The sequence below is a fragment of the Lytechinus variegatus genome, chromosome 1, assembly GCF_018143015.1.
Source record: "Lytechinus variegatus isolate NC3 chromosome 1, Lvar_3.0, whole genome shotgun sequence".
Classification (NCBI taxonomy): domain Eukaryota; kingdom Metazoa; phylum Echinodermata; class Echinoidea; order Temnopleuroida; family Toxopneustidae; genus Lytechinus; species Lytechinus variegatus.
The window spans coordinates 34,351,229-34,463,676 of record NC_054740.1 but is presented as its reverse complement, the minus strand read 5'-3'; the positions used below and the strand labels follow the sequence as shown (position 1 = coordinate 34,463,676).

The window sequence follows — 112,448 nt, the reverse complement described above, 5'->3', positions numbered from 1 at the left end:
TCTCAATAAAGCTAAAAGTTGATAAAGTACAAACAAATATTTGTTTATTAATGATGTAACAAATTGTAAATGAAGTTTTTGTTGAACATCTTAATACTATGTGCAGAACTTTAAAGAAAAGTGTAATGTCATCACATCATTCTCTCTCTATTGAAGTATGCAAAGTCTTTTTGGTAATATACATTTTTTTGGAGGGAGTTTGTAAAAACTTGTTACATTAGTTCTTTGTCAGATGCACAAACATGCTTGCTCATAAAAATTGTGATTATTTCAAATTGTGCCTTTTTGAATTTGCAACAAGAACAGTCAGGGTTGTATTTAAGAATCCCCAGTTTTTATTTACTGTGAAAGGATCATGGTGCTATTTTTTTGTTGTGAAAGGGTCGTGGTGCTATTTTTGTTTCATTGTATTTCCCACACAGTAAAAAGTGGAGTACTATGTAGTTTATGTCATGTGTGGCTATGTAACTATAGCATGTGTACAATGAAGGATTTCCTTCAAGGAAGAAAATAGTGATATACAGGTACTTGTAGTCATTTTTGGTAAGAAGAAAACAAAGGATAACATTATTTTATTACATTATTCATTCATATATTTCCACAAATGTGTAGGACATATTCTTTTAATCATTCTATGCATATAAAGATTTATTTGATGAGACCTTTTTCCCTTGGAGAGAAAAGAGAAATTCATTATTGAAGAATATTTTGAATTTGGAAAGAAGTATCTCTATACCCAGACAACTCTTACGTGCATGATGTATATGTACAATATATACATTGTATCTTTGCCAAGTATTACCAGCCAAAATGCACAAAACTTGCAATTTTTTCTACTGATATAAGTATAAACTTAGGAATGGTTAATAGTTCATTATTATTGTGTTGGCAGCAGTTTCAAGAAATGTCTTGTATTTGTGGCATTAGAACTTTCTCATGTTGTGTAATATCAGAGTTTAGATGAATGCAGAGTATTAGATTACTTTTGTAATTGTGAGAATTTACCGTTACATGAAACTGTCTCTGAACATAAGTACATCGAATCCTATATATTTTTAGACAATCTTATTCATTATCAATGATTCATTGTAATTTTCAGCATTTCCTACTAATTTCTCTATTTAAATGTAGTGTTGTTTAGGTATTAGAATAGTTCATCCATTTCAGCTTATTTTATATTAGTGTTAGTCTTTCATTTCAATATTTCTTCTTCATATTCTGTTCACACTATTTTAAGTATTCAATTCCTGTTTTAAAGGAGAAAAAGAAGTTATTAAAAAAAAACTATGTTCAAAGTAAAATATGTGTGGCAACTGTATATTCATTCAAAGATTAATGTTATGGAATCAGAAACTTTAGATGAATATGGGATAAACAGAGATGGACAAGAAGAGAAAAGGTTATAGAGAAAGACAAGAATAGAGATAAAGGAAGAGAGACAGGAAGTGAGAAAGCAACTAAGATGATAAGTCCACACCCTCCCCTTCCCCAGTCCCTCCTACAAAGCAGCAAAGTCTTTGAACAGTTTAGATGATATAGTTTTCATAATTTGTTTTTATCCTTCAACCCTCTCCATTGCTCTTATTTTTGTCTTCCTTTCTTTTCCACTCTCATGATGCTCATCTCCCTCTCTTCTTCCCCTCACCCATTTTCTATCCAAATCCCCTTCTCTCTCCACCCCCCCCCCCTCCTCTCTCTGTTTACTTTTTTTTAAGTTTCAAGGGGAAGTTCACCCCCGAAGAAAAGTTTGTTGTGTAAATATCTGAACAAAAAATGAAAATATTAGTGAATGTTTTAGGAAAATCTATCAAAGATCTAAAAATTTATTAGAATGTTCAATTTTGGATGTCACATACATGCCGCTAGGTGTGAAATAATTTGATATAGTGAAGATACAGTAAAAAACATTTTTAATTTTGTGAGAAAATAACATTTCAAGGACATTTTACTATACACATGCATCACAAATAAAAATCTAGTAAGTTTTTATCTTTAATGGATATTCCTTAAACATTCACAATTATTTTTATTATTCATTCTGCTTTTTTTAAAACAATAAACCTTTTGTAAGAGTGAACTTCCACTTTATGCTTAAAGGACTATGGGGGCCATCATCATGTCCCATCCCCCCTAGACACTTCGCACCTGCGTTCCAGATTGCATCCATCACTCTTGTGCCTAATAAATAACATTAAGATATTGTGGTGTTCTTTCCATAATCCTTTCCTCACAAGACAACTATTGTTACTACAAGGTTGCAAGGTATAAAGAACTGATTGAAGTCAATCTCAACAATGGGAAACCTGCAATGCCATAATTGTTTATTTGAAAGGAGCTTTTACTAGTAGGGGAAGGCAGGGTAAGTTGTGACACTTTTTGCATTTTGCATGTTAGAAGTGATATGACTAATAATATTGTAGAAATAAGTACCTTGCCTTCAAATTTGATTCTTGGGAAATGTTTTTCACCTCTATTTAACTTTCTACCCCTACACTGGAAGTCATCGTGACCTTTGAAAAAAAACAATGTCAAATGGCTCAACTTGCCCCATCTGTGGGGTAAAGTTGTGTCACTGTCAAAAAATATGTACAAAATGTATGCGGGAAAAACCAGGATGTCAATTTTTCATTAATTCTCTATAAATACATCTTCTAAAAGTAAAAGAACCGTCATGTGAATTTGCTTCTTTCTGCCTGCATATCAATGGCTTTTTATTTTTTTGTTATACATCCTTTTTCACTTTTTTGGCTGAAATTTGCATTTTTCCCTCTAAAAAAGTACTTTTTGTTTCAAAGTTGAAAACAAAGTGGTGGGGTTAAGGGTCATGCAATGGGTCATCAATACATGACACCACCACAATGTCAGACTCACTCATTAGCCTGGGGGTGGTGGCTCAACTTGCCCCTATGCTCAACTTACCCTGCCTTCCCCTATCCATTCATAAACAAATGATCAATACCGAGTTACACTCACAGGTCAGGCAACTGTTGTAACTTTGCCATAATGGCAACTACCATGGTAACAGGGCTCCGCAGCCAATCAGAATCAAGATTACCATGGTAGTTACCATAATGGCAAAGTTACAACAGTTGCAAGTCCTTCATGAAACGCCCGGGGGGGGGCACTCGACCAAAAAAGTGGTGGGGGTGCGCCGCGGGCGAGACAAAAAATGGAGGCCTTGGAGCGGGCTTATTGTAAAAAGGAGGGTCCTCGGAACGGGCTTCGGAACGACAAGTTTGTGAAAACGGGGGTCCTTGGAACGGATCGCCAGCGTGTGAGTGCGTATGCATCCCTATGGAACGGTCATGCGTGCATGATGCAGCTAGCGCGGCCTCCGCCGGGGATCTCTGTGGCCGCTTTTCACCAAAATTGCAGCTCATTCAATGCGATCGGAGCGGCGTAACCGCGTAACGAAAAATATGCGATGCTTTGGAGCGGATTTCTCTCTTCTCTTTTCTCATTAAGAAGAAAATGCTATGCCTTGGAGCGGCTTTCTTTGTTGTTTTCCTCAACAAGGCAAAAATGCTATGCCTTGGAAAGGAAATTTGAGTGTGAAAATGGGGGTCCCCTCCGCGGCACATACCCACTATGCATTATATACTGAGTGCCCCCCCCCCCGGGATGAAACGGGCCCAAGGTCTATCCAAAACTGCAGGTATATTTGCACACACACAAAAAAAACAAGCAGAACACTTAAAATTTACTCAAAATCGGATGACAAAGAAGTTCAGAGCTAAATCACAAAGAGTTATGACAATAGTCTTTTCACAATATCAAGAAAAGTCAAATTATGTTGGCAATCCCTGGACGAAAAATTGAAATATCTGATATTACATATATTATCAAAAAGCCTGTGATACCATTAGCTCCCTAGCTGCATAGTTTTATTGTGCAAGTCACTAATTTGTGAAATAAACAAAATGTAAGAAATGCACAACTTTCTTATTTTCATAATCGATCCTAATTGAAATTTTAATTTTTATGATTTTTTTTCATTCAGTATATTTTGTTTGGATGGGTTGGCCTTTAACCCTATCTAGGCTGGGGTATTTTTTTGAGTTCATATGGTGGGGGAGGGGGGGGGGCATCGACTGCGCGATCATGCTGAAAGTTGGCATGAAGGTTGTCTGGGACATAATCTACAAAATTGTATAGTAATTTACTTCATGCAAATTGCTATTGAGTGATTATGCTAATATATGCATATTTAGTATGCAAAATCATTCTTTTTCCTGTTAACTCCCTAAATAAAGCTCCAAATGTTCTAATTTTTGGTATAGAAACTTTTTGTGGTGTTCCTAGCAAGTGTACATGAAAAAAATCGCGATATCAGATCAATTTCTTATGTATTATATTGTTTTTTGCAATTTCTTATTTATTTCTGTTTTTTTGACCTTTTGCTTTTCAATGTTTTTTCTATGAAATCTGTTGGGGACTCTTCTGAGATCATAAAAAGCATAAAACGACATTTGCACCAGCAAAACTAAAACTAATCATAAATTTATGATTTTTGGTTGAAAACACAATTTCCATTAACTTTGCACACAAAATCATGTTTTTGAGCAGTTTTTGGTCTGACATGCACTTACAACTGTACATAATGTTGCATAATTTCGGAACAGTGTACCCGGGTGATGCAAAATTGGTCTCAAAAGTTTCGCAAGACTTGAAAGTAGAAAGTCAGCAAGCGGCGCAGTAAAAAAAATTCGCACGGCAAAAAATATTGCGCGAATCGTTGAGGGGAGCCTCCAAGGCCACCCCCCCCCCTCCCCTTGGCCTGGATAGGGTTAAAAAGCTTATAATACTTGAAAATATTTTGCAAAGATATGCAAGATTTGTTATTGACAAGTATTTGTTAACTCTTCATGCGTTACGTTCGCATTATTGCACATCCGTAGGCGTGTTTCGTTCGCATTTTTGCACAACCACACATTTCCCATAGACGTCCCCTGTCCCATTGTTTTTCGAACAATTGCATGCCCCGGTGCGTACCTAGCTACAATGTATAGCTTGGCGTTTTTGTATACCGTACATGTGTACCGATCGATCGCGCGTGCGACATTAGTTTAGCGTTTGACGGATTATCGCAGTTTACAAATTACAGAATCGTTGAGTTATCCCAAAAAATCAATACATCCTGATTACAGCCATGAAGTTCATTGAAAAAGGAGAGGAGAAAATCAATAAAACCCTCCTCACAAACAATACCATGGGCCAGGTTTATTGTTAGAAATCTGTGACTCATGGCACGAATGTGAATGAGAGGGGATCACTGCTAAAATAATGCAACACACGGGGGGTTTACAGGTGAACGCATGAAGAGTTAAACAAGGTACTGCACAGATCACAGTGGAACTGAACACCGATGAATGCTTTGTATGAAATTTTTATTTTTATACATCATAAAATGAATCTCTTCAAATCATACCTTAAGTTTTTATGCATCTCCAAAAGGTTTTTAAATACAAAATATAATGTAAATGAATTATTTCACATTTATTTTTAAACTGATTATTGCTTTGTTATAATACACTGAAGAAGATCAGAAATTTTATTGAAAAATATTTTCAATGTCTGTGAAATATTTTTTTTTTCATTTGTGTCAGTTTTGGGCATCTCGTTATCATCATTAATCAGGCAACTAGATACTTGTGCTTCATGAATATTTGGATGGGGTTGGATGGATAAATTTAAAAAAAATGTCCTCATCATCAAAGAGATTCGTACAGCATAAAAATAAAATTTAGATAATAAATGATGTAAACAGACTTAAAATCATATATAATCCAATGTCATATCAACTCTCATCTTTCATCAAAGGGAGGAATGTTGAAACAAAGGTCAGGTTCTTGTATGAAAACCTTGAGTATGATTGGCTGCCGATCACCACGGTAGTTGCCATAATGGAAAGTTATCACATTTGTAACGGCACCTGGAAGACTACAATAGTTTAAATTACTTGTTGTAATGGGATTCCTAGAATCTGGGTGGTTTTGGAAAATCGTATTACAACCCAGAGAGATGATATTTATCATCATGAAGACCAAGACATTCCTAACTGAATATGGTGAAAATTGGCCTCATGCACATGTGGTCTACTCTCCTGATCAAAGTCTAGCATGATTCCATTGGTGTTTAAGCCGAAGCATCATGCTCAATGGTAAATTGCCAATTCGTCTACTGCCAACTCGTCCACTCACCACATGGTCTACTTTCATTTAGTCTAATGCCATTCCATCCAACATTTCGTCAAACAACCATTTAGTCCATTTACCATTTGTTCCAATTATCACTACGTCTAATCACCATTTCATTTATTATCATTTCATCTCATAACCAGTTGGTCTAATATCCCTTTCATTTTCATTCAATTTGCTCAATTTCAACACTTTGTCCAATTAGACCAAATGGTAAATGGACTAAATGTCTTTTGGACCAACTGGTTATTAGACAGAATGGCATTAGACTAAATGAAAGTAGACCATGTGGTGAGTGGACGAATTGATGATAGACCAAATGATAGCAGACGAGTTGGCAACTGGACGAATTGGCATTAGACGATTGGAAATAAACCTGCTCAATAATCCTTGTAGTGTTTTAACCTATAAAGATGAAAATAAGAAAACATAAAATCAGAGACTAGTTTCAGGTTTAACATTTCATTCTACTGATGGTAATCCCCTAAACATTTCACTTAGATGGGTTAGATACTAAATATATTTGACAAGACAGATTAATAATCTATACTCAAAATCTACATAGATTTTACACCTACATATTGGGCTTTTATCTTTGATTTTCAAAATCCTATTTTTGAATTAAATCGGAGTAAATGACATCTTTTCTGCAAAAAAATTATTACCAGTATAATTCTAAGATTTTACCATACTAACCAATAGCATCATGACAATTAAGGTTCCTAAGCACAAAACCCTGTTAAGGTATTCTAGTATTTGCATATACTATTTTGGGTGTTCCGAAATGATCTACAAATCCCCCAAATCTCGACATTTCAGACAACAAAATTCAATAAAGTATGTCAGTGGAAAACTAGGACCTACAATTTTTCAAAAAATGTTTCTCATGATTATTCTGATGAATTAAAAAAAAATGAATAGAGACAAGGGCCCGTATTCTGAAGTCGGATTTAACTTAAACTCAGGTTTAAAGTTGTGGTTTAAGTATGGACAGCCAATTTTTACATAATCACTTACAGTAGAGATATCATACTTTTAGCTCATTCGGCTCTCAAATCATTCATAATTGTGTACAAGAAGTATAAATAGATGATTGTCTTCACCATTGATGAATCAGGAAAGAGCACAGTAAACATAAGAAACATACCTTTTTTTATACTTTTGGCTTCCCATACTTAAACCACAAGTTTAAACCTGAGTTTAAGTTAAACCCGACTTCAGAATACGGGCCAAGGAGACTAACCTGAAGAGAGGGACTTCCCCTTTATTGTTACCCAGAGCAAAGTATCCACTCCTAGGGGAGAAGTCTAGAGCGCATGGTATACGTAGCACCTCATTGGTTGTAGGGAAATTGGCAAAAGTGTGACAAGATGGGAGGTGGATCTACAAGACAGTAGGAGATGTAAATGTTATTTATTGTATTCTACTTCATTTTTTCCGCAGGTTTCATAAGAAGGCAGTATACAGATTAAAATAGATGGTCAGATAGACGGGCATATGCAGAGCTGCCAACCTTAATTGTGAAAAAATCTTACTCTTCATTTCTTTTTACCAAACCCCTTTTTCTTTAAATTTGAAGGAAAAAAAACATATAAAACAATCATCATTATTACAAATTTCAAACATCCTACGTCTAGGGGAAAATCCTATTTAGTGTCTCTTTCCCATTAAACATCTAACTGAATAAGATAAAATCCTATCAGTTTGCAGCTCTGCAGAAAACAGGGGGGTAAATCCATTGGAGCTCTAGAGGGATTACATGTATCCTCCAAGTGTCTAAGTTGTCCTTGAAGGTTGCAGAAGAACATTAAAAATTATCAATGGTGTCAATACAAACTAGAATGAACAAATTAGAAGGAACAGAGGTATAAAAATCTCCTCATTCCCTAGTAGAGATGATTTATAAGGAAGAAAGGTTATTGTGAATGGGGAGGGGGGGGGGGCCTAAAGGCAATTCCATATGAAGGCCATACTTCCAACCCTTTGTAAATGTATTTGGGACCTTCATGATTTGATTTGTCTCTGATTTCTAACTCTCATGAGAGGTTACAATCCTATGAAATACAAATGACTTGAGCAAGTTACAAAATCCTTTAACAAAAGGAAATAATGAAGTAAGAATGGGGTACAATAATTAAATAACAAGACGTCCATCTATATAGTACAGTTACTATGTGCTATACTCAACTGTGCTTTGATACTTGGTATCATATTATTACCCCAGCAACAGCCGAGCCGTCATATTTTAAAAGGCGCTAAAGCGTTCAAGGAATGAATCCTACCGGGTACCCATTCCCCTCACCTGGGTCGAGTGCAGCACAATGTGGATAAATTTCTTGCCGAAGGAAATTACGCCATGACTGGGATTCGAACCACGACCCTGTTTCAAAGTACGGAGGCTAATCCACTGGGCCACAATGCTCCAGTAGTAATTGATAACTTTATAGAAATGTCCCTTGATAACATTGAAATGTTAATGGGATTTATTTATTTCATTTATTTGTTTTTTTGTCATGACAATATGTGGCCATCAAAAAAGTATATAGATTTTATAAGAAAAGAGATAAATGATCACTTACAATTGTATGTAAGAGGCAAAAATGCATTGCTATGTAATATATATAAGCGTATGCTATATAAATGTGACTTTTATTCATTTTGAGATCACTTACCATTTTGACGACATCTCTTGAGTAGACTGAGATAGCTGCTAAGATTTCATTGGTTGAATTGAATCTAGTAGCCGTAACAGGTGTGGTCAAGTTCATGACAGCCTTTAGAGGTGCTGGACGCTCCTTGGTCAAGCATTGGTCATTATAGATGTTTATCACACCACTCTGTGAGCTGAGGAGAGAAGAAAGATGGGATTGCTGTCAATGCATGGTCTGAACTATCAACATGCTGGGTTGCCGATTGACTCTGCATTTGATGTGCGTGAATCTCATAAGGATGCATTTTCTTGGGATGTAAAGAGTGAAGTCAACTTCAACAAATTGATCAATATAATAATAAAAATATTGGATTGTGGTAAGTGCTTTTCATTCTTTCTTTTCCAATCTGAAATTTCTTCGAGGAAACTTATTCAGTTACTACCCTAAAATACATTTCAGGGTTGACAAGTCTACAAGCATCCTTAATGAAATGAGTTGTAACACATTGGGCAATGGATCAATATATGAAAATTCCTACTTCTAGTGTAAACTCATTCCACACTGTCTAATACAAATTGTCTTCTCTAATTTCTTCTGACAAAAATAATCCATGCCAGCCAATTTATGGTAAGGCTATTTTGTAGTAGTTCCCATTGGATCTATTTAAGTACTACTCGGTCTGTCTGAATTGATGAATTTAATACAGAGAATTGGAAAACTGATTGAAGTGGACATTGAATCATTAAAACAATAAGTAGACAAAGGCCCTGTTGCATAAAAGTTACTATTACAGTAACTTTGCCATCCAATGGTCACTTCCTTGGTAACAATGCTAAGCAGCCAATCAGAATCAAGGATTTCAGCACTCATTCAATGAACAAGGTTACGATATAACCTTGTTCTCAGTTATATCTCCATGTGTGGCAAAATAAGGGTGGCAATGTTTGGCTTATTTTCTCTTTTTCTTTGGGGCAAATGTTTGATTTTTTACACTGACAGTTTTCATTACACCTATTATTCATACAACTTGGCTCTTATTTAAATTTGATACTTTAACATCATTTTTCTCTTAATCAGAGATGCTAACTGATAGCTCAAAAAAATCCTGAAAACCCAGGCCGGGGTCCAGGGGCCCGCCCAGGGCCCCTGGCGGGGTCAAGGGCGAAGCCCCCTGAAGCTGGAACGTTTTCTTATTCTTTAGAGGGCTGAAATCATTAATCTACAGTAGTACATAACAAATAATTAATGACATAATAAACTTCATATCATAGGCAAGAAAGGTGCTCAAAAAAAAAAAATCATGTAACCCGTACTCATTACGGTACGGGTTAACCTGCTGCGGGTTAATATGCTGCGGCCAATGGGTGCGACTCGGGACGGGTGTATGTAGCAGCTGGGGTGCCCTTTTTCACTCACTGTACTCATCAACAAGACAATCCTATACTATTGAAAATCCATAAATCACAATTTCTATCAAAATGATGGATAGTTCACACATATGAATTGATGAATACGCACCAGAGAACACATATTTCATGGTAGCAAATAGGTTTTCAGCTGAAATCCCGCGGCGGACAACCAATCACTCACGCAGCAGCAGGCAATTGCAGCCACACCGGGCCGTGCTTCGAGCAGTTCTACCGGGCGATCGCCCGACTGGGATAGCGCTGACACCCGTATCCCTGCAGGGTATAGAGCGGCGTTTGCAACTGCTACAATGTATTGCTCGCGCGTACCGTGCAAGTACAGTACCAGCTAAACTTCATGCTGCGCACAACGCTAATAATTTTCCGTCTGCGCAAATTGGCCATCCAAAATTGAAATTGCGCTCTCCGTAGCGAACTCCGTGACAAGATTTGGAGGGGAAATTTTAACGGATTTCACTTTGACAATCGATTTTTTTTCCCGGAATATTTTTCAGCAAAGGAAAAAATCCGGAATTCTGGAAAAATCCGGAAAATTAGCAACTCTGCTTAATTACAAATAAAAATAAAAAATGAAAATTTTCTTGCCATATTACTTTCCACCAATAGAGGGCATACACAGAAATATGCATAAAATTCAAGTTTTTGAGCACTTTGGTGAATACAAAAATTATTCCCAAGTTACTAATGAAAAATAAATTGCAACTGTATGGAAATCAGTAATTTGGGTCACAAAAGTGATATTTTAATGATTTTTTAAAGTGTGTGCTCTGTACAACATTGACATACCGTAGTCCTACCTGTAGATTCCCCACAGGCAGGATGGTAGCAGTGAACAAGTGGATTTCAGGGAAGTTACCATTGGATTGCAGAGTTACTATTACGGTAACTTATGCAATAGGGACCATGTGTGCATTGAATCACATCAGAGATGGATCAAACTGAAATATACCAAGTTGATGGTAAACGAAATGGGTTTAGCCACAACTAGATCAATTAATATAACCATCAATACTACCTCTTTCAATAAAAAAAAATATTGTAATATTGTCTTACCCTGCAGCAATATATCTACTTCCTTGTGATACTGATATTGTATTTCCTTTGATACATCCCTCATCAACAAACTTATGAATACAATCTCTTGTATTCATATCCCAAACATAAACATCACAGTCATCTAAACAGATAAACAAAATAAGAAATATAGAATAATGGTGAAACAGGAAAATATATTAAAGCAGGTTATAACCATGTAAAATGATGCTATGAGACAGTTATCATAAATTCAGGTCTGTCGATTTCAAATATTTTGTTTACGTACCAGATTTGAAATTTTTTAATGACTTTTACTACTAAATATTTCATTCTTAAATTCAACTGGAAGATTGCTAACAAATACATTGATTTGTACCAGATTGAAAACTAGATTTTGCTTTCATTATATTCCAGATATTGAAATTACCACGTGGGCAATTCTATTAAGTATGTAGTACATTCTGCATGTTGAATGTTCCATGAATGAGTTGTCTCTGTATTTTAGTTCATATGAAAAATAAAATTGATCTCAAATTATCAATATCATAGATGGGGTTGTTACTTACCTCCAAAAGACATCATCTTAGATCCATCAGATGTGAAAGTCACTGCATCCACACTGCCATTCATTTTCAGGGTTGTGATTAATTCCTTGGTCTACCATAAACAAGATTAATGTAAAAAAAAGGCACAACTTATGGTTACTAAGCCCATGATCTAAAACTATGCTCACTACATGATTCTTATTTGTTTACATTGAATCATCGTATAGTAAACAAATAGCGAATAGGCATGTGTGCGATGGTGCGAGATTTCGCATGAGGTGAAAGAAAGATGCTCTATTCAACAAGGCGTTAGCCAAGTTGAATAGAGCGTCTATTTCTTTCACCAAATGCGAAATCTCGCACCATTGCACGAATATGAAAAAACAAAGACTTTTTCCCTGCACTAATCAATGAAAAGGGAGCAAAAAAATTGAAAGCGAAAAACAAATCCCACATGACTATTGGCAGCATTGCGCATTTAGCCAGCAGGCTTATACGCGTATTGCACCTTCATTTTTCTGAGCGCAATTAATCAAATTTTATTGTGACGTCACCTCTTAAAGCCGTGCAACGGTACATTTTGGATGGTACGTCTTGTGTGCAACGCTACGAATGTTTGACATTCAGCCTCCCATTTGCTCACGTACAACAAGCTAACTAGGCGTTGTACAATATGAGTATTTCGTTACCATTCCACCATTAGTCTTAGAACCTTACAAATTTAATTTCAATACGATATGGTCAATTGAATTGGAGTCTTATCAACCGACAAACAATTACTTTTCTTTTATATATAGATTCTTCTCATAATTTGCTTAAGTGTAACATAATTCAATTCTTCCTCTACTATACTATATACTAGTTCATTATACTTATACATCATATTGCATCTACGTATTATAGAAAGAATTGATGACCAACAATTAATACTTTTATCATTCATTATCAACACAGCAAACTTGATGTTGAAAGGATGTAGTACACAACTTTAACCATTTTTATGAGATACTGATATCATATCTCACAATCTGTAATTGTTTTCCTGTATATGTTAAATATTTTGCTATAAATGTACTTGTTTTCTATTTCACACCGAGTTCATAGTTCCCATGTTTTTTATTGTAAAACCTTAAGCGATTCATCAGTTTTGAGAGCTTCATTTTGAATAAACCAACACTGAATTGAAATGGAAAGCTATGAATATCTCACCTGTGTGGATAAGAGATGAATGTTACCATAATCACCCAGGAATGCAAGAAACTTCCCGTCTGGAGAAACTTCAAAGCTCAGCAACTTATTCTCCCTTATACCTGCACACACAATTAAAGAGTTGTTTTTAGATGCATGTGCAACAAAAGGAGAGAGATGACAACAATTGTTGATTTTGCATTAAGAATGTGGGAGGCGGGCTAGGCTTGTAAGAAATGTCACAGACTTGTTAATATGGGTCAAATTAATCATCACAAAAAACCCTTTTGTAACTGTGTGCTATATATTTGAATTGAATCAAATTTTTTTTAAAACAATATTCTGATTATACTTAATGACCACCCGAACAAATATAAAAGCAGATGAGAAAGAACCTTATGCAAATATCCAAGTATAAACCTAAAAGGCATGCAACACATATAACAAAACAGTGTGAACAAAATATATGGTAAAATATGAATGTATACAAGACAATTGTCACCAAAGTAATACCAACAGAGTGAAAACTACAAACTTCATATATGCAATGTTTGAGAATATGCCTAGATACCAAATACAGATTGGAGTACACACTATTTATAAGGCCTCCTCCTGACTCTGATCTCCAACATTAAACCCATTTCAATTTCCCTTTCATACCTTGCAACAGTGAACCAGAAAATTCACTTGATTTTGTAGGGGGATAATCTTTTTCAAATATATCTATGTTATCATATACATGTTATTATGTCTCATTACAAATATTTATGGTACAAACTTGTACCTAGAACCATCCTGCTACAAAAAGCTACACATGTAATATTCTTATAAATCTGTGAGCTGTGCTTGTCGTATAATTTCTGAAAGCATGCTACACAAATTCAACAGTACTGACTTTCTTACCTCTAATGTATGGTATCTGTGAAACTTTGCCTGCTATCATGTCATAGACATAGAAGAATTTCCTCTTTCCGCTGAGTACCACCTCTGTTCCTTGTGATGCAAAGTGAGCACAGTGAATGGGAAACTGTTCCACGAATATGCTCTGAATCTTTGGGTTATGTCTTCCTTCAACCTATTAAAACAAGACAATTTACATTTTTTTTTAAGAGTATGGCATGCTTTTTGTTGAGACAATGAATAAAACCTAATGACCTCTTTAGCATTGCAAATTGATGATAATAATGACATGATTACACATAAAAATCCCCTAAGGAAATATGGTTTTGATGAAAAAGTGCTATTTTGAGATTTTTTTTAAATTGATCCACAAGTTAATGAGATGGATTGATAGACTTAGTTGTTTCTGGAAATAGGGAGACAATCAAAGCTTAGAGACTTGCATTAGTCCAGTTAATAATATCGAAATATAATTAACTCCCCATATAAGCTTTGTTTCACTATCCAGCAGAGTATTTCCATATGATTCTTAAAAATCAAAGATACAATGTCTACTCTCTATAAAAAATGTACGTCAAATTTCAGAAGTTTATCAAATAAAGCATTCAATATCATACCTGCCCACCTGACAGCCAAGAAATAAAACATTACAAAAACTTCCAGATATATGAACATGTACATTTGCTATTCAATGGTACATACAATCTTTGAAAGAAATATGAACACACAGGCTAAAATGGTATTTTTCCTTTCCTGAAAAAAAGGTATATTCCTATTCAATATGAACACCTGATGACAGGAATGCAATATGTTATGAGATCATATTTAAACGATGACTCACTTGAAATAGATTAAGTCTTTGATCCAGCCCTGCTACCATGGCAACCTGAGCTCCTGGATGAAACTCTAATGCAGTCACCTTGCCCTGAAAACCAAGAAAAAAAAACATATAAATTAAGTAACAATTTTTTCTACTGCATATTTACCCACTATCCATGAAGCCAAATATGCTCCTATATTAGATTTGCTTAGCTTGGCATCCGACTACAGTGCTCAGAGTTTTCAAGAAATTCTTTCAAGCTGGTAACCATACACACCTGGGTGAATAATGGCGAAATGTGGATGAGAGTCTTGACAATGTAAGTGTTATGGGTTTCTTTAAACTCTGGACTATGTGGTGACAATCAAGCACTTGTTATTTAAAAACAATGGTTCTATTTTAAGGATATTGTTTTCACAAATGTACACAAAATAAGATTCACACTAAATTTTTCTCTTTAGTGAAAACATGCATCTTTGTGTCAACTTAGCCTCAAAACATTGGAAAAGTGGTGAAATCAAAACCTATTTCCTGACATAGTCCAAAACGGTAAAAGTATCTATACATAAAATGTGGCATATACAGAATATCTTGGTTTTGTAATGTACATCAAATTTGTGCTACATGTATGCCACTATGTTTTTATTGAGAACAGCATCACATAGGCCCGTATTCTAAAGTCAGGTTTAACCTAGAACACAGTCTAACTATGTGCTAAAATTGTGGGAGCAAAAAAAGAAAAAAATCTGTTTATATTGTATATCTCTTATGTTTACATTTTTGTTTCCTGTTGCTTTCATAATGAAGAACAAGAGTGTCGCTAAGGCGAGGACATAATACGCCCATCTGTAATCCGGAAAATGTAGTTAAGGGACAGACGGACGGACACCGAGCATGATACCATAATACGTCCAGTCTAGACGGGCGTATTATAAAAATACTTTGAAATACTTCACTTATCATTCTCAGACAATTGTGAACAATTTTAGAGTCAAATGAGTTATAAATTGGATGTGTACTGTTAGGGATTTGTGCCCAAATTGACTCTCCATAGTTAAACCAAAAATCAAAACCAGGTTTTAATCTAAACCCAAGTTCGAAGTTCTAAACCCAAATACATTTATGTTCAGTGCCTCGAGCACTTTGCTGGGAGTGGATATGATTTCTTTATAAATTCCATTGTCATTCTTATCTTAATCATTCTTACATTCATATTAAGAGTAATGTAAGAGTAACAGGGGTGATTAGTTGGTGGTTGAATATGAAAACCAATCATGAATGCTTATTTCTTCGACACTTACCTCTGTTGGATGTTCCTTGTTGAGGTTAGTTAACCGTTTGATATTAAGATTGGTAGATGGTAGTGTCTCGGAACTGGTCAAATAGTCCCCCGTTCTCCTCAGAAGAGGATGGTCATCATCCTCCTCCTCATCATCGCTCTCATCACTACCTGCTTAATAGTCAATAGACAATAAATAGATGTAACAGTTGAATGGGCTGCGTTGTGTTCGAACATGCTCCAAAATATAAGGACTTTGTACATACTCATTTACACAAAGCCTTCACCCAAACATAGCTCCATTTCGTAAAGCTTGCTATCAATGAAAAATAATATAATCTTGTGAGAAATTAGCTCTCAACCAATCAGATGGCATGATTTCAGTAGCTTGTAAAGTGCCATTGACCAATGAAAGCAGTTGCAGGCTTGAAGCAAACAAAGTTTTCATGAGAAAGTCTTTTGAATAGAGGTTAATTGTCACCATATTATCATGGATCTAGATCTGGAACATTAAAGTTAGCTTTGTGAAATCAAAAACCGATAATTCTGATGATCAGTTACATAGAATGGCATATGTGGGATAGTGTATTAATATTGCTTGGAAAAATACCTGACATGCGATGAAACTCTGTGCTTATTTTGCTCATTTCTGAGCTATTACACATTTTTTTCCAGAGCCATTTGTCCCATAATTTTTTTATTTCTGCATACAAACACTTGGTGGTAATTTCATAGGATCCTGTTTGAACTCATTTTGAGATCATTACCAGAACTGGGGGGTGTTTCACAGAGATTTAAGTAGGACTTAAGTCGCACTTAAATGCCGACGCGTACATGATATGCAACGCGCAATCTTATTGATAGATACGCGGTAGTGCGCGTCCTCATGGCACGATCTGACCAATGCGGTTAAGCCTTTCATACCGTACGCAACTCGGCATTTAAGTGCGACTCTAAGTCATACTTAAATCTTTGTGAAACACCCCCCTGGTATATATCGTCAAAGTGTTTCATGAAACAAAATCGTTCACCTTCTCTATACTAAAGGATTTGTTGCAGGATTCATTAGATCACTGAATTAATATATTTAGAGTAATTTCCAGATATTGAAGTTGCAACATCCACAAAAATTACTTTCTGAAATATGGACGATAGATTTGAACTTACCCTCCTTTTCTCTCTCTGACTTCAATTTGGCCCAAGATGGAGTACTACCAACTACCTTTTCATATCTGGAATTTAAAGTAAATATTTCCCCCAGATAAGGTACATATATTATTAACTGAATACACATATACCTAGTCATGTGTTGTTTAGTGTCCATGAATATTCTTTTCTTCTTCAAAAGTTTCAAATTTTACACTGGTCAGGCAAATTCAAAATATACTCCGTGCATACTTAAAGCAAAATCATGTTACTGAAAATCAAGTCAATACTATTAAAATCAAATTCATTCTCCAATTCAATTGTCCATATAATATAAAATGTTTTATGTAAATTGTAAGTTATTGAATTGATACTAATTCCAATGCATATAAAAGTTAACAATTATTTTTTCTAAATTTTGATCCTAACCAATTTTTCTTTTTAGATTTCCTTCTTCTAATTTTGCAAAAAAAATTCTAGACTTACTGTGACTTTAATCTTTCTTGAATTTGTTGACCGCTTACTTCTTTCTCAGCTCTCCTTTTTAGTTTCTGCTGTCTGTAGCTTTTCTCTTGATCAAAGCTAGAAGAATAGGACAAATAACATGAATCATCTAGATAATCCACAATCAAAAGACTCACTAAATAACAAAAGAAAGTATACTTCATAGATGGAAGTACTGACAAGTAGATGATTTTTGACACACTTCTGAAAATGCACACTTGTGCATCCTCCTTCATAAATTTTCCCTCCTAATATTCTATTGTGATAAGGTACATACAAAACTCAGCTCCATACACTTATTCTATACTTCATTGCAATCTTCACACAACCTGTCAAAACCTTCTAAGCATTCTATAGCTCTAACAACACATAGGAAGTGTCTTCAGTTACTTCAGCTGATATCAGTGATCTCCGACCTTAACAAAAGAATGATACCAAAAAAAAAAGAGAGATACCATGACTCATGAGCTCCGCAATAGTCATTCTTGAGAAATAACAGGGAAGTGTGAATATCAATTACAGAAGTGTGTCTAAGGGCAGTTATAGAATGTCAACCATGGATGCATAAGTAATAATCGATGCATGGCCATGCATCCGGGAAATTTGCCTTGCGTCTGTAATTACTTATGCATGATTGTAAAAAAAATTGATTTTTCGCCAAAGAATTTCACCATTCTATAAAACAAATGATACACATGTTTTTTTGTGTGCATCAGTAGGCCAAGTGAGCATGCGGTAACTATGAAAAGTAGTATAAACCCATTCTGCTGTGCCACATTGGTTTTTTTAACAGTTCAATAGTTACCAGGACCTTATGCTCACAAAACCTACCGATGCACTTACATCTGTGCATCAATTTTATACTAAGTCAATGGTAACAAATAAAAGAAATAACAAAACAAAATAGCAAATCATTTCTGACAAAATGAAATAATTATATCAGCAGTTTTTCTATTCTGCAATTTAAAAGTAACACATTGTAAATCTCTAACCATATTTGTCAAGTCCTATAAACCTCGATGATTGATCAGGTACTTGAACAGAGCAAGGGAAATGGCTTATAATACCTAATTTCCCTATCTTCAAAACAGGTGATTATCATACCAGAGGTTAGCTTCATAAAGAGTTAGAAGTCAACTGTGATTACATTACCATTACGGTAACTTGCATAGAAACATTGTGATTGGCTGCTGAGCTCCGTTACCACATTGTTGCAACAGTTACCACAGTTATGACATAAATCTTTGGGTGGTATGGATCATTGGCAGTGGAAGCCACCAAATTTAGAGGGGTGTCCATCAGAAATTTTGGGGATGGACACAGGTAAAAAAGTTTAACAAGCAAGCAAGCAAAAAAAAAAAAGGTTATCAACCTAAATTTTAGGGGGGCCACAAACATTTAAGGGGGGTCCACGTGAATTTAGGAGGGGATGTAGGAAACAAAATTGACAAGCAAAAAAAAAAGTTTATCAAAAAAAGATTTAGGGGGGACCGTCCCCAACCTCAAATTTAGGGGGGGGGGGACAGGTCCCCCCCCCTGTCCGCCGCCTATGGTATGGATCATGTGGTTTAATATATTTGACTGTCTAAAGATTTGATTGACAAGATGTACAATGAATGCAAAGAAGTATTTTCATACCTTAACTGCACTTCATCAGTGTCATCGTGCCAAGCCGGCTTCCTTTTCCCTTTACCAAGAGACAAAGCATCATTAGATCCCTGGAGTCTACTCTGAATACCTGTAGAAAGGCCTTCATCATCATCACTTTCAGGTTCCTGCTTAAGATTGGAAACAGAAAAAAGGAAATATAAAAAGAGTTTAGATACATATTGTAAAGATCATTCACACTCATTGCAAGGTTAGTGAGTAAACTACATGTAAGACTCACATCACCATGCATTACTCAGGATGCAGAGTCAAAATTGTTAAAACGGTGTCTTCATATTGGCCAAGACTGAGGGGAAAGTGTTATTTTTGAATTATAAACTGCTTTTATCTATTGGTCAAGGGTCTCTCCAAAGGTAGATATGGGAAGATACCCACTTCCCCCCCCCAAAAAAAAAAGAAGCTGAAGTGAAACTTGTGATTATGATATGATAGAAATGTATCTTGGTCATGATAAATTTGCTAGTGTTACAGACGCGTGCGTCGGGTAACGTTGGCGAACAATAGAAAACAAGATGGCGGCGTAAACATCGGGCAAGTCTCTTCTGTCTATTCATGATATTTTTCTCATTTTTTTGATGAATTCTTCTTCAAAAATAACGACGAGAGCGTAGAAATGTCAGAAATGAAGTTTTATCCCATGTACATGATTTAGGTCTAGATCTTTTAGAAGGAAAGTAGAAATCTCGGGGGTGAAAGTTTCAAGTTTTGGCTTCCTCTGTGTGGGTCTATGAGATACATGTAGGATCCCTGGCTTCCTATGAGAGTAACCTTACGTCACTCATTCAATGAACAAGGTTATGACATAACCTTGTTCTCAGTTACATCCCCATGTGTGGCAAAATAATGGTGGCAATGTTTGGCTTAATTTCTCTTTTTGTATTCGACAAATGCTTGATTTTCTTACACTGTCAGTTTTCATTACAGCTATTCATCATATAACTTGGCACTTATGTAAATTTAATTCTTTAAATTATCTTTTTCTTAATTAAAAATAGAGATTGAAAAATGATAATTTTCTTGCCATATTACTTTCCACCAATAGAGGGCGTACAAAAAATATGACCAAAATTCAAGTTTTGAGCGCTCTGGTGAATACAAAAATCATTCCCAAGTTACTTATGAAAAATAAATTGCAACTACATGGAAATTGGTAATTTTGGTCACAAAAGTGATATTTTAATGATTTTTCAAAGTGTGTGTTATGTACAGCATTGGCATACCATAGTCCTACATGTACCTTTAGATTCCAGCTGTCCACAGGCAGGATGGTTGCAGTGAACCACTGTCTATGAACAAGGTTATGATATAACCTTGTTCTCACTTGTATCTCCATGTGTGGCAAACTAAGGGTGGCAATGTTTGGCTTATTTTCTCTTTTTCTTAAAGGAAAATGCTTGATTTTTTTTACACTTTATAGTTTCCATTACATCTTTTATTCATACAACTTGACTCTTATTTAAATTTGATTCTTTAAATTATTTTTTTCTTAATTAAAAATAGAGATCAAAAAATGAAAATTTTCTTGCCATATTAATTACTTTCCACCACCAGAGGGCGTACAAAAAAATATGCCCAAAATTCAAGTTTTTGAGCGCTCTGGTGAATACAAAAATTATTCCCAAGTTACTAATTAAAAATAAATTGAAACTGTATGGAAATTAGTAATTTTGGTCACAAAAGTGATATTTTAATGATTTTTAAAGTGTGTGCTCTGTACAACATTGGCATACCATAGTCCTACCTGTAGATTCCCCACAGGCGTAGCAGTGAACAAGTGCAGTGGACAAGCCTAAACTTAAGTTAAAGACAGTTAAACATGACAAAATGACCTCAGACTGAGAGTCAGAATACTGCCTCAGATATAATTTTTGAACTAATTTTTCTTCTTAAACTTATAGTATTACTAGATATAGGCCTACCTACCTCTTCAGAACCGAACTTAGCATCCAGCTCCACAACTTCTTCTTCTTCCAAATCCTGAATACGATCTTCAATGTCATTTCCAAACACTAAATTTTCGAGCAGAATTTCAGACTTTTCTTTTCGTTGAGATTTTTTACTGCCTAAAATGTGCTGTGTTGTGCTCTTGCCATCATTCGACTTCGTAATGCCCTTTTTCCTCTTAGACTGCATTGTTCTTTCTGCAAATTCTAGTCGTCTTTTTCCAGTTTCATCTTCCATAATGAGAGTAAAATCTAGATTATTATAACCTCGTTCGTGGGATGAGTGATCTACGAAGGATAATAACCAACGTAATACAGAACAACACGTTTGGGAATGAATGGGACTGAGGTAAATAATTTTCCGCATGCATGCATGCGCATGTGAAGCGTCAACGCTAAATATCGGCATCCGAAATAGATTTACTTTGCAAATCCATATCCGAAATATACTGTACGTATGCGGGGGGGGCAGTTTGGCCACGGAAGCATGCACCACTGCACGGAGGCATGCTAGGCATGGAGTAGATTAAACTTTATTGTCTATAAAGGAAATTCTTTTTTCACTGTTGGCTTTATACACAGAACAAAACCAAAAGTGGTGATAACATGTAAACATAAGGAAATTATTTTAACTCAGGTATAAGCCTATACACAGTGGCATAACTATACGGGAGGCATGGGGGCACGCTTGTGCCCCCATGCACACGTGTACCCCCCCCCCATCGGCAGGCAAAAAAAGGAGAAAATGAGAAAAAAGGAGAGAAAGGAAGAGAAACATAGTGGGAAAGAAAAAAATATTGTACATTCTAATGTTGTATGATATATTAAGAAATATTTTTTCATAACTTTATGAAACATAATTTGCTCAGGGCCTATATGCTCATCATCCTGGTGGTCGCATTGTCTGTTTAACAAGATTTATAATCCTGTCATCCTGTTTTCAAGTCAATATAATCCAAATATATTTCCTCGCACTTCGAGTTATTGTTTTATACAGTGACATATGTGCTTCTTTTTCATGACTACTTAAATTGATTGCCCCATTTTATGGTCTGCATAAAAATTTCTGTCCTTGCTCACGTTCGCATTAGTGGATTGGTGAGATATGTCTGCTCTTCATGAATTCCTAAAATCAATCCTTAAAATGTCTCTTTTTCTGATAAAATTTTTTATCATTTGGTTAATGAAATACATATAATATGGTCTTAGTGAATTCCTACAAACAAACTTTAGAATTCCCCTCTTCAGGTCTGAATTTCCTCAATTTTCAGCGCGTGCTTCGCGCTCGCAATATTTAATTAGTGAGATGCGTATGATAATCATGATTAAAATTACTGCAAAAAGTGTTTCATGTGTTTAGATATAATTCTAACAAAATCAGCAAGCGCTTGGCACTTGCATTAGATAACTATGATGATATATGTATATTCCTAATGGGTTCCTAAAAATACTCCTTAAAATGTCCCTTTTGGGGTCAACATGTATACAAAAATTTCAGTTCGCACATCGCGCTTGCACCATTTGGTTAGTGAAATACGTATGGTCGTAAATTCCTACAAATAAGCATTAAAATGCTACTCTTCATGCAGATCTGAATTTCCTCAATTTTAGCTCGGGCTTCGCGCTCACAATATTTTATTAGTGAGATGCGTATGTTAATCATGATTACAATGACTGTCCCCGTTTTAGGTCAATATATACACAAATTTAAGCTTGCGCTTCGCGCGAGTATCGTTTGTTTAACGAGACAGGTACGTATCATGATTACAAAAATTTGCTTGTTATGTCCCTTTTTACGTCTGAATATCAAATATTTTCAGCTCGCGCTTAGCGCTCGCATTATTTGATCAGATACGTATCATTGTCATATATGGGTCAATAATGTTTGCATTAAATTATCAATATTTCAGTCTGTGTGATTCATCTTCCATCCTTCCTTTTTCTTTTGTATGCCTTTTCCCTTTCACCTTTTCTCTTATTTATTCTCTCCCTAACTTCATTATCTTCTCCCCTCCTTTCCGTCTTCACCTTCCCCTCCTTTCCTTCTTCACCTACTTTTTTCCTCCATCTACGTACGTGCATATTCTTTGTTATCCTTCTCTGAATTCATATATTTGTTTTCAAACTGATCTCGTATTATACTTCTAAATTGTGTTTAAAATGTATTTACCTTTTTATCAAATTACGAATGTATAATTATGTGGTATACTTTTCTTAGCCAATATTTCATTTATTTTGTTGGTATTATTATGATTATGTAATGCCTCTGTACCTTTGTAACTCATCGCAATTCGACTTTGTCGCTATGATTTTTTTTCTCAATAAACCAGTTATCTATCCATCTATCTGTTTAATGGCACAGTCCTTAAAATGTCTCTATTTAAGGTCAGTATACCTGGCAATTGTTACTCAAAATTTGTTTGCTGGTGCCCCCCAAATGGCGTGACCCAGGGTACGCCACTGACATGATTCACGCAAAATTTACAATACACAAGTAGTTGAATTACAAGTCCAAAATCTGGTATCGCCCCCTGCCCGTCCCCTGAGGTGCCACCTGATCACGGTTTCGGTGTAAAAATTGCAGGGATATATATTGGCAGATGTAAAATTGTACTTAAAGGACAAGTCCACCAAAACAAAGGTTTCTTTGAATAAAAAAAAAGAAATCTTACAAGCATAACACTGAAAATTTCATCAAAATCGGATGTAAAATAAGAAAGTTATGACATTTTAAAGTTTCGCTTAATTTCACAATCGAGAGTTATATGTACATCCTGGTCGGTATGCAAATGAGGAGACTGGTGACGTCATCCACTCACTATTTCTTTTGTATTTTATTATGTGAAATATGAAATATTCTAATTTTCTCCTCATTGTCAAGTGAAGCAACGATTAATTTCTTCCTGAACATATGGAATTAGCATCGTTTAAAGAACAAGTCCACCCAAACATAAAGTTGATTTGGATAAAAAGAGAAAAATCCAACAAGCATAACACTGAAAATTTCATCAGATCGGATGTAAAATATGAAAGTTATTGCATTTTAAAGTATCGCTTAGTTTCACAAAACAGTTATATGCACCTCCTTTTCGGTATGCGAATGAGGAGACTGATGACGTCATCCACTCACTAAAACCTTTGTGTTTTATTATATGATATATAAAATATTCTAATTTCTCTTCATTGTCAACTGAAACAATAATCAACTCCTCTCTGAACATGTCGAATTAACATGATTGTTTAATATGGTTTAGTCAAGTTGGTCCTTATTGTCAAATCTGTAAAAAGTGAAATATTGTATGTCAAACAATAAAAACGAAAGAAATGGTGAGGGACATCATCGACTGTCTCATTTGCATGTCGCTGAGATGTGCATATCACTGTTTCGTGTTAAACCTAAATTTGATAAAATTTTCAGCGTTATACTAATTTGATTTTTATTCTCTATTCATTCAAATCATATTTTTCATGGGTGGACTTGACCTTTAATAATGGCAGAGATAATAATGCATAGGCGTTCCAAGGGGATCTCCCTTCCCGCATTCAGTGGCAGTGCCCCCCCGCCAAAAAAAAAATATATAGGTATACGTATATAAAGGTGAAGAGAAAAAAAGGAAAAAATAAGAGGGAGAAGAAATATGAATGACGTAAGGGGAGATGTATAATTGAGAAAACTTTCTTGTTTCAATGTTAATTGCCTTTTGAGTGAGATAATAATCTGCTAAAGAATATTTCCAGTTACCCCCCCCCCTTTCATTAACGCTATCTGATTTTCATACCTCTCTTCGTTTCCATACATCATCATTTCTATCTTACTCTTTCCTCCCTTTCCTTCTCACTTCCTTTCCATATATCATTACTTTTGTCTTTATACTTTTATGCTTTAAATCAGTGGAGGAGACTGCTAATAATTTTTGAATGGCAAAACGTTTTTTTATATTCAAACTGAAATCTTTGAAGCATATAATATTCGCCTTATAACACTTCTTGTAAACTTCAGCAGAATTTTTTTTTGTTCACATTATGTTAGAATGTAATCTTTTTGCCAATTTTGGATAAAGATAAAGAATTCTTTATGCTCCAAATGACAATTCCTATCAAATGGCTGGTCTGAGCTGGAAATATTTAAATAAATAGGGTAAAATTCACAAAGCAAAATGCTGAAAATTTCATAAAGAATGGATTTAACAAACTTATTGATTTTTTAAGTTTATCAATAATTTGTGAAAACAGTTAGATGCACACCATCATGAATATTCATTATAGGTGGGCTGATGATGTCACATCATCCCACTCTCCTCTTTTTTTATGTTATAACATGATATCATAAATGCATTTTTTCATACATGTGTAAATGATGTGTCTAACTAATGCACTTAATCAGTTGTCAATCCAATTGTTTTAGATCTTGGCAGATTTTTTTGGAATAGACCTAATTTCACATAATGAAATACAAACGACAAGTGGGGATATGACATCATCAGCCTACGTAATGAATATTCATGAAGACATGCCTAAAACTGTTTCACCGGATAATGCGAATCTTTAAAATTATTTAACTTCGTTATTTGTTGTCCATTTTGATAAAATTTTCAGCATTTTGCTTGGTGAATTTTACTCTATTTATTGAGATATGAATATCTCTAGCCTGGACTATCCCTTTAACGAAATGACGTTGCTTACTGGATACGATCCATCACATCGGGCCGGGCAATCGGGTATACCCGACCTTGCGGCGAGAAAAGCCCCCTAAATTCCCAAAATGTCGGGGCCAGTTTACCCAACCATTCGATAATTTTGCAATAGTTTTCATCAAATATCGGGTAAATTGGACTCAACCATTCGGAAATTTAGGGAGCCCTTTTTTCTACATGTGGGGTAAACTGGACCCGACCTTACATTAATTTAGGGGGCACTTTTAGAATGGTCGGGTTTAGCCCGCGACCCCGACGCAATAAGCCTATGTTTTTTTAAAAAAGGACAGTATACGCAATTTAAGTGCTTTTGATGTATATTGAATTTATATGAGTTCAAGAATGAGATATTTTTCTAATGTAAAATGCCGCTTTAGATACAATAATCATAAGATGTTCAAACCGATAGAGTAAATTAAATTTCATCTTTATTTCATTTCAGATTAATGAGTTGTTGATCACTCTATGTGAATATATGTAGCTTATTTAGTAACTCTATACATCCGGGGGGGGGGGGCACATCCATTAACGAGAGGATACCATGCGCGACCATAATATAGGGTCTCGAAAAGCACCCTAAACACGTATTTTCCATATTCTGAAAATCCACCCATTAACAAGTATTGGCGTGTGAAACCCTACCCTAAAACGATACTCTTGACAAGTACTTCTTGGCATGAACCCCTAAACAAGTACAGCGATATTTTTATTATGTCGATCGGTCGTCGGTTTTACATTTGCCTACATCATTGGGTTTAGTACAGCACCTCCTCCCTCATCTTGCACAAATCCTACTCAAACACATAGTGATGACTTTTGGGGCAAAAAGTACAACCTTTATAAAACATAATTTTTTTCACCCTCGCAAATTTGACTCTAAACACGTAGCTGTCCTATATATAGCGTATACCCCTTTTTTCATTATTTTAGCGTTTTTTGCCACCCTTATTACGATGCGTACGTAACGTTCCCTATACATCCCTTTTACGTGTTTTTTGGTCGCGCATGGTATCAACTCGTCGATGTAACTGGCCCCCCCCCCCCCCCCCGGGCTCTACCCACAATGTGTCTCGAAATAAGCTGTTAAAATGAGAAAGGAATATTTATTCTCATTTATTTTATTTCCAGGCAAAATGCAACAAGAATAGACGAGAGGAGGAAATTACCACCGACTAGTGCCTGAGGATGACTAAAAGAAAAACTGGTTTCTGTTATAAAGCTCTCCTCACTAGTCAGGGTTTACAAAATATACAAAAATAAAATTGGTGTAAAATAGCAAAAACAAATGTTTAGATGCATTACTCATTAGAACAAATAACATAATGATAAAGAGCGCTTGTTTTCATGCGCAATCCAGTCAATATGAAATGTTAAATATGAAGAATAATGCAACTCTGAACTAGAAAAATTTAAAAAAAAGTCTAACTCTCTCTGCCCCACCCCCTCTCCCTCCCACTCTCTCACCCTCTTCCTTATCTGTCGCTACCTCCCCTTCACCCCACCCCCCTCTATCCATCTGTTCTGTAGAAGCTACCTACCTATTGGCAGACTATAATGCTTTGAAATAAAACACGACTAACACAGATCATGAAATTCTCCCTTTTCTGGAAACCATCCAAAATTTAATACTCACTGTATGCTTGATATTAAAGCCGAGAATAAATTCATACAAAGAGTTGAAAATAATGATTATTTTTATTACATTCAATTAAAAAGGTCGACGTAGGAAAAAAAATCAAACGAATAGTATACACTATACTTCATATTTTCAATATTCCCATTTTTTTCCTTTCTCCTTATTCTTTTTTATTTTTTTAGGTTTTCGTTTCCCAGTCTTCTTTTTTAAATTGATTGAAAACATATCACAGTGATATTCACTCCATTGATTGATTGATTGAATTTATTTTTTTCATTTCAAACAAATTGACAAGGTAAGTAGGAACAACACAAAACAGGGGCGTTTTTTTTAGCACGATTTTAAATCAAAATCGAGTTGGTATTTCAATTTCGCATGTTGATTTCAGTGTAGCATTACGATCTTATTTTCTTTTTTTAGTTGCACATGCGGAATTATTGGGGGGGGCAAAACGATATGTTTGCCCCCAATATTTTCATTGGTGGGGCGATCGCCCCCCCCCCTGCCCCCCCTCCAGGATCGACGCCTTTGATACAGAATATGAATAACAGAAATGAGGAATTCACTGGAAAGCCTCGCTTGTTTATGTGAGTCCCCTGAAATAAATAACTGATTAAAATTATCAATTCAAATAGAAATGAACAATGTTCAATAGAATATTTCAAGAATACTAATGGGGTCAAGCTTCGTATGTTTATACACTATACAAAAAGTAATACAATCAAGACAATATATTCAAACCCATGGTACAAAAATATATAACGATTCAAATATTGTATGTAAGTTAAATTTAACAAGACAAGAGGGAATATTAACAGAGAAAAAAAAAACACAAAACAAAACAAAGACAGTGTACCTAGGAGGACAAGACAGGACAGAACAACAAAAAACAAAACAGACACTACAGAAAACAAGTATACCCATACCCGCAATGATGTCACCCTTGCTTAAGCCATGGACCTACATGTTTATCATATCAAGTAATGAGCGAGACTATTTGTAGAAAAATCCAAACAAAACAAGAATCTAATAATTTTGATGATCACGTTAAGTATATGAATTGGAATTTAAATCTATAAATAACATTTATCAACTTTCAAACAGAAATAAACGTATGAAAATAGAACTCAAATGTCTTCAGAAGACTCTATCTACTTGGAATCGAACCTTTGAGTGCCGGACCTGAAAGAAAAACGAAACAGAAAGTAAAAGTTGTTATAGAGGAAATGAATGGCAATCAAATGAAGGAACGCGTTAGAAAGAGGGACTGAGAGCGTTACAAATAAAGAGGCGGATATCTTAGAGAAGAAAGAGGAAAAGAGGAAAATGAAAAAGAAAATGAAAGGAGATACAAAGTAGGAGAAAATAAGTAAAATTAAATTATGAGAAAATGAGAAAAAGGTGAAAAAGAAGAAAGCGATTAAAGTAGACAGAGAAGCATGAAGTAATGCCATGTGTTATATCATATTTTTAGCAGTACATATCAAATCTCAAGAAGCCAATTATCCATGATAATGATAAAGCAACTTGATTTCTGTTATTGAAATATTTATGTATTTCAACGATCCCGTTTTGTTATTAGTATCTTGACATTCAGGTGTAATAATTTTCATTAGTCGCGCATGATATGAAATAAAATAGTACACTAGCAAATTATGAATCACTTATTGATACTGAATATAACATATATAAAATTGCAGAATTGGGACTATATGAGCAAAGATCACTAAAGTCCTGGAAACCTAGGATAAATGTGTAACATTCTTTTTTTTTATACAAACAATTGACTTTCTAAATTGTTTAGATTAGAAATCAATTTGTTATTTTGTGGGTGGAGACAATTAGAGAAAAAAAATGTATTATAGATATAAAATTTAAATTTTATAAAATTCGCTACAATCTAAAATATATTACATTTTAAGGTTAAGGCTCTAATCTTAAATTTTATTCATACCTGAAGAATAAATAGAAGACTTGACCTTCAAAGAAGACCTGTACCTATCCACGATGGTGTAGAGATAAGGGTTGATTGCTGAATTGATTGGGAGGACAAGGGCTACAAGCCAGGCATAGACATCGGGTGATATATACACATCGTCGACTTGGACGATGATGCCGAGGATGACAATGGGCATCCAACAAAAGAAATCGGTGGCGACAATGAAGGAGAGTTTTAACGCCATCCTGATTTCCTTGGATGAATAACCCTTTCGGCCGACGGCGGAGCTGCTGAAGCGAACCGTAATAAAAATCGCCACGTACGCGATCAGGATAATGGTGAAGCAAATGAAGTTGACGCCGAGAAAGATGGCGACGGAATACTGCCATGTGGACGCCGATGACGCAGCGACTATCTTATTGACCTCGATGCCGATGCTGTTTAGCGTGTCGGGGTCAACGGTCGACTGGAGATTGACGTTCTTTCGAATCAGAGGTAGACCGACACATACATCGCTGAGGTCATAAGAATCAGGGTCTAGAACAGCCAGCAACACAGACACCACACTGAGGATTATGGACACCACCCAGATGACTCCTGTACAGACCCGAGCAGAGAAGACGGTGAGTCTTCTCTTGGAGAATGTGAAGACAATACAGATAAAACGATCAACGCTGATAAGTACGATGAGGAAGACCGATGTCTCACTGCTCAAGAACGAGAGGAATCCTGCAAAGCGACACATCGGGCTCCTGCGCCAATCTTGAGCCAGTCCTTCCCAGAAGTAGGTTTCCCCAATGTGCGCATCGGCGATTGCCAGAATCAACAGGTAGACTCCCATCAGAAAATCGGATATGGCTAGGTTGGCGATAAAGATGGACTGTATTTGAGCAACTGAGTTTGTGTGTTTCGTGGTTATTCGACTCACGAATACGTAGACGTTCCCAAATAAAGAAGCGAAGGCAAGAAACCAGGTGAAGATTTTGATGGCGCTGTTGTGGAGGAACGTCATGCGGCAGGTGAAGAGCGGTTCTGATGGTTCTCGAAGATTACACTTAACATTCGATGGGACGATGCAGCATATCCTTGGGTCATAAGCAAACCTTGAAGTGCAAACCAATAAAATTCAATGTGATATTATCAAAATGATATTTATTTTAATCTTACATTGAATAATGACAAAGTCTAAATTCAGGTTTGAAATTAGAATTGATCATTTCTATCGTCATTACAACTAGCACATCATTGATTTGGAGGTCATCCGGCATCTCGCAACAAAATTTAACACAATTTTAATTTCAGCCCAGTTGACACTGTAGTGAATTATATTGGTGACATAAATTGAGGATATAGAATTGAAATTGATGAAGAAATGAGATAAAAGCATTTTTTTGTGATCTATGAATAAATTTCATATGAGTTAAGTCTTAATAATAATCTAGGCAATGTTTCTTAACTCAGTGTAGAACCTTGGTGAACCTAATGTAACACTCAGATGGAACAAAAATATCCAAATTCAATCAACAAATAAATAAGTAATTTAAATAAATAAGTAAGTTTTGTGAGTTTTGAAAATATATGAATAAATTAGCACATTTAATGAATTTCAAAATTCTATGTTGAAATTTTGTATCACCTCGAGCTATTATATAAAGCAAACAAAATTGAAATTGATCAACAAATGAAGAAAAAACATTTTTTTGTAATTCTGTGTAGAAGTTTGGTGAACCTCAAAAAGTTCTATAAGATGGAAAAAGAAAAAAAGTAAAAACTGGTCAACTATTAAAGAAGAAAAAGCATTTTATGTGATTTTTTTAATATGAATGAATTAATTTCCCATAAATATTAGCATAAAAATTGTTCTATTGAAAATTTCAAAATTCTGTGTAGAAGATCGGTGAACCACATGAAGCTCTACCAGATGGACGATAAAAAAATCAAAATCGGTCAACAAATAAAGAAGAAGAAGCATTTTATGTCAATTTTAAAAATATGCATAAATTAATTTCGCATAAATTAGCATAAAAATTGTTCTGGTCAAAATTTCAAAATTATGTGTAGAAGTTTGGTTAACCCTATAAAGCTTTACCAGATGGAAGCAAAAAATTCAAAATCGGTCAAAAAATAAAGAAGAAGCATATTTTGTGAATTTTGAAAAATGCGCATAATTTAGCATATTTAATGAATTTCAAAATTCTGTGTAGAAGTTTTGAATCCCCCAGCTAGTGCTTTCATATAAAGCAAACAGAATTGAAATCGGACTTAATTTGGCGAAGTAGTAGCATTTTGAAATTGTGGACGGACGCCACGTCACGGCATAAGCTCTTCTTGCCCTTCGGGCCGGATGAGCTAAAAATTGTATTGTAAAGAGAACTTGCAGACAAGTATTTTCTGGTCATTTTCTCTCTGTTTCAATTTGTCTAACGTGGCATTTTTCATATGGACACTGTTGAGATGTATTCATACTTTGCCTCTGTTATGGAACGGTCCATCGACAATAATTAGCGCTGGCTAAATTCGAGATAATTAATTGACTGAAAAGCAGTGGCCTCTGACAGTTACTATAGCAACTGTCAAAGAAGCTTCTTTTTTGGGGTGCTGACAATCTAATTAAAATGGTTCCCAGATATTCTATAAAAGAACGATATACTTACACTGTTGTCAGACTTTCCAACCCATCATAGAATTCAGGATATAATGTCAGAGGAATTTCTGGGCGCAGGAGGAGATATCTGTTTTGAAAAATTTGATAAAAACGGGGTCATGGCTCAAATTGTGTCATTGTCAATTATTTTGTTCTTATAGGCCTACTATATTTTCAGTTATGTGTTGACTCAAATCAACATATCACTTTTTCTTAATAATGATGACAACAATACTGGTAATGAAAACGATAATTTTGTTAACTTTATGAATAATTATAATCAATAATTTAGCGAGACCATATGTCTTTAAATATTTGATAACGGTAAGGTTTGTTTTTACGTACAAATCAGTGACACTGCTCAAGTTGATAAATGTACCTGGAGCGATCGTTGACACGGGATTATTCTCAAGACTCCTAAAATAAAAACAAATCAAATAAATAAAGGTGTTTTGTCGCAAACTTGCTTTTACTTGAATAGCAATAATTATTAAATCTATACTATACCATTGCCATCACAATTTAAAAGTAAGTACGCAAAAGAGTATTAGTCGTATAGGAGGAGGAGGAATAATAGCAGTAAGTAGAAGTAGTAGTAATAGTAGAAGTAGTATTAATAGTTATAGTAGTAGTAATAATAATAATAGTAGTAGTGCTAGGAGTAGTAATAATAATAATAATAATGTAGAAGTAGTAGTAGTATAGTAATAGTAGTAGTAGTAGTAGTAGTAGTAGTAGTAGTAGTAGTAGTAGTAGTAGTAGTAGTAGTAGTAGTAGTAGTAGTAGTAGTAGAAGTAGTAGTAGTAGGAGTAGAAGGAGAAGTATAGTAATTTTATTGTAGTTCCTATGACTATGTAACTCGTTCTCTCAACTTATAACTCGTTCCAATGATTTATAAGTCGAGGGAACGAGTTATTAAACCGAGGGAGCGAGTTATAAGTCGTGGGGACAAGTTATGAAAAACAACCATGTCGTGTCACCTAAGAATTAAGGCCCATAAATTCTAAAACAAGAGCGAAAGTGCTTAATTATCACTAATGAGAGAAGGGCCATGGGAGAAGAGGAAATTGGAGAAGTGTTATTGGGGAGTATCGAATTAACAAATTAACAACCTAACGAATAATCAAGAATTCACGAAATAAATACCGATTCATTCGATGTGGGACTTTAGTTTCCTGTCAGTTCATGACAAAGCTTCTTTCGAATTTTGTTTATCAATAATTATTCTATTAAAAAAATAGTCTGTTGCCATAGACGATAAAATATACAATGAGCGACATTTATTTTATCTAAATATCTATATCCCAATATTTCGTTATAATAATAAAAAAATATATAGAGCTACCTACACTCTAAAAAATATTGGGTAAAAGTACTCCAAACTAATTGTGTATCATACCAACATTGTGCATTTCTTTTGGGCATTTTTTTTATCCAGAGGGATGAAAATTTCGCCCATTCTATAATAATTGCTGCTTATTTTTAACCATATGGACAATACACTTCCCGCATTGGGTAAAATTGGTTGGACACATAATTAACCTCGTGGTGGTAAAGATTTTACCCAATATTTTTTACAGTGTAATGTCCTGACCCGTATTATACAACTAATCAAATTTAATGTAAAAGTGCAATAATTTGACGCGGTGCGTATGAGGAATATCAATTAATTTTCATAACAAATCTGATTTTCAGATACCGTTATCGCACAGTAGCTACTCCTTATAAAAAGGTCAATCATAATTATCTTACAGAAGTAATAGATTCTCTCTGATGCCGTCAAACATACTTGAATTGACTGATGTTATGTTGTTGTCTGGTATAACTCTGTAAAAAAAGTAAGATTGACATGAAATCAGACTAGGACAGATCATGGATTTGAGAATGGGGGTGGGGGACAGGGATGAAAAGGTGTGATTACTCCATAAATCCGTCACTTAATTTCTCAACCCCCCCCCCCCCCCACATTCACACACAGCAGTTCCAACAATGTTTATTTCCAAGTATTCTCCAAATTTTCGGAGCAAACCTTACGTCTTCGTCAGGGATACAAAGCTCACAGTGACAAAATATTGAAAAATATATATATATCTGGACAAAATATTTATATACCCCTGTGCTGACACTACAGCCCCCCCCCCCCGACTCTCATCGTTTGCTGATCATCTTGAAATACCTTACATGCAATGGAGCATTGAGGTATTTCCGTCTTAATGTTTTACTTGCAACACTAAAATATTCATATGATCAGGCCTGCATGATGCTTCATTACCACTGCCCGTGTTAAAGATGAAGTTATGCATTGTAAAAGGTAGAGCCTGTAAAAGCCCAAGTTTCTATCAAATTATTAAGGATTGCTTCAACATGACTTGTTTAGATATTGCTGACAATGAATAACAAAAGCAATAATGTTGTATCCATCAAATTAAAATGTAATTTGGGGTTTCAAACTTACAATCGTTCTAGTGAACCTCCGAGATCTTTAAAGGCACCAGGTCGAAAGTTTCCAAGAGCATTGTTATCAAGCCCTCTAAAACAGAAAAAGTGTTATTCATTAAATGGAATTAGAAACAACAGATTCATCAAATAAAGCAATATTTATTTCACCACCGACATTCAGGATATTCATCAATTCATGTATATCTTCCAGATATTTCTCACAGCCTGAAAGCATCATGGGATCACTCTTTCAAACACAACATCCGAAATCATATATTTATTCATTCATTCATTCATTCGTTCGTTCGTTCATTCATTCACTCATCCATTCCTTCATCCATCATTATCCATTCATTCAAATAAGTATTTGTTTCCTTCCATTTAATTTTTTTTTCATTTGAGTGAGCACGGAAGGGAAGGAGCTCGAGACCAAAACGACCCCCTCATTTTAAATCATAACATCACTGTAAAAATATGGGGCTTACTTTTTGCTAAAATCCATGTTGTGAGAAGGATAATTTTAATTTATACTTAATTTATATAGGAAAGCTGACCATTTATTTCAAGATATTTACTTGGGGGAGCGATTGGTTCACCCCTTCTGCTTATTATTATTATTTTGTTTAATTCACGCGCAGCCTCCGAACAACTTCAGCCGACTCAATCTTAGGGGCTCATAACGCCTCTGCAAGATATTTTTGTGGACTCGATTTTAACATGTAATTCGATCGTTACTTACAGGTAAACAAATTCAGCATATATTTAGAGGAAAAACACATTTATTTGATTTTATCAGCTTGCGGAAATGTTCACTTCCACCAAATGGTATAGGACCATGTAATAGGTCCACGGTAGGACGGAGCTATAGTGGAAATGAAAGTCGTTTTGTCAAAGAGATTAACACAATGACGTAAAGCAATATAATATGCCTAAATCAGGACAAAGTGGTCTCGTATATAGGATAATCCAGATTAGAAGCCTATACAGTGAACTTACTTAATCCAAGTGTTCATTTATATTCAATGCCACTTTGAGAATCAACCACACAAGCCGCCAATAAAAGAACCAGTAATAGAACATGTAAATGACCAAAGAATGCAAGAACTTACATGAAAAATAGACTGTGGAGATCTAAAAAGCATCCTTCATCGAGTCTGGCTATATGATTGAAATCTAAGTACCTTTAAAGAGTAAAGAAAGTGAAAGAGTGAAATATCGTATGCCATAGCATTGATAACATCTTATACAGAACTAATTATTTTATCTTTGTATCTTATTCAACTGGTGTTTATTTAACTCTCTTTCTCTCGTTTTTTTTTCGAATTTTGAAAGATACTACTTACAGGAGCCGTAAGTGGTAGAGTCCTTGAAATGCATTTCTTTCCAAGTACGTCAAGCTATTATTCTCTGCAATTCTAGAAGAAGAAAAAATATGGCTGAATGAATGAACGAACGACTGAATTTATAACTTTAAAAAAATCGATTAATTGAATGACTGAATGCTGAATGAACGAATGAACGAACGAATGGGTGAATGAATGAATGAATGAATGAGTGAATGAATGGATAAATGAATGAAAGGAAATGAAATGGTGAAAACTAATTTTGGGTAAATTCCAGAAGACCTCAAAAGTGATGATTCATACAGTTATTATAATTTGCAAGGTGGAATATCAGATAAATTAAACACGTTATAAATGTAAGTTATATCTTTATCATTATTTTCTAATACTAAATAAATTTATACTTCATCCAAAAGCGCCATTTCTTGTTTTGACATTTAAATTTTAAAAAAATATCAATTTTCAAGGAAAATAATTTATATAGTAAATATTCATGAAATAATTAAAGGGCGATCTCACCTTGACATAAAGGGTGATGTCACCTTGACAGCTCTATCTAATACTTTGCTTTATTATTATTACTTACATTATTATCATTACTTACATTTTAACAAGTCGATGCATTCCAACAAAGATTCCTGGTGGGAACCTTTTTAATTGAGCTGATGATACGTCCCTGAAATTTATCAATTTAAACTTATAAAGTGTACAAGTATATTACCGAAATTTAAAGGAAATATTTTACTGCATTTCTAGTATATTTCACAAGACTTTAATGAAAAATGTGAAAATCATATATTTATTTATTTATTTTGCTTTTTAAAAGATAAGCAAAATGGCGGAAAATACAGCACACATTCCAAAACTTACATTATTTTAAAAGTAACGATTGAATTGACCTTCATGAAGGTACAATAGTCTGCCCCAATGAATGTGGGTTATGATCGACTGAAGGTAGTTATTTCCCCCCCCCAAAAAAAAAAAAATATATATATAAAATGGTCAATGCGATAGGTTTGCTATCATAATTTTGGTCGATTTCGAGCTCTTTCTCTGGGTTGGGTGCTAATCACTGATACATTTATTTTGACAAATAGTGCATTACAGCAATCTCTTTTAAAACCAATCCAAATGCAAACCCCCCAAACATTCCCACTATTTTGTGTAGAAGAATTAAAAAAAAATAGAAATCAAATTCATTGACAAAAAGAAAAGATTATTACTCACAATGTTTGCACATTCTCTAGCCCATGGAAAGTACCAGGCTGTAAATCTTTGATCGGTGCTCCGTTTAGATTTCTATTATTCACATAAAAAGAACCCTCATCAAAACACAATTTCAAGATGGAAATACATGCGTTGATCTCCGGTCAAATGAATACAATTTAGCCAGTTGTTAGCATGACGTGATGCTTAGTTCTTTTTTAATCTGCACGCATTAGAGCTAATAGTTGATTTTCAACGACACAAATCAGTCTTAAATTTATTTAAATGCACTTTTCGGTGTTTATACGGAGAAGTATTTTTCCCCAAAAGGAAGCAGAAGTGCTTAATAATGCTGGTATAAGTATTTTTTAATCATCAAAACGTGATAGGAAAGAATCTGATGCATAATTTTAAGAGGACCTTTCTTGTGAAAAATATGCAATAAAAATAAGAGTTTTTTTTTAATTCTAGGTGTTCAGTAGTTTCCATCTCGCTTCGTATACGACCATGTATAATTTTTCATGATTTAGCACAACATCACTAATCTGTATGCACAATACTTACAACATTATTGTCTTAGGAGCTGTATTTATTGTATATTCATTATTCCAACCGCTGGTACAATTTACCCAGAATGGCAACCAATTTGGATTGTTGCATTGTGGCTGGTCTGGGCCAAACCGTCCGTAGAAAGCCGATTCGCCGCAGGAACAGTTCGAGGGACACATCAAGGTTTCTAAAAAAAAAAAGTTATGCCCGCATGAATATCAGCAATGCTTCACCCATAATAGGTAACTAAGATATTTTTAATAATCCAATAGTAAATAAAAAATAATAACTTATCCACCCTGCTAGGTGCTCAATGTGCTCCTATATTACCCCGGCTAAGCTAGTCTACCGATTCTGGTTTCGCACAGCTTTTTAAGGCATTACTTCCTGCCGGTATCCATTTACCTCACCTGGGTCGAGTGCAGCAAAAAGTGGATAAATTTCTTGCCGAAGGAAATTACGCCGTGGCTGGGATTTGAACCCACGACTCTCTGTTTCAACGTCCGGGACTAATCCACTGGGTCACAACGCTCCAGGAAGAGGTGTAAAGATACAATTTAGAGTGAGACCAATCATTTTGATTTTCGTTTTGGGGATGGGAGAGAAACATTTCATTGTAAAACCACATCTCCAAAATTATTAGGAAGGCTAACAATTGAAATAGCTTACAGACATAATTATGCGTATGCCCTCCCCTCCCTCTTCGTGCTCGCTCTTTATTTCATTTTTAACCCAGCTGCAACCCATGAGAAAAATAACGAGACTCAGAATCGAAAAAAGGCACGCTTCCTGCTCCATCCCACACAAATATCATAATTATACAATGTCTTCCCGAAAATGATTAACGATTTTGTGTTTCTTCTGCTGGTTATGAGGAATCATGCTATGAAATTATAATTACATTACGAAAATATAGTGTAGTATTTTATGTAAAGATTCCATTTACAAAATTTAGCCAACGAACCTGGCATTAAGTCACGTCGCTCTGCTGGACCAAGGATAAATCAAATTATGAGGCCGTGGGTATAAATGGCAGTCGAGAGATATGTGACCTTAATTTACATAATAAATGATATTAGTCACTTAGCGAACGAATACGTTTTACAATTATGTAAGTAATTAAGTATAAATCAAACGATAAATAAGTGAAATTATGGACAAGACCAGTTTGACAGTAAAATTGTTTGACCGCCAAAAAATGATGGTGGGATTAACAAGAATATCAGGGGAGCGATTCATGAAAGGACTTGTCGGACGTTACTTTTGTCTGACAAGTCTTGTTTTATCCGACAGTTACTATAGTAACAGTGCCTCTCAGCCAATCAGAATCAAGGAAAGTTGTCGGATCTGACAACTTGTCGGACAAAAATGTTGATGAAACGCTCCCTTGGAGTCTTACCGCAATTGTTTTCATCATCTCCCAGTGGGCAATCATCCCAGCCATCACAAACTCGGTCTGATGATAAACACAACTCTTCTACCAACCCCTCACATTGGTAGTAGCCTGGCCCACACATCCCGCCAAAAACCTCATCTGTAAAATATTAAAGAAATATATATATATATATATCCTTATAAAATATATTGACTTTACCTTTATCCAGGGGACTGATGTTTCAGTGTCAATCAATTTGATTCGATTTGATTTGATTTATTTATTTATTTCCGTTTCACAAAATAATTATGATAAATATAACATAAACAAGGTCGAAAATACAGCAAGATTTAAGGAAAACAGTTCAATAAATAAAATTACCTAAGATGACATTTGTTTTTAAAAGTAAAACGGAGGGTCAATTCTTTCTCAATGCAGTCAGTTGGATTAACATTCTGTTTTCTAGAATAACCTCGGTGATTCATTATGAACTTGTCATTTTTGTTTGAACAAATGGATTTGCGCAACGGCTGCATTGTAAACGCTGTCGAGAACGCCTTTGTTATCATCCCCCCCCCAAAAAAAAAAAAAATCATACTAAAACTGTCATGTTTTTCGAGGTCACCCTAGATCCATAAGATTAGAAACACAGACAAAGCAATAATTGTAATCATATTGTTTCAGGTCATATTCTGATTGGACAATACGGAAGGAGCACGTGACTTACCGTAGCATTCTACGTCATCTGAATAATCTGCGCAATCGAAGACACCGTTACACTGAGCGTCGGCTGCGACAAGTTGCATCTGAGATCGGCATGTGTATGTAGGTTTCCCTATCAATGTTCTGAGTTGAGCCAACGAGTCATCTTCACACGGTGAACAATCGTGAACCACGAAAATTAAACAACATTAGCACTTTGTGTGAAATCTTAACTGACTGAACTACAAGCAATGTGAAAATATGATAATCAAGCACACCATTATCCTTGTCCATCGTTATTACATTATTATTTCGTTAATACTATATGAAATAATGACTGTATTTTATCTATTTAATCAATTCCAAATAATGAAACATAATACAGATCTTAAATGATTACACTTAGAAGTGTTACATTGTAACATCCTCAACTTGAATTAATATCATTAATACTACTCGTGTCTTGATATGAAATATCAAAAATATATATTTATAATATGAAATAATATTATTTGAAAAATTGGTAGCATAATCACCACGCAAAGTGCCTAAATGATATGAATTACAAATTTACATAAAATCATAATTCATTATGATAATGGGGGACGTACCACTGAACACCTTCAAAAGTATAAAACACTGAAATATTCTATTTACTTTTGATTTCTGAGATGATATATTCAAGTTCAAAGCCGGTAAATTCTCGTCTGGTATCACTGCAGAACGAAATATTGGTCACCCCAACACCTGCGAAGGCGAACCCCTCGACCCCTCTACGAATACGAGATGTGAAGGGTGCCTGGAGGTCGGGGGAGGTATGGTTGATGGTGAGAGTATCCCACAGTTCCTCCAAAACCAATGTCTTGACGACTATCAAAATCTACATTGCAATGAAATATAGATAATAATATCATCACTTCTAAAATTTTCATCAAATGACCTCGGTGACCTTTTAACTTTTGACCTGGGAAGGTAATACTTAAAGGGCTGTGTGTAGACCGACTCGTTGAAATGATGATTCTCATAAATTAAATAGGCCTAGGCCTAATGGACGAATTAAAAAAAAATGTTATCACAACCGAAAACTGGATACTTTTGATCAATTTTTGTAATCATGAAAAATTTGCGTATGTTACTTAACATGAATGCGAACGCGAAGCGCGAGCCGAAAGTTTGGCTCTACTGAGAAGAACTAAAGGTATTACTGAAGAGGATGTGTATCTCATTATGTCAACTTGGGGGCCGTTTCATAAAGTTGTTTGTAAGTTAAGGGCGACTTTAAGAACGACTGGTGAACCTTTCTTACGCGCTAAACCATCGCCAATGAATATACCATTTACAACAAGAAACTCACCAGTCGTTCTTGAAGTCGCTCTTAACTTACGAACAGCTTTATGAAACGACCCCCGGGACGGATGAAACATGATTGTTATCTTGCCGAGTCTACTTCTACAAAGTTTCAATATGACCAGATTCGTCCATGTCCACGTCATCTTACACTCGCAACTTTTTAGAAGTCAACATGGCAACATTGATATCTCGCCTTTTCCGCATCAAGACGTTAACATAATTATTAAAACATCCGTACAACCCCGAAGTCCTAAAAAAAATAAACCAGGGGGCCGTTTCATAAAGCTGTTTTCAAGTTAAGAGCGACTTTAGACTGGTGAACCCTTCTCATGCGCGCTAAACAATCATTAATTTAATACCATTTACCTCAAGAAAGTATCACCAGTCGTTCTTGAAGTTGTTCTTAACTTACGAACAGCTTTATGAAACGGCCCCTGGTATTTGCGTGTGTGTGTATATGGTTTATTCGATTGGTTATTTCAATATGTGTGTAATTATATAGGCGTGTTTATATAATTTTTTTCATATTGGTATTGCAGTAAAAAGGCTGCTTTCAACATAATGAGTTTTTTAAATTGCTCAAAGAAGCGTGTGAAATTTCATTTAAAATTACCCCATTAGTTGGTTTGCTATCACCTTGAAAGTTGTCCTATAATTACTCCGACAAGGGAGATAAAATATCAGTGACTGGTCAGAGCGATTGTGAACTTTTACACCGAAAGTAAACCAACTCCAATGATGAATAATTACATAACCATTCGAATAAACATACATACGCCGGTAGCAAATTCCTTACTTAAAAAACTAAGTTGCTGCAGCAGAGTCTTCAGAACACATGATGTAATCTTAAAAGCACAGTGTAAAATTACATAGATTTGTATTTGGTGTCTGAAATCTTACAACAAATTTCTTGTAATGAAGTGTTTTCATCATGTTTTAACAGACCCGCTCTGTTATATTGCAGGAAAATTCCCGTTATACAGAATTATTATGTTATATCCCAAAGTCATATGTTTTTATCTTTTTACTGTAAAATCATCTGTTTGTATTAACAGTGTACACACAAGCTGACAAAGACAATAGTAAATAAGCAGGCGTATATAATCTAAGTCATTCTATTGAGTTTATAGTGGGTTTTATTGCTGTTGTTGTTGTTGTTTTATTAACCTTTTGCAACATATATTTCTACAATGCAAACAATTGTAATCATCATTGTAAATATGTTAACTTTTATACACATATTCATGTTCATTTTTACACGCATATTAATTTTTGTAAATATGTTCATTTTTATACGCATATATTCATTAATTGTAAATGTGTTCATTTTTTTACGCAAATTCATTATTATAAATATGTTCATTCTCCTTTTATACGCATATTCATTATTGTAAATATGTTTTTGTTGAGACTCTTATAATCCCAACCGGGGTCGATAGAGTTTAATAAAATCTTATCTATCTTATTGACTTTTACATCCACGAATATTTGTCGTTATAGGTACCCGTATAATTCACGTCATCCATTACTAATACTGGTGATCAAGTCGTATGACTTAACCCTGATCGTGTCATATCAAATTTCAAGACCATGTTTTCATATTTTACGATTTACGTGGACTGTTGAGAAGTGTTGGATGAAACCCGATAAATTGTACTTTGATATTACAAGAAGAGTATTGGTATGTGAATCCATTTCATAGATATGATAAATCTTATATGCATCCGTAGTCAATGATGGTGAACCGCGGTACTTTCAGTGTAATTATTAATACAAATTATGAAAATGCGCTAAATATGATGGAAAATGCAAATTCTGCAGGTACTGTAATGAAATATTCGACTGTTGAAATTGGTAAGATTACACAAGAAAAGATACCCATTTCCTCCTTTCATTTTCATGACTATTTATTCAACCGTGTACCAAATTCCCATACCGAAATACTTAATGTTCACTCATCCATGATATCATCTGCCTCAACAGGTTCAGACTGCATTGCAGCACATGTTATCAAGGCATGTATTCATTCTATTATTAACCTTCTTTTCCTTGTATTCAATGAATCAATGTCGCAAGGCACTGTCCCTGATAAGAATGCTTACGTAGTACCCATTTTCCGTTTACAAAAAGGGTGTCAAGTATGATATCATTGCACCTATTGCCCTTTACCCTTTTTTTCAAAAATGCTAGAAAAGATCATTTATACGCGGCTTTTCAAATTCCTCTCGTCCAATATCCCAACAATTCTGGTTTTAGGAAATACTTTTCTCCCGACTTTTCAACAGAACTTGATGTATTGAGTTTGATAAATATTTCATGCAATCAGTGATAGTAACTATATTGTCTCAGTGTATTTATGGAGCTCTCAAAGGCATTTGATGCATATTATGGTATTAGAGGGATTGCACTACAGTGGTTCACCAGTTATTTGGTATAGAGAAGGCAACAAGTGGTATTCGATGGTGTCAAATCTAACTTAAGTTATATCCGGGAGTTATATATCTTGTGGAATTCCTCAGGGGTCTGTGTTAGGCCCCCTCCTCCTTTTTTAAATTCTTTTTTTTTATATATGAATGATATACTTAATTGCTCTTCAGTTTAACGCTTTTCATTAGTTACTGATGATACAAAATGAACGTTATGTCATCAGCAAATATATGAATTGGATAAACTACATAAATAATTGTTTGTAATAAACTGCTCTTGCATTTTGATAAGACCAAGTATAATTTTCATAAGAAGAGACAGGACGGTTTCTTTAATTTATCTATACAGTGCGTATCAAAAAAAAGTTTACACTTAAAAAAAATCCTGTAAAATCATACATTTGGAATATCCTGAAGATTTTTTCACATTTTAACATTGGTACAGATCCAAGAATGACAATATAACTGTCGAAAAATATTTCCGCTTGAGTGAGTACCACTTACTTTTAAAAAGCTGGTGAAAAATGATTCGCGCAGAACTTCGAAATAGTTATGTAAATAAAAGTAGACCTTAATCATGAAGAACACGTGGAATTTAGCTAGTAAAATTTATTTGAAGATCTCTTTAACCTTTTTAAACTTGTTTCCTTTCCCAAAACCCTCCGAAGAGTGCATTGCACCCCACCCCACTCCCCCACACACCGAGGCCATCGTGACGATATTTGCTTTACACTGAGCTGTGAATTACATGAAATAACTTAGGCTTGATTTTCATTGTGTTAATCATTTTCAAGCTTGGGAAAAGTGTGGAGAAACAAGTATTAAATGAAAAATGAGATGTAAACCCACTTTAAATGATCAAAACTTAGTGAAAAAAAAATGCGAGAGATGTCTGATTTTAACTTTTCTTCAGATTCAGTTATGTCCTCAGATCCAGCTGGCACAAAAATGGTAAAGGTTGTGCTTACTAAGTGTTGAAATTTCAATTTGGGTGGAAAATTGTTACAAAATGGTTGAATGTATCCGTTTTATTTCAATTGACTGAAAGTGCAAGGTAAATGTATGAGAAATGTTTCATAAGGTAAGTTTGATTTCGCCCTTTCCCCTTGACACAGCGTGAAAACGAGCATTTCTGCGCAAACAGATTTCTGCGAGCTTTACAAAAATGGACAGTGCTCACTCAAGTGTAACATTCTGTCAAAACCTTTACTTTCATGTGATAGATGCGACCCTATTCCAAGATTATATGTCAAAAAATTACCAACATGTTGTATATTTTTTAATTCCCAGAGCTTTTTCAAAGTGTAAACTTTTTTTGATACGCACTGTATATCTTAAATATTCTGTTGCAATTTTACAACTGATAGATCAACATTAGTTAAAGCAAATCAGATGAAACTTCTTGTTTCAAGGAGCAAATTAGCAATCAATCACTAATTTGCAATTAACTGCAAGACATTTGAGAGATTTAGGAACCAAAAATAGACTTGCAATTGATCGCAAGTCTCTTGCAACATCCCATTAGACATTTCATGCCACAGACTTTGTTGACTGTAACAGTATTGTTCTTCCACACGTTAGCTATTGTAATATTGTCTGAGGTCACACAAACCCTCTTATCCCAATGACACAAAACACAGTTCTACTTTTCTAGATTTAAAACAGTTATGCAGGGCAATATGTTAACCTCTTAAACTCCCTAAATTACTAATGTACCCCTGTGTTTCATTTTTATATAGTTATGTATATTTATATATATATTTTTATTATTGTTGATATTTTTGTTACCTTGTGGCCCATTATTATAAGCCTGCTTCCCCGGTGTCACCATGCCATCAGCGTATTTTCCCATAATTTTGTTGTAAATTTGTTTGTATTGTTTTTGTATTTGATGTTTAAACAATGAATTTAATGATTGAATTGCCTCTAACTTTAAACATTAAGACCTTTACTAAGACCCTTTTACTTGAATTAAAATAAACAATCCCAATTTTCACAACTTGTGAAACAACTTGGGCAAGCATGCAACAATAAGGGTAGCAAAGAAAAAGTATATATCACTATTTCCAGTAGGGGTAACATTCCAGAATTCCTTTTTAATTCATTTATCGATTCATTCGCTCATTTTAAGTCTCATTTACTGATATCATCTGTTGAAAGATCTTTTCACACACTTGTCAATTTTATGCTTTGATTTAATCATCATTCATTCACATAGATATTTGATTAACTGACCTGTTTTCCTGAAGTAGTGGCAATCGTCCAACTCTCACAGCTATCGGAAGGATAAGGGTTTGGAAAATTCGGCGATCTTATCACGGTTCCATTCAGTCCGCATGAACTGTGAATACCTATATAGCAGAAATTAAAGGTAATGTATGATAACAAGAAGAAAAACAAATCAAATAAATTTCTAATGTGTATTATTTATTTGGCTATCACGATTTTATCTACCTCCCCATTATCAGTTCTGCTATTTAAATTTGGCATTTACTCCCAATTCTAGGTTACACTATTAAACACTTCACATTCACAAGGATATTTCGAGAAAGGGGAAGAAGAGGGGGGGGGGGGGGGGGGGTCTAAATTTGAAAGGATGAGATAGCAAATTTATTGGCAGTGGATACTGGAGGCCGTTTAAATCACAAGCGGTACATTACTACATATATTTTATACCAAGGTTGGATTCCACACATGTGCTCTATTATTGAATTAACCTGAAAATCGAAAGCTACATCGTGTAAACATTAACTTCTATTTTGGTAAAAAGAACTTACAGTTGACCAATCAAATATTACGACACTCCTGAATATTATCCGATAGCACCTCTACTCTATAGGAAGAGCAAAGTTACTCAAACAGCGATTCATTCGTATCATTTCAATTAAGTTTTAATATCATGTAAATATCAACCACAAATTACAAATTACTATATTACTAAGACGACGCGTGACTGATTGTGTTGCTTCTACCACTTTACTGTACTAAAGTGATACTTAAACTACTTTTACATATGCAACTACTTGTATAAACATAAATATATGCATATATATATATATATATATATATATATATATATATATGTTTATATACATACATACATCCATCCATACATATACTACTACGACGAGGACTTTCAATGTTACTTCAACTAGGACTATACTTCTGTGTGCTATTCATAGTCCCGGCTGATAGTAATAAATAGGATCACTGCAGAGCGCCTATTGTGTATATAAAGAAGTACTTAAAATTCAAAGGCTCTTCGCGATTAGTAGTATCCTGTGAAGGGAACTGAAACCCCTTAACCCATAGGCCTAAATGGAAATATATTACTTACTTGTCATGAGGAATATTGTAGAGAATAACAATTGTACCGCCCTGTCCATCTTACTGTTCAGACTTCTGTCCCTGATGTTTATGAAATGTTAAGAGATGTCAAAGCAAGAATCGTTGTCGAAGTTATTAAGTTAAACCACAAATCGATGAAACATGAGGTTTCCTTTGGCCGAAGATACTGTTGACTGTCATTTTGTGAAGACATCTATTCGTAAGATACATGTAAATCGATTTGATCTTCTTGCTGGTACGAAATTAAAACAAAATGAAATGGGCCATCGTCCGGGCGCCACCTTCGCGTTGTAAGTCGGATAAATTAGAGCGTTCCAGTAGACAAGGTCCTTGGCATGTCCAAAGACTTGCCTTGGTAAGGTCAGCTTATTTATGTCGGTCGCTAAAAGTTATTGGAGTATATATTATCAATGCAAAACAAGACGCGTGCGAGCCGTCTTTTCAGTGACATATACTGTATGTTCGTAGTCAACAACGCTTTCACTTGCTTCCTGATTACATAAGCGATATCATAGTGACCAAAGAAGTTTCTTCCTCCCGGCACAATAAACGTTTTATTCCAAAGGAAATGGAAAACGAATTTGCTAGACATGTTATTCCGGATTAAGAAAAATGTTTTGGAAAAAACAAAACCTTTCCACTACAAAAATAGATTTTCTGACCAAATCTTGCTAGACATATTTATTCCGGGTTAAAAAAATCCTCTTTGGACAAAACAAAACAAACCTTTAACCTTTCCAGTACAAAAAAGAGAAATTTTTCAAAAATAGGTCCTAATTTCGCTAGACATAAGTATTTCGGAATTAATACAATCCTTTTGGACAAAACACAGTGATTTTGCTTAAACAAATGCTAAGCATGAATTTAATCGAGATCGTATCATTATGAAGGCAAAGAAGACTCTTGGTATATGGTATTACTAAGACCAAGAGAGTGATGAAAAGAATTATAAATTTTATTTTCGATCCCGTTCTATCGGAAATCAAATCCTATACCCGTGAGGGAGACAAACTATGTAGTAACTATGCCACTCAAGAGTAGGGTCCATGTCTTCATTATCTGCATTCTAGTAAATTCTCGAAGGGGTAGTTGTTTCCCTCATTATAAAAGCCAAGTAATCTTTGCTAATTAACATCATCGATTTGTATAAAGGCAAAGTATGATATAAATCATGTCCATTAACATTGGTAAAAAGATATCTAATCAGTTTGATAACACTGTCGGGTTGTTCCAATTGACTTCTCGAAAGCGTTAAAATTGACTACGAAATAAAACTTTTTAATCACAATATGAGAGAATGCATTTCGGTAGGTTTATGAGCTGCTTTACTGATATAGAGTTCACTTTGAAAACCGTAAATGAATCAACTCTGAGCAGTTCCACAATGTAGCATCCTTGGCCCTCTGTTATTATTTGAATGATTATGAAAATGCACGTAAGCCATATGTTCTCTTTGCTGACGACTTCGATATTTTCTACAGATATAATGATCCAGATTCGCTTGTGAACATCATGGGCGTCGAATTTAAGAAGGTAACAGAATTAATCTAAGCTAGTTAATAAACTTCCACCCCTTCGTCTGAATTTTCCTTTTTTTTTCTTCCCCTTTATTTATTTCTGCCTTTCGTTCTTCTATTTTTTTTTCTTGCCGGTCTTACATAATAATATGGAGCTTTTATATAGCGCTTAATACAATATAGTTTCTAAGCGCTTTACAACTTAAATTTGAGCCAAACAAAATCAGTACAAATCAATAAATGAAATAGCAAGATTACAATTTACAGATAACTGGTCATTGCAACAGCTTACCTGCTGTGTTGATTGAGGAGAAAGGTTTATAGTCGATTTTTTAATATATCAACTGTGGGAGAATTCTGAATGTGGGGAAGGGGATTCCAGAGAGCAGGGGCACACACCGAGAAAGCACGATCACCTTCGTCTTATTCCCCTCCTTTTCCACTTCTTCTTCTCTTTTTTCTCATTCTCATATTTCTTCTTGTTATAACTCTTATTCTCCTTCCTATTCCTATTTGTCTATAATGTGTACATCATTATTATACTCTAAATAATCCAACTGCTTGTCATTCTTGTCATTTATTGCAAGTGACAATGAATAAATAAAGAAACAATTAAATAAATAAACAATGTCCACTGCAGGGGCGGATCCAGGATTTTTTTAAAGGGGGGGGGGCACATTTTTCCGCAAAAAAATTGACAAGCCAAAAAAAAAGGTTTTCAACCAACAATTGAGCAGATTTTGTCCAAGGAAAGTTTAACAAGCAAAAAAAAAAAAAGAAAGAGAAAATACAGATTGCATCCCCCTTAATCCGCCAGTGGTCCACTCCTCTCTCCTAAAATAACATGCGTTACTTATTGCCACAAAATCTTACACATAGTGATGCTGCCATTACTTCCCTATCTGTTATACTTCCATCTCTATCTTCTCACCCGACTTCTTCCTTCAAGTTAAATCTTTTACCCCATCTCACCTGATTTCTTTTTTTAAATGTTAATTTGATGAAATCAATATCATTTCATTTAATCATACACTCTGGAATGTAAATAGGTAGAATTCTCTGAAAGATGCATAGGCCTAATATCTGTAGCATATGGATGTATCAACAATCACTTCTTGACAAGAATATATGCAACTCATCCAATAATATAAATGTCCAAAATCGGTAAATGTTCAATTTAAAAGTTATCAAACTGCTTTAATTTGCTTGCACTTCAATATGACAAAGATATACATAAAAATGGACACCAATGCAGCATTGTTTCAATTCAGTTGAATTATTCAAAATATTGACAATCATGATATGATTACCAAAGCCTACTAAATTCATTGATTATCAGGGATATCAATCATCATTATTTAGATATAGGGTTTTAGAGGCGCAGATATTTTTTGACGTCTTGCGAGGTTTTAAAGAGACAAAATGTTGAAACTGATTTTTAACGTGTATGCCTATGAAAACAATCCAATATTTTCCATATTGGATGAAATGAATATTTTGCTCCGCCCACAAGATAATCATTGGTTAATAAATGATTGTGAGCATGAAGCTATTGCATTGCGTATTAGTTGCCATGAGGTGTGGCAAAAGAGCATCAATTCACTGAATTCAAATGCGCCTGCACTTTACGCTAGCTCATCTTTAGAGAGATTTCTTTTTTAAAAAATGCCATGCTCATGATTTACAGGATTGACATTAAATGGTGATTTAACAATTTTTTTTTGCTTTATCAATTTATGTTTAGCTTTGTGGGGGTATCTAAATAATAATAATTATATTGGATGACCAATTTTCTCGCTGAACAACAAAATTTTGATTCGTCTCCGACTCATCAAATATAGTTCTTCATCTTGTAGAGTATTTCTCCGCTTCCCGCTGACCATATTTGCACTATGGATCATCATAAAAACATATCTAACAATTGAACATGTAAATTGTCATGTTAACTACCATTTTCATATGGCAATTTATTATGACCATATGCATAGGTACTATCAATATATATATTTTCTTCATAATCATAAATAACATCAATAAGTCAACTAATGTACATTTTAAAACCAAACAACATCAACATATCATGATAAAAATAGTTCAAAATTCTTAAATGTATCCTACTATCATATTAACACTTTAAAATTATTTTTTATAACATAGAATGAAAATTTTTGAGATACAGATCCTTAGTAACTTACTTATATGTAATAACATAGTGGAATATAGGGTGAATAAGATAGACCATGAACATGAGATATTTAGTTTGAAAGATTTCCTTCTTGTTTTTTTTATGTTTAGGCTGTGGAGTGAAAGAACATGAGTATTGATTCAAACCAGGACCTATGCCATAAAATGAACTATCCATTACAAGGCATGAGAGATCAAATATAGACATCAAAATTATGCATTAAAATGCTTTACTGGTTGCCTTAATCCACAAAAACAGCTCCTTTGGAGCTGGACTTTTTAAGTTACAATCCAGTTAACATAAGGTTGGAGCTGGACTTTTTAAAGTTACAATCCAGTATGGCCGCATGTACTGTTCATTGTGTACTTCAGGTACTTTTTCTTTGCCCCAACATCATGCAAGTGGCCGCGCACAACGAACTCCATAAAGCTTATAGATATCGATGGGTGAGACAGCATAAAACTATATGTACCAATAATTTGAAACTCGATAATTGCCAAAAAGTTATGTAAGAAACCATCAAATAATCGCTACATGTCATCTGAGGGATTGAATTCATTTCCTTGTATGCTTGTAATAGAAGAAGAGAAAAATATTGAAAAATATTGAAACAGGGAATAATAATTAAACTATTACATCATTCACAAATAGAACATTAGCATAAAGCTATATATTATTTGCAAATGAGACCTTTCCAAACAGAACTTGCTGTTATACATAATTTTATTCAAATTATCCACTCCTTCCATAAACAGCTACAAAGTCCTAAAATTCAAAGACATAATACAATTCAAATATGAAGTATACAAAAATTGCATGATAACACTACAAAGACTATAATAGAAACAACACAATCTAATTCAATTAAAATTAATTGCAAAGTTAACGCTAACTAGGCCGGGCTATTTTAGAATTTGTGCACCCTTGGCAGAGGGTAGGGACCACCCTCCTGACCTAGTTAGTGTTAACACTATGCTATGACATATGAAGACTATGGCACATTGAAAAACAACACAATCATTACAAAACCAACACTCAATTGGAAGAGATTTGCCAAATTTGAAAGACGAGATCATTGTACATACTAAAAGATAACATAAAATCATCACAAACCCATTTCCAAATAATTTCTGTTCATATTCTATTAAGAATATATATGAAGATATGTAAGTAAGCCTAATAAGTACTGATGCAACAATACCCATATATTGCAGACTGTTTGACATACAGGCAATGTGTACTTAATCCTATTCGTGCTCCCTAGTTGAGACAATGCCCAAACTACACCTTCAAGATGTAATATTAATTTATTTTAAAAAAAATCACAAACAAAATGGAGAGACTATGCTCAGGAATAAAGATTGCATCAAAGGTACATGATTACGCATGAGGAATCACTCCCGGGAATTACTTTTCCAGCCATTTTGAGCCTAAGAAAATATTCTATTCAGATGGAATTTCCTGCTCATACACAAACGGGTTAAAATAATGCATATGCATTAATGTGCACATCATGTGCTTTACATAATTTGCAATCTTGTTAACAGGATTGTATGCATCCCTGGAGCATAATAATCTTACTAATGTGAAGATAAGTCATATTGCACACAACAAGGATTTAAATGTGATTTTAGTCTAGCATAATCATTTATGACACTCCAATTGTTATACCTGACTGACTATGGTTTTGCGTGAAATAATACACGCAAGAAATTCACTCCTCATGAGTGAAATGGTTTCAAACATCAAATAAATTGAAAATAAGTAAATTTCTTTTTTTTTTTTTTGGTGTGTGCAATGCTTCTTGATAAAGAGTGCATTTCAAATGATGTTAATTATCATCCATCATGATAATTTACCAGGGGAAGCATGGTTGAGGGCAGTATTGTAGATAGGTGTCCAACGTTCCGTTTCTTACATGCATCAATGCTGTGTAGGTTGTTAACTGTGGATAAAAAAATGATAATTTGTTTTATGAGGAAGTATGTATGATACAATTAGGTAGAAAGGTGAAGGGGAGAATGAACAAAGATAATGTATCCTGATGAAAAAAATGATGTAAAAATGATGAAAATGTGTAGACCTGTCTCTGATGTGAATAACAGCATAGAACAATGCCCATACTGACTGATAAACAGACTTTGACCTAATGGCATGAAGTTTATGCACAGCAATTCACAGTAGTGTGGCCTGTAGTGTAGTTAAAAGCAAAAAAATGCAATTTGTATTTGGGTCATGAAATGTTGAAATACAAGAATATTCTATGTAAAGTATTCCACAATTCTAAAGTGAAATTACCCTCTTAAATTTTCCATGATCATCGAGTTTAGAGTTAAATAACCAGTAATGCACAGTTTGCCCCAAATTCTATTGTTAATATAGAGCAAGCACCCATATTATGAAAGTGAAGATGAAAATGTGACATCATGAACTAATGTAATGCTAATGTAAATAATTGATTATGCATATAAGAGCCAAAATTGAAATTAATTATCAAATTACTGTTGATTGACACAAAGCTACTCGTAGAGTTGTGCATGACTTTAAGAAAGACTGGAATATGAAAGGCCAATGCTGAAGCCCACTTTGTCATGAAGTTACAATAGACCACAAATGTAAATAAATGCCTCAATTAAAATTATGGTAAAGTCTAGATTCTTACTAGAATACATTTTATGTTTTATGGACATTAAAGTAATCTTAATCTGATCCATATTAAGTTTAGTTTAGTTTACTCCAACGATTTTGTAGGACTAAGCCTGTTCATTGATCAAAGTAGAAATGTCTATTGCTGCTCTCCTTCAGACAAATTAGATGAATAGTACATATATCAGCTAATATTTTGACATATCAACCATAGTTGGTGCACGTAAAATCATTCAGAAAATCACTTACTATATACCATTATTGTAAAAAAAGAAACCTTCATGAAACACCCTGGGAATTACTAGAATAAAGTGGAATGATATGCAACTTAATTATGGTACTTACAAGATTTCTGACAGGTTTGGTGGAAAGTACATTGAAAATTCCTTTCAGTCCCACATTCTGTGAAATCAAAATGACAAAATTATCAGAGCATAGTTGAAACTCACCACACGTCATCCGCCCCCATAACAATATAAAACAAGTACATTTTCTGTCATTATAGAATATGCAATTCTTGGTTTAAAAAATGTCTAACCTGATGGAATAATAAAGGAATTAAATAACCAGCCTTTGTCATGTGATACATTAGTCTTCACTTCTTTTAGGTTAGTGTAATTGCCAATTAAAATAAAATACAGGATATAGTGATTTCTCTGATAAAATTACACTTTAACTCTTTTCAAAATTTATATTTCAAACATTCGACGAGCACATCCCCATGTTTCATCCTGTATAAGCTTACAAGTCATTTCTCATAATTTAAACCTAAAAGTGACCCACTTGCCTTCTCAAGAGTTATACAACAATAAAAGAATTGAACAGACCAATGAATGAAAATTAATAATGGATCTCTAAGTCTTCCTTGGTAAATGCTCATAAAAATCAAGACAGTGTATAAAAGAATAGTCAATCCATATTCTCTTCACATTTGCAATGACTGTATATCAAGATTTCAATTGCTGAATAAACTAATGCTAATGGAGCCAATTTAATGCATGCATCTTCACATTGCCTGGCATTGACCATTCTATCTAAGAATGAATCCAAACAACACTTTTAGATATCTCTGTCTGGTCCTGATGGCCTCATATTTATCAAGTTGTTATTAAAGGGGAAGTTCACCCTGAAGAAAACTTTGTTGTAAAAATAGCAGAAAAAATAGTGAAAACTATTGGTGAAGGTTTGAGGAAAATCCGTTAAAGAGTAAGAAAGTTATTAGAGTTCAAAGTTTTGGATTTGTGACGTCGTAAACGAGCAGTTGCCCCATGTCTTATGTTATATAAAATGCATGAATTTCAAATTTTGCATGGTTCCTGATGACTTAATTTTGTTTTCTATTCATGATCGGGTGTGAAATGATTTGTCTATTGATATACAAAAGGTACAGTGAAAACCATTTTAAATTTTCTGAGAAAATGACATTTCATTGATTTTTTACCATTCGCTATGTAGGAATGCTGCTCGTATATGACGTCACAAATCAAATAATTGAAATTCTAATAACTTTTCAATCATTTGATGAATTTTTCTCAAACCTTCAGCAATATTTTTTATTATTTTTTCTGCTATTTTTACAATAAGCTCTTTGTCAGGGTGAACTTCCACTTTAAGCAATTAATCACCATTGTGCGAAGTTTGACTGCTAGCACAATGTTACAATACACATGTGCAGATTTAGATCTTACATGATTGTCACTGCATGTGATGGAAAATGGACCAAAAACTGAAGTGATCAGCAAAATGCAAAACTTCCATTCCTATGAGTGAGAATTGATGGGGAAACTACCCTCTATCACATAACTGACTTTTGACCAATCCTATAGCAAGATCCTTAGTATGCGGAATATAAAAGAACATTGTTGAATACCTGGCCCTTACTAACAAATGCTCTCATCAAGTTGTACATGTATGATAATTTTTTTTTAATAAAAACCTTTACTTTTTATAATACCCTGCATATTGCAATAATATTAACATGCCATAAGGTGCTTTATATTCTCATATATTGTAAAGACAAACAATAAACTGAACTGAAAACTAAACTTATGGTAAGAAATATAATAATCTTACTGCTTGACTCATTGTGTTCATGCATTTTGTGGCTGGTGCTCGTCTGTCATCAAAGAAAGGCGGGTTCTTCCAGTTGTCATAGTTTGTTTCCACAAGATACCATGTGCCATGAGCAGGGTCCAACCTATCAGTAAACAAGAGAGATATAACTTCATAGAAGTACAATGATCTGGGGAGTGTTTCATCAACGTTTTTGTCCGACAAGTTGTCAGATCTGACAACTTTCCTTGATTCTGATTGGCTGAGAAGCGCTGATACTAATGGTAACTGTCGGATAAAACAGGACTTGTCGGATAAAATGTCCGACAAGTCCTTTCGTGGAATGCTCCCCTGAGCCATGTTTCATGGAACTTTTTTTAATATAAAATACATAGGATAGAAATTTATGGCATATTTGCTCTTGACCAATGAAATCACAGGATTTGAGTAGCTAAATGACAATAGCTTGAACTTGCCATTGATAACATGTTTTATGAAACTTGACTGTGTAGTCAAAATCTTGATAACTTTGAAAATATTCTAGCATAAAGACAAGAAAGTCTCTTTTTGCTCTTTCTTATGGTGATACAGACCCTTTGTCCATATATTCTTAGAAAATCTGTATTTCAAGCCCTCCTATAGAGAGAATTAATGATCTACTGATAGATGATATAAAAGAGGCATTTTAAGTGAAATATATACAAAAGCAATGTGAAAGTTGTTCACATGTGATATCACACATCTTTGTCGCATTGCCAATGGGAGGATCTACATTACAATAATGATCTAAACTTCGAATGCTCATAACTTTTTTCATTCATTCAATTTTTCTCAAACTTTTGTTCATCTGTTTCTTTGATTTTCTATTTTCACACAAGCTACCTTGTTCCAAAGGTTTCATTTTCCTTTAAAGCAGGATACCATCATGAAAGAACCAGTTAAAAAAACCCACAGTTTTCTCATTCTGCCATCTACAGTTACAAAAAGCCCTAAGTACTGAGAAATTATAATGATAGAACTAAAATATCAATTTCAGATCCAGATGGGGGAAATATTCTCTTCAGTATCTTACATTTTGACATTATCTGCCTTTGTGCCAACAGATCTTGTAATGATAGCGCCCTCTCCAGACGAGTTTCCACCAAGAATTATGTAGCCAGGAGCAAGCAGATCAACTGATGTCAGGTATTGCAGAGTTGAATTAAAGCTGTTTAATTAAAATGAACGGTAACACATAAATCAATAGTTCATTTTATTATAGGGTCGGAACTGGATATTTGAGAAGCAAGTCCATCGATTAATATAAATTTATTTTGTTGATGATGACAGATCTACTAAAGCCTAAAAAAAGTAATAATGCAGTGACAACTGTTGTATAAATTCAGCAGAATATAAAATGAATCAGCATATTCATGATTTTAGTTTCACTTTCACATCGAGCAATGACCAGGCACAGAAGTGAACACTTTCACAATGATGGACTTTTAGAGGTTATGAAACTGAAAACAATGACTTAAAACATTTCACCTTGTGTAATCAATGAAAGAGTTTGTTATTCAGGGATTTAAAGAAAAAGAGGCCTAAACAAATTCAACAGTTATCCTTAAAGAGTATGAACCATAGTCAATATTATTTATACCAAAATATTCTAAATCGAACTAAATAACATAGTTATTGGAATTCTCATATTCCTAATCTAATGAATATATTTTCCTGCTGCATGAACAGATCAACTTGTAACTTACTCTGTTGCCTTGACGACTGCATCCCTGAGCACGAACCCCATCCACTGACCATCACGCTGACCAATGATCCACTCAATGATACCAATGAAACCTCCCTCAAGCTGGAATCTCTCATTCATGGACAGTGACAGAACACCCTAACAAAGGATGGGAAAATATGCACATTTAAAATGGATTATTGTTAATAAGTACATGCAATGTTAACACAATAGGTGCTTGCTTAAGCATTGCAATATTGCCATTAAACGTTAATGTTTGCTTAAAGTACTGGTGTTCATATATTTCCTATCATTAAAGTATCAAATGAGGTTTATAAGAATAATACAACAGCAAAAACAGCAGGAAAAAAGAAAAACACTGGACAATCTTTTATTTTCTAAATGGGATACTGTTAACAATGTTGAGGTCTATCTTAAAACTTTCATCATCAAACATTAACTGAGTTCCAAAAGAAACTTATCAAACTTCATAAGCACACTACACAAATTCCACTCAGTCAAAGTGAACAAAATTTTGATAAAGGCTAGCTTCAATAACCTTTACTAAGCACACAGAGATTGGTTTAATAATAAGGAGGCTGTAGCCCCTCAAATCAACTGGTTCCGGAATCCAAAGTCACAAAGTCTTAGTTTCAGACTCAACCAGATGGTCATTCTTTGCTTGACTGCTATTGACATGATTGAGTCCATTCATGCATTATGCTTTTTTTACCTCAAGGTGTATTCAAAATGTTAATTTTAACTTCCTGTAACTTCTTAGTTATTGAGGCAATCAATTAAACATGTCAATGGTCATACTGTGAACTTTTATAAAATGGTAAGTTTATTTAATCCCATCTCATTTTCATTGATCTTTCTTCTGCCATTTTGTGATTTTAGATTCCGGAACTAATTGATTTATGGGGCTACAGCCTCTTTGTCATCAAACCAATCTTTGATTATTGACATGTGCTTAGTAAAGATTATTGAAGCTAGCCTGTGTCAATTTTTTTTTCATTTTGAATGAGTGGAATTTGTGTAGTGCACTTGTGGGCCCGAATTCACAAAGGTGGTTTTGAAAACCCACGGTTGAGTCCATGGTTTATGCAGATTTCATGTATAAATTACGCTTAATTTATTGCGTATTGGGCGCGTGTATGAAACATGTCCAATGCTGATGCCTGCTTTTGTCACAGTGCGCCAAATTGACGGCTGTTGTTGACTTGGTTATCTACGCAATTTTATTCATGAGTTCACTGTTTTTATTCATGAGTCCACTGTTTGAAGAGTGGACTCATGAATAAAAACAGTGAACTCAATAATAGCGCAGATTACCATGGTAACAGGCATCAATTTGGCGCACTGGGGCAAAATCGTGCATCAGCATTGGACATTTTTTATACACGCTAATTTATACAGGAAATCTGCATAAACCATGGACTCAACCGTGGGTTTTCAAAACCACCTTTGTGAATTCGGGCCGTGAAGTTAGATAAGTTTCTTTTGGAACCCAGTTTAATTCCAATGTTAACAGGAGAAAGTATGACAAGCAATCTCAGTTTTAATTTATTTATTACAGACCTGATACCTTTCTCACCATGTCAATAACCATGATTATTTGCCTTATAAATATACGGTATATTATTATCATCATCATCATCATTTATTATTAGTAGTATAAGTATTATTATCATTGTTATTATCATTTATGACACCTAGATACAGAGATCCTTGATTGGTTGTTTGATATCGATAATTCAGCCCATTTTACAATGGCGTCATCATCCGTGCAATTTTAGATCCATTCATCGTGCAATTTTGGATCCAAACGATTTTTGTCCATCGCACATGTGCACCAAAACCCCAGGCACTACAAGCTGCATAATAAACTTTCCTATATTCAGTGAACATTACAGTTTCTCATTAATAGAGAGTATCCTAGTTCACTAATTGTTTTGAATATACTCTTGCTCAATTCAACAGAGAAATACTGACTGTATTTTTCCTCACAGACAAAAGAATCAAGTATATTTTTAACATTACTTATGGATTTGAAATAATTATTTTCTTACAGGTTTCATGCCGGTGATGACTCCTATATAACCTGCAAAGTGAACTCCCTTGGCAACCGTCTTTCCTCCCTGCTGATATTCTACATTGATGATCAATGGTCGCAGACGCTCTGTCAAGGCCCACGTTTGGTTCTTTACATCCCAGCTTCAAAGAAAAGAAAAATAGATATAGATGTATATATGTAAATAAGTTCTTATATACATGAATTTGCTACTGGTATCACTGCAGCTTCCTTTACACAATAAGTACTGCTTAATCATTGTATCATTAATCACAAATCTACTGACGGTAAATCAAGATCACTCTTGCTTCCATATTTTGGTAATATTTTTTTCAAAAGGCTACTCACCAATCATAGTTTAGTTTTTAATTTGCAAAACCTTGTGCTAACAAGATTCAAGTATAATTATAGATGATTTGACAGTTGCGATTAAAATCAAAATGCTTGTGCCATCTGAGTGAAGTTTAATAAAGAAACATGTTCAACTACATGTATTTTTATAAATATATATATATATATAAACAATGCAATATTGTTTATTACCCCCATATCGGGGTAAGTTGGAACATAGTATGGGGTATATACATTATGTATATAAATGAAAAGTGAAAATGTAAAACTTAATAAATACATTTAACCTAAAAAATGCTTGGTTATTTGTAACGGTATATGAAATAAGCAATTTTATCTACCTATATTCAAGATAAATAAAGAGAGCTATTATTTGAAGAGTACAATTATTCAATCACTTTTCAATAGTACACTTTTGCATGTTGTGTATAATTTAAATTTTTAACATATTTTGATATAAAATATAGAGTTCTTGAGAAAGTGACAGCTGCATTTCATATCAGGAAATATATTGTTATATACATGTAACTGTAATGCACCTGTACACTTTGGTCAATCATGAACTTGCAACAATTGACTACATTCCAAATCAAAGCGATACAAATATTATCAAAATCAACTTAATCAAGTCAGATTGCACAGCAATAACATACCCAAGGAAGAGTCCAAAGTCCAAATTCCTGGCATGGAATAAATCTCCTTTTGACACAGAAAAGATAAACAGAACAAAGGTAGGTTAAAATCATTAATATGTTGAAATCACATGTATGCATGTTTGATTAAGTACATGTACTCATCAAAGAACCTGATAACCTGTGATCTTCATACTGATATAAAAATGAAATGACATAAAATGCTGGATGGCATAAAAGAGTCATTCATAATCTGATTGCGATGGTGGGGATACAAAAATATAATTCCTAAGTACATGCCACTATAAATTAAATGACTAACAAGGCATGAATACTTGAAGAGGAAAATCATTGTTCACGGTTACATTGTCTCTGTTCGATTTTTTTATCATTTTGGTAGATTGAACAAGAAAAAGTATTTAAACCTGATTTTATTTACATCCTGATAAAAGGAATGAAATGCATCATCGTATCTCACTGTTAATATGTTACCACAAAGTTGCCCTTTTGGCGAACATAAACTAGCTCCTATGCACATGCTGCCCGGATAAGAATTACCCTTTGTTTTTGAGGTGCCATTTACTTGAGTCAAAATCACAGCCTATTGTACTCTACATTCCAGGAGTCAAATAAAGTGGGAAATGAGTTAAAATTAACACTAACAATTACTGTACTAACATGGGATTACAATATAATAATATAATTATCATACAAATAATAAAATATGCAATATAATCAAATCCTGAATATCAAATTGCAAATAAAATGGATAGCATGTGAAAACACAGCAGTGTCATTGCATAAAAGCTGTAGAGTGTAAGTGGGTATGGAAACTAGTGATGATACAATTGGAGAGAGAAAAGGGCGACAAAGAAAAATGAAAGAGATACGACCAAAAAACAACAACAACAACAGAAAACAAATAGGAAACTATAAGCTCTTTCATGAACAGAGAAATGAATAAGAAAACAAAATAGATAGAAAACATATACATGAATAGACTATGCATAGAGTATTACATACATACCTGTTTTATCCTGGGCTACCAATGAAGTGCACACAGTGAAGACTTCATAGAATATATTATAGAGAACAACTTCACCTGTTATTTTAAGAAAACACAAAGCAATTTTCTTATTACCGGTATGGGGATGAATGCTTTGAATTGGTGCATCAGTTACAGCATATAAAATATTTTGGATATCAAAATGTACATGTATGTACATTATACACAGATACTGCCTCATTTACAAAGTTGAAAAATTTACTGTCATCTTCATGACTAGATTTTTCTCTCCTCACTTACTAATATACAGGCATACATCTGTGGTCCTATCATTTGTTTTGATAATACATTTGTATTTGTTTATTGAGGTTTGATGATGTCTGACTCTACCAAAGGATTAAACCTCCTTTGTGAGCTTCATTCGTAATGTCTATCACTGTTTAGATTAATAAAAAATAAAACAATCAAATGTGGTTTAATTATAACTGGTATCATTATTTGTTTGGCGTCACCTGAGCCTGGGAGGCAAAAAGCGAACTGAATCACTATGACCCGCAGGTTTTCCTCCCAATAAAACACTGCATAACACATTAATTCCGGGGGGGGGGGGGGGGCACTTACATTGACGAGTGGATACCATGCGCGACCAAAAGAACACATAAAAAGGATGTCTTTTTCAAGATAGGGCACATTACGTACGTAACATGATAGGGGTGTCAAAAACACAAAAATAATGAAAAAAGGGTGTCTGTTCCGTTAGGAAAAATACATGTTTAAGGTAAAATTTGCGGGGATGATAAAACAAAATTAAATGTTTTATAAAGGATGTCCTTTTTGCCTCAACACTACGTGTTTAGTGTCCGATTTGCATGACATGTGGAAGGTGGGGCCGTACTAAACCAAAATAATGATGTGTAACTAAAACCGACGACCGACATGACCGACGGACCCGATATATCGCTACTTGATTAGGGGTTCATTTCAGGGAATACTTGTCAAGAGTATCGTTTTGTTTCCAATACTTGTTAAGGGTCGCGCATGGTATCCACTCGTCAATGGAAGTGCCCCCCCCCCGGATCAATTCTTTGTAAGGTACCTTATCACTATTATACAGTTTAATTTACACAATAAAATTAATATAGACAACATATGTTACCTAGTGGGATGCCTGTAGCATTAGCAATACCCCTGAGCTCTCCTTGGTATGGTTCAGGAAAGGTATCAGTAAGAGGAGCCTATGGTGATTAGTTAATACAAAAAAAAGTGTGAAAAATTAGTCTGTAAATGTTTTGTTATCAATACTGCCTAAGAAACACAGTCGGTTTACACTGAGGAATATCCTCAAAATCCAGCTTTCGTTCTCAACACACTGAAAAGTTTTTCATGAATTTTGTAAATATTTTTAATCTTGATAAATTTTTTTTTTACAAAATTACCTGATTTGAACTTTCTGACAGTGAATGAATGGGTTGCAGACATTTGGAATCTTGTGCTTGTGGAGAGAATCTTTTAATATCTTTTACCAACACAGATACCATTTCATGGTTGCACTAGAGAGTACTTCACAGTACACACATTCAAATAACTTCATGAAATATTTTATGAATCGAGATTTTATACAATTTGTATAATTTATCATAGTTGAATTTCATGACATTGTACTTATTGTTCTTCATCAGTATATTTCATTATTCCAATTCAAGAATCCAAGAGAATGTATTTACAAGACACACATGAGGTCTGTGTGAAATATGAATAGATGACAAGTATATTTACAATTGCACCATATGCACATTTTGTTATTTGAATGATAGGCGAATTGTTGAGATGGTATTACAACAACTAAAACAACAATAACAACAATAGTAATGATAATAGCAATAATAATACTTAGAAAAATAAATAATATTGATGATAATAATGATAATCATATCTGCTTATCTTATACTTAAAAGAAGTCTCTTAGCATTCTACATAAATTATTTATTAAAGCAGCATAATTCAGAATAATAACCCTGGCTTTGGCAGAGCAGCTATTTTAGAATAATCAACAGTGGTAAAACACAATTTGCAAGCCTAAAAAAATATGTTGACTTACTAAAAGTTCATCCACCAGATTTATAGCCTTTGTCTCATTGACGAAGATTCCAACCAAATCCTTGATGTCTTGAATCATTATTTTCATCTAAAAGGAAAATAATGTGAAAATATGTATTCATAACAATGTATACCCAATACCCTGCAAGTAAAACGGTTGTTTATCATATTGCAAATAGCCTATCTGAAAAAGTTTCATTACCAAAACTTTGAAGCCATGAGTAACAGTTTGTTTTGATATACACTTCATCTTTCACATCAGAGAATTTTCTTCCATGGCTTCTTCTTTTTATAGCCCAAAGTTGCTACATTGTACCCGAATTTCTGGAGCTATTTTTTAAATGAATACAGGGGGTAGGTTACATTTACAGCCTTATGCCCCCCCCCATCCAAGTATTTTCAACAACACATTTATCTCAACTAAAAAGATTAAAAATATGGAGGGGGGGGGGGTAAACATACACAGAAAGTATGTGTAATATATGATAGAGTCATATTACACTACATTAATATGCATTTCGAAAGGATGGGGGGGGGGGGGTGAAAATCTGTCTGTGTGTAAGGTAAACAAGCTTTATCCAGAGCTCCAGTTAAAAATTCAAAAGGGCTAGGCCATTTTTTCATTAAGGGCACTTATGAAAAGGAAAGGGAAGGCGGTGCTTACTTTAGGGGGCATCACAGGCCATTAAACAAGGGCATCAATAGTAAAATGTTCCTTTGAAATGTACTTCAATGGGAAACATGCACTGGATTACCGCAAGGCACCAAGGCCACATGCAAAAATAGCATCTTATTTTGGTCTTAAGTCTACAAATATATGGAGGGCATCAAGACAATTTGTGGTGGTATCGGAGGCCATGACCTTGCATAGCCTTGGAATAAATTGAGTCCTGTATATCTTAAAGATGGTACCTTGTCTGCCATTGGTTTGACGAGTCCAGTCCATCTGTCTTCTGGTGCTTGGTCCAGATTTAGAACATAAGTCCCAACCTTGGTGTTGACCGGTGGTGGGTAGGCATCAGTACGACAGTCCTCAGTAAACTGGAAGATGAAAAAACATAGGAATTATGCCTTGTCTTTCCATGAATGCTCCAAATTGAAATGTTTTCCAAATATAGGTCTAATAAACACTGTATAAAAAGAAAATATTTCAGAAATGACTCTCCTCCATGATAAATTTTAATTTTTTTTAAAAAGCAAATGATACAAATATAATTTACCTCAGCCTGGTCAATGGTTTCACGTAGATGGCCCGATGGTGGTGCTTATTAAATTCAAAACCTTAATTCAGCCCATCTGTAGTTTCATAACTTTGTCCAAATTCATCATGTGCAATTCTTTTGATTATTTGATGAAATATAAGCTCTAATTGAGAAAATATGTTTGAAAGAGTCCTTCTAGATTGACTCTGCTGATTACAGTGCTCAGTACTTCAGAAATAAATTTTAGCAGCAGCAAATTAAAAAAAGGTAGCAAAAACCTACATGCCTCAAAAAACTAGCAGTCCAAGCTTGTCAACAAATAGTGTGAATTAAAGACTCCACAAAGGGAAGACTGGAAGTTTTGCAGAATTTGCATAATACTTTACATTGAATTTGCATTTTAAAAAAAGTTTGAGTGCCTCGTCTTTCCCTGGTAGAGTCCTTTATATGAAATTGCCTACGCCCTCTATTGGCGAAAATTTCTGTTTCTTAAATGCACAGGCTCTCCTCCCTAACAGATGGAAAATTATTTGTAATTTCTCACAATAAGTATACTCCCCAGGGAGTGGAAATTGTGCACTTTTCGTGCGGGATTGAAATTAATCCAATGACCAGGGTAATAATATGCTGTAACGCGCTTTGGGCCATTCTGGGAAAAGCGCTTTATAAAAATTGGCTATTATTATTATTATTATTACAAAGGTGGAAAAAGGGCTCCATATCATTTAGTAAATTTCATACAATTCTTCCAATCCAATAAATAAAATATTTGGAGGGTTAATCTAAGATACAGCATGCTCGATAAGCAGGGCTTTTCCTGTGATTTTTACACAAAAGGCTATTGCACCCATAGGTGGGAGTGCAAAGATATCACCAGGAGCCCGTTTTTCAACATCTTCACAAGTCTAACTTCTTGACTAAATTGGAGATAGTGAGCTTCTAGTCACGGAGCCCTCTCTGCCAAGATCGGGGAAACAACCTGACTAACCATTAATACACCTTTGAACCTGTCTAACTTCTTTCTTAATGACGTATGGCATCATGTGGGTAGACTACATGCATGACATGAAAAAGTACCTCAAAATTTGTAAATTATAATCTTACCTAACCAATCATAGAATTTGAGATTACATTGCAAAAAAAGTGGGATAGATCAATCAATACTAATTGTAAGGCACAGAAATTATAAAAACTGTTGTTAAAACGCCACAAACCCATTCATTTTGAAATAGTAAAATAATTGATTTGAAACAGATTCTACGTCAGGCCATCCATAACTTGATTTGATTTGTTGTTTTCAGACCCTTTTCAACATTCTGATAAATTTTATCTCTAATTTATGCATCTATAAATTATTTTATGCTACATTTTGATGTTTGGAATCATAAAAAGAATGTACAACTATCATGTGTCTATGGGAAAAAATAAAAATATCACCACAAAGTCTTCAAGGCTAAGAAATTGACTTTGATTTTTCAGTTTTCAGAAACAATGCATTTTTGTGGTTGATAAACCAGGTCTGTTTCATGACAATAGAAAAATACTAACAGAACATTTAACCAATCTCTCTGACACCAAAGTTCAAACTAAGCAAGTACCCCTACTACACTGTTGAGTACCATGGGAAGTGCGAAGTTCGCCATACCTCAGCTCCGCTCAGATCCCGCGCTCCGGCCTGGGACGGGGCGGGCGGCCGGCGGCCTGTAAGTCCCGTTCACTGGTCAGTCGCGGTCGTGATTGAGTGAGCATGCATGCACGTTTACAATTAGAGTTTAAACTCTGCATCTGCAGAGTATGCATAAAACATAGATACTTACCGGTGGGAATTCCTGGGGCCTTCGTCGGGCTGATGTACAGTAAGAACAGAATGCTAAATTTCACTAATAATACAATTTTTGCGTCCATCTTGATGATCGTCAAATTCAACGACTTCGGTAGGTTCGTTCACGGTGTCATGTGATCGACAATTGTTTACAGGTCGCGATACCTGTCACATGATCAAAGAATTGCGCAATATGAATGGGCGTGGCACCAAGAACAAAAGAAAGGTGGGGGATAACTATCGTATTTCTGTGAGGGAAATGCCAAAGGGATGGAGTTGACATTGGATGTTTTATGTTTGCCCAACAGTATCAGAGCCTTTTCACTTTTCACAGGGAGAGGTCTGGAATGTGAAAACCAGTTGAAGAAGCCCTATAGCTCTACTATAGGTCATAAATCTTCTCCCCAAGGCCCAAGCCGTCGGTTGAAAGTATCACCAAAACTACTACGTATTTATCCAAACAGAATTTACTTATAAAACAACATAACTCTATAGAATTAGTTTGTTACTTTTATTAAGCTTGGTATCATATCAAAGGCCATGGAACTTTCGAAACAGCTGCTTTTATATATATATATATATATATATATATATATATATATATATATATATATATATATATATATATATATATATATATATATATATATATATATATATATATATATATATACCACTCTTGTTGGTATGCGCTGAAGACACTAGGAATTGCCCCCAACAAAAAAAAATATTTATATTAAAGGTACTCTTAGCTTTGCAATAAGTCAATTGTTATAGATAATTCTTGTTTTTTTTTTTTTTTTTTTTTTTTTGGGGGGGGCTGATTTTCAATGCACCGTTCATGATGAACATTATTCAACAATTTTTACGACACAGAAATTAAATAAAATCGCATTTTTTTTAAGCCCCGTTAAAGCCTGGCTTAAGTTTGGTAGCATCAGTGAATGTTTGTTTTATTTCCGTACATAAAATAACAAAGACAAAGTACATATACATATAACATTAGATGATGAGGTCAATGTTAAGATACAAGAATAAAAGGTAAGGCAATAAAGTTAATTACACGGCTGGTAATCCATATTCAGCTGCAATAATGCATTGCTGCTGGTCTTCCTGGGATGTCAAGTTCATCCCAGGAAATGTTTATTTGAATAAATAGAGAAAAATCAAATAAGCACAGCACAGAAATTTCATGAAAAACGGATGTATAATAAGAAAATTATGACATTTTAAACTCTCGCTTATTTTTCACAAAACAGTTATATGCACAACTCAGTGATATACAATATAATGAGAGAGTCGATGATGTCATCCACTCACTATATCTTTTGTTTTTTTTATTGTTTAATTATAAAACATTTCATTTTTTCTCCAGATTTGGCAGTAATGACCAACTTAGCTTAACCACATTATGTTCAGAGAATGGCAATCCGCCTGTTCAGGGAGAAATAAATATTTTTCTTAACATGACAATGTGGAAGAAATTGAAGTATTTCCTATTTCATATCATAAAATACAAAAGAAATAGTGAGTGGATGACGTCATCAGTCCCCCCCCCCCCATTTGCATACAGACTAGGATGTGCATATAACTGTTCTGTGAAATTAAGCGAATCTTTAATATGTCATAACTTTCTTATTTTATATTCAAGTTATTTTTTTTAAGTGGACCTGACCTTTAACAATGTGAACTATAACTGGAGTACAATCTAAAAGTCTAATCACAGATATGTGAAGTGACCATTGTATATCTTTGAAACCATTATATATACAATTTAAACGTTGAATTGTTTCGTATCTAGATCCCTTTCTGGGGGATTTGTTTTGTTAGGGCTTTTTGATAATTTATCTTGTATCGAAATGATATAAGAAAGCTATATACAGACAAAGATTATATCCTGGGGCAGTTTAATAAAGCTGTTCGTAAGTTCAGATTGACTTAACGACTTGTGGCCCTTTTTTGTAAATGATATTCCATTAAATGTTCATTGGTGGGTTTAACGCTGAAGAAAGGTTCACCAGTCATTCCTTACGAACAGCTTTATGAAATACTCACCAGGAAATTTCAGGCAGTTCTATGCAGAAGAATAGTTTTTATCATATTATTTATATATACAAACAACACGCAGATATTTTGATGTAACCGATACTAAAAATAATTATAAAAATGGAAAATCGCAAATTCCTGTAAATACATTTTAATGAATTTCCACATCGGTACCGTTTTAAGACATACACATGCACTCAGTTATAATTTAGTAATCAATATAGGAATAGTCATATACGCATTTGTGGGATTTAAAAAAAAATGAAGCAGATGAAAGGAAAAAAGATGAAAAGGGAGAAATCAGGGGAGTGTTTCATGAAAGGATTTTATCCGACAAGTCCTGTTTTATCCGACAATTACCATAGTAACAGTACCTCCCAGCCAATCAGAATCAAGGAAAGTTGTCAGATCTGACAACTCGTCATACAAAAATGTTGATGAAATGCTCCTTTGTGTTGCTGTGAACACTCCACTGGCTACAGATTGGAGGGGGTTTGAAATATGGTCCCAGTTTGTATTAGAATGCATGTAGATCAACATTTTGGCTCGCCCGCTCGCATTTTATTAGAACTTTCGCTTCCATAGGTCTCTTCAAATGTTTGGCCATTTTTTTGTGTGCCGGAAATACTACTGTTACATACTCGCATCCGTTTACACTTCAAGTTTTGTAAAACTTTAAGAGACTATTTTATTTGCTTTTGTACCAGTAAATGAATAAAATAAGAAAAAAAATTATTGATTAGAACAATACTTCTTTGCAGATTTGATATATGAAATGAATGATAATAAAATTCAAAATATAACATTATTGAAATACTTTACATGAACAATACAAATAAATTATTAATAACTGTCTGCAATTACTGTTGTTACCTGTTGTACCTCTTGATATTTTACATGGACCTTTAATATACAATTAATCCTTAAATAAAATCTTGAAGTAAACTGCAAATCTGATCGAAAAAAATAATACCCAAGTTAAAATTGACATTGGGAGGAGTATTAAAAAAAGGAAGATTATTTATATGGTACGATAACGTAAGTGGGGTACTTCCACTTTGCCCTGCACCCCTAGTCTTGATTTTGAGGATCCACCTCAGCTACATATCAAACGATGATTTTTTTTTGCTCTCGTGCTCTGAGTATGATGCCAATCTAATGATTTTCCTCAGTAATTCTTCTCGTTTATACAACTTATTTTTTGATTAACAAATATATTATTGAATATCAATATACTATTAAAAATAATTTTTTTTCATTTTATATATTTTTAAATAAAAAATTGACAAAAATAATAAAAACACTATCATTTTATTTTCTTTACCTAATTACAAATATAGATATTCAAACTGGCAACAAAACACACCTGCAGAATATACCAAATAATGGCTGCTAGCTTCTAGCATTTCTGCATGTATCATCTTCGGTGATACTGCCGTAAATTAGCTCTCGGAATTTTGTGGATATCTATTATATTGCAAGGAATTACCGTAATTCTACCCTCGGATTGTGATAACTTGCCACCTACGCAATGGCAACAGAGGCTTCCGTGGAAGCAGACACTTCGAAGAAGGATATTCTAGCTAAAAACATGCCTTCGACCGGGACGGCCAAGATGAAGTTTGGGGTCTTGATCGGACTGATTGAGGTGGGGGAGATCGAGAACCGTGATATTGTTGACACCGTGCTGGATCTGGTGAGTATTGGGCTGATGATTAAGATGTGCAAGAATTCAGTCAGAATGGACAGTATTGCGATCCAAATCGACTATTCACAAGATATAGAACTGTACTGTAGTCTGATCTAATGTCATGACAATGTCACAATTGTTCATCTTCCTCTTAGGCTCTTTTTGTATTGACTTCATGTCTCTTTCCCAATCCCTTTTTTATCCATGCCATGGCCCCAGGGCAAGGCCAAGTGGCATTACTTAGCCTGGAGGCGTCTGGGGAGTAAAAGTCATCTACTCTACATAGGGTTACTCCCCACTGATGCCTGGGATCCCAAGCTATATTCACCCACGTACGGGTACAAAACCTGAAACTTTCGCCCCCGAGATTTCTCCTTTTCCTCTAAAAGTCTAATTTCTAAAAGATCTAGCCCTAAACCATGTTCATGGGGTTCAACTTAATTTCCAACATTTCTGCGATATTGATTTAATTTTTAAAGAAGAATTCATTAAAAAAACAAGAAAATTGTTATGAAAAGATGGGAATAGCTTACAGCCGTGTTTACGTCGCCATTTTGATTTCTTTGTCTTCCGCTTGGCGACAGCACGCAAATCGCGCGATTTAGAGGATTGCTAGTTTAGAGGAATCCATGATGATGTTTTTTTAATATTTTGACAAAAATACCCTACTTCTTCATATTGTGTCTTGAAGTTGAACCACAGGCCATTTGTAGAAGAGACACATGTACACAAAGATGGATTTCCCTAGGAAATCCATAGTTAGAAGGTGAAATCGGTTTGTATGGGTGAATTTTATTTATCTATGAACCTTCAGGCGCCTAATACGTATAAAGGGATAAAAATTATTTCACTATAAATGGTAAAAATGAGACGTTTCTTACCAGACCGATCTCCTATACATGTAGATCCCTTGATCCATTTGTCAACAAAGCAAAGACAATATAGGCCTGACCCTTGAATCGTTTCGTTATGACGTACATCCGACTAGCGATGCCATTTTGAAGAACAATTTATAGATAAAAATTATTATTTCACAAATACTAAAATTTTATCCGTGATTAGTTTTAGTATTTATGAAATAATATTTTTATCTATAAATTGTTCTTCAAAACGGCATTGCTAGTCGGATGTACGTCATAACGAAGTGGTTCAAGGGTCAGGCTGTATTGTATTTGCTTTGTTGACAAAAGGATCGAAGGATCTACGGGAGATCAGTCTGGTAAGAAACGTCTCATTTTTACCACTGCTACCATCCTGCCTGTGGAGAATCTACAGGTAGGACTATGGTTACCTCGAGTGAAGTTCATGCAGGCTCCACCCCAGTTCACTACCGCTACACTACGCTCCACCTACCCAAACTTCGAGAAACTCGATGGGATATACCGAGTGACAAAGGTGGGGTTTTATGGGGGAAAATTCATGCAACATCACAATCTTTAAAACTAGTAAAACTAATATTCTTACTTTACACAAAGTTTCACTTCTTTTCCATGCTGCTATCAGTCTCAAAATAGGTGATTTAGAGCCAACATGAAGTTCCTCACATGTATAAATAATTTGCTGCCGATATCAAAACAGCGCATGCGCGAGGGTCCGAGCTTGGACCGGATGCGGTACCTTGCGCATATCGCATCCGCATGCGATGTTTTGAAATCAGCAGTGGATTATTTATCCGTGTGAGGAACTTCATGTTGGCTCTAAATCACCAATTTTGAGACTGATAGAAGCATGGAAAAGAAGTGAAACTTTGTGTAAAGTAAGAATATTAGTTTTACTTGTTTTTTAAAGATTGTGATGTTGCATGAATTTTATATTTCCCCCCACCCCATAAAATCCCATCTTCGTCACTCGGAATACCTGATCGAGTTTATGGTCTCGAAGTTCGGGTAGGTGGAGCGTAGTGTAGTGGTAGTGGAGTGGAGTGGAGCCTGCACGAACTACGCTTGAGGTAGACTATGGTATGCCAATGCTGTATTGAGCACACATTTTAAAAAATCATTAAAATATCACTTTGTGACCAAAATTATTACTTTCCATACAGTTGCAATTCAATTTTCATTAGTACCGTAACTTAGAATAATTTTTGTATTGACCAGAGCGCTCAAAAACTTGAATTTGGGGCATATTTTTGTGTACGCTTTCTATTGGTGGAAAGTAATATGGCAAGAAAATTTTCATTTTCAAGCATTGTTTTTAATAAAGAAAAAATAATTTAAAGAATCAAATTTACTTAAGAGCCAAGTTATATAATGAAAAGCTGTTATGGAAACTGACAGGGTAAAAAAATCTAGCATTAGTCCAAAAGAAAAAGAGAAAATAATCCAAACATTGTCAACCTTATTTTGCCTCACATAGAGATGTAATTGAGAACAAGGTTATATCATAACCTTGTTCATTGAATGAGTGATTTTTACCATTTATAGTGAAATATTTTTTATCCCTTTATACGCATTAGGTGCCTGAAGGTTCATAGATAAATAAATTTTGATCCTACAAACCGATTTCACCCTCTAACTATGGATTTCCTAGGGAAATCCATCTTTGTGTACATGTGAGTGCAAAATTGCAAATATTACATTGTAAGATTTGTTTTGAAAATGAATGAAAATTTATTTTTTGCAGTTTTTTGTTGACAAAAAGTATGGTAAGTCAGATTGATCCTAAAATACGACAAAGTAATTGAAACATTGGAAATTATTGTCATTCGTCTGATTTCAATACAAACATTTGTAAACAAACTCAGAAATGATCTTTGACCTTTTCACAATTATACCCCCATTCATACCCCTTGAGACAACTTGGCACCTAATTTCCAGTGGGGCTGAGTTGTCCAAAGTGCTAAGTTAGCTGGCACCCTCAAGATTATAGATCTATTTCAAAAAGAAAGATTATTTTTACTTAAAAAATAGTTTCAGTTTCTGATTCTGAGGAAAAAATTTGAATATTTCATATAATAAAATACAAGAGAAATAGTGAGTGAGTGATGTCATCAGTTCCCTCATTTCCATACCGATCGGGATGTGCATATAACTATTTTCTGAAATCAAATGAAACTTAAAAATGTCCTAACTTATTTTTCATCCAATTTTGTTGAAATTTTCAGTGTTATGCTAATTGGATTTTTCTCTTTATATTCAAATTTTGTTGGGATGGACTTGTCCTTTAATTACATTTTTGGTCAAAATACGTGCCTCTGAATGAGCATAAAATAATGAGTAAAATTAAACTTTTGAAAATGTAATAATCATTCTGCATGTTTTGATAAACTGCTTTCGAGTCGGTTAGGGCGCCTGTTTTTGACAAGATCGAGTTCGAGTCTCGCCCATGCCAAACATGTCTAACACAAAAATAATGCTAGTGTTGTGTGTAAGCATGGATCCTACTAGTACATGTAGGATCCATGGTGTAAGCTTGCCTCATCGCTGTATTCGGTGCACATGTGAATGCAGTCCATCGGAAAGGATGTTTGTCCCGTTTATTGGAGAGTCTCAACCTGTGCACATTAAAACCAATATTACTCTATTCTTCAAAGAGTAGGGTGCTCACCCGGTTGGTAAATTGCACTTGCCGGTCCCTGGCAAACTTCAATAGTATGATAATACACCAGAATGTATTCTGTATCCAGAGAAGAAGGAAGAAGACTTTCTTTGTGAAATGCTACAGTAGACTAATTTTTTTGAAGAAATAAAAATAGATACACTGCTATCTTAACTTCAAATGCTTATAAAATGCATGTACATTGTAACTTATTGTTTGTCCAATTGTTCTAAAATTGTTTGATGATCTGATTCCTTGCATTTTATGTTTTCACACTAAGTTACCTTTTTTTCCCCCAAGGGTTTCAAATGTTCTGCTTTTAAGGGGAATCCAGCCTTGGCCATAAAATGTTGTGTTGGGAAGGAAAAAAATAATTTAAACAGAATGGTGAAAATTTGAAAGAAATCGGACAAGCAGTAAGAAAGTTATAGCTGCTTTAAAATTTAGATTGCTAATTGTATGTAGATTTCAAATCGGCAACTACCCATTCTCCTGGGGCACCAGGAAGTATATTGTTTTATGTCCTCATGAAAGATAAATATAATTTGAAATAAAACTTATGGGAAAATGACATATTTGCCATAATATTGGAGTACAATGTACATGGACATCACTATGACATCCCATATATGGCCAATTTGAAGTCTCCATGAGTATAGTGATTACCAATGTTTACAACTTTAAAACACTCTTAAACTTTCTTGTTGTTTGTCCAATATTATTCAAAGTTTCACCTATCGACTTGTCTGATTTTTCTTTTTCTTATAATAAACAAATAAAATGGGTTGGATTCCCCTTTAATAGCAGTTATTGTGAACCAGTGATTTGGGAGTAGAATTAAATGCTGGAAAAAGATTGAACCCAGAAATTGCACAATACAGTACATGATGTATCATATTAGGAAGGATATCGCACCAAGTTGAGTTTAGGCCTATAGTGAACCATCCCAACTAGTATTAAATAGTAAAATAAATAAAAAATGTAAATAAATTTGTCTCCCTCAGGGATTCTCTTGTTATTTATCATTCAAATATTGTACTGGTGATCTGTATTTAATATCATTTTCTGTTTCGCCAAACAAATATCATTTTTTAAAGTTGTAAAGTGATTTACTACTATTCATCAAGTCCTCTGAGGGCACAGAAGTCTTACGTCAAGATCTTACCAATGTTCAGGAATGGGAACGCAAGTGGCTCATGTCTTTATACATACATGTACATGTATGCTGAGAAGTGTGAGTGTGAGGTGCTGAGGATCACCAACAAGTGTAAAAACATCATCGCTTCTGCTCTCTATTCCATTCATGGGACAGCACTTTGCATTGTGGATGAGGCAAAGTACTTTACATGAAGGCATCACCATCCATCGAAATCTCAAGTGGAAACCTCATGTTAACAATATCTGCAAAAGGAGCAATAGTACCCTTGGTGTCCTCTGGCAAAACCTAAGGAAATGCCCATCACAAGTCAAAGAGCTCACTTATAAGACTTTAATATATCAGACCTACATGTACCCTGGAGTATATTCATCCACGGTTTGGGACCCACACACCATCAAATTCATATCCCAAATAGAGATGGTTCAGAGGAGAGCTGCATGTTTTGTAACAGCTGATTATGACCAACAGAGCAGCGTTACAGCATTGCTCCAGAAACTCCAATGGCAGTCCCTCTCTTAACGCAGAGCCCATAGCAAAGTCATCATGCTATTCAGAATTATGAATGGCCTTGTAGCCATTCCTATGGCTCTGCCTTACCTCTACCCATCTCTTGGATCAGCAAGAGGACATCATCTACAGTTCAGACAACAGCACTGCAGAATATCTTCCTATCATTAAACACAGCTTCTTTTGAAGTGTGGTCTGCCTCTGGAATACACTACTGTACCATCAACAGCGGTGTCAGCCCAGTCCATTGAGGTCTTTAAGAACTGCCTCTCTTCAGTCACTCTTTGTTAGTGACAGATGATGATTTTTACTTGCACCTTGGCTAAACAGCTATACACGTGTTCCTGCGACTGCACCTATTCTGCACAAGTACAACAATACTCTACAAGAGGAAGAAGAAGAATTACTAAATTTTAAGTTTTGGTAGTGTACATGTATCATGAAATATTCACTGTACATTCTAGTCTCACACTTTCCCCATTGAATATGAAAACTTTTGGTGCAAATCTTTTTTAAGCTCACTTAGGATTTCCTCAAATAAAGGACTTTGCAGTTTGTATATTTTGTATTAGGCCTAATTAGTTTAGAGCTTTATTGCTGTTCCAAGGGAATCTACATTCAGGCACTCAGGAGGAAAATTTGATGTACATACATGTACATGTACAAAAAGCTTCTTTCAGTATTACATGTACATGTAACTTTAAGTCACTTTGCTGAATGACTCCCAGCAGCTGGCCCAAGTTACATGTAGACTGAAGGGAGGAAAGACACAGCATGAATTCTCAACTTGAAAATCAACCTCTTCCTGCAATGTAAAAACATACTGTACAGTACTTGTACCAAGGAGTACTTACATGTAGATATATTTCCAAGACATCAGCAAGACTGGAAGAATGGAACTTTGCAAAGAGATTGGCCTATATACATAACCAACTTGCAAGTCTGAATTATGTGTGAAAGGAGATATGCTGACGATGACAACATTACCTAAATTTTGAGCCTTTTGACCTTCTTGAACTATAATAATTGTACATCTCCTTCATTGGGCAAATATGGAAGTTCAGTGCCCCCAGGGGGCCATTTCATAATGCTGTTCATAAGCTAAGAGTGACTTTTAAGGACGATGATCCTTGTAGTAAATGATGTTCACCATATACATGTATTCATTCATGAGAAAGGTTCACCAGTCGTTCTTAAAGTCGCTCTTAACTTTAATACGAACAGCTTTATGAAACACCCACCTGGATGGTCTGATCACTTCAATTGAGAATAATCTGTAATGTTCCAGGTTATGGCATGTAATGTATCTGAAGATAATCTCAAAATTTCTCATGCTCTGGTTTTGTTTAAAAGAAAAATAAAAAGAAAAAGTATGTAAATATAGTATTTGGCCCAAATATTATACCATGAGACATTTTATTTTTAAACCTTAATCAATAAATTCCAGGTCTCTTGCATGCCACATGTGTGTAATCTCTCATTTCATCTGACTCTGAATCAAACAACATGTATGAAAAATCAATAGATTTTAAAACTCTGTGCCAGGCTTTTTTTTTACAATGAATCATTAATTTGGAAATACATGTATGTTTTATTTGGAAATGAATGAAAACAATTTATCCTGGCCTAGGCCGATAATGATCATCCATAATTATTTGTAAGATCCCTTTCACAATTGTATAATAAATGAAGAGCTTTTCTCACTCTCGGGTATTATAGCAATATCAACACGTTTATAATACCAGAATGTGTTTTTTTTATGAGTGGCAATAGATTATTTTTAGATTGAGCATCCATGGCTTTTTAGTGATGAGTCATAATGAAGAGCATGCATTTGAGCATTGGACACGTGAAGTTCTACATGTATTATCAGGGGGCTGGGAGAGAGACAGACAATACTCCCTGATTCAGCCTCATGTATGTGTAGTCATTACCTGGTCTGCAGTACTTGCTTCAGTGAACTCTACATGTACACAGTAATATTGGGTGTATCTTTTTTATTTGTATGATCACACATTATAATGTATGTAGCATACAGTTTTATCAGAGTAAATAATATATACATTAACGGGTTTGGGGGAGAAATGAAGTTCAATTCATTTTCAAATCATTGATTTGCAGTGTATTTCCTACATGTATATTATACTGATAAAAAAGGGGAATATGCCCAGTTGATTACAATGATACAAATATGAAATTTTACACCCAATACATAAAAATAAAATGAGAAGGTTTCATTTGAATGATAAATGTAATGAAGCTGATTAGCAGTTAATGGAAATAGGACAGAAAAAAAATGAAGGAGAGCAAAGAGAGAAAGACAGACATACAATGTAGAAGGGGAGAGGGAAAGGAGAAAACAAATGGAATGAAAGATCAATTTTTTTCATGAAAACAATATAAATACATGTATATTTGATTTTTGAGACATTTTGAGACATTTTTGCAAATAAAAGGTCTACTGCAACTATGGTATTTATTCTTTCTGCAACATCAGTAACATTTTTTTCTGTTCTGTTATGGAGGGGGCTGAAAACTGATTAGACAGATTAGTGAAAAAATGAAATTAGCAATATACATGTACATGTACCTAACATTTCATTATCTACATTTTGGATAAGATACATTCCAAACGCTATTCTTAAATTGATGTTGATTATTACTATACAATTTTCACAATAAGAAGCCAAGAGTGAATACATTAAGGATGCCAATATTATAAAGTCAATTGTGAAAAGCTAAATAAAATTGCTTGTGTAAATCATTGGTCCATGGTTTGATACGAGTTCCCTGAAATTATTTGAACATCAACCTTTTATAGTTTATCTCTTAAAAATGAAGATCTTTGATGGCCATACATGTATATCCTGTAGCTCAGTGAATAAATCAGTCTCTGAAATTAAACCATGAGGTACATGTATGCCAAGGGGTCCAAATATTGGTGTAGAGTCTCTAAAGTCCTTTGGCAAGGCATTTGCCTTTGCCTTCTCCACCTATGTGTTGAATGGGATCTTGGTTAAAGATGCAAAGTCATGTACAACGGTTCATTGCAAGTACCAGTCCACTGGCAGACTGCTCAGTTGCTTGAAATCACCCTAGGGATCCGAGAGTATGCATACATTACAAAGTTAGTATAAAACAGGATGTACATATACACATCAAAATGATTATTGTCATTAATCAACCCAAAAGATGTACACTCCAATGGCCATTGGTGTTATTTAATATCTTCTGAAGATAAAGAAGTATGTAGTTGTAACACCTTATAATGGTATTTTTATAGCTACATGTACTTTATCCATCAATCAGATGTTGGTACTTGTACCGGTTTATTGCCATTTCGTCCACTGCCATTTTGTCCACTACCCACATGGTCTAATATCATTTCGTCTACCATCAGTTGGTCCACTATCCACATGGTCCAATTACCATTTCGTCCAATCACCATTTCGTCTAATAGCCATTTCGTCTAATAGCCATTTCGTCTATTATCATTCGGTCTAATAGCCATTTGGTCTAATGGTATTTTTTTGCCAATTGGTCCAATAGCCACTTTGTCCACTATCATTACGTCTATTCCCATTTGGTCTAATAGCCAAATGGTCTAAAGGCAAATGGTCTAATAACCACTTGGTCTACTTTCATTTCGTCCATGTTCCATTTGGTCTAACTGCATTTGGTCTACTATCACTTGGTCTAAACTCATTTCGGCTAACAATCGTTTGGTCTAATTGCCATTTGGTCTAATAGCCAATATGTCCAATTGCCATTTTGGCTAATCACCATTTCGTCTAATATTCATTTCGTCTAATACGCATACTGGTCTACTATGCTGCACTAGCGCCCTATATGACCCGAGTCGACTCTATTCGCGATTGTGGGCCTAATTAATTACCAATTCTCTTCAACTTCTTGATTTATTTTATCACTGTTGACTAGTGTTGTTCGTCATTGATTACTTTGCATTATGGAAGTGTTTTCCACCCAAAGGGGGAAGCAATGTGTGTCTTATCGAGGTTATACATACCCGATACATACACGATACGGGCGAGGAAAAACGTCATTTTCATGTCAGAATATCACAAATTTCGACCAGCGCTCGCATTGTTTATTTAGATGTCTACTATAGTTATGTACAAATTTACAAAAAGTGATTAAAGTGCCCCGTTTTGAGGTCTGAATATAGGAAAATTTCAGCTCGCACTGTGATGTTGCATTTACAAAAGTAAAATATGTATCTTCAAGAATTCCTAAACGCAGTCCTTAAAACGCCCCTGTTTCATGTCAGTATATGGAAAATTCTCAGCTCGCGCTGCGCGCTTGCAATCCTCGCATTAGTTATTAATCTAGAGAAATGTTCAGGATTTCAAACAGTGTCAAGACCTACGATTTTATGTGTAAAATAATAGTGGGCCTACATGAAATAAAATGTTTATAAAAAAAAAAAAGATCAGCTCGCGCAAGCAAAAAAAAAAAAAAAAAAAAACACGGAAAAAACCCTCTTCGATCCGCAGACAGGGGAATATATAAATGAATGAACATTTTTCGAGCAACAGCCCCCCCCCTGCCCCCATTAGCAAAAGCTAGATCCGCAAAAGGGATGTGTTATAATTATACCCGGCAGGCCTATATACTCGCGACCAAAAATCTACTCTAGTGATTTCAATACCCCCCCTTCCTGTAAACTCCTGGATCCGCGCCTACGTAGTAGTAATTATTTTAATTATGTATATTATTTCTATTATGATTATCCTTATTATTATCATTTTTGTTAATATTAGTAATATCATCATCATAATTATTATTATAAGTAGTACTTGTGAATTTTATTATTATTATTAATATTATTATTTATTAGTATCATTATGACGATTATCATTCTTATTATTATATCCATTAATTGCTACAGCATGAGTATATCACAAACATTATACTCATCGTTGTTGTCAATACTACTAGGCCTCCATTTATTTTAGGCGCAGGCGGGCTTCTAGCGACGGGAAACGAACAAAAAGGGAGAGGATAGTACAGGGAAAGAAGATAGGACAGATCGGGAAGAGCTCTTTTTTGGGGGGTGGGGGGTATATTGATCAATAATATTTCTTTAAAAGGCTATATTGTCTTTCATCTGTTTATCGTATTTTGATATCGGAATACAATATTCTCCTTTCTTTTTTTTAAATAAAAATTGAGCGACAAATTAAAATAAAAGGACCCTTTTCCATTTTCCCCATCTTAGTTCCCCCTTTTATATGGGTGTGTGTGTGTGCGTTTTAGGGGGGGGGGTGGGGGTGCCTGAATTGCTGTACCCACTGAATCGACCCTTGCGATAGTAGTTATCATCATAGTTTTTAGGGTTTTTTTTAAACTAATATCATCAATAATTTAAAGGTATTAAAGTCATTTCGCTCCCCTCCTCGGATAACGCAAATTATTTGTATTAGACGAAATGGCTATTGGACCGAATGGCTATTAGACTAAATGGCTATTGGACGATTTGGGAATTGGACGAAATGGTTAGTAGACGATTTGGTTGGTAGACGAACTGATTATTGGACCTAATGGTTGATGGACGAAATGACTATTAGACGAAATGGCAATTGGACGAGTTGATAAGTAGACGATGTGGATATTGGACCAACTGAAATTAGCCGACATGGCTATTGGACCAAATGAAGGGTGGACGAACTGGTTAATGGACGATTTGGCATTAGACCAAATGGATTTAGATGAAATGGTTGGTAGACGAAATGGTTGTAGACGAATTGGCTATAGACTAACTGGCTATTAGACTAAATGGCTATTAGACGAAATGGTGATTGGACGAAATGGGTGGTAGACGAAATGTTGATGGACGAAATGGCATTAGACGAAATGAATGTAGACCATGTGGTGAGTGGACGGGATGGCAGTAGACGAATTGGCAATTTACCCTTGTACCGTGTCCTACAAACTTCATGTACATGTAGCACCATATATTCAATTGAATTCCTCTCAGTGAAAATTTGTGCTTTGACTCATAAACTAAAGTTGATGAAATAATTGCTTTTAGGTTTAAATGAAAATTTGTATGGAAAAATCAGGTCTTTGTCTGCAGATGAGGAAGCACAAGGCATATTAGGAATAAGGATAAATGTATAGTACCAGCAGGAATTTCTGAAATATTAAAGATTTATTGCGTGTTCAGTGTTAAATCACTTTACTGAATGAGTTGTATTTTGAAGCAGCTTGCAAAATCAAAATATGATATGCTTGTTAAAAGTAGATGTGATTGAAGCCATTCAATGGAGAAATTGTAATTCTGTATGAATATTTACCCAGGATGTACAGTACATGCATTAGCTACACTGTAATGTATGCGAACACACACAGTATTTGATAGAGAATGAGATTTGAAGGTGGAGTATCACAGGTTCTGCTACATCACAGTCAACATTTGATTTTGAATGGTTTCACATATGCAGACAGCATGAGATATACATGTATGCAGACAGCATGAGATATATAGTGTAGGCTACATACCCTTAGTGTATCCATGCTATACATGTACAATGTACATCTAGAGAAATATTGTAAATTTACTTTTTTTATCATTCATAATCAAGCTTTACATAAAAATGTATTAAATTAAATTTACATGTACATAGTGCTATCCTATATGCATTTTCCCACCAAGCATAATTTTGATTTTGTAATGTTATAATTCTCGGTGTATGTAAAGGACAATCATGTGAAGTGCTCCTAGATATTTTGTTGAATAAAAAAGAGAGAGAAAAAACGAACAAATACAGACAACCCATGGTGTACTGAACATACTGTACATGTAGATGTACATAGTCAATTGTACTTTCAGATGATAACACATACCGGTTATCATGTTCATCAGAGAGCTTGAATATATGAAATCTTCTCCCTGCTTTCACGATGTATTTTTTTTAGGATTTGTTCAGGAATTTGTTTCCAGTTTGAATTTTCTTTTCAAGTTGTAAAATATTTCCATTGTGACCACATACATGTATGTGTACACAAGATAATTGAAAACCCATTCATAATTCATTTAAGGGGGAATTCCCCTGATGAATTCTACTATTGTACATGTTTGTACATTGTACTGCCCTCACACTATTGAAAACACATGTACAACTACAAATAGTATTCGCAGCCGATGCCTGAATACCCATATTCATTGCGGCTCATCTTTCGAGACATCCTTCCCCTAAGTGCTCTGCGTGGGGTACTTGTACGGGGTAGCGACCTAACGAACCCCTTCAATTGTTGCCTGGCCCCTATCCACCATGCCCCACAACACACTCTGCACTTGACCCTGGGCAAGGCGAGCATGCACCACTGAAAATTCCTATCAACATAATAATGTTGACATAGGCGTACTATCTGGACCCCCTGTATATTTATGCATGAACATGTGCGGGAATTTATTGCAATACAAATAAAGATATGTGAGCCGAAAACTTGAAGTTGATGGAGGCAAAATGCGATACTGATATATACATGTATTTTCATTTGTACACAGTAACATCTGCAGACTGCACGCAAGCCGGCTCAAGTTCAGCTGGCATTACATAGTTTGATAGTAAAACTGCATTTTGAATGATAGTTGTGGGGAGGATAATCATTATGGGCTCCATGGCATGTATCAATATCTGTTTAATGATAATTAGGAAGAATATCATTAAAATAAAGGTCAAATGCAATACTTGTCGATTGCTCTTCAAATCATTTGCTCTCAAAATATTGTAATTGTCTGTTCCCAAGATTCCATGCAACCTTAGGTAGAATTGAATCAATTATCAGTTTGGTGATTCTATGAATCCATGGCTTTAGTAGAAAACACTGATTCTGTACATTGTAGGTGGATTGTAAAGTGACTTTCACATTGAATTTGAGATATTCTCCTGACCTCCATCATTCATATTCACAACAATGACAAAATGTGATACATGTACAATGTATGTAAAATACAGACATGTACATGTATAATAAAAAATCAATTGGAATAGTTGAATTCAATTCTAGGGAGAATACCAAAAATCAAAATATGTTTTTAAACTGGAAGATGGTTTTAATCAGTAATTATTCTGGGAATAAAATTGTCGAGAAGGAGCAGATGAGATCAGATTTACAACACTGTATGATGGGGGAACCTAAAGCTACGCACTTTGTTTTCAAACAATAAAAAATGTCCCAATTTTAATATTTCAACAAATTATATTTCACTAATTTGTGGCAAACATTCTAAAGATCATTAACCAAGTAGAAAATATCACAAAACTCACTAATACGAAAATCCCGTCGTGTTTTTCGAACACCTCTTGATTTCGCCGCCCGATGTAGAAGGGGTCCTAAAGCTACGCACTCGATTTATCATGCAAAAAAATAGTATTTCCTGTGCCTCAATTTCTAAAATATATTCAAATTATTATAGGATAAAATAAAATTAAAGCGAATATAACTCCAAACTTCCTAACAGTTGTTGGTTTTCTCTGCATTTAGAGATTTACTGCAGCCTCTGTAGAAAAAAATTTAATAGGAATTGTTCATCACTCTGCAGTCACAGTTCGACACACAGAGTGCGCATTTGCCATTGAAAACTGCATGCGCGCGCGATGAGTGGTGCGTAGCTTTAGGACCCGCGCAGCTTTAGGACCCCCTACCATACTGTATTAATGGGGAAATCAACAGGTTGTGTACAGTATGTACATGTACTTCTAGCAAAGTACCTGCCTACTGGTACAGTGTACTGACTGTCTAGCTTCTTCTGTTTCAAAAAGGGGATCTCTCGCCGAGTATTCCATCATACATGTATGATCTAAATTTCATAATTCATCAGGCGTGAAATGTTGTGAGCCAATTTTTGCAGGAAGTTGTCGACGGTTGGCTCGTCATCAGGCCGGCTGGGTCAACTTTAGTTGATGAAGTGATGAAAGCTCCATCATTGGATTAATCAGAGTTAAATCCCAGATCAGTGTTCATCAGACAACTAATCCATAACAGGATTAGGCAGTTCCGACTGTGTTCACATGGCTGGGTTGCCCCTCATTAATTTCCGCCCATAAAATCTCTGTTCATTTACAACCCTCCTTCAGGTACATGTACATGTGTATGGTGGATGTTGAAAAGGGATATGCACAACAGGAAGTTGAGTCTTGTCCACAGTCAGTGTGATAGATTTTGAATTGCTGTTTATGTGAACAAAGTTGCAGACTTCATTATCAACACTAATATGATTGAAAAGGCAGGAAAGGAGTGGATCACAAGAAAAAAAATATTTTCAACTCACAGAAATATATTCATTGAAGAATACAGAACTACATGTACATGTATTCATTCCACTCACTGATGCCTAGCATGTACATTAGCTGAATGTGTAGTGTTGCATATTATGTCGGCTCCACTGGACCATAAATTAATGTTCATTGAAAATTAGGAAACAATTTTTTTTAAATTCATTCTGTTTGATGTGCATTGCCCGTTGGATCCCATGTGGGTGTTGGAGTAATCTGTTTTGCGATCACCATGGAGTTTAAACCCAGGTGGAAAAATGAGGTAGGTTGCAAAATGTAATCATGGGCCCAATAATTATCCATAATTTTTCTCTGTATACTATATAGCCTTAGGCTTCAGGTGGTAGAATTCTTTGGCAAATGAGCAGATCATCATGGGTATTAAGCTAAGATCCATACGCCATTACACCTGTACCATCACTTCAGATGAAGTCAAGACCATATCGCTGTATGTAGTTTCACATGCATTCAAATCAAAGGTTTGGAGTCTTCCCATGAGGTATTCTACAATTTCATGTTCACAGTTCGTTTCAATAGTACTTAATAATTTTGTTAAACTCTCATTAGAGGTAAATCCTTTTGAATTAAACTGAAAATGGTTTTCTTTCCTTTTGGTCTCATGTGCATAGCAGAGCGAGACGCTGCTTTTCTGACGGTGTCATCAACATTTAAATCTTAACCAAGGTTACGTTTTTTTATGTCATCATAACTTGGAAAGTATATGGACCTTGTTCATGAAACTTGAACGTGAGGATATTCAAGTATTACTGGATATCTTGCCTGAGTCTCAGGCCATATGACCAAGGTCAAAGGTCATTTAGGGTCAATTAATTTACTATGTAGACTATGTCTGGAGAATCAATATCGAAATCTTTACCAAGGTCAAATTTTTGAAACGTCATCATAACTTAGACATAAGGGTAATGGTGTATCACCGAAGATCCTGCCCGAGTTTCAGATCACATGACCAAGGTCAAAGGTCATTTAGGGTCAACAAACTTTTGCCCTGTTGGTGGTACTTGTGGCATTTTCATAATAACTTTGAAATTTTATGGATATACATGTAGTTCATGAAACTTGGACATTAGAGCTTTCGAGTATCCCTGAACATCCTGTGCAAGTTTCAGGTCACATGATCCAAGGTCAAAGTTCGTTTGGGGTCAAGGAACTTTGGAATTTTTGTGTGTATTAGTGGAATTGTCATAACTTTAAAAGTTTATGGATCTAGTTCATGAAACTTGGATATAAGAGCAACCATGTACATGTATCCCTGAAGATCCTGTTCATGTTTCAGGAACATGATCAAGATTAAAGGTCATTTTATAGGCCTATGAAATTTGGCTGTGTTGAGGGTATTTGTTGAATTGGCACCATAACTTAGAAATTTTATGGATCTAGGTCATGAAACATATACCCCTTTCATAAACCCAATTAAAATGAATTAGGCGGCTAATAGCAGCATAATTTGGTCATAAAATTGGAGGAGGACAAGAGTTATCCGCATTACTCTGATGCTGCTATTATCCGCATAATAGCGGCATCGGGATAAGATTTTGAGTTTATGAACGCATTTCCAAATAATGCGGATAATTGCCATGGTGCGGTCACAAGGTCACCCTTTTCCAACACAACCGCATCGGAGGGGGCATGTCCAGTTGTCATGGCGATTATCCGCCTTTTTCAGGACGGGCGCTCGTAAAAATAATGCGGCTTATTTTCGGAGTTTATGAACGCAATTTTTATTGAATTATCCGCATTACTCTTAGGCGGCTAATTGGAGGATAGGTTTATGAAAAGGGTAATAGACATGAGGGTAATCAAGTATAAATTATTGTTTTGCACACATCATAGGTCACATGATCTTGGTCAAAGGTCACTTTGGTTCAATAGACATAGTATGTTTTCTTTTGTGAATAATTATTCAATACATGTAGCTGTTTTCAAAGTCAGCACTGCTGCTATATTGAATCGGGTAATGCAGGCAAGACTGCCAGAAGCATTCCACTTTTTATTTAAGGTCAAGTCAATGAAATACACTTTAAAGTACGAAAAAGTAATAAAACAAATTCCTTGATTACTTTCTGTTTTCATAAAATCCAGGAAAAACATCCCTTTTCTATTTCTGGTGTTGTAACTTCAGAACGAAGAAGTTCTACCAGTTTGTTGATATTTACATGTATTATTTTCCCACTGAACACACTATTCAAAACAGATTTCAAGGAAAATGTATTCTTCTATAGTTTGTTGTGATCTACATGTAGTGAGTCTATTGCCCCTCCCCTCAATATGATTCAACGGCATCCCTTTGGCCCCATCGTCTAACTCCATCAAAGCAATATGTAGGGCCTACGTAAAGGTGACCTAACATACATTGTAGATGAAGGAAAAAAAAATATTCCTAGACTCTAAAACAAAATCGTCTTGAGTGAAATCTGATAAGATGATGGGTATGATATTCAGATCAAGCATTTCATTATTGTCTTTCTACATGGATGTGAGCCGCATACTCATGTGGAAAATATCAGAGCAACATGGCCTCAAGATATAACTCTGTTAAGGTTTGTTCATATACATGTATGCTTGGGTGATCTGGATTGTATGTTTTATAGTTCTGAAGTATTCATAGTAAATTGAAATTAAGTTGGAAAGTGACACAAAAAAATTGTAGCATATGATAGTCATGAAGTTATTCAGTGACCCAATATCGAATGACAGCAACAATCAAACTGGCAGGAATGCTTTTACTTTTTATTTTATTGATTTTCTAATGTTTCTGTTGCTTAAATGTATTTCTAGCAGGTTGAATGCAAAGATTAGAATGTACTTGTTTAAAGTATGGTTGAAAAAGATTTAATGTCAGATGCTAGATCTAAACAAATATACATGTATGTCAGATGCTAACCCCTCCCCACACAAATAAATCTGAATTTCACATGTATGTATTAATTTAAGTAAATACCAAAATATCAAAAGATTAATGTGTTAATACATCCTTATTAGAAATATTACATGTAAAATACATGAACACGTACCTGCTAGTATGCTTTTACACCTTTATCAAAACTTGTTTACTTTGTCAAATGTGAACAGTCCTTTATGGACAGCACTGGGAGCTCGATATCAAACGCATTAGCCCCATTTTGTGAGGGAATGAGGATGAGGCAACCCCTGTCTGGGGTAAATTCTTGTGTTATTTTAACACACATTTGGCTTGGTTTTCTTTGTAATATAAAGTCTATGAGGACTCTGTATCTCTAGGCATGACTGATATTAGATTTCCTTTTTGATCTAGACACTCTAGGACATCTTTATTTCGAAGACTACATGTAAACAAACGTCAGCGTTTGGTACAATATCATGATCATTGTAAGGCATTAATCCTCATCAGGTCCCTCCGAGAGGACCCCAAGCAATAAGTTCTCTGGTTTGTTTTCATGATGGTGATTGCAATAATACACATGTAAACTTTTTGGTAATGTACATGTCCTGAAAAACAATTTCTAACTTGATTAGTTGTGATACTGTTTCTACATGTATACAGTTTTAAAGCTTATTCTTGCATTCATGTCCATATCTATCTGGTGCTACATATTGAAATTCTTCCCATTCTTGTGCATACTTAGGCTGTTTCTTCATGAATCCTGACTTTTTACTGTTGCCACAAGAAAGTCAGGATTTCTAGTTTATTTAGATTGCCCTTTCTTGTGTCGTCAATAAACTCAGTTAAAAAAAATCCTCATGCATACATCAATAGGCTGATCCAGATGGGGACTGAAGTGACCATTGCCCCTTATTGGTGGTGCCCCCCCAAAATTAGGATAAGGGGATAAAAAGAGAAGAAGGAGAGGGAGAAGAAGGTTGTGGATGAGGAGGATAAGGAGGAGGACTTTTAGAAGAAGAAGAAGAAAAGGAGGGAGAATATCAAGAGGAGGAGGAGATCACTACATCATTATCAATATGTAAAATCTGCTTGTGCTTCATGCTCGTATTGCTTATTTTGTTTCATGCACAGTCTACATGTATTCTTGATTACAATGCTTTTGTCCTGTTTTCTGGTCAACCTTATAATACTGCATTAATGAGATCTAAAACAAGCAAGTTTTGATTAAAAAAGAGATGTTGAAAATCGTTTCTTGTTATCAAGGTATACAAATGCAGAATATGAGAATGAAACTCGTCCCAATAAGGAAGTCTGAAGGAGTACAGGTGCTTACATGTATGACTGATAAACGACCATGATACGTTGAAAACTGAAAGTGTTTTTTTCATTTCTTTATAAAATATCATTCAAGGTAGCTATTTATTATTGAGCATACCACTGAAACTGGAAAAAAATATTTTCTTGTTTTTCTATATGAATAAGATGTATAATCCATGCACTCGGATTATATTTTTTTTGCGCTTAAGTTGCGGTTCCAGTTCATAAATTCCTAGACACAAACAGTCATTAAGTGTTCCTTTGTCAGGTCAGTTATGAAAAAATATTGTTTGTAAATTGATTCTGGTTTGAGTAGTTGCTCATTAAAGGTCAAGTCCACCCCAGAAAAATGTTGATTTGAATAAATAGAGAAAAAATAAAAAAGTATAACAATGAAAATTTCATCTAAATCGGATGTAAAATGAGAAAGTTATAACATTTCAAAGTTTTGCTTAATATATTTCACAAAACATTTTTATACAAAACTCAGTGACATGCAAATGAGACAATCGATGATGTCCCTCACTCACTCAATATTTCTTTTTTTGTTGTTTGTATTGTACAATATTTAAATTTTTACAGAGTAGTCATTAGACAATAATAATCAACTAGATTGAACATACATGTAGTACATACATAATTATGTAATTAGATACATGTACTTGGTTCTTTTTCAGCATTTTCAGTGTTATATGAATTAATTCTTTCACCATATAGTAGTTTTTACTGTTTCACAACATTTAGCCCAGATTTCTCTCAAAATTATTGCTAACTGCAACCACTTAAATTATAATTTTACCACAAGCCACTTGATAAGGATTTTTTGATAAAGGCAGATTTACATAATAGTACAGAATGAAAATCCACTTTTAACTCACATGTGGTGCTCTACAATCTCTATACCATACTATTGACCTGTTTTAAAAAAGGAAAAGATAAAAAAAGCTGAGTGCGCAATTGAAATGGAAACAACTGTAAACACGTGCAGAGCAGCATCCGTAAAGCTCTAAAGACAAGCGAACTGCTGCCACATTGTTCTACTTACATAAATAACCCCTTTCTTCATCCAAATCTAGTTTGTCAGCCAGTAAATCTTGTATAGTGGCTAGATGCTCACATGCAGAATAAGGGAACCATGTCTCGCTCTAGAATTTCAGCTTCATGTATCAACTTTGCATTAAACTTTGGTGCATTTTCATACACATGACAGCAGTACTTACATGTATGTACATGTACATCTAGGCTTGAATGTTAGAATACATGTAGGAATATTATTAAAGCAAGATTGAAAAAAAAAAGAATTCGTGAATTGATGATTGAACATCGGCGATTGAAATAATATTTCTCTTCATTGTTCAGTAAATTGCAACTTACATGATATTAATTATTATGAATTTAAAGTTTGAAAGCAATTATTTCCATATGAAATACATATGCATAAATAAATAATTTTATTGTGAGTGATCATGCAATGGAAGTGCAATGTTCTAAAGCCAGTATTAAATCAGTAACCTTGTTAAGCTCCATCCCAAGTCCTCAGCTACTCAAATCTGGCCCGGTTACTAACCCACAATGCAACATCCTGTGCAGTGTAGATATAGGGCCCACTTGAATGATAGCAAACACTAATTTCAATTCATTCATACCACAATAATTATATTACGAAGTAGCAAATCAAATACTTTACTACAAAGCATTTTAGATTCCCTTTACATATGAATTTACGAATAGGCTAGTTTATTAATTGTAAAATTTGTATACAAATAAACAGTATACATTTTGATCATTTCATATTATTTGTATTTTTTATGTACATGTATTGTATTTTGTATTTGTTATCTTACCCCGGTATATATGGAAATCAAACAAACAAAGAAAACAAACAAGTTAAGGTCATTATTTTATAAACAAACAAAATGTATATTGATTTTTTTGGTTCATAAAGTACACCTTCCTCCTTTGAATTCAAATAAACCTGGTTTTAATTCAGTTATATTGAGTATAATTGGCAGGAATTATCACCCATGTTTGTCTAGGCTGCATTGGGAAGCGGTTTGTCATTACTGCAATGGTCGTGGTGCGCGAAAGATAATTGGGTTTTAAATTCATCTAAAGGACTCTGTATTGATTGGCACATCTTGTGTTACTGGCCTTTAGGGAGAAAGCATGTACATATATGTAGCATTGGTTTGCCATGGTTATACGTACATGTACATGTATGTATTCGTACTAAAAAGCAAATACATTGCATTACTATGCTGTTACTCATGTAGATGTAATGCATTGAGCATTGTATTTGTTTTTTTCATAGGCTATTACAGGTATGTTGGAGGTGACATTATGGTGCATAAAGTGATATTGCATTCATGAGCAATGTCCAGAATCCTTTAATACAGTTTATATTCGGTGATATTGTAAATCTACTTGAAGAATTATTGTAACTATGTCTGCACTAGAAATGTGGAATAAAAATCAATAAAAAATTGAAAGGAATTCAGGTAAGAAAGTTGTAAAATGAAATGATATTTGGTAATCAAAGCTACATTTTAAGAATATGACAAGATAAAGCTATATAGCCTATATGTTTATTCTAACACTTTACATTGAGAAAAAACCCCATATAAACAGATTCGACAGTGGCATGCATGTCTGTTCTTAATTCTTATGAAAATAAAAGAATGTATAATTGAATAATGATTCTTTTTATTTTGTTTTAGGGACAAAGTTGTAAATCATTTGGTTAAAGAAATGAAATGTGCAAATTTAATAGTAAATGAGGGGGGAGGATGGGGGGGATACAGATACATATAAGATTGTGAGTGGAGGAGAAAAAATGCATGAAAATGAGAATTTAGTATAAAAAGAAGATGATACATGTTGATACTTAGAGAGAAAAAGAAAAATAAAGGGGGGGGGAGGAGCAACATACACCGGTGCAGGTACACAAGGAAAAGGGAAAACATTATCAAAGGAGAACAATAGTGGTCTACATGTAGATGAAAAGAAGTAGAAAAGGTAAAAAAAGGTAAGAAAATTGATACGAGAAAGCGAGAGAGAGAGAGAAAATTGTCAATCCAGAGGTAAAAAAAAACTGAAATCAAAATGTTACAGTCACCATTGCTCTGATTAAAATGCATTGAATTAAGCAAGTGCTGGAAGCCAACTACATGTACACTATATCCAGTATATTGTCTCTTAACTGGGAAAACTATTTGATGAATAGATTCTATTACGAATCAGTGGTTGGCATGGTAACCGGCGGACATTATGATATCTTGTTTGTTCAGACGGTATGGGGTTTATGCTGACATGTCTCTGCAACTTTTTCTTAAAGGTGTAGATCTGCATTTAAAAAATTTAATCTTGAAAAGTTGACTTGTATTGATTTGTAGCTTAAAAATTTTGTTTATTGAAAAAATTAAATATAATATAGTGTTTTTTGCATTGAAAGAGGGCAAAGATAGCCACATTTGAATGGCCTCTGAAATATTAGTTTTTCCCTTCACTTTACCGAATTGATGGTAATTATTTGATAATCATCAATGATCATTATCCTAATCATACATGTAATCATCATCCTTGTCATCATCATCATCCTCTTCATTATTATCATTATTTATATTTACTTTTGTAATACCTTTAATAGAACTTTGGTTGATCATATTTTTATTTGGAGGCAACACTTTCAGCATTATTACTGTTATAAAATGATAGCTTTGTGACACATTTTTTTCTTTCTTATCTTTCATATAGTTGGTTGGTGGTAATTTTGATCTGGAGTCTAATTTCATCATCCAGGAACCAGACAACATTGGTCACCTAGTGGACATGCTTGCCCACTGCTCGGTCACTCTCCAGGTGAGTCATGCTGACCACTCAGTTATTGGACTTGGTCAAATAACTTGTGGTCATTATCAAGATCTGAGTGTGTGTATTTTGATGTTCACAGCTGAATACTCTCTCTCCCATTGGTATACGCATGGACTACCAGGTTCACCTAAAAGTGGGTGATACAAGGAGGAGAAGGGGATATTACTGATTAAAGTGGAAAAAAAAATATATTCATATTCATGGAAAATGTTCCATGCAAATTTATACCCTGAATTTACTGCAATATACATTAAGTGTTTTCAACCAAGTATCCATATGTTAGCTTGCCGAATTAACACAGGCTACAATTACCAGCAAGTTATGGTGATTGACTGGTATGATTATGGTGTACATGCATGTGAATGGACAAATCTAAAGGACATAACCAGTGCTTTGATCCTGCTGGTAATAATTTCTTTTGAGACTGTGTGTACAAAGATGGGGCGACACAACATTTGCTCCAGGCTTTATTTCGTCTAAGATATAGGGTTAGGGTGGCAAAAGGGTTTTATGTTAGGTTTAGAGTAAGGTATAGTTTTAAATCCAGTGTTGATGATGATGCACAGCACTTGTTTGCGCCACATATCAAAGACATACCAAGGCGCATTTTTGGAGGAGCCAGCCAATCTGGGTCGCCTAGAAGGGCGGGTACATGTAACTCTTTCCCGCAGGTCTCTCCTCCCGATATGTTGGGGGAATGCAGGTGGAACACTACCCCAGGGCTTCCCCCTACTCTTATTCGAATAGTGCAGTGGGTTCTTAATGTGCAAAGTTGGTGACTCTCCTCTACACGGGGCCTCCATTTAACATCCTATCCAAGAGACAGAGTGTTTTCCACTGTAACATTGCCTGCATCTATGGAACAGGGGAGAGACGTTTACACACAACACACTGGCTTTAGTCATCCGCCGAGGGTGGACTCAAATCCACGATCTTTGGTTTGACGGGCAGACACTTTACCGACTGAGCCAACTTCGCTCTCGTGTTGAAGTTGGTCATTCCATTAGTGTATGGAATTTACAGCGGAGCAATTGTTGCCGGAGCAAATGTCATGGAACCCAAAGATATACACGTATCTGTATGCCTTTTAATTCCCCTTATGAATCAACTTCAACATGTACATGTAGGTTGCCAAGACAGAATAAGGGGAACATTTCATGAAATTTTCTGTAATTTTCACCAAGTAATTGGCTGTCAGCAAATCAGATGTAAGGATTTGTTTGTAGCTTATAACAATAGTCAGTGAGAATTCTTGACTGTATGTTTCATTGAATGCTCACCTTTGTGCTCAGAGATATCTAATGAAGATGTGAAGTTTGACCAAATTTTGGATTAGTGAAATCAAAGCTAGTTGGTAGATGACTTGTACAAACTAAATAGCGCACACACATGTACATGTACATATGGAATTGTAGTTTAATATTGTATCTGAAATGTGTTGTGTGATGGACAATCTTTTATTAAAAAAGGTCTTTGTCCAACCAAAAAACATCACAATTAGAATTATGGGACTTTCCTGTCAGAAAAATGTAAAAGCCATGAATGCTGCCACAGGCAAAAACTATTGATCAAGTGTTGACAACTCACATTCTTTTAATTTTTTTTTGCAACTTGTACTGTAGGCCTACATGTATGCATCAAGCCAGATCAATAAATTAAGCCTTAGCATTGGGCACAGCCTTTTGCAATTTCGATGAACACTCAAGTCTTGATAAAAAATCCAGTTCTCCCTCAACTGGCCATTCAGCTCCAAATCAAAATCTGGCCGGAGTAGAAGATGGTTTTGATTGAATGTTTGTCTCTTGTTTCATGATTCTCTTATCCCCCTTCATTCTCTCGTCTTCCCGTAAGAAAGGCAGAATCCAATTAGGATGCCAGGTATCGTTGTCAGAGAGATTTACGCGCCTTCCCTCTTTCCGCTCGACGAATCCTGGAAGAAAAATTGTCCAATCTTGGGATTGGAATCGTGGTTCTTTCGTGATATTCTCTGATGAGAGTGGACAGTTTCGCTGAGGAGTAGGAAAAGGTCGTTTGTGATCGGATGTCTGTTGTTAATGAATTCCATCAGGATCGCTGTATGACTGGTCAGCCAAAGATCACTTCATCAAGTCTTTTGTTTGTGCAGCTTAGTAAGATTCTTGGAGTACACTTTATAGTGACATGTTTTTCGATACATTCTGCACTTAAAAAAAACCCCAATACAATACAGTCATTAACATAAAGTTGGTGTGTTGGTCTTGGAGATTGTGGAATCGTCAGTTTGATGACCTCATTTGACCTGTGAAACAAATTTAACAGTAGACAAAATATCTCAGTATCTAATAATGCGTTAAAAATGATTGAAAGGAGAATGTGTTATATGAGTTCATGTACACAATGGATGGGATAGTTTTTAGAGAATGAAAACTGGAAATGAATAATGGACACTGTTGAAAATGATTTGTTGGAAAGCTATTTAGAGTGCACTGATTGAAATAAGTTAAATAATAATAATACATAGTATTAATGAAGATTCAAGCAGAATCTTCAAAAATAAAATCTTCCCAAATAAGATTTAAATTGAGGTCATATTATCTAAAATACAAAAGTGGTAACATTCATTTCTACAGTGTATGTTATCATAATTCATGAGCATGTAGTTATAAGGCATCAAAAAATTGTCTTTTATTACTTGTAATTGGTTTCCCGGAGCACATAAATATCAGCTACACAGTAGAGTGGAATTTGTTAACACCTTTAGTTGCAATAGTAATTTAGCCTCCAGTTAACCCACCTGATCCCCAATACACATTACATTTTAATACATGTACTTTGTCGTTGATTGTCAAAAGAGCTTCTGTTCTTCTTTAGAGCTTTGTTAAATATTCATGTATTCATACCCCTTGTAATTTTGATGTATCTTTTGTTGCTTGTTATTTTGGAATAGATAATTAGAATTTGATATCACACTGCTCTTCTATGCTTTGTTGCATTGAAGTTTACTATTATGATACTTCGCCATCCAATGCTAACTTTCATGGAATCCATGGTTATGATTTAATTCTCAGAAGTTGGAATTGACCATTGGATGAGAAAGTTACCACAATAGTAGGGAATTTATGCAACATGGTTCTAATAAAGGGAATTATCCATTAGAAATGAAAGGTGCTCGTAAAGTTTTTGGTTTACCACATTGTCAATGGCCTAGATGTGTCTATTTTTGTGGAAGACATTGATTATTGTGAGTAAGAACATGCTCTTGTGCCCTGTACATGTACATATTTACTCTTAACACAATGCAGACCGTACCAAGCAGGTCAGGCCTCGATCATTACACTCTGATGTGTCAAAGCGTAAATGGGGATGGTACGATGAAATATGATCTAGATTATCACACCATGGTCAAAATCGAAACCGATGAAATACAGTGTGTACACCGTATGTAGATGAATGCACAGAAAGTAGGTTGATTGTAAACTAATGGATTATCCCTACCCAGACAACGTCCTGGCTTGAGTCCTAGACATCAAATGGGACATTGAGAGTTGTATAGGTGATCATATTATATATATTACAGTATCAAAAAATTATGTGTAAAAAACATAATTAATTAATGTGGAATAAGTTTGAAGAGTATTTGACACTCATCCGCAAGTGATATAAAGCTACCATGAAATAAATTAGACTGCCAGCTTAAGATGGAAGTTCAAGCTAAGTAAACATGTTTGTGCGAACTTAATTTGTTATATACCTGCAGTGAAAAAAATCCAATATTCAGTCAACAGTAGTCCCATGTGAAGACTTAAGATGAGGGACCACAGATATGACATGTTGGGGTGTTGGGGGATAGGGAGAGGCGGTGCAGTGAAATATTATTATCAAGATCATCACAAAGTGGGGCCACTGGAGAGGGAAATGAATTGACAAGGGGTAAAGCAAGCTTAAGCTGATTAGAAACATTTCATTTTAGGATTACAGCTTTGTTTACTCTAACATTTTCATATCAGATGTTAAAAGAAGCATGTTGATTTTTAGCCGTTCAGTAGTCAGTCGTGCTCCTTACATCTGACACTCATGATCAGTCCTTAAAATGATAAACTTGGATACGATCAGCGTTAGATATGAAATTACTGAAAGGAATTAGTTAAAAGCTTTTGTGGTTATAGATAATTTAGTTTAATGTTGCAAGTTTGGGATTAAATTACTGTAAACATGAATATATTTTTTGTAATGTTTCATTATTGATTGACAGTTCTTTTAGAATGGAAATATGTGTGTGTGAGGGTGTGTGTGTGTGTGTGTGTGGGGGGGGGGTGTACATGTTAATTGGCAAAGTCATGGAAATTTCATGATTTATTTTGATATGTAAATACTATGGTGTCCAAACTTTTGATTTAAATTCTAATGCCCCTTTTACTTTAGGGTGGTCAGTTGTAACATTTTTTTTAAATTACAAACTACCAGACTATTGTATAGAGAGAAAACAGAAGTATACAGTACATGTATCTTGAATGTAATAACCCACTACAGAGTTTTACTCTTTAGATGTCTTGTATTTGCAGAGAGAAAGAATTTGAAGATTACAACATTATTCCTGAACCTTATTCTTGACAATCTGGCATTTTCTGGTGGAAAATCCATAGTTTACCCTACAGCAACTGCCATTTAAAATCTATTTCCTTCTTCCATTCTGCATTTGAAATCCCATTTCCCTCTCTTTATTGGCCCTTTGGTATGTGGTTGAGCAATCAATACAGTAATCACAAATTGGCAACATCTGTGGTCAAGCCGGGCTTTCCCTTTTCTCTGACCGACTTCACTGGACTGAAGAGGAGACATGGGAATTGGATAGGCTAGGTGTACTGTAAATGGTACATTTATGTACTACATGTAGTAGTCCAACCCATCTTTTACATACAGTGAGCAGTGCCTATAATTAAATGTGCACAGAAACGACAATGATACTGTACATGGGTTATTTTCTTCGGCAAGGAACTTTTCCACATTGTGTAGCATCAATTCCTTGAAATGCACTGAGCGCTACTGATGAAGCAGCAGTTTATGCTCAGGCAAGGGTAATAACCGTTGCCCTTTTATCCTCTGAAAAAAGTGCTGTAAATCCAGTTACTATTGTACAATGCCTACTTTATAGCTTGTTGTATGCGAGCAAATGGGAGACTGAATGTCAAACATTTGTACCGTTGCACACACGACGTACCATCCAAAATGTACCGTCCAAATAGTACCGTTGCACGTCTTCAGGAGGTGACGTCACAATACGATTCAATTCATTGCGCTCAGCAAAACATGAAGGTGAAATACGCGTATAGCTTTCTGGCTACATTGCTGCTGCCCAAGGTCATGTGCGCTAGCGGGATTTTTGCTTTTCACATTTTTGCTCCCTTTTCATAGACTACTGAAGGGAAAAACTCTTATTTTTTTTCATATTTGCGCTAAACTCTGAGGCATTGTAAAACACAAATAGCGAATATTCTTATTCAAGCCATGGTGGGAGATTTCGCATGAGGTGAAAGAAAGATGCTCTATTCAACGAGGCGTTACCCGAGTTAAATAAAGTGTTTCTTTCTTTCGCACTCATGCGTATTCACTATTTGTAGATATTATCATTGTCTGTTGCTAGGAAGGGGGGGGAAACAATATTTGATATATTACCACTTGCTTTTTACTAAATTAGTTAAAGGCATATTAAATATGTAAATCTAAAAAAGGGCTTTTTGTTTTTATGTATCTGAATCATTATACTCTGCATTTCATATTTTTTATACAGAATAGTCTGAACACTGATATCAAATTAATTACCTCTAGCACATGTATGATGCATGAGTTGAAAAATCATGTTTATTCATGCTTGAAATCTGTGAAGAGTAACAGGTCATGCATGGCTGTATATATTTTTGTGATGTACATGTAGCTGCTACTTTTACAGTACTAGCTATCAATTTGGCTTTTAGATTTGTCAAGATTTTGGTTGGTGTTGTTACAAATTTGAAGTAATGTTTTGAAAGTTAATAAACCAGATTCATCTAATGCAACAATGAAAATCAAGGTGTAAAAACTTTTTTTTTCTGTACTCCTGGTTGCTGTTTTATTTCTTTTGTTTGTAAATTATGATTTATGAAATCGTATCATTACTACAGTATTCTTTTACACACATATTTCAATTTAGAAAAATAATAGTTAGATGTGAAAGGAATTTAATAGAGAATGATTCTTCAAGTTTAGATTTATAAAGACAATAAGGTAATGATCTGTCTATGTACATGTATGTAGCTAACAAGGTATGCACTATACATGTATGTAGATGATTAAAAATCCCATCCAAATATCTCACCCTCGGCCTCTTGTAATTTCTACATTGTAGATTGCTATGAAATACATGTTGGAATGCCTTTATTTTCAGTTGCCAGTGCATGTTGTGTTTATTAGCTCAACTGGAATGTTGCTATGGCAATGGCCACTGGCCATTCAGCTACAATTAATAATCCCTCCGTGTTTGAGGATATTAAAAGTTAGATATTGTTCAAGCTTGGATCATTTTCACTTTAATTTTGTTTCAAGGCTAGTGGAAATGGCACACGTACATGTACCAGTATTCAAAAATGTGATAACAGTAGTCAATGCAGTGTACTATAGAGCAATATAGGGCTGTAGGCCTACATTTTCACAATAAGGAACTTTTTCTACTATCATTGAGCTTTACTGTATGTCCTTTACTCTGCGCAGGACAGGAAAGGAAATACAGTTTGCCTTTCAAAATACATGTACAGTGATACAGGCATTCTGGTTATTATTTTGTTTTGTTGTTACTCTCAGAAAATTTGTGATCAACAACCACCGTACATGTAGGTTGGTCAATTTGCATTGTGAAAAATTTATGTCAATGTGCATTGGGTATTCATGTATTATATATATATATCAAGATGCTGTCATGAGGAACGCAAATTGTACTCAGAATCAGAAATGGTGATTACCTGTTCAAATGACATGTTACTGAATACTGATCACCTTTTGCTAATGTATGGCAAGTGATAGCACCTGAAAGGGTTGTGTCTAGTAAAGTCTAATATTCTGCTTAGGGCCGCCTGCACCCGCCCGAGTTTTCAAATTAGTGCGCTATTTCTGATCCGGCAAATTATCCCGATCTGAACAAGATCTCAAGATTATTTGTAATGGAGACGCAATTTATCACGCTATTTCACTGGATTAATCTTGAGATTGCTATCTTAAGTCAACTTGGCATTATTTTCAAAATAGCGCGCTATTTTACGAATTATCCCGCTAATTTGAGGTGCACTCAGGATTATTTATTCACGGCGTCAGGCCATAATGCATCGATGTCTCACTCGAGCAGGAATTGGTCTTCTTGCTATGGTCAAGGTGGGGTTTCCTGAATCTCGAGATTAATCGCGAAGAGGGCCGATCGGGATAAAATCTCGAGATTGAGCAAACTCTGGCTGGTGCAGCACCGCTTATTGTGGCAATGTTTTTAACAGATAGTGGTTTAGAAGCTGTAGTTTACACTGAGGCAAATTGTGAAATTCAGCTATTGTCATCAGGACTTGCGACTCTTGTTCATACCTCGGGTGCAGGAAATTTTATAGCATATAGGGAAAACCACTTCTAATGTTTTGTCCTGAAGGTGAATATGCGAAGGTACTAATTTTTCAGTCGAATGCATTCTGTCAGATTCATCTGATATATCTTCTCCCTAAGAAAATTAAAGTTAAAGGTTTTCCACTATTCCTAGAGATATAGTGGCAGTATTCTTCATGAAACCTATTACCACATACACACATACACACACATCCACACAAAAAACAACATTCAGTAACTCAAATATCTATTTGGATTATAACATTGATAATTTTCAAAAATGAAGTTGAACATTTTCATTGTTAATACACTGTAGGAGTGTGTTCCCCAAAAAATATACGTAAAAAATATACCTACCTCATATTTCCTATTCATTGTTTTTGAGTGGGAATGATGATTGTTAATACATGTAATTATTTAAATCAATACTGATAATACATGTTATTTCTTTAATGTTAAATATGGATGTCAATTTTGATTTGGATGTACCTTAAAAATTACTATGCAGTTCACGTTACATGTACATATTGGTTGCCATAGTGCCATCTTTGATATGAATGTTCTATCTTTCTCAATTTCTCATTGGCTATTGGAGCATACTGTACATAAATGTTTTAACAATCTCATCCTTTCTTTTTCTTGACAAGAAAAAGGGAATCAAGCCCATAGACACCATATTGTGACCTTCTTTGGCATCCCAGAGTATTTGTCGAGAGTGCAATCACTGTCCTAGATCTGACGATGTTTTCAGACCATGCATGCAGGTCTAAATCTGATAGAAAAGGATGCCTTCTTCTGCTTCCATGTTTGTAAATGTACTTTATAAATCGAGCGTTTTAACCACTGTGACATAAATTTTTTATCTGCATTTTTTTCAATAAGTACTTAAAGGTCAGGGCTGATAATGTTCACCTTTCCTGGTCAAGATTTGACCTGTTTAACTGGATTATCATTTCACCTATTAAGTTTTGTTGCTGTGCCAGTGAAATACTTTATTTCACCAAAGCTGTCTCTGTCTCTGGGATCATGTTTATGAAGAATCTGTCCTTAAGTTGTTGAAATTTGGGCTTTTCTTGACCCAATAGCCGTGGGAGTCTGGTGATTCTTGTGCAAAGCTTTTGGAAACGAGTAGTCAGCTATGGATTGGCTAAACTACTTCAATTCTCTTGCATTTCTTGCTATCCTTTGTCACTCAAGTGTATTCCTCTAGTTCTGTATCATCTGTGTATCGGAACCATCAACTGCATGACCTTACCTTTACTGCTGCCTGATATCATCTTATGCATGAGATAGAATCACATTTTAGGTCAGTTCTGGCATGCTTTAGAGTGATGGAAAGCAAATTCAGTTGAACCTGACTGAAGCTGAGTGTAGCCTTGAGTATGATGTATTTTCATGTCCAGGCCAGTATGTCCGATTCACGTTTTGCTTTAAAAAAAATGCCAATATGCCAAAAGTACAAGGGGATAACATTGAATCAGAATTAGATCCCTTCTGTGATATCAGGAATGGAATAAAATACTTTCTTTTCAGAATATAATGGTTAAATTTCTCTTACCTTTCATTGTACTTCTCAAGCTGCAAATTACATGTATATGTAGTGTTATAGAAAAGTAAAAACCAGCAAGAAGAGAGAGAGTGAGAGATTTTTTTTTTTTGGGAGGGGGGGGAGGGGAGGGGGGGGGGGACAGAGGAAGACAGAAAAAGAGAAAGATCATGATGCTTCCAAACTTCTAGCTGTATTATGATAAGCTATGGGATGTACATGTATGTTATACACATTGGACCTCTAAGAAGAACAGAGCCTTTATATCAATGGCTCTTAACTGAGTGATTCTTCCTTTATATCTTTATTAGTGTTTTATATATTTATTTTGTATATTAATTATGTACAACGTATTTTATGATTTTTGTACAATGTATTTTTTCAATGATTTTTATATGCTAAATAAAACCAAACCAATCCACACAAATTTTGATAGTTAAAACTTGTAATTTAAAGACTGACTGTAACTTGTGCAAAGTCTCAGAAACTTGTATCAAAGCAGTGTGCCACTTTTATACATTCATTGAAATAAATAAGCTGTCATGGGATTTCAAGCTTGGTACAATAAAGTGAATGTCATTAGTAACCTTTTATGCATGTACTTGTACTGTACATGTACATCTACATCAATACATGTATGCATACATATCCATCAACAGATTGCCAAAAGAAGTTGTTTAGTTCTGAAGCCATAAAGGAAATGAATATAGAAACAGAGAAATATGAGGAAGGTATTCTTGAAATGTCAGGATATTACTAATGTAAACACTGAGGGTTCAGTTGACTACATGCATGTCCTTGTAGAACTGGAAACTATTTGTCCATGGATGTATTGTATACCCACATTTACAAATATTTGGAAAACCACTGAATTAAATTGCACTTAACTGAGCTCATGACATTTATGATTATTTTCCTCAGCTTTGATTTTAAAGTCAACTTATATAACGAGTGGACTTTACAAGTGAAAAATATATCCAGACCTACTGCAAGTTGAGTGTTAAAAGACAGGGTTATATTTTGGTAAAATCAAAAGATTTTTCCTTTTAGAATTGAAATAATTAAGTATTTCTTAAATGAATTGAAAACATAGAAAATAATCATATTTATATTAATTTTTCTTCTTCAAAAGTATGATTTCTTGAGGAAACATTCCTAGAATGTTCCCTTAAAGACAACAAACCAAAACTGTGGAGCATTATGGTAGGGTCTTCATTTTATATTGAATTCCCAAATTGGAGCATCATGTAGAAAAATATTTTCTCAGACTCCCTGAGAGTTGAGGGAAAAAAATTTAGGGAAATTATTGCCATTTCCAATAAAAACAAATTGCTTGTGTGCAAGAATCACTTTATAGGCTTTTCTTGTAAATTTTTCACCAAAAGGGAGGTTTATGAAACAACCACTCCATCTGTCTTCACTGGATTTGTACATGTACATTGTAACAGTACAAATCTGCAATATATCTTGAAGGGAACATAATTTTGGAAAAACAGGTAAAAGCAGAAATTATGAGGCATGAATGGAAACTAAAACTTGTAAATTGATTGAATGATTGATGATTGAATTTGACATGTTTACTGGGTGTATGATTTAGTGAAAGTTCAATACATTTGTTTCATTTGCTTTAGTGTTGATATTTCTTTAATAATTTTTAGGTAATGATTATAATTTAGTAATTCTTGTACATGTAAGAGATGAATGTTTAAAGAGATCCTTCTATGTCAATCATCAATTCAAGACACGGAAGAATAACAAAACAATGGAACCCATACAGTATTAAGATATTTTTCATAAACTTAAGGGTTGAGTATTTGTGCCTTTTAGAAATTGATAAACTTGAAAGGAACAAGATGCATGCAATGTATTATAAATTGTTGAAAGAAAAGAATAAAAAAGTTATGTACAGAATAAAAAGAATAAAAAAAGTTATGTGCATGTACACATGTACATCGGAGCTCTACCTGTACGTTTGTATTTTTGAATCCATCCTCTACATGAGAAATTACCCTTTTTTAAAAGAAAATAGAAAGTAAAATATATAAAATATTCAATAAATATCCCAACTGCATTTAAACAATGTACATGTATTTCTATTCAGTCTCCACCCTCTGAAAAAAATGCATTTATTGTTTATTTCCATGACTCAATGACACAAATTCGCGGGGATATACATGCTCAGTAGCTCAATTTGAATTGGAAATCTTTAAGACTTTAGGTTATTTGGCAGGCTTTCAGTGTCCCCTGGGATGTAATTGACAAGCAATATGGGTCATACAAAATAAATGTTGTAAATTTTTGCTGTTCTCATGAATATGAGGAATGCATGTCTTTTACAGATTAATATAGTTTATAATTCATTTCAAACATTTTTTATCATCCTACCAATCCACCCATTTAGATTTTCATATTTCTAGTTGACTTTAATAATTTAGTAGTTTTTGGCCGAAAGAGTGTGCCCTGCTGTTAATTTATTTTTCCTACTGGGTCTAGCCCTTAAACTTTATGTGAACAACATGCCCAGTAAATTTTTCATATACTTTAAGCTTACGTGTAGTTTCTGGGTGGGAGATGGCCTGTGAATAAAGTGCCTACTGGGTGTACCCCAACGAAAAGCTGCTTTGAATAGAAAGAGAAAAATCAAACAAACATAACACTGAAAATTTCATCAAAATCGGATGTAAGATAAGAACGTTATAACATTTTAAAGTTTTGCTTAATTTTTCAAAACATTTATATGCACATCCTGGTTGGCATGCAAATGAGGGGACCGATGACATCCTCCACATACTATTTCCTTTATATTTCATTATATGAAATATGAAATATTTTGATTTTCTCACCATTGTCATGTGAAACAGTTTCATTCCTCCCTGAACACATGTAATTAAATTATTCTAACATTTTGTGGTTCAAGCAAGGGGGTCCTAATGGTCGAATTCATAAAAATTGAAATATTATATTATTCAAACAAAAAAAGAAAAGAAATAGTGAGTGACATCATCGACTATCTCATTTGCATATCACTGAGTTGAGCATAGAACTGTTAACTTTCTAATTTTTCATCCGACTTTGATGAAGTTTTCAGCGTTATTCATGTTTGATTTTTCTCCATTTATTCAAATCAACCTTTTTCTGTGGTGGACTTGACCTTTAAATTATAGGTTAATGGCACGTGCAGTCAGGTTTTTTGTGTGTAGTATACATACTTAGTTCAAATATTTTCGAGCTGGGAGATGGTGGCCTGTGGCCTGTAGCTGGTGGCCTGTGAAATATGTGCTTACTAGGTTTAGAACTTAGTTTGTAGGTAAACGAATTGCCAGTTAGGGTTTTATTTTTCTTATTGTATTGTTCTGTACTTAGTTTAAGTAACTTCTGATTGGGAGATGGTGGCCTGTGAATAATGTGCCTAGTGGGCATAGCCCCTTAATTTTTAGGTGAATGCCACGTCCAGTCAGAATTTTATTTTTCATTTCTTGTAGTGTACATAGCTTAAATAGTTTCTGGCTGGGAAATGGTGGCCTGTGAATTGTGCCTACTGGGCTTAGGCCCCTAAATTGTAGGTGATCGGCGCTCCCAGTCAGGGTTTTATTTGTCATTTTCTTGTTTTTTTTACTTAGTTTAAGTATCTGGCTGGGAGATGGTGGCCTGTGAATTATGTGCCTACTGCGCTTAGCCCCTTAAATTGTAGGTGAACATCATGCCTGGTTAGGTTTTTATTTTCTTATTGTATTGTTCTGTACTTAGTTTAAGTATTTTCTGCTTGGGAGATGGTGGCCTTTGAATTGTGTGCCTACTTTGCTTAACCCCTTAAATTGTAGGTGAATGGCATACCCATTCATGTTTTTGTTTTGCATTTTCTTGTATTGTTCGTAGTTTAAATAGTTTCTGACTGGGAGATGGTGGTCTGTGAATTATGTGCCTACTGGTCTTAGCCCCTTAAATTGTAGGTGAACGGCACGCCCAGTCAGGGTTTTACTTGTCATTTTCTTCTTTTTTTACTTAGTTTAAGTATCTGGCTGGGAGATGGTGGCCTGTGAATTATGTGCCTACTGGGCTTAGCCCCTTAAATTGTAGGTGAACGGCACGCCCAGTCAGGTTTTTATTTTACATTTTATTGTAGTGTACTTAGTTTAAGTACTTCTTGGCTGGAAAACAATGGCCTGTGAAATGTAGTTACTGGGCTTATAACTTAAATTGTACATGTAGGTAAATGACATGCCAGCTAGGTTTTCATTTTTCATTTTCTTTTAGTGTACAAGTAGTTTTTGACTGGGAAATGGTAGCCTGTAAATAAAGTGCCGACTGGGCGTAGCCATTTAAATTGTAGGTCAATGGTATGTCCAGTTAGGTGTTTATTTTATATTTTCTAGTAGTGTACTTAGTTTAAGTAGTTTATGGCTGGGAGATGGTGGCCTGCGAAATATGTGCTTACAGGGCTAAAAAATTGCATTTTAAGAGCATACTGGTTGGGTTTTTATTTTTCATTTTTATTTTAGTGAACTACATGTAGTTTAGGTAGTTTCTGATTAGGAAATGGTGGCCTGTGAATAATGCGCCTAATGGCCATAGCCCCTTAAATTTTAGGTGAACCGCATGCCTAGTCCTTGTAGTGTACTTACATGTAGTTTAAGTAATTTCTGGCTATGAGGTGATTGCCTGTGGATTATGTACCTATCGGTATTAGCCCCTTGATTTTTTAGGTGAACAATTTAGGATTTACATGTACATTGCCCCTTTATTGTGTAAATTCTATATACTTTTAAAATATTAGTATTAGTACTTCCCAACATGAATGTTAATATACTGTAGTTGAGTTCTCATCAGTCCTTTTATACATTGTATAATTGTAGTTAGGAATTAGTGGCCTTTAATCATGTTGACTGGTTTTAAGATGGTGAAAGGCTAAAGTTAATATTTAGTACAAGTAACTATCTTTTTTTTCCCTTTTTCCTCATCTTCTCCCTTCTCTTCTCCATGTGCAAGTACTTAATTCATTCACAATCAGTTTTCCTCTGTGCATTCAACTAGTACCCGTACTCCCTATGATCCACAACGGCTCTGGCAATGTTACGCTTTTCAGCATTACCCTAGAGGCCAGCTCTGTGAGCTAGTATTAGCTTTAATCTATGCATGCACTTTTTCCAGCCACTCATCCTCTCAGGGGGTCGGAGAAAGAAGAAGAAGAGATATGAGGGAGGCTGACCACCTTACTATCAAAGGGTTTTCTGTAAAAAGTGCCATCACTTGTGGTTTGTTTCTGCTCATAGAAGCCTTTTAATCAGCAATGACTGTTATACATGTACCTTGGTCACATTTTCTCTATGGCGGCCTTACGGCAAGTCCAAATCAGTCATTTCAACATTTTTTGCACAGCTACATATATATGGTTTGAAGAAACAAAATGAATAAAACGGCTGTTTTCGACTTGCCATAGAGCAAATGTGACCGAGGTATTAGGGTCTGACCAGTACATTTATGTGTGCTAGGGTACTGTCTGCATTGAATATGCAGAACAGAATGTTTTTCATGCAGAGGCACTGATTGTTAGCCTCAGCTTTGTCAATTTTTAGTTATATCCTGTCATTATTTATAAATATTCAGTATACATCATCAGTATCAGTATACATGAATGAATGGCTTCTGTAAAATTTGCTACATTTATTTATTATTTATACATGTGTTAAGAATCAGACTTTCTATACACTAAGTAAAGAATAACCAAATAAACCTGTACATGTAGGCCCGTATTTTCAAAAGAGGTTTCAGTTCTGTACATGTATGGAACAAAACCATGACTATGAAGATTTGATAATTTAATAGCCTGATAATTGTGTTTATTTTATTTTGTACATTAAGAGTCCAATTAAGGTCAACTATAAATACACACTTTTGACAAATTGTGCAAAATAATTTCATGCTTGAATAAATAACACATGACGAGTTGAGAAATCTGCATAATCTGTTGTTTTAAAACTTCTTTTAAGAATATGAGCCAAAATGTGTAAAAGCATAAAGCATAAAATGTTTCCTAAAGGATACATGTAGATACATGTATTAGATGAAAGTTCCTGTCTGAAACCAGTGTAACATTTGGACATTGCTTAACATGTATTGGATATCAGCCTTGAAGCAATTTTATCGGTGTCATGACATAGCTTAAGGCCTGATAGTAGGATGGGTAGAACTCAAGTTTCTTGCTACAATAGGACAAGTGGCTAAAGTTTGACTCTCTGAACACATGATAGGTGTTCTGTTACACTTCTGTAGGTGACTTTGGGTTGTGTTCAGATGAGCTGATTATAGTGCTTCTTTTTCAATGTTTTCAATAACTACATTTGCATCATAAAAGAGTTCATCTAAAACATTTGTATGTATGTTATTAAAAAGGAATTTTTAATAACTTTTGATAATTGTATTGAAAATTCTTCAATTTCAGGAGTCATATCTTAAGTTTTAATGTGCTTATTTACTCATTCCTGCAAATCATGACTTAAGTACCAGCTGCATGTAGATTTTGAAAAATGAAATTGTAGAGTTAAAGCTAACCTAAGGAAATATACATGTATATTTGGTATCACATTGTTCAATGATTTTACCAAATTCATGAGTACATGTAGACCAACCGGACTAGACCTCCCGATAGTCCTAAAATCAATAATATGTGTTTCACTTGTAAAAGCAATGTCTTCATGAGTTGTAATTTAAAACTTAAATTATCTATTTGACTCTTCATCTCATTTTTCTTCATTGAAATCCAACACTACTTCCACACACGATCAAAATGATTATGTCAGGATTTTCCTTTTTCATATTGAAAGCCAAATCTGATCTTTAACATGTTTAATTCTATTCAATTCAATTTTTAATGATTTCGCTTTTTGATCAGATATACTGTATCACTTTCACATTTGATTCACAAGTTATTGCTTTCCTTTTCAAGCATCTATAACCTTTGTTAACTTTAATAGTTCTTTTTTTTCATCTTACTTATACTCAATCACGATTCACCATCACATCCACCATGCATATATGAGTCAAGGATGAAAGACGTGTCGAGAATGATAATAATGCACTGTGCAATGTCAAGTCTCATGAAATTAGAAACTCTATTTTACAACAAGCACTTCCATGACAACATGTGAAAGATGGCATCATACTCATTGAGTTATAGAGCACTCGCTTGTATACAAACAGGTCACGTTTTTGCTTCGTTTGAAAGATATTACTTGCTTCTTTAATGTGGCTGTGAGAGTTCTGGAATATGTTATCGACTTGGCTGGAGAAGAGAGAATGACAATCTCAGGCTTTAAAAAAGTGGCAAGGGAATTAGATAGTAAAAACAATAACAATGTGATGCATTTTACCTCTTTTATAGAGTTGCGATGAAAAATGATATTCTTCATCATTCATTGAAATTTTTCAACTCTTGAATTAGCTAACATATCAGGGGCGTAAAGCATGAAACTTTCATCACTATTACCACGGTTGAAGGAATAGCAACTGCCAGGAATAAAAAGACTCCTGAATTATAATTGACACTGTTCAAGCGTTAGAATAAGAATGATGTTTTTGTCATAAGGCAACTTGTTAATTCGCCATGCAGCTCATTTACAGTTTCAATACAGTCTAAGACTGGTTGTTGCTCTAACATTCTTCACTAATAGCCAGTCCTTCCGCAATGAGAAGTTTCTACCTAATCATGTACAGTGTTGGTCTATGTTGCAGCATCATCAAGCTTGATGGCTCTTGTCACAATATATGTAGAAACACTTGAACTATTTGGGCGGTGAGGTCAAAAGTAAGCATATTATCACTATGCCATTTGCACAAAGTATAATATATACAGTACATGTACTAAAATATTCTGTTGTGTAAATGGCTTCTTGGTATACTTCTGTCCATGTTACATCCTGGACTCTTGATAGTTCTTGTAATAGAGAATAGCTTCCTGGATACATAGTTTATGTGATCTTATTGTCATTTGAATTGGGCCTGCTGAGTTCAGCATGGTTCAATGGCTTAAATTTCAGATGTCTACGATGAATGTGTCTGTCTGGTCTATTTGTTTTTTTTAAATGTTCAAAGCTGTATGTTTCCTGTCCATTTTTTGAAGCGCTCATTTAATGGACATGTAATGTAATAGCAAATAGTATTAAATGGCAAGAAAAATAAAAAACTAAATTTGTTCTTCTTTGATAAATCTGATGATTTGATATGATGTGATTAATTTGAAATGGCAAATTAACAAAAGAATCTTAAAGCATGAGATTAAGAGTGACCCAATTATGTAATTTTACAGCTTTTATTAGAAAAAATGTTTCTTTTTATTTTGGCAATGTAGTAGGATTTGAATCTTTGACTGCATACATGTACTTGTGTGGTGAACCTCTTGATCATCTAGCTGCCTCTATTGAGCACGTACAATTTTAAATGACGGCCTCCAGCGATAGTAATGAAAACCACATTTGGGAGTGATCGTCAGCATCAGTTCAATATTTGATACTTGGGCCTGCTATTTTAGGTTCCGCGCTGCTTTCTTAAAACGTCATTGTCAGTATCAGTTGCAAGGTCATTGCTAATGTTTCTTTCAAGGTCAATTTTAAAGCTCTATCTAAAAGATGACTATTGGTTCTGTTCTTAAAGGTCAAATTTGATGTATTTTCAAAGGTGATTTTTCACCTTACATGTACATGTATAATCATGGTTTAATATCAAAGTGACTATGCTTTACAAGTGAAACTCACCATCACCTACATAGGGGTGGCCACATTTTTAATGATAATAATGAAGGTTGATTTTTCCTACAATCTACCTTTTTCATCAAAATAAAAAAATCCCAATATACTATTGAATAATGCTTTTCATAGATTACAGTGCATTTGATAATTAAGGTTGCCAATGTCTCAGTTTTAAATGGCAGTGTAATTTTATTTTCAGACCCGGAGAGCTACTTGTAACATCCTATCTTTAAATGGATAGCATCAACAGTAAAAATTAGGTCACTTTTAACTCATCTAACAGAGAACTTGGTCTCGAGCATTTTCCCATATAGAGTCCCCACCTCCGTTTGTGTGAAGTGTGGTGAAAACTTGACAACAGCCAAAACCACAAAACTCATGAACATTAATGGATGGAATTGTAGGGCATGCTAATAAAGTTCACCAGTCCAGCATTTGACCATCCTATCACCTCAATGGCAAGTAGGTTAGTTAATTGGTAAACAAAGTGATGACTCAGACTGCCTTGATGGTCCTCCATTTTACAAGGTCCACGTTTAAGTAGTTGCCCTTGTCTACTGTTGATAACGTAGAGTCGCATACATCCCAGTGGAGTATCACTGAGCAAATATGATTGAAATGATCATTGAAATGAAATTTGACGTGGGGATTCTGCCTAACGAGAGTGCCGATCGTCAAACGAGGTGATGAGATCTATGTCACACACCATCAATATCTCATCTCAAGCTTGATTGAGTAGTCTGGGGCATTCAGAACCTAATGTGGAAAGTAGAGAATAATAAATTGGATATGCAATTGGAAGAGAATTTATTTCTCTTATATTGAGTGGCTTGGAGTAGGAAATATTCAGTTTATGCTTGATAATACCAAGAGGGAGAATTATTTTTAATTCAGATTTCAGAAATTAATCAATGCCGAAATGATTATTTATTCCACTCTTTGATAGAGGAAATGAATAAACTATTTTCTCTGCCAAGTTTTCCATGTTTTGTCCTATAACCATTAAGAAGTATACTTGTTCATCTTTCAGATAAGAGACATGAGTTTTATAGCCATTGCCTAGAGAAAGGGAGGGGTTAATGGGGCATGTGCTATATTCTTCTCAGAGCAGTCACTATAAGAAAATAATAATTTTGAAATAATGCATTAAAATGACAATTTCAGGTACGATTACAGTGGTATAAAAAAAATGGGACCAGTCCAATATACCTATACACTTTACATCGGCTGTGGAGAGCGACAAGCTGATTACTAGTTTTAGATTAAATCTGTGAAGATGTGAATAAAATATTTCAGTATTGAATTTCTATCCTTTGAGATTAAGAAGATAATAATTAGGATTCACATTAAGTCCAGAGTTTGACTGGTCACTATTCACAGTTGGTCTGGATTTATTTTAAATCCATGAAAATCAGAGTATACATGTATGCAGGTGGACCAATGTCTGTAAACATAGACCAAAGATAAGCTCATCATAGTGCAACGGTGTTCAATGATTGGCAAGTATGAGATATTGATGGAATGTCTGATGCATCTATACACTATTCTATGGGAACCAGTTAAGTTGGCAAGGTTGTAGGGATTGTATCAAAACAGTGAAAGTTCAAATAAACTGCTTTATATAATGCAGATGCTAGGAAGTTGTGAACTTACTGCTTTAAAAGATGACTTTATGTATAAAAGATAATGAATTTTTGCATTGAAAGCAATAATTTAATGGTCATTAAATGACATCGAAATCGAATTAGTCCCCAAATTAAATATTCAATAACAAAAACAGATCAAAATATTTTTTTAGAAGGGGGATAATTTTCGAAAATGCTAAATGCTGTTTTCTACGATTGGATGACATTGCAAGATATTTTCACAAAATCTGAAAAATACTTTAAAGGACTGGAAGGTTCCAATTTGATATTGATATAGGTTGTATTGAACTGTGTTATGAATGCCTCAAATCTATGCACTACCACCACTAAAACTACATGTACATATACTGCA

The 112,448-nt window shown here is 34.7% G+C and overlaps 4 protein-coding genes across 8 annotated transcripts; 1 reads left to right on the top strand and 3 right to left on the bottom strand.

Annotated features, from left to right (window-relative positions):
- Positions 1–6,358: 6,358 nt before the first annotated feature.
- LOC121412278 (U3 small nucleolar RNA-associated protein 18 homolog) lies at positions 6,359–21,703 on the bottom strand. 3 transcript variants are annotated; one of them, XM_041605179.1, is made up of 13 exons: positions 21,284–21,702; positions 19,331–19,470; positions 17,675–17,770; positions 17,210–17,274; positions 16,065–16,216; positions 14,785–14,868; positions 13,947–14,118; positions 13,065–13,165; positions 11,877–11,967; positions 11,329–11,452; positions 8,870–9,041; positions 7,441–7,580; positions 6,359–6,602 (listed from the first exon to the last, which is right to left on the bottom strand). In XM_041605179.1, the coding sequence occupies exons 1-13, from the start codon at positions 21,668–21,670 to the stop codon at positions 6,578–6,580; spliced, it is 1,749 nt and encodes a 582-aa protein (XP_041461113.1). In that variant the 5' UTR covers positions 21,671–21,702; the 3' UTR covers positions 6,359–6,577. The 3 variants fall into 3 exon arrangements, with proteins under 3 accessions (XP_041461113.1, XP_041461125.1, XP_041461118.1); XM_041605191.1 differs by having other exon boundaries at positions 16,065–16,213; XM_041605184.1 differs by having other exon boundaries at positions 6,485–6,602; positions 19,331–19,467; positions 21,284–21,703.
- A 6,415-nt stretch (positions 21,704–28,118) lies between these two features.
- LOC121412260 (G-protein coupled receptor GRL101-like) lies at positions 28,119–47,370 on the bottom strand. 2 transcript variants are annotated; one of them, XM_041605163.1, is made up of 16 exons: positions 46,944–47,370; positions 45,842–45,957; positions 40,488–40,710; positions 39,856–39,996; positions 39,153–39,287; positions 37,769–37,940; positions 37,226–37,297; positions 36,603–36,674; positions 35,999–36,070; positions 35,765–35,836; positions 34,672–34,746; positions 33,969–34,043; positions 32,562–32,633; positions 32,227–32,304; positions 29,588–30,675; positions 28,119–28,815 (listed from the first exon to the last, which is right to left on the bottom strand). In XM_041605163.1, the coding sequence occupies exons 1-16, from the start codon at positions 46,990–46,992 to the stop codon at positions 28,781–28,783; spliced, it is 2,547 nt and encodes an 848-aa protein (XP_041461097.1). In that variant the 5' UTR covers positions 46,993–47,370; the 3' UTR covers positions 28,119–28,780. The 2 variants fall into 2 exon arrangements, with proteins under 2 accessions (XP_041461097.1, XP_041461102.1); XM_041605168.1 differs by lacking the exons at positions 40,488–40,710; positions 46,944–47,370 and having other exon boundaries at positions 28,120–28,815; positions 45,842–45,931.
- A 2,272-nt stretch (positions 47,371–49,642) lies between these two features.
- Positions 49,643–66,419, bottom strand: LOC121412249 (acid ceramidase-like). Its single transcript, XM_041605154.1, is given in 13 exon segments — positions 49,643–52,601; positions 53,648–53,704; positions 55,376–55,499; positions 56,427–56,561; positions 57,100–57,236; positions 59,150–59,294; positions 60,156–60,201; positions 61,162–61,236; positions 62,297–62,375; positions 63,239–63,325; positions 64,150–64,278; positions 66,257–66,271; positions 66,273–66,419. Coding segments are annotated over 13 exon segments (1,191 nt in total). The 5' UTR covers positions 66,345–66,419; the 3' UTR covers positions 49,643–52,511.
- Positions 66,420–69,673: 3,254 nt separating this feature from the next.
- Positions 69,674–96,750, top strand: LOC121412231 (neurobeachin-like). 2 transcript variants are annotated; one of them, XM_041605146.1, is made up of 3 exons: positions 69,674–70,003; positions 92,454–92,558; positions 94,426–96,750. In XM_041605146.1, exons 1-3 carry the CDS (start codon positions 69,839–69,841, stop codon positions 94,438–94,440), a joined length of 285 nt encoding a protein of 94 aa, XP_041461080.1. In that variant the 5' UTR covers positions 69,674–69,838; the 3' UTR covers positions 94,441–96,750. The 2 variants fall into 2 exon arrangements, with proteins under 2 accessions (XP_041461080.1, XP_041461073.1); XM_041605139.1 differs by lacking the exon at positions 94,426–96,750 and having other exon boundaries at positions 92,454–93,288.
- The last annotated feature ends 15,698 nt before the right edge of the window (positions 96,751–112,448 follow it).

Excerpts from the sequence above, each read along its gene's own strand:
- LOC121412231 (XM_041605139.1), top strand. The coding sequence starts at position 69,839 with ATGGCAACAGAGGCTTCCGTGGAAGCAGACACTTCGAAGAAGGATATT. Across the intron at positions 70,004-92,453 it reads TTGACACCGTGCTGGATCTG|TTGGTTGGTGGTAATTTTGA; the intron begins GTGAGTATTGGG and ends TCTTTCATATAG.
- LOC121412278 (XM_041605179.1), bottom strand. The coding sequence starts at position 21,670 with ATGCGGAAAATTATTTACCTCAGTCCCATTCATTCCCAAACGTGTTGT. Across the intron at positions 17,275-17,674 it reads CAAGAAAGATTAAAGTCACA|ATATGAAAAGGTAGTTGGTA; the intron begins GTAAGTCTAGAA and ends TTTAAATTCCAG. Across the intron at positions 11,968-13,064 it reads TTCATCTCTTATCCACACAG|ACCAAGGAATTAATCACAAC; the intron begins GTGAGATATTCA and ends TGTTTATGGTAG.
- LOC121412260 (XM_041605163.1), bottom strand. The coding sequence starts at position 46,992 with ATGGACAGGGCGGTACAATTGTTATTCTCTACAATATTCCTCATGACA. Across the intron at positions 36,675-37,225 it reads CTAGAGAATGTGCAAACATT|GGACGTATCATCAGCTCAAT; the intron begins GTGAGTAATAAT and ends GATAAATTTCAG. Across the intron at positions 35,837-35,998 it reads CTCTACCACTTACGGCTCCT|GTACTTAGATTTCAATCATA; the intron begins GTAAGTAGTATC and ends TACTCTTTAAAG.